This window comes from Notamacropus eugenii, chromosome 1 (assembly GCF_028372415.1).
Source record: "Notamacropus eugenii isolate mMacEug1 chromosome 1, mMacEug1.pri_v2, whole genome shotgun sequence".
NCBI classification, from domain to species: domain Eukaryota; kingdom Metazoa; phylum Chordata; class Mammalia; order Diprotodontia; family Macropodidae; genus Notamacropus; species Notamacropus eugenii.
The window spans coordinates 516,485,181-516,623,868 of NC_092872.1; the positions used below are offsets into that span (position 1 = coordinate 516,485,181).

General features: G+C 40.6%; 1 long non-coding RNA gene and 1 pseudogene across 1 annotated transcript; one reads left to right on the top strand and one right to left on the bottom strand.

The window, feature by feature from the left end:
• Positions 1-13,903: 13,903 nt before the first annotated feature.
• On the bottom strand, positions 13,904-117,378 carry LOC140519988 (peroxiredoxin-1 pseudogene; annotated as a pseudogene).
• LOC140519989 (uncharacterized) lies at positions 28,059-40,095 on the top strand. The gene is made up of 5 exons (XR_011972347.1): positions 28,059-30,545; positions 31,080-31,105; positions 31,889-31,950; positions 33,684-33,802; positions 37,637-40,095. It is a non-coding gene; the product is annotated as an uncharacterized lncRNA (long non-coding RNA).
• Positions 117,379-138,688: the final 21,310 nt, after the last annotated feature.

Below are 138,688 nucleotides of genomic sequence, written 5' to 3' on the forward strand. Positions count from 1 at the left end.
CAGTCTCAGTGGTCTCATCTGTTAAACATTTCCATTATTTATTCTTACTTTTGAGGAAAGGGCTCTTTAAATTGTGAAGTGTTGTATAAATATGTAGTCTTTATTAAAGCTGGAAGAAGACTCCCTAGAAATCATTTGGTCTAACCCCCTTATCTTACAGTTAAGAAAATTGAGAACTTTAAAGGAGAAATGTCTTGCCTAATCAGCCAATCAATGAGAATCTATTGAGCACTTACATGTGTCAGGTACAGTGCTAGGAATATAAAGACAAAAAATGATGGTCACTGCCCTCAAGTAGCTTACATTCTATTGGATGATCTACCAGGTGATCTCATGGTCGGAGCTTGGACCCATCCCATCCATGGTTCCTCTATACTACCCAACTCTCTCCTTTGCCAAGGGAAATTGTACAATTACAGTAATAATAACGTATGTCAATTAAGAGCTCACTCTTTGACAGGGCAGGCAGGTAAAATTTTGGAAATTCTCTCAAAAAATTTCAGTGGTTTGTATTTACAGATAGGAATACCTGGGGTCATCATTATCTGACTTGTTCTGTTTTTCCCCTCCTGCCAAAGGACCTTTAACTCCTCTGTAAATATTGAGGCTAGTAAGCTTTGACTAGATAGCATGTTTTATTTACCCAAACAACAAGGAATAAAAAACAGAATAGTTATCCCTTTCACATTGTGGCATTCCCTATCATGGTTTCAATATATCACCAGTCAACATAATAAATTAAATGGGAATTTTGGGGGGAGTTTTGCAGAAGCCACCAATGACACAGAAAAAGTTTAGAAATTCAGAAATGCATAAAATGTATGGATAGTATTATGTGATATCAACATATTTTATCTTTTAACACCATAATAATTCAGTCTTCTTCTTTGGTATGAAGGGAGGGTCACAAATTTTATGTAAATTTTCCAGATCACAGGAGCACTGTGCCCCTGACCCCTGCAATGTGGAAAGGAATACTGAAGTTACAAGGGGCCGATAACTGAGCCCTGTGACTATCAGGAAAATGGTCTTCCTCTGTCCATAGTGAATCAAGAAACACTTTTCTCAGATGTGGGAGAGTTGCAACACTAATTCATTGTTGATGGAGCTGTGAGCTGATCCAACCATTCTGCAGAGCAATTTGGAACTATGTCCAAAGGGCTACAAAAATGTGCATACCCTTTGTCCCCACAATACTGCTTCTAGGACTGTATCCCCAAGAGATCATAAAAATGGGAAAGGGTCCCACATGTACAAAAATATTTATAGCAGCTCTCTTTGTGGTGGCCAAAAACTGGAAATCAGGGGGATGCTCATCAATTGGGGAATGGCTGAATAAATTGTGGTATATGAATGTAATGGAATACTATTGCGCTATAAGAAATGTTGAACAAGAGGACTTCAGAGAGGCCTGGAAAGACTTATATGATCTGATACTGAGTGAAAGGAGCAGAACCAGGAGAACTTTGTACACAGCCACAACCACAGTATATGAGGAATTTTTCTGATAGACTTGATACTTCACTGCAATGCAAGGACTTAAATAATTCCCAATAGTCTCTTAAGGCAAAATGCCTTCCACATCTGGGGAAAGAACTATGGAATTTGATCACAGAATGAAGCAGATCATTTTCTTTTATATTATGTTTTGGTTTGTTTTGTGATTTCTCTCATTCATTTTAATTCTTCTATGCAACATAACTAAGGTGAAAATGTATTAATAGAATTGTATGTGTAGAACCAATATAAAACTGTATGCCTTCTCAGTGAGGGAGTAGGGAGGTAGGGGATAGTGGGGGAGGGAAGGGAAAAATCTAAGATATATGGAAGTGATTGTAGAACGCTGAAAACAAATGAAATGATTTTAAAAAGAAACACTCTTATGGTCAGTTTTACTTAAGGACCCTAAACAGTCTGAATGAGTCAGTACCAGGGAAAGATTAAGTTGGGTTGGCTTCTCAGCATATGTGGTTCTCTTCTGCATTGATCTCTCTAGCATCAGAAAGACTATGGAAGTGCTAGACTCCATTTTGGTTCTATTGCCAGTTCAGCATCTCCATTTGTCTCCAAAACCTTAGTGCACATGGTTCCCTGGACGGGCCATAGATATACTAACCTTTCTCCAGGTCCTGCCTGCAGTTTGACTTTCTTCTTCTCATGGTCCACTTCTCTCATGTATGGAAATAGATTTCTCATGCTTCCATGTGCTCTGGAAACCTCCTGTGAATGAGAGGGGAAGACTTTATATGCCTGCTATATTACTGTTATTATAATTCACATTTATATGGCACTTTATTTGCAAATCACTTTATATTCATCATGTCATTTGATCATTACAGAGACAGAATAGCAAAGGGAAAATAATCCTGGCTTTGGAGTCTTAGGACCTGGGTTCAAATCTCAGCTCTGCTATATTCAACCATGGTACTCTGATGAAATCCCTTCATCTCTCTGGGCTTCAATTTCCTCATCCATAAAAATACAAGTTTGGACTGGATAGTGTCTAAGATTCCTTCTGATCAGGTAAAGTCACTGAGGGATACAGAGCTGAGATGATCCTTGTAAACCAGTCAATAATGGGCATATGCTGAGCATCTACCATGTGCCCAGTATTGTCCTGAGGGGGATCCAGAAATATAGTCCTTACTCTCAATCAGTTGGTCAACAATCATTTATTAAGTGCCTTCTATGTACAAGGCATTTATTAAGTGCCTATTATGTACAAGGCTGGGGATAGAAAAACATAAATGAAACTGTTCCTGCCTTCTGCAACCTTATATTCTATGAGGAGGTGGGGGAGGGGGATAGAACAGCACATACATGTAAAAATATGTGCAGAATAAATGGAAATTAATTTTATGGAGAGGAGTCACTAGCAGTTGGAAGGACCAGAAAGTGCCTTGGAGCCGAGCCTTTAAGGAAAATGGAGATTTTAAGAGGTAGAAGGAAGCATGGAATACATTCCAGGCATAAATGATAGCCTGTGCAAAGGTATCTGATGGAGAAGGAATGCCAAAGTGAGGAGCAGTAAGGAGGCCAGGTTTGATTGGATCGAAGAATACATGCAGAAAGTTACATGTAATGAGGCTAGAAAGGGAGGTCGGGACCAGGGTAGGAAGGGTTTTGAATGCTGAACAAAAGAGTTTAGATTTATTCCTAAAGATAATAAAGATTCAGTGGATGAAGTTACATTTAGTAAGTATAGTCAGACCTGTGATACAGGGAAATCAGATCTAGGAATCATTTACATAGAAATGATATTTCAGCCTGAGTGAATTGATGAGAAAGTATAGAAAGAGAAGAGAAAAAAGTTAAGGGCACATTCTTGGAGAACACCCACATTTGGGGGTGTAATATGGATGATGATGTAGCAAAGGAGACTGAGTGGGAGCAGTCATAAGGTAGGTGGAGAACAAAGAAAAAAACACAGAGAGGTGAGAATATCCAGGAGGAGAAAGGGTTTAACAGAGCCAAATGCTGCAGAGAGGTTGAGAAGGAAGAAGACTGAAAAAAAAAAAAAAGACTATCAGGTCAGACAATTAATTAAGGGGTAACTTTGCAGAAGGCAGTTACAGTTGATCGATACTGGAAGCTACATTGTCAGGGTTTAAGCATTTACCATGAATGAGTTTACAGTCTAGACAGGAATACAAAACTATACAAATATACGGTTAGGGAACAACCAAACTAGTGAGTACAGAATATAATTTCCAAAGCTCAGAGATGAGAGGGTCTGGGGTTGTCAGGGAACACTTCCTAGAGGAGGTGGAGTTGAGTTGGACCTTGCAAAGTGGCTGTGGGCTATAACTAGAGGAAGTGGGTGGGAGTAATGGAGAGGCAGATTTGATCAATACTAAGGAAGGAGTGTCTAACGTGAGAGCTGTCCCCAAGTAGAATAGGTTGTCCAGTGTTCTTGTGAGCTCCCTGTCTTTCAGACAGAAGCTGGATAAGTACATGTCAAGTCTGTTGTCTAGGGGATTCATGCATCAGGTTAAGGTTATGTTAGGGCATCTCCAGTTCTGAGATTGTAGGTTCTAGTCTTTACTCTGTGTGATGTGAGTGTGTCTGAGTCTCAGTTTCCTCAACTATAACATGAAGGAATTGGGCTAGATGATCCCAAAGAGTCTTTCCAGCTGTAAAATGCTATGAACTTCTGGGGTTCCTTTTAGCTCAGAAATTCTATAATTCTGTGGGTAAAATTTGGAGAAGTAAAGTGAAAAAAGCATGGTATGGTAGAAAAGATACTGGATTTGTGTTCAGGACATCTGAATTCCATTCCTGGTTATGATGATTAAAAGCTAGGAGGCCAAGGACAAAACAATTTCTCTGAAGTTAAATTATTATTTCATCTGTGAAATGGGAATGATAATACTTGTATTACCCACCTCATTGCTGTGAGAAGTCTTTATAAGCTTTAAATTACTATGGAAATTTGAACTAATATGATTAGAGAAGCATGAAAAAAGGCCACTCTCAGTTTCACCCTTGTAGTAGTTAGAACTGGTCTCAGATGCCAGGTTGGCTTATCTATTACCTGTGTGACCCTGCACAGGTCTCATCCTGAATATGGGCCAGTTTCCTACTTTGGAAAATGAGGTTGTTGGATTACATGATCTTTGAGGTTCCTTCCAGCTCTAAATCCTATGATCCTGGATGATCTCTGGGAGTTGAAGGGTGGGAGTGGGGTGGGGTGGTACTGGCAAAAAAAGAAGAGAAGCTTGGCTGGGTGCTCTCCAGCAACAAGTAGAAGATAAATTTTCAGCCCCAAGATGACAAGCAACATTCTGTCCCCAGCATTGCTGGCTGGTGACACATTGGCCTTGAGCCCGAGCCAAAAGTCACTTCCAAATCCAGGGAGAAAAGAAGGAACAGGTGTGAGCCATCATGATCATATCTCTCTGTCTCTGTCTCTCTCTCTCTCTTTCTCTTTCTCTCTTTCTTTCTCTCTCTCCCCCTCCCCCCCTTTTCCCCTGTGACCCCCCCCAGGGCTACCCAACATCCTAGCAGTGGGGCCCAGTGCAATAGACTCTCTGCTGTTTGGGGGAGACAGGAGTGTGAGATCAGGCCTCATGCAGGCTGTTTCTGGAACTGCTGAATGGGTGAGGGTCTGGTCCTAATTTGTGAAGGACCCAGGATCTTTATTCCAGTATGGAGTAATGGAAAGATCTGTAGATTTGGAATTAGAATCTCAGATCCTGGGCCTACTACTTGCTACCTTTGTGATCTTAGATAAGTAATTTAACCTCTCTACACCTCAACTTTCCCTTATTTCTGGATCATAGACACACACACACACACACACACACACACACACACACACATACAACTCTATTGGTTGCTTTTTAAAAATCTTTTAGAAATGAAAATCAGATTGCAATAAATAAATACTGAAAAGTAAAATAAAAAAATGAAAAGCAAAAATAATAAATGAAAATCCTTTTGCAATAGGATTCTTTTAAGCCTGCTACCCAAAATATACCAGCAAGCACGTCCAAATACCATTGCTTATGAATTGTCGTTGTTTTATAATAAGGCAGCTTGGCTGAGTCAGAAAGGCAAGGGGAAAAGAAAGGATAGGCCTACAGCTCAGTTTTGTGAGGAGTAGCACCTCTCCCAGAGGGACAGGATCATAGGTGTAGAACCCATTTACTTCATTTTACAGATGAGGAAACTGAGGTCCAGAGAGTTGGTCAACCAGCGTTTATTAAGCACTCACTATGTTCTAGACACTAAGCCAACACTGGGGATAAAAAGACAGGTCCTGTTCTCAAGGAGCTCACAATCTAATGGGTTAAAGGCAATATGCAAACAACTCTGTATAAATAAGATGTATCTAGAGGATAAATTGGTGGTAGTCTCAGAAAGAAGGCACTAAGATTAAGGGGAGTCAGGAAAGCCCCCGTTTTTAAACTCGAGTTGGGACTTTAGCTGAGACTTGAAGGAAGCCAAGAAAACGGATAGGCTGAAATGAAGAGGGAAGAGAGTTCTAGGCCTGGGAGACAGCTGAAAAATAGGAGTTGTCCTGTTTTGTGGAATGTGAGTGTTACTTACAAAAAATAGTGAGGAGGATACTTTAGATTGCAGAATTCTTGGGAGTGAATAAGTTGTAAGAAGACTGAAAGGTAGGAAGGGACTGGGTATGAAGGCCTTTCTAAGTCAAACAGAAGATTTTAAATTGGATCCTATAGTCTATGGACTCTATGCTGGAGCCACTGGAGTTGACTGAATGGGGGCAGAAGGGAATATGGTCAGACCTGTGCTTTAGGAAGATCAATTTGGCAGCTGAATGAAGAGTGGATGGGAGTGGGGGGAGACTTGAAGCATGGAGACCCACCATAAGGATATTGCAGTAGGGCAGCATGAGATGATGAAGGCATGGGGACATATTGAAGAGATGTTAGAAAGGTAGAAATAACAGGACTTGTTTGGATAAAGGGGAGGGCTGAGAGAGTGAGGACATGAGGAAGGCACCGAGGTTGTGACCCCAAATGACTGGGAAGTTGGTGGTAGAGAAGTTAGAACAGGGGAAAGGGAAGGCTTGGAGGGGAAGGATAATAAGTAAAGTTTTGTACATGTGGAGCTTAAGATGTCTATAAGCTATCCAGTGAGGGTAAGTGATTTGCCCAGGATCACACAGCTAGTAAGGATCTGAGGTGGGATTCAAACCTAGATTTTCTTGACTCTACTGGAGTACAGTATCGTCTCTACTAGTATTCTATACCACATATCCAGCATTCTATACCGCACTATCTTTCTAGTCTTTGGGTTGCAGGAGACACCAATGAGAGACCTGTCCTTCACAGGTCCCTCTAGCCTGTGGCATACAGCATCTATTCTGGGGTTCTTTGAACATTAGGTCTAACAGATTACTCTAGGGGTCAAGTTTGTGGAATCAGTCTCAGAGCTAAAAGGGGACCTTAAAGATTACCAAATCCATCTCCCCCACCTAAGACAGAAATCTCTTTTATGATACTTTTGACTCAGAACTGTATCTAATTAAGCCTAGTGATTATCTGCTTTTTTCCTCTACTCTTTAAACAACTACAAACTCTAGGGAAAGTGATTTCATGATAACCAAAAGTTCTTGAGAGGAAGAGAGATTCATTGCTTTTTATCATCTTTATCAGTATATGAATAATTAATCAGCCTAGACCAGGTCAAGTCAAGTCAAGCCAAATCAACAAGTATCTGTTAATCACTTGCTCTGTGTCAGGCACGGTGATAAACCTGAGAAAGATAAGAGTGAGGCAGCTAGGTGGTGCCATGGATGGAATGTTGGGCCTGGAGTCAGGAAGAGCTAACTTCAAATCCAATCCTCCAACCTAGCTGTCTGACCCTGGGTATGTTTGCCTGTTTCCTCATCTGTAGAATGGGGATAGTCATAGCACCCACCTGCCAGGGATTTTGTGAGGACTAAATGAGAGAATAATTATAAAGTGCTTAGCATAGTGCCTGGCATGTAGTAAATACCATATAGATGTTAGCTATAATTATTATTAATAGCCATAATAATAATAACTTTTCCCATTTATAGAGTACTTTATGTTTACATCAGCACCTTTTTCAAAACAAATGTTTGAGGTAGAGAGCGTCAGAATCATTATCACCATTGTTTATAGATCATGGAAGAACCTTACAAGTTATTTATCTAATCCTCTCATTTTATATTAGAGGAAACTGAATATCAGAGAGGTAGTGATTAGATCAAGGTCGGAAGTGACAGAGCTTGATTTTGAACCCAGATTTTCTGATTCTAAGGTTGGTGCTCATTCCATTACACCAAATCTGCTTTATTTAAATTTGAGGCTCACAGTCCATCCAACCCAATGGCAATAAGGAGATCAGGGTACATCTTCCTGTCTGATAAGCTCAGGCCTAATGGATACTCATATCATAGGGACATAGGATTTATAACTGGAAGCTGCTTTGGAGATCATCTTGTCTCTGACCCAGGGCAGGAGTTCCTCAATCTCAAAACTATTTTCATAATAATACTGAGACATTACTTTTCACTCCCATTATCTCACAAATATACAAAGGGGTTAGCTACAAACATGAAGAATGAGTTCATCTTTTCTGCAGAATTGTACTTTTGCCTTATAAAGGACAAATCTGCAGGCAATGACTGAACAGGCTGTTTTGTTCCTATTACTTATTTTGTTCTATAGTTTTCAGTCATGTCCTACTCTTCGTGATGCCCTTTGGGATTTTCTTGGCAAAAATACTGGAGTGATTTGCCATTTCCTTCTTTGGCTCATTTTATAGAAGAGGAAACTGAGGCAAACAAGGTTAAATGATTTGCCCATGGTCATACAGACAAGTAGTAAGTTTCTGAGGCCAGATTTAAACTCAAAAAGATGAATCTTCCTGAATTCAAACCCAGCATTCTATCCACAGTTTCACCTGGCTGCCCCGATTAGTTATTAGCACCAATCAATCACCAAAGATCTTCATTTATTTATTCATCTTCATTGACTTGGCAGAAAACACAAGTGGTACTGAAATATTCAAAGTGTCAAATAACATTTTTGAATCTCACAGTTTATCCAAGAACAACTGGACCATGGATTTTACTCTAAGAGAACACAAAAATAGGTCACTGCTGTGGTTTCAGATTCCACATTACAACTAACCTTTAAGAAAACTGCCTCTTAGTTTTGGTGTGGTATCAGAAAAGAATGTCCACCATTCTTTGGAAAGATTATTAAAATGCTCTTCCGTTTTCCAACTACATATCTGTGTGAGGTAGGATTTTCTTCATATACTTCAAGCAAAACACCACATTGCAACAGATTGAGTGCAGAAGCAGCTATGAGAATCCAGCTGTCTTCAATTAGGTCAGACATTAAAGAGATTTGCAAAAAATGTAAAAGGATGCCACTTTTAACCAATCATTTTTTGTTTTACAAAATAGTTATTTTTCATTAAAACATTACTTGCTACATGTAATGAGTTTATTATTTTTAATGAGTTCATATAAAATTTTATCAGCTTTAATTTTAATATGGCAAATATCTATACATATAACCTTCACAAACAAAAGCTCTTTGAGATCCTCAATACTTTTTAAGTGTGTAAATTGGTCCTAAGGCCAAAAACTTTGAGACCTGCTTCAACATCCTTCTTTAATAAAGAATGGAACCAAAGCCCAGAGAGATGAAATTACTTACCCAGGGCTACATAAGAATTCTCAGAAGGAGCTATAAGGTAACATGGTATAGTGAAAAGGAAATTGGTTTCTCAAAGCCTAGTTTTTTGTCCATAAAATGAGGCAGTTGGAGTACATGGCCTGTAAGGTAGGAAGAAACAGATCTAAATCTATGGTCCCATGGCCAAGAGAAGACCTCTGTCTGGATGTAGGAATTCCTAATAAGAGCATTCCTGAGGCCTTTTGGTAGAATGTCAGTGCTCCTTGGATTGGAGATGAAGAGACCAGCAGTGGCTAGGGGAAAAGCTCCATTGGACCAGTGAGAAAAGACAAAATGTTAGACTGGGAATACAGGCAGTGCTAGAGTAAAGACTGTAGTGGAAAGAGTGCTGAGTTAGGAGTCAGAGACCAGGACTGTTGCCCCAGCTCTGACACTAATTTGCTGTGTGACTTTGGGTGACTCTTCTTATCTCTCAGCCTCAGTTTGCTCGTCATAAAAAAAAAAAAAGGAAATATATCTGCCTTGCCTGCTTCACAGGGGTATTTTATTATCATCATCAATAATATTATTTTATGTTAATAACAATAATAAAACTATTATATGTTATTATTGATGTTATATTAATAATATTATTGTTAATGATGACAATAATGTCAAAACCATGTGAGGACAGGATCAAGTCCTTTTCATCCCCATAATCCTGTCTGCTACTGGAGTCATTCTAAATATGCTTTCAGTGAGCCTGTGCAGAAGATGAGCTTCCATCCCACTATTTTTATTGTTATAAAAAACCCATCATTTTATTCACATTTGCAATAGTCCACAGGACATTCAACATAAAATAATATGGCCCTTTCTATCTGAACTCCATCAAACAAGATAAGAATGAGGTGATGATGATGATGATGATGTATCCATGTCTTGGGAGTAGGGGATGTTGCAAATAGGGACATGAGCAAAATAAGGGAATTCCAACTGGGGTAAGGAATAACAGGGATTTTGTATGCCCTTATTCATGACAGTGGCTGTGAAAACCTGGCAGAAACCCTGAAACATGATCCAATTGGGCTCTGGTAATGCCACTGAATGAGTAAAGCATTCCAGCCAGTGTGATGCCACTGTTCCTATGCATATAATACATAGATGGGCCAACATAAGGTTGTATGCTAGTGCTACCCAAAACCATTATGATGAGCAGTTTGAGATGGAGGACTCCATTTGAGATGAGAGGCTCCATTTGTGTTCTGGTATCAAAAGAAAGCAACATTTATTGGAACAAGTCAGAAGTGCTAATACCCCTTTTGCTGGAAATGCCTTAGTGCAGATGTATAACCATGAAATCTGTCAAATTACAAGGATAAGGTGGAATAAGAACATTATACTTTCTTATTTGAAAAATAAATTTTATTGAAAATTTTGTTTTTTATATCACCAATATTTTCCAGGATAGTCCTCTTCTTATCCCTCCCTACAAGTCAACCTTTATAACAAAAAATTAAAAAGAAGGGAAAAAATTTCAGAAAACCAGCCAACATATCAAAAATGTCTGATGTTATTTTTAATGATAGGTACCCATAGTGCCCCACCTCTGCAATAAAGGGACAGGGGTGCCTTCCCATATCTCTTCTCTGGAGCTAAACTGAATTGTTATACAGCTAGGTCATAATTATAAGTGAAATTCTATTTAATAAAAATGACAGATTTGTACTATTTAATGCAAATCAAAATTCAGCTAAGGTGTCTTTTGTGAGCTAATTAATGGTTTTAACATGCTACAACTTTTTCAATCTAGGGGCAGGTAGGTGGCATAGTGGATAGAATGCCAGGCCTGGAATCAGAGCAACTTGGATTCAAATCTGGCCTCAGACACTTACTAGCTGTGTGAACCTGGGCAAGGCATTTAACCCTGTTTGCCTCAGTTTCCTCATCTGTAAAATGAGCTGGAGAAGGAAATGGTGAATCACTGCAGTATATTTGCCAAGAAAACCTCAAAAGGGGTCACAAAGAATTGGTCACAAATGAAAACATCTCAACAACAACTTTGTCAATCTGCACTTGCCTATTATCACATGTGGATGTGATGCCCTGCTGTGTACCAAATTCTCAAAAGTTATATTATTTTTTTTAAATCTCTCAACAAAATTGCAGAGAAGGCTATTTATTCCATTAATGCTGCTAAAATGTTTTAAATGACAATAAAAGTGCTTTCATCATATCACCAGCGTAAGCTTATCTTTAGGTACAATAGTTATTTCAACTTTTAAAAAAATTTAATATTTTGCTTTCCCTTGAATTGGAGATACTTTTTTATTTTTTTGCTGTTATAGTATGTTAATAAACATTAAAAACCTGTTAAAAATTTTTTTACTGCATATTACTTTTGGACTGGAATCAATGACCACATTTTACATATAATTATAACTTCAAATAGTGCAAATTTGAATAGTACACCCACTTCATGGGGATTCATAATTCACACTAATCAGGACCTACCTGTAATTTCACAGCTTTGCGTTCAACCATATTTGTTTCATTATTCTTTGCATTTACATTCTTGTTGTCATTATGTATATACATTTATATAGCACTTAAAAGATTGCAAAGTACTTTTATATACATTATCTCATTTGATCTCCACCAGAGTGCAGTGATGTTGGATCTGTTATTATAATTCATTTCACAGATGAAGAAAGGTTCATAGAGGTTAACTTGCCCAGGTTCACATGGCAGATATCTGAGGTAGCATTTAAAATCAAGTTTTCTCAATGCTATATCCAACACTTTATCTACTACCCCATACTGTCACTAAATTCCAAAGGAGATCACTAATATGGAATCATTTTTGAAAAATATAAGGTGCCATAAAAAAAGTGGAATAGGTTTCCTCCAGAGGTACTAGTTGTCTGGGTGGCTCTAGAAAGCATTTCTGTATTATTTGGATCAAAGGAACATGATGATCTCTGGATTTCCTTCCAGCTCTGAGTTTCTGCCATTCTGTAGTTCAGATTTAAGGTGGTACTTACTGGTGGTGAGGGAGGATTCTTCTCCCCTCTGGGCTCACAAGAACCTATTGTCAAGCCCTTCCCAGATAGACACTGGGGTAGGACTCAACATGGTGAATAAGAAATCCTTGTGTCAGCCAGGAAAAACTCTCGGTTGTAATTACCTGGAAGAACTTGTCCTGCAGGCTGGGAAGGAGGTTGTGGTTGCCATGGGACACACCTTGTATACACAAAGCAAGACTTACCCAGGAGGGGGAAGTACTCCAAGAAGGTGGAAAAGAAAAACAACAGTGGGCATCTCATCTGCTTAGAACCAGATGATCTCATCTGGATCATCCTTCTTTCCAGGTGAAGTTCTTAATATCTCAGAATATTAGCAGTAACTCACATTTCTACAGGGTTTTAAGATTTACAGAGCAACATGTTCCTTACATCAACCCTGTAGGTTAAATAGCCAGAGTATTATCATTCCCATTTTGTAGATAAAAAGACAAAGATTAGTGGGATTAATTAACCAAGGCAAGATGATGAGTAAATTTAGGAGCTGGAAGTTGAATTTACATTCTTCAATTCTCAGTCCAGTGTTCTGTCCACTGCCTAATTTGATACTTCAACAGATCTCTAATTTCATCTATGTGGGTCTCCCCTCAACTGGTAGAGAACAAAATCCATTCATGCCTTTTCATCTTCCATTGCACTTGTCCATAGACTCCCAGAAATCTCTCATTGGAGATCTACTCAACTGCTGGTGATTTTTAGAACTTTTTGATATTTTGTAGAACCAAGGCAACACTCGGTCTATCCATTTGTCATCCCATTAATGTATTTAATTACTAGCTCATTATGCTAAAAAAAAACAAAAAACAAACCCAGGCAAAGAACTGTTTTGAAAGAGTAAAACATTTGATCAGAAAAGAAATTAATAGTCATGTAATAGAAAACACTTTTAGCAACATGTCCAAACATGTAAAATCTCTTTCTTCTTCTCCCTAGGTTTTTTCAGAAACAAAGTCCAAAAGACTCATGCCTCTAATAGGGCAAGGTATGGGCAAGGTCTACCTGCAGCTGGAATGAGGACTAAGAAATTCAAACCCAGAAGCACTTGTATCTCTCCTTATATTATCAGAGAGGCTTATCAACGATGTCAGAGTTCAGATGTCTTCTCCTCTTGATCCTTGGGCCTTCAGGATTTCTCCCTTCCTGGATGCTGCCGTTGCAGTCTTGAACATTGTTTATATCTCTCAGTATGGTCGTGAACCCTAATAGAGAACTCAACCTCACCTTCATATTCCCAGAATTCTCTTTGCACCAATACTCAATTTCATTGGGGATTTATGACCACAGAGGAAATGGAGTCCTTGTTCTTATCCAGTGAAAGTTCATTCTCTGGGTTCAGGTGTGCAGAAAAATGTAGCCCCTTTCTTTTTCTTAATAATTAAATTTTTTATTGAACTCCACAGTTATCAACAAATATTTAATATACAAAGAAAAGCAAAAAAGAGGATTTTACTTCTTAAAAAATGGTGAACTTCCATTATTTAGAACTTGTTTTTAAAGAAGTATCTTTGTTATAACTATGTTGGTTTATTTATATATTATATATTTCTGTATATAATATAAATATCCTATATTTTATAGAAAAGCATTCCTTTTCTATAAAATATGTTTATTTTTATTAAAATGTATAGAACATGAATATGTCTTATATGATTTATATACTTACATGACTTATATAAGTCATGTATTGCACAGTATTTTATATAGTATATTGTATATTTATATATAAATCAATAAAATTATGACAAAGATACTTCTTTAAAAACAAACTCTATATAACAGAAGCTTACAATTTTAAAAGAAAATCTACTTTCTTGCTCTAGTGCATGTATATGTATATATCACACATATATAAAAACAACCTTGGATGAAGGCAATACTTACAAATACCTTGGCATATATAGGCATATGTATATATATATCATATGGTACATATGGCATATGTACACATATACATTGTGTGTGTTCACCCTTCGTTGCCAGAGAAGACCATGCCATCAGAGAAATAATGACATGACTTGCACATGACTTTGTTTTGAGTGAGGGAGGGTTGTGCAAGTCACCAGCCTGCTTCTCCTCCAGAGCCATCTGAAATCAGTGCTCAGATATTCAGATGACCCAGGATGAGGCAATTGGGGTTAAGTGACTTGCCCAAGGTCACACAGCTAGTGAGTGTCAAGTGTCTGAGGTAAAATTTGAACTCAGGTCCTCCTGACTCTTGCACTGGTGCTCTATCCACTGTACCACCTAGCTGCCCACATATATACATATATCTTTAAACACATTCCTTTTTTAAAAAACTAAAATTAACCAATACTTTGTCTATTTTATATCTTTTCAAAAAAAATCTACTTTTGCTTTTATTTATTAATTCAATGAGTTTCTTCAATTTTGTTTGCTTTTTTTATTTCCAAAATTTCAATTTTGGATTTTTTTCAAGTTGTTTGTTTGTTTGTCTTTATTGTGGCTTTTTTAGGTCCTTCTAATGGTAGGCCTAATTCAGTGATCTCTTGTATTTTCCGTTTGCTATGGAATGCAGGTAGAGATAAAAAATTTCTGCTTTGGCTCTATCCCAAAGTTTTGATATGTAGTCTCATTGTTGTAATTTTCTCTGATAGAAATATCTATTATTTCATCCATGCATTCTTTAGGGTTATATTATTTGGTTTCCACTTAATTCTGAATCCTTTCTTCAAATTCCCCTGATTTATAATTTTACTGTGTTATAGTCAGTAAAGAATGTGTTTAACAGTTCTGCTTTTGTTTATTTACTTATCATATTTTTCTGCCCTAGCATGGCATTAGCTTTTGTAAAGGGTCCATTCAAACTGAGAAAAATCATATATTCCTTATGATTCTCACTCAATAATTGTCAGATGTCTATGAAGTCTAACATTTCTAAAATTCTTCTTAAATTATTTTGTTTATGGTTTTGTTAGAGCTGTCTAGGTTTGAAATGGTAGCATGGAATTATCTGACAATTTTTATTGTTTGCCTGTATATATCTCTCTGTAGTTAAAGGATAAGATATTTGTTTATTTAAAATAGCTCATGAACTATTTTAAGAGTGGACCCAAAGAACAGAACCCTCTCTGGGCTTCTTTTTCAACTTATATTCCTAGGTTGAGTGCCCCAGTGAACAATTTTCCTAGATTTGAGACTTCAAGCATTAGCATGATTTTATTATTAACCTCATTATTACTTTCATGTTAGCAATCATGCACATTTGTAGCTATACACAGTAGAGAAAAAAATGAGAGGTGAGAGTGGGTAAATTTGTGGCGTGGCTGATACCCTACTAGGCTTTTCACTGATCTTGTTCACCCTACTGTTGTATAGAGTTTCCTGTGCATTTGATACATATTAAGGATCTCAAAGGGTGAATGAAACAGATGTCACTGACCAATTATTTCAAGCTGGAGTGTCATTACAATCTTCAGTGCCATTCAGCAGCTGTGAAGAAGCTAGAGGTGATGTTGAGACCTCACTAGTCTCAGCATCTTCCAATAGCAGTGCCTGAAGTCCCAGCAACCTCTCCCTCGGTTTTTGGTGGGTGGCCAAGGCAGAGAGGTTTATCTATTTATTTATTTAGCATTCTTTTTTTTTTGTTGTTCATACTTTGCTTGCAAGTCTTTTATTGCTCTTCCCAGTTTTTCCTCCACCTCTCTATCATGATTTTGAAGATTGTTTGGGCTCTTTAAGACCTTTTCCCAGAACTGATCCCATCGAGTGGGCTGGGATGTAGAAGCACTGACTTCCGTGTCTTCCCCTGATGGTGAGCACCGCTCTTCCTCATCAGAAGGGAGGGGAGGAGAAACCTGCTCACCAAGAAAGTAACCCTCTATAGTCTTGGGTTTTTTCCCTTTTCTGGGCATTTTCCCAGCCAGTGACTTGACCTCTGAATATTCTCCTCACACCCACCTCACCTCTGGATCCTCCCAGCCTGCACTTGGGGTCTGAGAATCAAATGCTGCTTCCCAGCCTCAGTGCTTTGGGTGGGGGCAGGGCTGCTATTCAGTGTGAGATTAAGTTCAGGTGCTCAGGTGGGGGCAGGGCCGCCTCACAGGCTCAGTTCCCTCAGGGGGTTTATGCAGAGACCTTCAACTATGGATCCAGGCTCCTGCCTGCTTGGGGAGCCCCGGTCTGCTCCCGCCTCCGCTGTTGCCTTCCGAGGGGGCCTGAGTACGGGGGCACCCCACTCCCTTCTCGACCCACCAAAGAGACCTTCTCACCGACCCCCGTCACCTGTGGGTGGAGGGACCCGTGCGGCCGCTGGAGATCCCGTCCCTGAAGTCCGCTCAGATCTGTTCCTCTCATTGCCGGGGGCCGGTGCAGGGCTAGGCTGGACTCCGCGTCTGCAGCGTGACGGACATTTTGCAAGAGGTTTGCAGGTCCCTCTGGAACAGAAATCTTATCCGCTCCACTATTATGTGGCTTCTCCTGCTCCGGAATTTATTGGCAGCTCTTTACTACGGATATTTCATGGGCTGTGGGTTCAGAGCTAGCGTATTTGTGTGTTTCTACTCCGCCATCTTGGCTCCGCCCCTCTAGCATTCTTTTTTAAATAACATTTTGAGTTCAAAATTTTCTCCCTCTCTCTCTTCCCTTCTCCCTAAGATGGTAAGCAATTTGACATAGGTTATGTAAGTACAATCATGTAAAACATATTTCCATATTAGTCATGTATAAGAAGAAACAGAACAAAAGGAAATAAAAACTGCATTCAGACTCCATCAGTTCTTTCTCTGGATGTGGATGGCATTTTCCATCATGAGTCCTTTGGAACTGTCTTGCATCACTGTATTGCTGAGAAAAGCTAAGTGAATCATAGTTGATCATCATACAATGTTACTGTTACTGTGTACAATGCTCCCTTCACTTCGTAGTTCATATAAGTCTTTCCAGAATTTCCTGAAATCAAGGCAGAGAGGTTCACAGCAGTATGGCCCTCACACCACCGTCTGACACAGGGGAAGATAAGGATCAAGTTAAAAAATGTTTTAGCTTTAAGAATTTTATTTGCTGTATGGTATTGATGGCATTGTAGATTTCATGTATTATGAAAAAATGAATATTGTCTGAAATCAATTTTTTAATTGAGATATTAGCACAAAAAGTCACAGAATTCTTGGAAATTACTAGAAAGAAAAAATGTTTTTCATGTTACCAATTGTATTTGTGTACTGCATTTTATGAGTTATTTCATAGTTATTGTGTTTGGAAAAATACATATTATCAGCATTAATGTTTTGTTATAAAGAACGCATGTAGAAAAGTACATTTTCAGGAATCTAGCAAAAGATTATAGTTTTTGGAGGTTGGAGGAATATAAATCCCTATTTCCCATAGGTTTCAATGTATCAACATTCACAGTTTTACTTTCATGCCGTTTTCTAGAAACATTATGCTCATAAACAAAGAGGATTGATTATACTAAAAAAAACATCTATACTGAGCCCCTACTCATATATTTACTCTTTCTAGTTAGTTGGCAAAATTAGCTCAAAGGAAAGGCTTTTGCTGAAATGGCATAATGTGAATAATAGTAATAAATCATTTTCCCCATAAATCTGAAGTACTTTTCCTCACAAATATGCACAGTGTCAGTGGAAAGGATTGTCACATATGCAAAGAGTACCCTAGTAGATAGACACAATTGTGAGGAAAGAAAGTGTCTGTCATGGCAGTCCCCCAAAGCCCTTTCTCTCTCTGTGGCTATCTCATGCTAATTCCCTTTGGGTCTCTGCTAATCAGGTCACTGATCTGTATTCTCCGAGACTTCCCCTCTCTCTATCTCGTCTCTGACTTTTGGGATGGCCTCTTTCACCTGAATCCATTCTCCAGTTGGTTGTTCTGGGCCTGCTTTCTGAGAGGCATGGCATTTCCTCCTGGGCCAATTGCTTCAGCACCTTTTTTTTTTTAATTGATGTTCTTAGGATGAGTTTAATAGACTACCAAGATGCCAGATGGATTTAACACCCAAGACTTGATTTGATTATTACAGCACTTGGTCATTAAAAGATGAAAGGGAAAGAGATCCAGGAACTCTAGCCCATCTATCCAGTAGCTGCCTTGAGGAAGAAATTATCTTTTAGTCCCCATTAGGAAAATGCTTCAGTAATCCCATCACATTGTCTTGGCTAAGTCTAAGGCCTTGGAGTTTAAAACATCGTGAAGGTATTGAGCATTTGTGCTTCTTTTCACCAAGACGGCAAGCTAGGTCTGCTTGGAAAAATATTCTTCACTCTTCTGGAAGTCAGGCTTGATTGCATGGCTCTGAGGTTTCCCAGACAATTGGATACACTGTGCCATGCTTCTCTGTGAACTGAACTAGCTATAGTGATCCAGTCACATCAAAATCATTGATGATATTCTGTTGAAGGATTCTCTTCAATGAGAGAATAAAATTCTCTCGTCTGCCTTTAAGACACGATTGACCTGAGCAATAGAGCATTTTGTGTCACATGTCAATGAAATATTTATGGTTTCCAGTCTGCTTTGGTTTTGGGGTGTGTTGACTCATGTGAGGCGACGGAAGTGGGAGTCCACTGAAGCACCAATCACTTGACAGTGGAGTTTCTTAAAAATCCTCTCATAATCACTGAACATGATGATCTCTGTGGGACATATAAAGGTGAAGTCCAGAGGGTAAGACAAATACCGTATATTTCCCTTTGTAATCAAAAATGTTGATGTCTTTGACCTGCCCTGCTGGCGTAACAACTGTAGCTTTGAAGTTAGGGACTGGGTGCCCAATCCTGACATTTCCTGCCAACAATACTGACATAAACCACTCTGCACCTCTTTGGAGATCATGTTGTAAGATGCCATTGTCAATAAGAGGAGGACTCCACCCTCCTCTTTCTTCCAGAAAGAGAAATCCCTTTCCCCATCCCTACTGGACTCTGAAAGAGCTGGGTCTCTTCTTAGTTGACAGAGATGATTCCCCTAATGAGCTTGCTTATTCTCCTTAAGGCAACCAGGGTCATGACTGATCCTTCAGCTAGCTAGCTAATAACTAGTTGTTCTATAATTCAATCAAATTAATTGAGGAACTGGTTAATTTCTCTTACAGGTATAAAGAAGTGTAAGCACTTCATTATATCCCTTTATATGAGTGGCATTTTCTCTTTTCACCTACTTAACACTCCTGGTACTAATACGTTATAGGTCAAATGATAAAGTTCCATTATCATCAATGATAACCGTTCACCACTACAGAAACACTGACAAATTTATTCCATTTCACATCTATTTATGAATTAATTTCTTCCCTTTTTCTCCATTTCCCACAACAGCTATGGCAAGACAGAGGATTTCATTTTTCATCTTTCGTCTTCATCTGTAAATGATCTTGAGATAAACTGATTTACATGGTACTATATCTACTATATCACAAAGACTTAGAGAGGCATAAACTATATATATGTTTGTATGCATGTATGTATGTATACATACATATACACATACATGCAGCTTTCTACATTAATAAACAATTCACAGGGATCCTTAGATACAGCAGCATCACTAGTTTCTGTTTGAGTTTGCATCCTTGATCTAAACCAACCCTGAACAAGGGTCCTCACTAAAACATACCTAGCAAATGGCCAACCAGGCTTTACTCAAAGACTTCCAGTGAGAAAGTCCACTACCTCCCAAGGCAACCCATTCCATTTTTAGATAGCTCTAATTGTTAAGAAGGTTTTTCTTACATCAGACCTGTTTGCCTCTTTGCAATTCCCATTCATTGCACCCAATTTTGCTTTCTGGGGCTAATCTGAACAAGTCAAATCCTTCTTCCATGTAACTCACCATCTCCCTCAATGCCTTACGTTTAATAAATATGTTGATTTGAATTGAATCTAGTCCATTTCTCATTCACAACAATAGCAGAGATGATTTTGTCAACTGCTTTACTAAAATCTAGATAAATGTGGGTAGACAGACTAGATAAACAAGGTCTAGAAACAAATGAACAAGACCGTCTGGTGTTTGATAAACCCAATACCATAAGCTGCTTGGAGGGAATCCTCTATTTAACAAAGAGAACAAAGAAAACAGGAAATTGGTGTAGGAGAAAATAGATTTTGATTAGAAGTTACTCTGTATGCCACAGATTCCAAATGGAAATAGATAGAAAAGGTCACATTATAAAAAGATTTTAGGATAATGGAGGGAAGGAAGTACTTTTGATCACTCAGGAGGAGAGAATTCATAATCAATCAAGGAATGGGGAGATCACAAAAGATAAAATTGCCAATTTCAATGATATAAAAGCAAAAAGCCAAACAAAATCAATTTAACTGGTAGAAGAGAAGCTATTGAGTGGGGGGAAATCTTTGAAGTATATCCAAGATATATTGGAAATTGGTTCAAATATATAAGACTACGAGTCATTCTCTGATAAGTAATGGTCAAGAATTACAAATAGTTAAAAAAGAAAAACCAATCATATGAAAACTGCTCCAAAATCACTAAAAATAAGAAAAATGAAAATCATCAATTCTAAAGTTTCACCTCATACCTACCATATTGTCAAAAATGTTAAAAGATGTAAATTGTTGGTGTGGGAGAAAGGGGCTATGGGAAGATAGCATATTCCTTACAATAATCCTATTATACATTGTTGGTGAAATTGCAAATTCACTTATTTGTTCTGAAAAACAATTTGGAATGATAAAAATTATCAAATTATTTATGCCCTTTTGACTCAGCAATTTTGCTATTAGATAAACACCCTTTAGGAGGTCAACAGCAGGAAAAAAAGTTCTGATATTATTCCAAAAATTATTTTATCAGAGCATGTTTGTAGTAGAAAAACTGGAAACAAAGTGGATCCCCATCAATTAGGACATAGCTGAGTAATTGTGGTATATGAATTCATGGAAAATTATTGTGCCTTAAGAAATAATGAATATGAGGAATTCAGAGAAACATGCATGGGAAGACTTCAATGAAGTGATAGTGAAAAAAATAGAATAAAAAAACCAATATATACAGTGACTACGATAATGTAGATTAAAATATCAAACAGCAAATTATATAAGAATACAAATTGCAACAATAAATCTAGGTTCCAGGGGACTGATGATGAAACTCACTTTCTTCCTCTCATTAGAAAGGTTGTGGCCTACAGATATGGAACATTGCATGCTTGTTGATTAAAAAATGTTTGTTGATGATGCTGTCTCTTGCTTTTACCTCCCTGTTTTAAAGGAAGGTACTATTGTTAAAGGTGGTTATTAGGAAGTGACTGTGGGGTTTTTTTTTAAAGATATAAGTAAAACATTTTTTAAAATATTGAAGTTTAACCTATAGTGAACTATATGTATACCTTTTTCTTGATTTCCCAGTCTAATAAACCTATTTAAAAAGAATATAAGGTTACTTATTATTATGACTTGTTCTTTTTCTGTTGTGGTCACTGTTAATTCCTTCTCATCTATATTAAACATGTTTTGATAGTTATATACCATTTTATATATTATTGATTTTTTTAGTGTGCTTTCTGTGGCAATAGTGGTCAATAATAATATAGATGTTTATTCCAGACTCTATTTTGGTTATTTCTATTATAGTCAGAAAAGATTATATAACTTATTCTGATATCTATAATATTAAATTTTTACTGAAAGTTAGGGTGTGTATGCTGTTATTTTTGTAAGCCAGTCATCATTCAGGCAATTTGAATTTTCTCTTCAAATGCTTGTAGAAATTTCTCTAGTGGTAGATTTTTGTTGATGAATTCTTTGACATTTTGATTATCATTGAAATAAGATCTTCTGTTTTTAAACAAAATAAAACAAAAAGGTTGGTAATTTGGTGGTCCAGTCTTATTTTTGTAGGATTTTTGTCCCACTCTGACATTTCTTTCCTTTGTTGCTTTAGAAAAGTCTGCTGTTACCTTGATTGTTGTTTCTTTCTTGAAACTTGGATACTTTATTCATTGTCTTTACAATTCTATAGTTTTATCATAACATGCCCTGCTGAATTAAGTTAGAACTTCTTTTTCAGGGTGTACTATGAATTTTCTTGACTTGTAGAGCATTTCTTAATCTAATTCATTGTAGAAAAAATTACTCTAATTAGGTCCTCAAAAAATTATGTATTTTTGCTTTGACTTCCAAATCTGTCATTTTTGTCCAGATTGCTTGTTGAGTGCTTTTTTCAGGCTATTGCTTCCTAGAGTCTGTTCCTTGTTTTTGTCTAATTTGTATTAATCTTTGTTTAATTTTGTTGTGTCTTAACAATTTTGGAATTGATTGCATGACATGAGGGACACTAGCACAGGGCTGCTCAGCATGGCATGCCCTCTCTCATCAGAGAAGGTGCTGTGTTCTATGAGCAAAGCAGAATTGAAGTAACTCAAAAGAAACACAAGATGAGCAAATTTAGAGAATCTACCCCAGATGTTCATATGGACTATTTGTGCTCAAGCTATAGTAGAACATTCCAAGCTCGTATTGGTCTGATCAGCCACAAGTGGACACATTGTAACTTGACTCTAACATAATGATATCATTTTGGTCCTCTTCGAGAATGAAGGACAACTGCATGTGTGTGTGTGTGTGTGTGTGTGTGTGTGTGTGTGTGTGTGTGTGTGTGTGTATGTGTGTGTGATTTCCTGCTTCCATGAATGAGTTAAACCCAGGAAATAGTTTTGTAGTTTTCCTAGTTGCTTTGTTGTGTATGTGTGTGTGTGTGTATGTGTTTTACCTTAAAGTTCTTTAATTCTTTTAACGTATTTATTGCCATAAGTGATAGTCAACAACTACATTAATTTGAAATCACAGTAAGTGGTCAGTACTCTCTGGAATGCCAGGCTGGACTCTGGGTTAGATTTCAGCCTCCATATCAGCCTTCTCAAGTGTGGAACCTGACTGCAAAGAAATTTCTTATTGCTAGGAAAATGGAGCATGGCTGAACAGTAGCTTTCGTCCATTGAATATGTGGTAATTTTTTTTGGTGGGGGGGGGGGGGATGGAACTTAGAAAGGCCCCACCCCCTGTGGGTAGGTAAAGTGGATCAGCCATTTCTTGGGCAGACTTCAATTACCAGTGGAGTAGATGAGGTCAGGGGCTACTCTTTCACTTAGTCCTAGCTGCTCCTGAAGGGCAGAAGACAGTTCCACCAAGCCTCAGACTAGATCCTGGACTTGTGAGCCAGACTCCAAAGGGCTCTAATGCATAGGTATATCCAACAGCCATTGCTCTAAACTTACAGAGCTCAGCTCAGTGGATGGGGGGGAATGGAGAAGAGAAAGCCTATATCTCTAACCCAGTGAAACAGAAAGTGTGTGTGAGGAGCCTAGGGAAGCAGTGAATGCATCAGGTCTGACTCAGCATTGATTTTGAGAGTCTAAAACTATAAGACTCCTTAGGCAGCTGACGTATTTATAATTTCTCCCCATCTCCATATGGTTCTTTCAACTTTTTTTAATGGTTCTTTTCTTCATTTTTCCTTCATTATTCTTGGGAGGATGAGGTGGGGGGAGTAGGAGATGGAATAATGTTCTGATCAGAGAAGAAGGTTCTGACTCTTCAAGGGACTTTCTTAGTGCTTTCGGAGGTACTGGCATGACTCGTTCTTGATGAAGTCATGTTTTTTCTTTGTGATCATTGCTTCCTTTTCTAAATGCCTATGAAGCATAATTTTTATTATATATTCTAGAATTTTGCTAGGAATTAAAGTCAAACTCATTAGCCTAACCATTAATTCGTTAGGAAGTTGTTTTCTTCCCCCTCCCCTTTTTTTTTCTTAGAATATCAGGACATTTGATCTTCTACCATCTTCTATGATTTTTCAAAACCAAAGACAACGTGTCAGCAATCGTATCTACTAGGTCCTCCCAGTATCCTAGCAAGTATTTGTCTGTAGCAGGTTGACTTGAACTCCTCAAGAGCAGGTAAGGACTCTTATTATCTTCCTACTTATCTTAGGTATCAACTCCTACTGGCCATTTATGTTTTATCCTTCCCCTACAAAGATCATTCTTCTTGGCAGAGAAAACAGAAACAAAAATAAGAGTTAATCAGCTTAGACTCTTATCTATTGCCTGTTATCAGAGTCCCATTCACCCCAAGCAGCAGTCTGGTCCTTTCTTTGATTTAGTCTCTTCTTTGATCCTCCTCTTTGTCTTGATATAAGTAAGCAATCTTTTTGTTTTCCTTAGATTTCCTGTTAGATTCCAATTACCCTAAGCTCTAGCCCTCTTGACGTGACATTTATGTCCTTGCTTCTATCTTCAGTACATTTTTTTTTAAAGATCCATGTTGGTCGATAAGCCCCTCTTCATCCTCATCAAAAATTATTTCTCTTTATATTTTCAGAATTTCTTTTCTGGGAGCTTCTTGTTTCCCTAAGTCCTGCTTCACAGGTCAGTGGAGAGGCCAGAAACCATATTGCAAAGGATTGAGAAATGATTAGGTTTGGGAGGTCTTGGAGTCAGGGAGTGTTGGCTGTGAAAGTAAGGAGAGACGATAGGGTAGTAGGATGAAGTCAAGGTTTTTGAAGAGTGGGGGAAAGAGACAATATATAAGGAGATAGTGAAGATAAGAGATAAGGATTAAATGATGGGGTAGCTCCTACAGGAAATGGGAGGGGATACCACATAAGTTTGACTTTAACTAGAAGGGCTGACTCTTTTTCAGAGTAAAGAGGATGTGTGAATACATAGAATTCACCATTGGCATGACCTGGGCAAGGAACTTTCCTTCTCTGAGCCTCAGTTTCCCTAATTGTAAAATGAGACTAGATGTCTAGTGACATTCTCCTCCAGCGCAAAGTCTGGTCATGTGACTCAGAAGTGGGAGTTCTTATACTGGAGGGCATAGGGTCACTGGGTCCCTATAATGTCCAAGGCTGAGATATTGGTTTTAAAGAACAAGAGATAGATACTTGTGTCAGATGAAATAATGCAGCCAATCTGCAAGGTCCTCCCATGGTGAGGGACTACCCCTTTTCCATGTTCTGTCTGTTTATCAAGACTCTATACAGGAAGCTGTTTTCCTTCTCTAGTCTCTGGGTTTGATCCATCTCACCAATTTATTCATTTAATAATAGCTCTCTTTTCTATGGTACTTAAAGACAGTTGATTACAGACAGCACTAAGGGAAAGTGCTAGATTTGGAATAAAAAAATTGAAATGGAATCTAACTCTAGACACTAATTAAGTGACCCTAGGTAAGTCATTTAACCTCTCAGACTCAGTTTCCTCATCTGTAAAATGGGCCTGATAATAGCCCCTACCTTACAGAGCTGTTAGGGGGATCTAATGAGATAATAACTGTAAAGCACTTTACAAAACCAATAAGGAAGAAAGAAAATTAGCATTTATTAGGCACCTACTGTGTGTCAAGCACTGTGCTAAGTGCTATCATTATTTTTGACAAGCAGCCTCCCCACGAAAAACCTGTGAAGTAGGAAGTATAATTTATTTCCATTTTACAGTTGGGTAAGCTGAGGGATTGTAGAGAAGTGGGGCAGTGGGAAGTGACTTATCTAAGGTCATATAGGTTGTCCTAACTGAACTAAGATTCAATCAGGCCATCTCTCCATGGAGCAAAGGTAATACTGCAGCTTCACTGAATCCTTATCATATTTAAGCCAAACTATATAATGGGACACCTGATTCTTTTGAATTCTTGCTCCAGTGAAAATGGATAGTCAGTTAAGAAAAAGAATGACAAAAAAGGGAATAGTGATACAGAGAGATAGAAAAAGATATGAAAGAATAGAAAACATAGAGTTACAGATGAAGATAAAAAGAGAAATAAATTTTAAAAACAAAATAATAAAAAAGTATTATTATAATTGGGAGTCCATAGAAATAATCTGTCAAAAATAGGAATGGACAGGGGAGGCAGTGTTGTGTAATATAAAGCACCTTAGGAAGGAAGGCTGGGCTGATTCCAGCTGGGTGACCCTAGGCAGGTCATGCTCCCTCTTTCTATATCTTTCCTTGGTTTGCTTTTCTGGAAAATCAAGCAGTTGGATTAAATAACCTCTAAAATCTCTTCCCACTTCTGAGATTCAAGTACTGAACATAATGTAGTAGAAGGAGCTCAGGCCTGGGAATCAGGAGACTTGAGTTTGAATTCAGTTTCAATTTTTAGCTGTATGATCTTAGGTAAAACACTTTACTTGAGCCTCAATTCTGTCATGTATGTATGTAATAGGGATGATAATGTTTGTATTAAATACATTAACTACCCTCAAAGAGATATTATAAGGCTTCAAGTGCTGTACAAATTGGGCTTTTTATTCTGAGTTTATATCTAAAAAAAAAAAAAATCTGTTCACAAGGTGCAGGTGATCCAAAGAAAGATTCATGGGGAATACAGTGAGGGGTGTAGGCTATGATACATGACTTGTGAGGATCTGTGTGAGAAAAATCATATAAGACACAGGAAAAGGAGATGGGCTGGTTATATCACGAGAACAGGCAGTAACAATGTAATTACTTCACTGGTCCACAAAGAATATTAAATTAAGCTGAGAAAGGTCTCCAACCCATTGGGGAAGTCCTTTGGAGAAGGATTTATGGACACAAACAAATATGGCTCAAAGTTAACAGGTATGGGAGGAGCCTGTTGTACATTGTGGAGAGATGAAATCTGTCAATGTATATACTGATGGAGAACCTGGAGTCCAAAGAACCAGTGAAAAGGGAAGGAAGGAAACAAGCATTTCTTAAGTGCCCACTCCTATACTGGAGGCCCTGTGCGTATTGAGTTACAAATATCATCTCTTCTGATCCTCACAACAGCCCCAAGAGATATGTATGATTCCCATTTAACTCCCATTTTACAACTAAAGAAACGGAGGCAAAGGACTGGCCCAGAATTACCCAACTAATAAGGACCTGAGACCAAATGTGACTTCAGGTTTTTTTTACTTCAGCCTCAGTTCTCTATCCACTGTGCCACACATCTGCTAGCAAGAGGGTTATAGACTCAGAATGAAGCAATTTTTTAAAAAAGCATGGCCAATGTAAGGATTCATTTGGCTTGACTATACATATTTATAATAAGAGTTTTGCTTTGCTTTGCTTTTCACTGGAAGAGGAGAAAATAGTTTTTTATTAAATGAAAATAAATTTTAAAAAGAAAGTTTTTGCTAATCCTTTACAAGTGGCCCCTTATCCCCATCTACTTTGACTGGCGCTTCCTTGGAGGGATAAAGTCCATTTCTTTGTTCCTAAGACCTCTACCCAGGAGACCACCGTGTTTTAGTACGGTGGATTCTTATAAAGGGGCTGATCCAAACAGCCTAGAGAAAAGCAAATTCCAGAGGGTGAGCCTGATGCCTCCACATTGTTCAATGACCCTGTGAGTTTAGAGCAGCCCTTCAGCCACACCCAGGAGTTGGACATTTCTGGATAATCCTTAAAGACCTTGGCAAAAGGTAACATATTTTCCCATAATGTAGTACCTTCTCCTCCTTAGGGCAAATTTGCTTCTGACCTAATAACAACAATCATCTTGTGCCACCATCAGATAGGGAAGCCACCCTGTGCTAGAGATAAGGAAAGGTAGGATCAGAAAGACTGAGATCACAGGCCTGACGGGCGTAGCAGTTAGGGGGCAAACCTGGTTACCTACCTTCAATTGTTGGTTGGTTGGTTGTTGTCCTTCGTCTTCAAAGAGGACCAAAATGACATTACCATTGTAAAGTGAAATTTCAGTGCGTCCGACTGTGGCTGATCAGACCAATACAAGCTCAGAATGCTCTACCACAGGTTGGGCACAGATAGTCCATTTGGATATTTGGGGGGAATATCCCGAATTTGCGCATCCTGTGTTTTCTTTGTGCCTTCAGTTGTAACACTCTTCTGGAGCACAGCATTATTCAGAGCTGGTGAAAGGTATGGAAGATGGTAGAAGTAGCCCTGGGCATAGATCCTATGGGTCTGGTCTAAGCCTCAACGCTGCTATTTTCTAATCTGAGGCAGTCACTTTTCCTTTCCACACCTGTTACCTCCCCAGCAAAATGAGACAATGGAGTTAGATATCTCTAAGATTCTTCCTACCTCTGACACTCTAGGTTTTACCATTTTGGACTTTTTTGTTGCCAACTTAACACTCACTCACAAACTATTCAATACATAAAGAACAAGCATATTATATAAAAAACCATGAACATGTGGATTTTAAAAAGAAATATGTGTGTCATATATATGTATACACACACATATAATTTAACAAGCTAGTAAGAAAAATTGTTCCATTTGTTTGTATCCCTTTTTGAATCTTCTAGTTGCGTGCACTTTTTACAATGTTGTAATGATAATTTCTTATTTGCGTGTCTACCATGACCCACTACCCCCTACACTCACTCCAAAGAGAAGCCTTCCTTTGTAATAAATCTATGTAGTGAAGCAAAACAAATCAGTGTGTCTGAGAATGTGCTGAGGTTCTATATTCTAGGATTCCTTTTTAACTCTCCATCCTTGTCAGCATTATTAATCTTCACATTATTTTTTCCTTCCATTTCTCATTTCTCCTCACATCAGGAAAACATAGAGTTTCCCAGCCTTTCCGTTCACTAGCATTGGAATGACCTTAGATGAAATGGAAAGCCTGAATGGTAAAAACTGGTGTTACTCTGAGTGAAGGAATTTTGACTGAATTAGAATCTGAGCAGAAACCAAGCTGGGGGAAAGTTTTGAGTTTTCCCAAAGCTAGGAGTGAACAGAAACTAGAAATTAAGCATATGTTAAGAACCACTTGCTACATACAACACATTATTCTAAGAGCCAAGAGCTAAAATGATAATAGCTCTTGATCTGATAGTACTTCAAGGTTCATAAGTGTAACCCTGCCACATAAAACACTTCTGCCTTCCTTCCTTTCTCTGACATCCCTGTGAGGTAAAAGAATTTTTATCCTGCTTTTACTAGCAAGCAGGAAAGTGACTTACCCAGGGTCATATTGCAAGGAAAGGTCAAAGCTCTGTTTTTAACCCAGGCTGCATGCACAGTCTCTGACCTCATGGAGTTTACAGACTAGTTGGAAAGATAAGACAAGTACTGAGATAACAAGAATGTAGATTAGAAGACCATGAATATATAAGAGGAATGAAAAGTGCTATGAGATCAACGAGGGAAGGGCACAACTCCCAGCTAGGGGAACCAAGAGACTTCATTAAGGAAGTAGAATATGATCAGGGTATCAAAATATGTCAACTGAGATCGGCTGAAAGCACTTTTCAAGGCTTGTCATTCAAGAAATGTTGTGAACAAAAGTGCAGAGACCTAGGAGAACAGGATGTACTCAGGGAACAGTTACTGGTCCAGTTTGGCTCCAACCTATAGTCTGTGAGGGGAAAGTGTGTGACATGAGACTGGAGAAGTAGAGTTGAGGTAAGATGGTAGACAACCTTGGATGCCAGGCTAGGAATTTAGCAGTAAAAAGCTCACATAGAGGTCAGATACAAGAGTACTGTCAAGGTCTCTTTGAAGAACTTTGGAATTGATTATGTGACATGGGAGACACTGGCACAGGACCGCCTAGTGTAGTGGACCCGCATCAGGGAAGGTACTGCGCTCTCTGAGTAAAGCAGAACTGAAGTAGCTCAAAAAAAAAAAAGTGAGATACACAAATCTTGAAAATTTACCTCAAATGGTCACATGGACCATTTGCGCCTTATCTGTGGTAGAACATTCCAAGCTTGTATTGATCTGATCAGCCACAGTTGGACACATTGTAACTTGACTCTAATATAGTGATGTCATTTTGGTCCTTTTCGAGAACAAAGGACGACAACCAAGTGTTATTGAGCAGGGGCAGCAGCATGATGGATGGGGTGATAGAGACAAAGAAGCAATATGTCTGAAGTTAGGAGGCCTGGGTCCATGTACCAGCTCTGTCAGACAAGATATACTGGAAAATCACTAACTACTCAAGTTGTTAAATGACTTACAATGGATGGAAGCCCAGGCAAATAATAGAAAATCAACAACAAAATGTGACGATGTATTTAAGGATCATCTCAGCAGCAACAGAGCTTGGAAAGCTCTAGGAATGGTGATGAATACTATGGATAATCTTTTAAAAGTTTTATTGAAGTATAATGGAAAAAAGAAGAGGATCAAAGATGGAATAGGTCTACTGCTCAAGATAGACTAATAATAACAGAGAATGGAAAGAAGACAGAGCTACTCAACATTTACTTTGCCTCTGATTTCTCTTAGAAGGAGAATGATCATTGGACTAGGAAGAACACAATAAAAATAGTCAATAAAGAGTTGAGACCTAAAATAAACAAGAAGATCGTAAGATCACTGAGTTGCCCTGAATGAGTTCAAGTCATCAGGACTGTACAAACTGTAATGCAGGTATGGCCCATGATCATCTCTTCTGTTTACTCTCTGTGTTACAAAGTCCAGCTCAAACTCCACCTCATACATGGAGCCTTCCCTCATGCTAGTGCTCTCTCTTTCTCCTCAAACTGTCTGGTTTTTACTTTGTACATATTCTGCTTTTACATATATATACACATGTAGAAATAAAAGATGTATGTTTATATATACATATATGTGTGTGTGCCTGTTTACACTATTTCCCATGATAGAACCTGAATGCAGGCACTATATCATTTTTACTTTTGTATGTCCAGTCCCTAGCCCAGTTCCAGGCACAAATGTTTAATAGATGCTCACTGATTGACTGATTGGTTGAGTGTGTAACTTTGGGCAAGTCATTTCCCTTTTCTGTGTCTTAGTTTTTCATCTATAAAATGAGAGTTTTGAACTAAGTGTCCCCTAAGCCTTCTAGCTCCAAAATCCTATGAATCACCATGGTCAAAAATAGAACTTCTATCATATTTGAGGTCACAATTGACTGAATTTTTCTATGCTCTGTACTTTCAGATGGTTTCCCATGGTTTTGGCAAGAGGTACGTTAAATCCACTCTGAAATAACTTTTGTCACAAATGCACTTATCAACTGTAATTTCCCCCATTTCTAAGGGAGGCTGAGGGTACTAGCAATACTTGACCCTTTTCTGTTTCTTTTTTTTTAAATTGTTGACCAGCTGCCGTATGGATGGCAGCTTGTTTGTCCAAGCTGTGAATGCCTCCCCTTTCTACCTTGTCTTAGCTGTTGCAAATTCTGGCCTTCTGTGTCAGGCTTCTGTTTACAGAAAAAACTGATTTGATTATATCTTTCAAGCAATTATGATTTTTCTTAGAATAGCTCAGCCAGAAACATGTAATCAGAGGCACTGACTGTACGCAAAACATTTAACTGACTGAATTTCCCACCAGTGATAATAACAGTTTTCTGGGCAAAAGAAGTATATGAAACATGGTTTTCAACTAAAAAATGTGTTGAGGGAAAGGCTATTAGAGAAAGATTGATGACTTTTCTTGGAATGAAAGCATTTGGGGAGCTCCGTGGTAGTAGAAAGAGCCTTGAGTTTGGAGTCAGAGGGCTTCTGCCACTTATTTTCTGTATGATGTTGAGCAAGACCCTCTCCCTCTGTGGGCTTCAGTTTCCTCTTCTGGAAAAGGAGGGGGTTGGGTTAGATTAGCTCAATGGCCCTGTCCTACTCTAATTTCTATGGACCCATAAACTTCAGGCAGGGCTGTGATGATAAGAACAATAGGTGTAGAGAAGAAATAATGTGGGAAGCATCTTGAGAGGGGAGATAATTTCATTTTTGTTTTTGTATTTCCAGTGCCTAGTGCAGAGCCTGGCAGGTGCTACTTAATAGGAAAGAAGGAAACAAGCATTTATTAAGTAAGTATTACGTACCAAGGACTGTGCTAAAGACTTTAAAATACCATCTCATTTGATCCTCACACTAACCCTGGGAGGTAGCTGTTATGGTGATCCTCACTTTATGGTTGAGGAGACTGAGGCAGTCAAAGATTAAGTGACTTGCCCAGGATCACACATCTAGTAAATGTCTGAGGTCAGATTTGGCCTCGAATCTGACTGATGTCAGACCTGGTGCTCTTGTTCAATGATCTATCAATTATTGATTGAAGTAACTGACTTCTTAGGGAAATTAGCTGTGTGATTGGGAGTAAGTCATTTAGCCTCTCAGTCTTCCAGCCAACTTTCTAAGACTCTAAGTTAGAATCAAGTTACCCATCTTTATCTTCTGAGGGATTTCCCATGCGGTTCCCAGCACTGATGAAATCACCAGTCTAGCCCCTCCCCCTGAATTACCTAAAACACTTTTTCTTGCACTATCTTATCTGATACTCACAAATATATTATAAGAAATGTACGGCAGCTATTCATAACCCTTGGTCCAAAACTAAAGTTCTAGATTTACTTGGATTGAATTCAGTCTTGAAGGATACTCACAGAATATTTTGCAAGGCAGGTGGAGGGACCTCTTATCCTTACCCAAGATTTCCCCAGGAAACAGAATTTGGCTCATGTCTAGATCTTCACACACACACACACACACACACACACACACACACACACACACACACACACACACACACACTGTAAAAGAACTCTCCTCTCCCATGAAAACACTTAGACTACCACTACATCAAATACGGAACAAGTTTATTTAACCAGACAAAAGTACAAAGTCCTCTTGACTTAAAATGTCATCTTGTGTTTGATTCCTCCACTCCTCAACCAGTTCCCAAAGGAAAAGCACTAGGTAGACCTGGTACCCTCATAAAAGACTATGGAGAGTAACTATGAACTGTCTCAGGGCTGTGACTATAGATAGAACTTTACACATTGCTATGGACTCTTTAGAAGCAAGTAAAGCATGAGGGCAGGTATTCAAGAAAGAGGTCAAAGCTATTAGTTGCCTTTTATAGTCAAGACTTCCAAGTGCCATCCTTAGAGAGATTTCCAGAATTGGGACTGCAGGCCAGTGCACTCAAAGGTACCCTGGTGTGATTTTTAGGGACTTTAAATTTTTAAGTTTGGGGCAGATTCTGTGCCCAACAGGAATCTTTTAAGAACCTCCTGACTCCTTTTCTGGTCTCAATAAAGGAGTTAGGTCTTTGATAAGGGAATAAATTGTGAACTCACTTAAGCCTTACTTTTAAGAGACCCGAGACAGATTCAATTGGATCTTCTTGGGCTCTTTCTGGGCGCACAACACATATTTATACTTCATTATATCAAAAAAGTCATGATTTGCTCAATCCAGACAAAATCTGGCACACCTCAGTAGATGTTCTCTATGACTTAATGTTTCTGAAACAATTCATCAGTCGGTGTCCAAATTTTCAGCAATAATCCTCCCGGCACTGAGCCAGAGTATGCTTTGGAAGACACTCAGCCCTTCACTGAGCACACATTTGAGACACTTAGGGTTGGTGGGGCAGGCCAGAATAGAGGATCACAGGCCCGTGAAATCATAGGAGATTCCAAACAAATAGAAAATTTAGAGATCAGTAAAAACTAACCCCTTCATCTTTCAGAGAAAGGAACTGAGGCCCAGAGAAGAAAAATGGCTTGTCTAACATCATATAACTTTGTTCTTCTAGCATGTATCATCCTTGAGAATCCAAGATCTCCACACCATGACGAAGCATCAAAAGAGGGCTTCAATCAAGGCAAATACTTTTATTCAATTTTGCAAGTGAGGAAACTAAACTACAGAACAGTTGAGTGACAAAGGACAGAATATTTTTAAAAATAAGGGATTTTTGTGATTATTTAGCCCAATCCTCTCACTTTAAAAATGAGAAACTAGAGGCCAGAGAGGTGATATCTTTTACCAGGGTCAAATAAAGTAGTAAGGTTTAGAGTTGCACTAGGACCCATTGCTTCTGACTATCAGACTAGAATACTTTCCCCTTGTACCACACTATTTAATTCAATATTTCAAGATATGTGTGATATCAGTTTAAGCATTCTCTCCAACAGAGCTGTTATTATTGTTATATTATTACTATTATTATCATCGGCCTGACTTTGGGGCAGATTGTTCAACCTCTCTGGGTGTCAATTTCCTTGTCTGTAGAATTGGGAGTTAGATTATATGATTTTTAAAGTTTCTTCCAGCTATAAAAATTTAAGATACTATGAATGAATTAGGATAGAGATATTAAGAAACTTCTTCTACTGGTACCTGTGTGATAGAGGGAATGACCAATGAGGGACCAGCTCTTAGAACTTGCTCTGTTTACAGTGTGTTCAGATTTTATCCCAGTGATTTGCTGAGGACAGCAAATTTTTAATGGGAGTTTCAGTGAGTGGGAAGAATGCAATGGAGAGCAGGCCAATAAGAGTCAGTGCCTAACCCTCTAGGGGCAGATCCAAGCACGGGCCAAGCAATGGGCCCTCAGTGACCAGGCCCCACCATTATACTTGCATAAAAATAGAAATGAAAAATATGAGTCAGTTAACAATAACAACCATAAAATGTTGCTGTATATCAGCTGCTGCTCTGTTCTCAGAATTTCCAGCTCTTCATTTTCCTCTAGTTCCTCTGCTTAGTTTTTACTCTGTGAACACCATCCTTCCCCCAGGTTAAGCTCATCACCAGAAATCTCATTGTTATGGTGACTGCTTCAGCTATGGTTCTCAATACCTCCTCAGTAGCCCCAATTGCCTCCCTCCCCTCAGATCAGAGGGTGAAACAAATAACTCCTCCCAAAGCCTCCTTTTATAAATGACTCAGAGTTTCCAACTCTTCATTTTTCACATACTGATCTCCCCCATTGTTATCTTGCCCGCACACTGGGTATCCTCTGGTGTCTTACCATCATCAGCTTCCTTTTATATACTGTCTTCCCCCATTAGATTGTAAGTTCCTTGAAGGCACAGACTGTCTTTTATTATTTTTACCCCCAGGGCTTACCCTGGCACACTTAATAAATGTTTATTGGCTATTGGTTTGCTCTGCATTTCCCTTTTGTACTCTTTGGGTCTAAATGTAGCCCAAACCATCTTGTCTCTTTCAGCAGTTCAACAGTTTCAACATTAATTTATCTAATATCCAATAGATGTTTATTAAGTACCATCCTAGTAGGTACATAGTGTTGTGCTTCATAAATTCAGGGTATATGCATGGACACGGTCCTTAGGAAGCTAGGACTTTATACACTGATGATCTAGGAACAAGTTGATTGCTGAAATGACAACCGAGATAGGCTATGTCTTTGAACAGAAGGGCAGTTTCAGTCAATTAGTGTGTAAGGATTTAATATGAGGTCTCCCCCTCCACACACCCCATGAGTCTAAAATATCCAGATAATTGCAACCATTCAGGCCAGAGAATTGTATCAAATCCAAAGAACTTAGAGAAATGAACTATAGAGATGACTCACAGATTTGCAGAATGTCAGAGCTGGAAGTGACTTCAGAATTCATGGTACAACTAGAAGTAACCTTTGAACATAGTCAAAGCTGGAAGTGATATTGGAACATGCCTCCCGTCATTTATCTCTTCTGAGAGCTCTCCTAGCCCAAGTGCTGGCTTTCATTCTCTCCCTCTCTTCTAGCATCATCCTTGCTTCCTACAGATATGTCCACCTTTGCTCTCATCTTTAAAATATTCTCACCCGACCCTACCATTTCCTCAAACTAAGACCCAGTATCTCTCCTCCTCCCTTTCACTGCAAAACTCCTAGAAAGAGTAACCTATAGTCTGTGCCTCTGCCTTCATTTCCTTTCCACCCACTCATTTCCCTTGCAATCTGACTTCTGACCCCACCACTTGACTGAAACTGCTCCCTGAAACTTTGCTTAGGCTTTTTAACTGTTAAAATTGACGAACTTTTCTCAGGCATTATTCTCAAATCCCCTCTCTAGCTTTTAACATTGTCTCCATCCTCTCCTTCTAGATACTTTTTTCTCTGGCTTCCCTGATGTTGCTGTCTCCTGGTTTTCTTCCCACCTAAATAACTCACTCCTTTAATGGTTTACCCATCTTCCTTCACTTAAGAGTGGATACTGGTCCAAGATTTTATCCTGGATCCACTTCTCTTTCTTCTGTGCTTTCTTCCTTAATGATCTCATCATCTCCCATGGATCAGTTTTCATCTGGATGTAAATAATTCCCACATCTGTATACCCTAAGTTTCCTAAGTTCAGTCTCACATCTTCACCTGGAGGCCCCATCAACATCTCAAATTCAAAATAGCCCAAATGAAGCTCCTCTCTTCTCACCACCTAAATGTATCTCCATTCCAAACATCCATATTTCTTCTGAGGACACCACCACACTCCCAGTCACCTACATTCATAGCCTAGACTCTTCCTCTTCCCTCATACTTGATATTGAACCAGTTGCCAAGCCTTGTTGCTTCTACTGCCATAATGTCTTTCATCACTGTCCCTTTCTCGTCATTTCCACACCCACCATCCTACCTCTCCTCGACAAATTACTGTAATAGCCTCCTAATTGGGCCTTTTTATTAAATTTATTATTGGACCCTCCTGTCTCCATTCATCTTCTACACAAATACCAAAATAATATTCCTGAGGCTTGGTTCTGACCATATCATCCCCATGTACTAAAACCTTCAGACTCCTCAAAGCCTATAGGATAAGATTTGAAACTCTTTGATCGGATGTTTAATGCCCTCCAAAGTCTGGGTCCCATCCTACCTTTCCAACCTTATTATTTCCTTTAGCATACTCCACATCCAAACTAACATAGAACAGATTTTCCTGATCTCAATATTCCAGTGCCTAGATCTTAGTCCACAAGTATTTATTAAGATCTTATTCCATGCTAAGTGTTAGGGATACAAATGAAGACCAAGAAAAACTGGGGAAATTGGGGAAGACTTCATAGGAAAGGTACTTGAACTAAGCTTTGAAAAAACAAAGGACTGAAAAAAGAAACTGTAGTAGTTTGATATTCAGGAGAGCAAAGATGAGGAGAGCTTGCATTGGCTGCTTGGGGGACACCTTGTATGAATTTGAGGAGGCATCCATATCCAACAACTTTTTCCATTTCTTGCTCATGACATTCCATCTCTGACTCCCAGTTAGTGTTTTCTCTCTGCTCAAATTACCTTGTATTGACTTATCTACTCACAATGTATGCTGTGCCTTTCAAGTAGCATGTCATCTGTTTCAGAACAGGGACTGCCCTCCTCTTATCTTTGCATGCCCAGTATGGTTAGCTCACTACCTTTCAAAAGTAGACCCTTCCCAAATTCTTCTTGTGTTGACTTAGAACTGGAAGAGATCATAATAGAATATAGACAGTCATGGAAAACAAGGAATATTAACCCTAGAAGGGACCTTAGAGATAATCTAATCTAGGACTTCTTAACCCCTTTTGTGCCATGGGATCCCTCTGGCAGCCTGATGAAGCCTATGAACCCTTTCTGAGAACATTATTTTCAAATGTATAAAATAAAATAAAAAAGACTCCAAGGAAAACTAATTATATTGAAGTAGTTTTGAAAGATTAAAAAAATAAGTTGCTCAGACTCCATGTTAAGAACTCCTAATCTAGTCCAACTTTCTAATTTTGCAGATGGGAAAAAGCAGGACTGAAGAGGAGACGGGAATCGAACTTACCACTAACATCCTACAGATGACAAGTATTCAATCTTATCCCAAGTTCAGTGCTTTCTTTGGGACAAAAGAAAGCTATAACTTCACTCTGTTTTGCAACAGGTACCCTCCTTTAAACTAACAAGATGCCAGATGGGATTGTAGACAAAAGCAGTCCCTGCCTTCAAGGATCCCAGAGTTAAGGGTGACTGGCTATCCTGGAGGTCTGTGTTGCAACATGTGTATTTACTGTGTTGAATCTCACCTCTCTTGGGGCCCCAGTATCAGTGCTTTGAGATCCTTTTTGGCAGGGACCTTCATTCGCTGTCTTCTCACACGGGGAGGGCTGCTCCTCCCCTTTCTCCAAGGGGTCTCTGTACAGACAGATCAGGTTGCCCGAGGCCTTGGCAAACAGAAGATTTGCGTGGGCGCCCAGCACTGGACATGCTACCTGGGCTTGTAACAGACAAGAGGAAGCCAAAGCCAGATGGAGCGTCAGATCAGGCGTTTGTTTTTCCTGCAATTAAGGGAGGGGGAGAGAAATGTTTCTTGTAATTAAATGAGGAAAATGTTACATAAACCACCCCCCACAACAGCTGCGCTAATCCCTGGAGGGGACAGCAGAGCAGTGGGTTAAACGCCGTCGAGGCTGGGAAATATTTGATGTCTTTTAGAGTGGAGTATCCAGGATTGAGGAGGGGGTTGGGCCATTTAAGCTGCTGCTGCTGCTGCAGCCACCACCATTTAGGATGTCCTCCATCCCTTGGCCAAGTGGGAATCTATGGACCTACAACCAAGAAGCCTGCAAAGGGCTTTAAGTGGTGAATCATGACAGAAGCACAAATGTCAGCACTTCTTGCAACCTTAGGATCAAGAGCACAGAATATCAGTACCAGGAAAACCCTGGGCTCCCCACTTACACTTAGCCCCCATGGCCAAATCTGCTGCTGAGTTCTGCCATACTCCCTTTGCAGCATCTGTCCTGATGTGTCCCCTTCTCACCACTGAAACAACAACTACCCTACCCGCACTTTGACCCCCTCAAACGCCATCATGAACTATGGAGATAACTTTGTCTATCTTCTTGCCTCAACTCTCTCTTCTGCCTCTCAGCTGCCAAAGTGATTTCCTTAAAGGGCAGGTCTGACCATGCCACTAGTGTGCCAGGCTCACTATTATCTCCAATATCAAATATAAAATCTTCATTTTAACTTTTAAAGTTCTTCACAACTTGGCTGCTTCCTATCTTCTGCTTTACTCCCCTGACGTGGCACTACTCACAAAGATACCAGCCTTCTTGCTGTTCCTCAAACACATCACTCTACCTCCAGAGTCAGAGTCATGGGCTGTCCCCCATGTCTGGTACACTCTGACTCCTCACCTGGACCACCTTGGCTTCTCCAGTTTCCTTCAAATATCACCCACCTTCTACAGGAGGCCTTTCAGGTTCTCTCTCCCTTTCTCCCAACCAATGCCTGAAGATTACTTTCCATTCTACACTGTCTGTATCTTGTATGTACATTTTTGGGGGGGCATGCTCTCTCCCCAGTTGAATGTCCAGGAACCATGTTTTTTTTTTCCATTGTACCTCTAGGTCTTAGCACAGTGCCTGTCTGCTTAATAAATGCTTGTTGACGGAATTAATACAGAGCTTAGAATTTTAGAGCTGGAAAGAACTTTCACACAGGACATTCCACCATCCATCATCCAGGCCACTTTGACATCTGCTCTGTGGCTAATGTGTGCCAACCTATTCCCCCATCACCCCCTCCTTGCTCTGGGGACAATAATCAAATCAATTGACTCCTCCACAGATTGGCTTACTATTGTCGTGATTCTCCCAGACCAAAACTGCCTTCCCTGCTCACTGCCCCTCTGTTTGTTTTGTCTCTCCCTGTTAGAATGGAGGTTCTCTGATGTGGGAACAATCTTACTTTGTATTTTATTCCTACAGTACCTGGCATACTTAAACAGCTTGACAAATTTGTTTTAATTCATTCGTTGACCACAGAGTATTAGCTCTCCAGGGGACCTTAGAACACAGAACATTGAAAGTCAGAACTAAGATGAGCAAATACTTTCAGGGCCAGAAAGGATTTCTGAACTCAGCACATCAAAGCTAGAAGGAACCTTAGACATAGAACAGGGGTGGGGAACCTTCAGCCTGGAGGCCACATACAAGGGTGGGGAATTTTAGAGCCAGGTGAATCCCAGAGATCATCTGGTCCAATCTCTCTCCTACTTTATGGAGAGGCAATATTATATCATGGAAAAGGATGATGGACTTGGAGCCAGAAGGTCCAGGGTAAGAAAGCCCTCAGTTAGAGTCTTGGCTCTGAAACTTACTTCACTGTGTGAATAGAAATGTCACTTTCTCTCTTCAGGCACCGGTTTCCTCCCGTGTGTCTTAATAAAGTGCTTTGTAAATCGTAATAAAAATATAACATGCTCTTTTTTATACATGAGGAAATGAAGTCCAGAAATGGGAAGTCACCTGTCTCAGGCCCGATAGCTATTAAGGAATAATCTGGAATTAGGACTCAGATCTCCAGAATTATTCTTTCTGCAGCACCAAGCTGCCTCCAGTTTAGAGTTTAATGGTGGTGTTTATTATCCTTCATCCTTGAAGAGGACCAAGGGCAGCCAGGAAGCAGATGACTTGGAGTCAGGAAGACCTGAGCTCAAATCCCACCTCAGACACTTCCCTGGGCAAGTTACATCGCTTCTCCCATCCTTACTTTCCTAATCTGTAGAACAAGAAATATAAAAATAAAATCCGCACCTATTTCACAGGGTGATTGTGAGGATGAAATGGGGCAATGCAAGTATGGAAAGGTCTTTGTAAACCTTAAAATACTATGCATTAGCTATTTACAAAAAATAAGGACACAACTAATAACAATTCACCTAACCTCTGGATTCATGATCATTTTTGCCTGCTAGATATGCAGTAGGGAGTGGGAAGAAATTGATTGTACTCCTACTTTACAGATGAGAAAACTAAGGAAAGCCTGGAGTCAGGAAGCTAATTCACCTAAAGGACCATTAACTAGTCTATAGGAATGAGAGCTTCAGTCTCTAGATCTGTAATGGTCCCTTTCATCTGCATGCAGTAGGTCACCAGCTTTTTCTCTCCTCGTTTTGAGATAGCTGACTCTGGTTTAGCAGTGAATGTCTGGGCCCCGAGGCCCCATTCTCATTCTATCACCACCCACCCAGTGAGAAACGGGAAGTGGCGATCAGGCCCCAGTCTTGGAGAGTTTTTGTTTTTTTTTAATGGAACCCTAGAGCTGTCAAGGTTCCCTCCCTTTAGAAAATTATCAAAGCTTTCATCTCCTGGTCATTAACTGGAATAACTGTTGGGAACACCCATCCACTCACTGTTTGATGCTGGTGTTGACTCACCTGTTTTCCCAGTTAACTCTTGGTCTAATATAGATGCATATATTCATTCTTCACAAATTGCAGAAGATGGGGTTGCAATATTTTCCCACACAGCCAAAGTGTCTAAGGTCATGTAGGCACAGCCTCAGTATTATAGGATCTGGAATTGGAAGGAACTTCAGAGATCCTGACATTGGACTGCCTCAATAAGGAAATGGAAGCGTACAGAGAGGAAATAACTTACTCATTGTCACACAGGTAATAAGTAGGAGAGGCAGTTACTTGAACCCAGGGGTTTTCTGATCCTAAATCCATTTTTCTTTCCACGATATCTAATGTCTACACACAGAAAGAGGCACACACAGGGGCTTAATTATCCTGTTCAGGGACTAGTAGTCATGCCTCCCAAAAACATTGGGTATATGGGAATGGTTCAGCCTCTATCTTCCTAATTTGGAAAGAATTAGTGTATATATCCTTATTAGCGCAGCTAGGTGGTGTAGTGAATAGAGGGTTGGGCCTGGAGTCAGGAAGATTCATCTCCATAAGTTCAAATCCAGCCTTCAGGCACTTGCTAGCTGCGTGACCCTGGGCAAGTCACTTAATCCTGTTTACCTCAGTTTCTTCATCTGTAAAATGAACTGGAGAAGGAAATGGCAAAGTACTCTAGTTTGTTTACCAAGGAAGTCTCAAATGGGGTCATGAAGAGTCAGACACGACTAAGAATGACTGAGCAACAACAATCTATTTTAGAACAAGAGAGAATTTCTGTTCATATAAGGGTGAGGATAGATGACCACTGAAAGTCTCTTCCAATTTTGAGTCTGATTTCTGTGATATGCTTTGACCTGAAGGTAATCTGTTACAAGTTCCCTATGAATGTAATGATTTTTAAAAAAGAAAATAGTTAATGTCTCATTAACAGTAACTGCTTGTGTAACTGTGGGCAAGTCACTTAGCTTCTATATGCCTCAGTTTCCTCAACTATAAAATGGGGATAATAATAGCACCTACCTCTCAGTTAAGATTTGTAAAGCACTTAGCACAATACTTGGCACATAGGAGATGCTATATAAATGTTTATTCCCTTCCAACCTTCCCCTTCCCCTTTATACCCCTGTGCTTTTCTCAAGCATAAAAAGAATATTTCAAAGAAAGTTAGGGCTTCTAACTATGGGATGGCAGACGGCCCAGTGTTAGTGCCCAAGGCAGTAGAGAATAGGAAACTGGGATAGGAAGGCAAAGAGACTCCACCTCAGGAATGTGCTGGAGCCAGCTCATACCTGCTTGAAAACTGATTGTTAAATTTTCAGTGTGAGAATTTTCATCTTGGAAATCAGGAAAAGCTACAAATCAAGGCTTTCTTTGTTGCTTTGTTGATTGTCTCCACAAAAGAAAGTGATGGAGAAAATGTTAATAGTGAAGATTAATCTCAAAGGCGAGCCTTGCCTATATTTCCACCCAACCCACCCCCAGAGCCCATTGTTAAACATTTACTACTATTCCCCTGCTCTACTTTTAGTCTGGGCTCTGTCATAGACTTTCTTGCTATGTGACCTTGGGCAACTCACTTAATTTCTGTGGGTCTTAGATCTTTTTCTACAAAAGGAGTGGGTTAAAATTCAGGGGTGAATTTTGTGGCCTTGAGGCTATATGTGGCCCTCTAGGTCTTTAAGTGCAGTCCTTTGACTGAATCCAAACTTCATAAAACAATTCCTTTTATAATCTCCAAATTAGCTTTTAGCTATTTTGAGGATCCTCTGATCATATTCTAGCTAACTGATACTTCTTTTCATCACATTGCCTAGCACAAGGCAAATATATGCTAGTTGACTGAATAATTCAACTCCAAGTTTGACCACTTCAACTGTATACCATCTGATCTCAAATCACTTGTCTTCTTGTTCTTTCATTGACCATATGATGCCAAAACCAACATGTAAGGTCTACCATCCTTCTCTATTTATACTCATCAGCTACTGAATATTGCTGTGAAACATCATGGGAAAATACTCACTAGGTCTCCTACAAGCTTATGTTATCAAATCCTATGTGCTTACGCTGATGGAGGGCACTCACTGCTGCATGAACAATCCTTTTATTCTTCCTGACTGATTTTCAGTAATACTTTCCATACTTAGGGACTATTCCACAACTTCTGCAACAACACTCACTTAACATCTAACATTAAGCACCTACTATGTGCTAGGCACTGGGTCTATACAAAGACAAAAATGAAAATCCCTGATTTCAGGGAATTTATATCCTATCACAGAGACAACATATACCTATGTAAGTGCAGCATTGTTGAAGAGATGGGCTGTTCAACCACTCCTATTTACTCATCCTACTACTGACCTATTGCCCAGATAGATTTCCTGTTATATATTGAGGTCAGGATGCTGAATTGAGAGGATAAGGATGGAGTTGGTGGTGGTAGTGGTAGAGAAAGGACAACAAGTCAGGGTGAGGACAAAGACTAGATATGAAAGGAATTACTCAGGAAGAAATGTAAAGATAGGAGTCTGACTGAAATAGGAAGTTGGGAGTGGGGTGAGTGCAGCTAGGTTGCACAGTGGATAGAGCACCAGCCCTGGAGTCAGGAGGACTTGAATTAAAATCTGGCCTCAGACAGTTACTAGTTGTGTGACCCTGGGCAAGTCACTTAACCTTGATTGCCTTAAAAAAACAAACAAAAAAAGAAAGAAAATAGGAAGTTGGAAGTTCAGAATCAAGGAGATTTAACACATTCGATTGGCCCTTCCTGTATGTATATATGAAGTGGAGTGAAGATGAAGGGTATGGGTGTTGAGGAGGTTAATGATTTGGGGGATTATCTTGCTCAAAGGGACATCCATATTCATGTTGAAGAATGGGTGTTAGCTCACCCTAAATGAGTACCTGAAAAAGCCTTAGCCTAAAAAACCAAGGTCTCCCAGTGCATCCTGGGCCACCTCCAGTCAGCCTGATGAATATCTGGTCACTGGATCCAGATGGTTCAAGAGGAGAAAGTAAGGCTGGTGACCTGCACAGCCCTCCCTCAAAACAAAGTCAAGTGCAAGTCATGGCATCATTTCTCTGATGGCGTGGTCTTCTTTGAAAATGAAGGATGAACACACACAATTGATAATTTTAGCTAATTGATGATCCCCTGATAAAATCATCCTAGAGTAACTTCCCCTCACTCTGCAAGCATTCCTTCCTTGTGTTGTTGTTTGTGTTTGTTCTTTGTTCTCAAAGAGGACCATGACATCGCGATGATGACATGACTTGCAGTTGACTTTGATTTGAATGAGGGAAGGCGGTGCAAGATCACCAGCCTCACCTCCTCCTCCAGAGCCATCTGGGTCCAGTGGTCTGATATTCATCAGGATCACTGGAAATGGCCCAGTATGCAAATTTTCCTTGAAAAGTTAAAGGGGATAGACAGATAAGATGATGATGATGATGATGATGATTTACCTTTCTATATGGTGCCTGTTATTATTGAATTCACTTAGTCCTGCCTGACTCTTGGTGACTCCAATTGGGATTTTCTTGGCAAAGATACTGGAATGATTTCTCACTTCCTTCTTCAGTTCATTTTACAGATGAGGAAACGGAGGCAAACAAAGTTAAATGACTTACCCAGGGTCATACAGCTAGTAACAGTCTGAGGCCCTATTTGAACTCAGATCTTCCTTACTCCAGGCCTGGTACTCTACCCACTGTGCTACCTATCTGCCCCTTTGTGTAGTCTTTAAGGTTTGCGAAGGATTCCTCCCTCCCCGCCAATATTATGAAGTTGGGAGTACCAGTATAATTATCTTCTTTTTGCGGACAAGGATTTAGGAGATTTCATAGAATGATTCTAAGCAAATCTGTTTTGTTGTTGTTACATGAAGTAATGTGTCCTTAAGCATTTTCTCCAAAGTCCCAGGATGGGGCAATAGAAAAAGCACTGGATTTAGAGTCAGAAGATATAGATTCAAATCCCAGCTTTGCCACTTGTCACTTGTCAACACAAGTTGACAACCTGAGGAGGTTGCCTCATGTTGTTACATGAGGAGGTTGGACCAGATGACCTAAATGACTCAAAATCTTAAGATCCTCTGACTTGCCCAAGGTCACACAACCTAAACATTATGGCCAAAATTCAAACCCAGGCTTCCTGATTCCATAGCTAGCAGTTTTCTCACAACACCAGGATGATTTTTGAGGTTCCTTCCCAGAATAACTACCTGTGATTCCATAACTAAGCACTATTATATCTGAATGAACCTGGGAGTCTGTGCATGTGAGCTGTGGTAAAGAATAGGTATTAGGTGAACTTGAAGTATGTACCGGGTGTCTGAGTCAGTGGTGTGTCATTTCACACCTGGATGGCCAGGAGTCATTACTGGAACAGCTTCCAGGGTGGGTGGGATTGGGGGTGAGAAGATGGCCACAGATCAGTCAGACAGTCGGAAAGGACTTATTAAGTATTATTAAGTATGCATTATATGCCAGGTACCAGTGCTCTAAGTGCTGAGAATGCAAAGGCCACAACGTGGTCCCTGCCCTCAGAAAGCTCACTCTCTATCGGAGGAGCCAGAAAACAAATAAATACATTATGTATTTTGGTATGTGTACATATCTACATATGAGGGGCCATCTCCTGTCTTCCTGATCTATATCTTGCCACTAGACCCAGATATCTGACTCCAGAGGAGAAAGTGAGGCTGGTGACTTTGCACAGGTTCCTCACTTAAATCCAATTTGGCATGTCATAACATCACCTTCCTGATGTCATGGCCCTCTTCCAGAAAGGACAAATAACCACAGCAATTCCTATCTATCATCTCCCATCCATCCATCCATCCATCCATCCATCCATCCATCCATCCATCCATCCATCTGTCTATCTATCTATCTATCTACCTATCTATCTGTCTATTACATATATGCCTATATATGCGCACATATGTATGTATATATCTACATATACGTACATGTATATGCATATTTATATATGTAAATTTATAGATATTGATATAAAACATTATACACATGCAACAAAACAGGCTTGTTTAGACTCATGCCATGGAAACTCCCTGAACTTCATCTGCAAAGAGAAGGTAATTATACTTGAGATCTTTACTTCACAATGTTGGAGGAAGAGGGACCCTTTGCATATCTTTAAGTACTATAGAAATATAAATTAGCATAATAATATATGCATGTAAGACATATACACACATTACATCTATACTTATGCATACAAGACATACACATACATTATACACACATATACATATGTTGCTTATACATACATGATATATGCATACATATATAACATGTGAGATATAGAAACGTATATATACACACATGATATGTATAAATAAAAAAATTTTCAGAGGAAGGGCCCTGATGGGGTGGGGAGTAGCATGGGAAAGGCCTCCTGCAGTAGGTGAGGCTTGACCTGAATCTTCAAGGAAGCTAAGAGGAGGAGGAGAGGAGGGAGAGCATGTCAGATAGAGGAGGCAGCCACTGAAAAGAAAGGCATTGGGAGATGGAGTGTTATCCCATATAAGGAGAAGCAGGAAGACGAGTCAAGCTGAATCATGAGAGTATGTGGAGGTGAGTAAAAAAAAAAAACCTAGCAAAAGATTTTATATTTGATCTCATAGGTAATAGGGAGCCACTGGAAGTGAATGAGAAAGGAATTTGCCAAGATCAGAGTAGATCTTAGGAAAATCACTTTGGCAGTGACATGGAGGATAGATTGGAGAAGAGAGAAACAGGTTGGGAGACCAGTTAGGATGAGATTACAATAGTCCAGGTGAGTAGGCAGCAGTGCCCATAGTAGGTATGCTGGTCATAGATTGGACACCCCTGCTGTACAGGTTATTCCTGCTAGTCAGAGTCAGACTAGATATATTCTGAGGGTCATTTTAGCTCTGACATTCTTGGATCTTCTACTGAGCACTTTTAGGGCCTTAGGCTGGTTAGTTGCTTTCTGGGCCTCTGTTTTCATGTCTGACAAATGGGAGTATTGAGTAATAACAAATTATAATAGGTAACACTGTAAGGTTTGTTAAGTGCTTTACAATTATTTCATCTTCTCCTCAAACAACCTTGGTAAGTAAGTGCAATTACTATCTCCATTTTTACAAAAGAGGAAACTGAAGCAGACAGTGTAAGTGACTTGTCCAGTCATACATCTGATAAGTGTCTGGGACTGGATCTAAACTCAGGTCTTCTTGACTCCAGGTCCAGCACTTTAATAAAGTCTTTCCCGGCTCCTAGAACTAGAAGATTACAAATTTTACAGTTCTGTGATTCTGAAAAGTATGACATTTGAGCAAATATGATGAAATGACATTATGCTGTAAGCCTCAATTCTCTTACAAATTTGGTAATTATAGATCCCCCAGCAGTGCAGTGTTTGGTGCTGTCAGCTTTGGGATAACTCAGGTGCCCTCTTCTGGCTAGAGGACTGTTCCCATTAGCAGCTGGATAAGCAGGAATCTGGAAGCTCTTTGGCCCTCATTTTTCCAATAATCAGACAAGCCAGGGTGTTTAACTAAATCAAGCCAAATGCTGAAGGCAATGCCATCTGGTAGGTTAGCAGAGATCATTGTTTGGGCTGCACCATGTTGAATCCACAGGAAGGACAGTCTTCAGAAAGGGAAAAAGAACTGAGTCCAAGGTCAAATAAGTTTTTCTAGGTCACACAGATAGTAAATGCCAATGGAGAATCAAGCCTAGGTCCTTGGACCTAGCTTCCTGGCCCGAACTGCCTCATGGCTAAGAGCAAATTACCTACAATGGTAAAATATTTAACATATTAAAAAAATACCAGGAATGAGTTAATATCACCTCTTGAATTCAGAGAATAAATGACCCAGTTGCTTTCTAGATAATTTTTTCTGTTTGCTACTCAAACTCCTCTATAAAGGTCAAAGAATTGACCTTTTCAGAGCCCATTGCTTATCCTCTGGTACTCCACAGTCAGGGTACACATGAGTGGCTAGAACTTTAGAGTCAGGTATGACAGGCCCCATGGCTCCAGGAGCCATGCCTTATGGATGGCTGTCTCTGATTTGTATCTAGTCATATGGTCATAGGATTCGAAACTGGAAGGAATCTCAGAGACCATTTAGTGACTAGTCCAAACCTCTCCTTTTATAGGTGAGGAAAGAAACTCAGAGATGGCTAGTGTTTTAACTAAAGTCATGCAGCTAGTAGTAATGGAACTATTGTTTGAACTGAGGTCCCCTGACTTTAAATTTAGTGTAAAAGTATCAGCCCACAAAGGGTGTGGAGGGGATAGTATTTAATGCCTAGTCAATAAATTTCCTTCTGGACAAAATGGCTTCTTGCTGTACCCTGATCTGTGTTCAAACTTTCTCCCCCACTTTCTTTGCTGTACTTTATAGAGCCCAAGTCCAGCTTTTTGTTAAGATTTGTTTCCTCTGTATGACAAGAAGGATCATCAAAGAAAGTTCTAAAACACACAGACACGCAAAGGATTCCCAGAGAAAAACATGATTTTATAGATACCTGGAAACCTGGAACCTCTAAGATGTAGTATTTGCATTGACCTCCAAAAAAAGAAAAATCACTGGATCAGGGTTATTCTGAAGATTATATTAAAAACAACACACATGCCTGCTATTCCCAGCCGGAGCAGAAAGCATACTGGATTTGGAGTCAAGAAGTGCTAGGCTTAAAGTCCTTAACATGTCTGAGCCTCACTTTCCTCATGTGTAAAATGACAATAATAAAATTTGTCTTACCTACCTCATAGGGTTATCGTGAGGCTCAAATTAATCTATGTGAAAATCTTTCAAACCTTAAAATGCTATAAAAATGTCAGTTATTATTACTTCCAATCTTCTTCCTCAAACTGCATCTCCCTCAATACACACATACATACACACACACACACACACACACACACACACACTTTGTACTCTCTATCTCACAGTATTGTGAGGAAAGTGCTTTGTAAACTGTTACATGCTATAGGAATGTGAACAATTATTAGCATTCATTAAATACATACTTTGTGCAGAGCTATTCTGTACATGGGGATAGATGCAAAGATAAATGAAATCTATGTAGTTCCTTCCAAGAGAGAGTGTGCAAATTAATAAAATATGCATGGAAATACTAGAAATCAATCCATTAAGTAACAGATAAGTTGGTTGATAGTACAAGGGGATGTTAAAGCAATTTTTACAAGTAGTGATGTTCCCCCGCACTAAAATTCAAGTTTATAAAACACAATATTAATTGATTTTAGTTCTGTTTCAAAAGGATTTTCCATTTTTGCCAAATGATTCACTTACGAGGATCTTCCTTTAAATAGGCTAGAATCATGGTTGTAGACTGTCGGAACTGGAAAGAATCCTGAAAATGATCTAGAATATAAGTTCTCTGAGGGCAGGGACTTTTTTGTTTCTTTGTTTCTATATATCCAACACCTAGCAGAGTGCCAGACACTCTGTGCCTAGCACACAGTAGGTGCTTAATTGTGGTTTGTCCTTTGTTCTTGAAGAGGACCATGGCATTGGGAGGTTGATGCCACAACTTGCAAGTGAATTCCATTGACATGAAGGAGGGCTGTGAAAGACTCGCTTTCTCCTCCAGAGCCATCTGGCTCCAGTGGAAAGAAATAAACCAGGAGGACTGGAGATGGCCCCAGGTACTTAATAGATACTTCATCTATCTAGCCCACTGCTACTCATTTAATTGTTCTTGAATCTAAAAATTCCTTAGTGGTGCCTTAAGTAGTAAATCATTGCCCAACTATAGTATATTTTTCCTCTGTGACAACAAGCATATATTTTTTGAAGCATTAGAGATTAGTTCTGTATTTTGATTTAAAACAATAAAGTGAAAACACTTGCTCGCAATATGCAGTGGCAAATGGTAGGAGAATTTTACAAGTTCTCCTGCTGAAAGTTTTCAAAATTATAAGTAGAATAGAATTTTATGTTTTATAATTGTATTTTGTAACTTTTAATTTGCAGATTTTTAGGTCAAAGTTATCATAATTATTATATTCAATAAGTTAATATAAACAAATATTATGAGCATTATATTAAATAACCCTGGGGGTTCATGGCACTTTTTTCTGTTATTGTTAAAAGAGGCTCATGGAACAAAAGATATTGAGAACTACTGAAGAAGTCTAATCTGATTTTACTGATGATGAAACTCAGGTCCAGGGAAGAAAAGTAATCTCTCAAGATCTGCCAAGATTTGCAAGAACCAAGATCTCTCAGGCAACATAATTTAATAGCAAGAACACTGGATTTGGAGTTAGAGGACCTAGGTCCACATCTGGTTCTGCTACTTCTTTACTATGACCTTGGACAAATCATTTCAGTTCTCCTATATTCTAAGATCTCTTACAGCTGTAAAAATCCAGTGATTCTCCTCTAATTTACTTACAAACATAAGTTTTTAGTTTCTCTGCTTTTATAATGCTCCTCTCACCCGCAAAAGCCCATTCTCCAGTTCCCATCCCTTCTCCTAAGTAGTAAAAGTATAAGAAGCCAATGGCAATTCCAGTATCTCAAGTTGGAGGCTTCTTTTTATATACAACTGTTCAGCACCTGTGTAAAGTGAGGTTCACCTCTATCTGTGGTAGTTATTTCTTCCCAGAAAGAAGGACCAGAACCAACTCTATGCTCTATATTCTGAATTATTACAGCTATCTGTTCAAGTATCTTATCCCTTGACTAGTCTCACATTTGATGGGACAGGAACCTTGTCTTCTCTAAATGTTGCATGATCCTCCGTACCTAACACGGTCCTCCTAGCTGTTCCACAAACAAGATACCCCATCTCTCGGCTCCAGGCATTCTCTCTGGCTTTCCCCCTGTCCAGAGTGCTCTCCTTCCTCCACTCTTGACTATGGACCTCCCTGACTTCCTTTATATCCCAGTTAAAATCCTCCTTCCTACAGAAAGCTTTAAATCCTCCTTCCTACAGAAAGCTTTCTCCAATCTTTCTTAATTCCAGTGCCTTCCCTCTGTTAGTTATTTCCTCTTTATCCTGCAGATAGCCTGTTTTGTATATACATGTCTGTTTTGTATATATACAGGATAAAGAAAAAATAACTAACATGTATTTGTCTGTATATTGATACTCCCACATTTGATTATATACTCCTTGAGGGCAGGGACTATCTTGGCCTCTTTTTTATCCCCCAGCACTTATCACAGTGCCTGGCACTTAACAAATGTTTATTAAATTGAATCCAACCTAACACAGTACTACACAAGAGTAGATGATTTAAAATGTCCTATATTGTTTTCCTTTTTCATACAGGAGGGGCTAAAGAAGGGAAGGGAATAAGCACCCCTTCGTGCCAGTCGCTACGCTAAGCACATGATGTTACTGTTCATCTGCCTTTGAGCTGATCTACTTTGGGTGGAGGCCACAAATTCATGGCTAGTAATTGGGCAGAGGATGCAGTCAGGGCCTCCAGAAATCTTCAATTCAAGGTCATAGGTTGGTCAAGTTTCCACAATCAGGAAGGCAGTTAAATTGAGGAATGATGGCAGAAGGGTGCCAATAGCCTAGCATAGGAGTTACCCTTGTCCCCACTCTGAGGCTACTTGCAGACAATAAATAAAAGCAAGGGGAAATCCAAGTATCTGGGCAGCCATCCCTAAATTGGTTCTTATACTGCGGCTACATTGGGCTGATTATATTCCTAGGAACTAAGTGACACTTCATTGTAACTGAACAGTAATGCTCTAGGGTGGCTAGTTACCTGACTGGCTTTCTTTGTAATGTCTATGTCCCTGTTCCCTTTTCTTTGCATTTTTGAGTAAGTTCTGTGAGCTGGGCTAGACTAGAGTGTGAATTATCAGGAACGATAGGCATATAGAGAGCCCTATGTTCATCTAGCCTTTTTGCTCCATTCAGAAGGCCACCACCTTAATTTAGACCCCAATCATCTGTTACCTGGACTGCTGTCATAGTCTCCTAATTGATCTTTCCCTCTCTAATCTGTCCTCCGTACATCTGCAAAATAGTGAAAGGTGCAGGTCATGTCAGTCTCCTACTCAAATACTGTCAGAAAGTCCCTCGATGATAAAAAAATATAAACTGACATTTCCTGTCTTATTTCATATTGTTTTCCTTCATAGACTTTGTGTTCAAACCAGACGAGTACTGGCTGTTTCTGAACTCAACTTTCTAGCTCCCACAGAGTCTGTTGGCCACACCTGGAATGTATTCCCTTCTCATCTTTATCTCTTAAATCCAAGGAAGGAAGGAAGGTAGGTAAAGAAGAAGGAAAGAGGGGAGGGAGGGAGGAAAGAAAGAAGGAAGGGAAGGAAGGAAAGAAGGAAGGGAGGGAGGGAGGAAGGAACAAAGGAGGGAGGGAGGAAGGAGGGAAGGGAGAGAGGCTGGGAGGGAGGAAAGAAGAAAGAGAAGGGAGGGAGAGAAAGAGGAGTGAGGGATAAAATAAGTATTTATTAAGTATTTACTATGTGCCAGATACTATGCTAAACATTCTGATGGAGGAAGTAAATACACAAAAGGGAATTGAAAAGGAAGGGAGGTTGAGGAAGGGAATGAAGGTACCCAATGTAGGCTCATGGTGGTGAAGTCCAGAAAGTCAAGAGCAGAGCCAAGAGGGGAATGAAAGCTAGCTGACCTGATTGCTTCCACAAAATGGAAGCTCCAGGAGAAGTCACTAATGGAAGGAAGAGTCCAGCCTGACAGAGGGATAGGTGGATGTTCTAGGGTGAGGAGGTCTCAGGTGTTGAGGGAAGTTCCAAGATAAAACAGCAGCTAAACTATGATTTTGAAGTCTTGAATGTTAGGAGCAGAACCTGGTGGGGAATTAAGTCTGGCCAACCTGGGCCCTTCCACCAAATGGAATTATAGAGGATGCTAGAAAAAAGACCAAAGGGCAGTAGAATATAGAACATAAAATGTAGAGTTATAGATGGGAAGGGACCCAGCACTTGCTCAGATGTCATCTCCCCATTAAGCCATCTCTAAGTGAGGCTGACTTCTTTGCACAGCTCTGCCTCCCTTAAATCCAATTCATGCCATGTCAAGACATCACTCTTGTGATGTCATTGGTCTCTTCAAGAATGAATGATAAAATACAATGCCTTCCACTATTAATCAGTAGTATTCTTCCTCAAATTATCTTATATTTACTCATCTGGTTTCTCATGGTAACTTTACCCACCACCATCCTCTTTTAGTTAATTATAAGTTACTTGAAGGCAGGGACTGGTTCTTTTTTGTCTTTGTATCCCCAGTTCCTAGTTCAGTGCCTTATGCATTAATAAATGTTTTTTGAATCCCAGTGAATTGATATCACTGTGTCTTTTGATACACTCAGTGATAGCTGCATCCTTGACCAGTCTTCTGAACCTTTACTGCTCCCTTGAGCATCTCTGCATAGGGAGAACTACAGTCTAAAGGTCTTGACACAAGCGTTGGAACCCAGAAGCAGTAATCCAAGTGAAAGGGATTAGACCATGTGACCTGTCACTTTCTCCTTCCGGCCTTCAGTTTTCCAGCCTATAAATTTAGAGTATTATACTCTTAGCTCCCTTCTAGCCTTCAATGCTACATTTCTATGACCTTCAGGTACTTTTTGTCTTCTGTTTCAATGGCCGCTCCCACTTTGTCTTGGAGAGATTTTATATTTGCTAGTATGCCTCTTAGATTCTCTGGGCCTGGTAAATATTTATCGAATGATCCTTTATGCAGTCAGCATTTTGCTTGTGAAAATTTTACCTGGAGCACAATCTCACTCCTACCTGATTTGTGGACTCACTCGGAAGTGTTCCTGTTTGTTTTTTGCAGAGTGTGACCTCGGTGTCTTCTGTGGGTTTGTTTTGTGTACACAGATACATGGTGGGCTCCTGCCTATTTAAAGTGCCAGGAGGGAGATGCACATAGAGGACTCTGGGTAAGTAAGTTCAGGTTAGGGCATGTGAAGCCCTGGGAAGAAGGAAGTCAAATAATTGCCCCTTTCTAAGAGCATTAAGTCATCAGTTTGACAGCTTTCCTGAAAAAGACACCTTGGTTGTATTTGGGCGGTTATGGTCCTGAGTCTTCCTTTAAGTGAGGGAAGTGGGCTCTGGAAGTGAGCTTTGAAAAGAAGCAAGAAGGAGAAAGGGAAAATGAAGAGATGCTGAAGACAGAGTTTGAGTAATTCACAGCTTTTGAGCTAGATGTTTATATAATCCGATCTCTTAATTTGATTTCTAGAATTTAACTTTTTTTTCAATTAATAAGCATTAATTTTCTCTCCTTCCTACAGAGGAAAGGGGAAATCAAAACAAAATCTTTGAAACAAATATGCATAGTCAGGCAGAAAAGAAATTCCTGTGTTGGCCACGTCCAAAAATGTACGTCTCATTCTGCATCTTGAGTTCGTTACCTCTCTGTCAGGAGGTGGGTGGCACGGCTTCTCATCCCTATGCTCTGAAATCATGTTTGGACACTACGTTGATCAGAGCACTTGTGTCTTTCAAGGCTGTTTGTCTTTACCACGTTATTGTATTAACTGTTCTTTTGATTCTGCTCCCATCACTTCATTAGTTCCTCCAGCATTCCTGAGTATCATCTCTTTCATTATTTCTTAGTGCACATTATCCCATTGTATTTGCATACCACAACTTGTTCAGCCATTCCACAATTGACGAACACCCTCCCAGTTTCCAATTCTTTGATACCACAAAAAGAACTACTATAAATATTTTGGTCCATATGAGTCCGTTTCCTTTTTCTTTTATCTCTTTGGAGTAAATGCCTTGTACTGGTATTAATGGCCCAAAAAAGTATGGGCAGTGTAGTGATTTCTGGGACACAGCTCTAAAAGGTAGGCCAATTCTCAGGTCCACCAACAGTGCATCAGTGTTTCTATTTTCTTGCAGCCCTGCCTACATTTGCTATTTTCCTTTTTTGGTCATCTTTTCCAAACCAGAGTGTGAGACGAAACCTCAGAGTTACTTTAATTTGCATTTCTCTAATTATTACGACTTGGAGCATTTTTTTATATGGCTGCTGTTAGCTTGGATTTCTTTCCTCCAAAACTACCTGTTCATATCTTTTGACCATTTGTCAATTACAACCTTATAACTTTTCAGATAAGGATTTTGTCCCAGAGAGGGGAAACAATTTGCTGAAGGTCACACAGCTAATCGTTGAGTTCTGGCTTGGACCTAAATCTCTTGATTAGTAAGTAGTCCAGAACTCTTTCTACCTCAGGCCCAGCTCATGTATAATCCATTGTGTCAGTGGCTGTCTTGGATTCAATCTGTACATTCATGGCCCATAAGCCATAGAACTATGAAGACATAGTACTAGCCACTGATCTCTGGCAGAGATTACCCATGATATGTTAATGTGGGCTACATAAAGTAAATAATAATGAAAATAACTCTGGTTTCTATTGTGTTTTAAGTGGCTTTTCTTTATAACAAAAACTATATGAAGCAAGCAGCACAAATGTTATTATTGCATATTTTATAGCAGAGGTAGAGACACAGTCTCCATACCTGTTTAAGTGAGTATTGATCAGGGGCTTTCTCACTCACTATGAGCTTAGATTCTTCCTGTGGTATGGATACATCCTTTTTGTTAAGAAGGACAGTTGACAAGGCCTGATTGGTTTCCATTGCCTTAGACTGACCTTAAGGTGATTGGCTGCCTGGGACTTGAACTCTTGCTCTAGAAGTCATTCTCAACCCATGTCAACTTACGAGAGAGTAATTGTTTGATCATGTTTGGCTCTCTTGCCTATTCCCAATTCAAATGACAGACCAGGGTGCATCAGGGTAGATATTTACATATGGGGTAGAGTAGGGTAAAGATCATACATAGCAGAGTGGCCAGTGAAGAGGGATATATATGAATTCTTCTCCTCTCAGAGGTTGATAATGGCTAGCTCTGGATAAAACTCCTAGGAATTTCATGATGTTACCTTCTGCAGCTTGAGTTATGAGAATGAGATTTCCTAGAGATGGCAGCAGCAGCAGCAGCAACAATCTCTGTTTTTCAGAAGCATATGGCTCATGACCACTGGACTAGAGTACACAAAGAAGTGTTCTCAAACCATAAACTCTTATGTAGAGGAAGGGGGTGGGAATGTGGTGATATTTTACTATCAGAAGCAGCATAATTCCAGAATCTACCCTTCTAGGCAGAGAAGGAAGGCAATATAATGTTGAAGGAGTACCTCAAGTCCAACATAACCAAGTGGGGAGTGTAGGCATCAGACCTTCTAGAGAAAGGAGGCATAAGCAGGGGTTCCTGAGTAGCATTGCCTCTTAGAAAAAGAAGAACCTCATCCATATGATTCTCATGACTTAGGGAGGCAGCTAGGTGGTGCACTTCATAGAATGCTGGGCCTAAAGTCAGGGAGACTCATCTTTGTGAATTCAGATACTTCCTGGCTACGTGACCCTGGATAAATCACTTAACCCTGTTTGCCTTAGTTGCCTCATCTGTAAAATTATCTAGAGGAGGAAACCAGTATCTCTACCAAGAAAACTCCACATGGGGTCACAAAGAAGCAGATGTGACTCAAAAGCAATTCATTGTCTTAGGAAAACCAGATTTGTACCTTTTTAGCAATATCACCATCAGCACCCATTATAGTGAGTTAGTTGGATGGCACACAGATCCTATGGGAAGGGGGTTGCTTATCTAGTAAAATATACATTTTTTTTTTTCTGGGAGAAATCTAAATAGGGGATACTCTGAGTCTTGGCTGCTTAGAAGCTTAATCTCCTTCTGAGGATAGCTCATAGACTTTTATGTCTTTGTATATCTGTTTATGGACTCTTAATCATTTGCACCTTTTAAATCTTTCTAGAGGTCTAAATAAAGGCTTCCTCATACATAATCTGCATTTCTTAATTTCCATGCTTATAAAGGAGGCAGGGACCCTATTATTCACATTCTAGACATGAGCTATTCCTAAGTTGTATTTGGAGGTTCTCTAGAGTAAATTCCAGTTAAAAGTACAATCAGTCAGAAGGAAAATAACCCTCAAGTCAGTCCCCAGCAGGAGAACTATGCCATGAAGTAGCTAGATGGTACAGTGGATAGAGTGTTGGGCCTGGAGTCAGGAAGACCTAAGTTCAAATCCAGCCTCAGATAATAGCTGTGTGACCCTGGGCAAGTCACTTAATCTCTGTCTCCCTCAGTTTTCTCAAATATGAAAAAGGGATAGTAATAGCACCTACCTCACAGGATTTTTGCAAAGATTAAATGGGGTAATGTTTGTAAAGTACTTAGTACAGGCCTAGCACATGTTGTTCAGTCTTGTTTGACTCTTCATGACCCCATGGATCATATGGGATGAGGAAACTGAGACAAACAGGGTTAAGTGACTTGCTGGGGGTCACACAGCTAGTGAGTATGTGAGGCTGGATTTGAACTGAGGATTTGAACTTCCTGGCTCAGGAAGTGCCATTTCAGGCCCAGTGCTCTGTCCACTGAGCCACTAGCTGCTCCAAGCACATAGCAGGTGTTGAATAAATGTTCCCTTTCATGTGAGATCAGAGTTTCTTGGTTTTGGGAGGGTTTTTGGTGGGAGTGAAAGGGAGCTATCAGCCACTAATTATACTTAGAACACTGTCCCACTCCCCCTCCTTACCTCTTGGCATCTCTAACTTCATTCAGGACACAACTCAACACACATACACACACTCACACACATATACACATACACAAACATACATACACACACATACATGCCCCCTCCCACATGCATTCCTGCCTCACCAGAAATTACTTTGTATCTACTTGGCATATATTTTGTATTTACTTATCTAGGTACTTACTGGCCATTTCCTCCCTCTTCTTTTCCCCCCTCCCAGTAGAATGTAAGCTTCTTTTAGATAGAAACTATTTTCATTCTTGTCTTTAGTTACATACCTAATAACTGTTTGTTGAATTGGGTCACTTGACCACTGTCATGGAGTAGTAAGTGTCAAAGGCCGGGTTTTGAGCCTAAGGTTAGAGTTGAGGTTGGCTTCGGCCTACATTGGCACCTGGAGTTGAAAGCTTTACACAGGAACGTGAGGGGGATGAAAATCAGCATAATTAGAATGTGACTTGGAGGATTTCCTTTGACTCTGTCCTATACCTGAAAAGGAAAGTGGGGGGAGGGGGAGAGAGCTCACAGACTCTCTCCAGCATAACTGAAAATTGTATTTCATTCAAAAACATCCTTGAGAAAGTAGGTTTCCCTACCCAGGTTTCTAATACCTTAGGCCCCTCACTAAAAGTTTATGCCTTGGGCCCATCCCGTGGTTTCTCGATCTTTTGATAGGAAGAGCTATTTTTGAATGGAAAGGATAACTAGACTTTACCTGAGTCTTTTGAGACAAAGCACTATTGTTATTGGTCTCAACAGATGGTTTTCCTTGGGCCCCACTTCCAAGTGGGAGGAAGAGGGGGAGGAGAGAAGGGAGGAGAAAGGTTGGAGAGAACTTTGTGAGGCTCTTCATCCCAGGCAGGCCTGGAGAACTGTCCTGTGCATAAAAATCTGTACTAAAAAGCCTCAGAGTGCTTGTTGCTGATACTTTCCTTATGGCATCTCATAATATACTGCCTTGGGACATTTCCTGTATTTTCACATATGTGACTTGTCTTTCTAGCTAGAATGTTAAACACCTTAAGGGCAAGGAACAAGTCTTAAACTCCTTTGGACTCCTCCCAGAGTTCCTACAAACAGTTGGTCCTTAATTGTGCTGGTCCTTCATTGCTGAAGAAGACCATGCCATCAGAGAAATGATGACATGACTTGCACTTGACTTTGTTTTGAGTGAGGGAGGGCTGTGCAGGTCACCAGCCTCACTTCTCCTCCAGAGCCATCTGAATCCAGTGACCAGATATTCCTCAGGATGACTGGAGATGACCCAGGATGCACTGGGAGACCTTGGGCCCTTTAGGCCAAGGTCTTTTCAGGTACTCACTTAAGGTGAGGCAATGCCCATTCATTGAATAGGCCTGTTTAAGAAGTAGCCAGGGCATGGCCCCTTTAATGGGGTCAAGAAAAGAAAGACCTCAGGCTGGATGGGAAACAGCTACAGTTACTACTGATAATGACTCTAAAGCTAGGAGGGTCCAGAGGAGCCCTCAGGCAGGACTCCAATGGAGTCTCAGTTTCAGAGTGCAGTAGGTTTAAGGTTTGGGGAGAGGACAGGACAGGGGACAGGAGAGAGGAGAGGAGAGGAGGGGAGGGGAGGGAAAGGGAGGGAATGGGAGGGAGGGGAGGGGAGAGGAGGGGAGTGGAGGGGAGAAGAGGGGAAGGAGAGGGAAGGAGAAGGAAATAGGAAAGGAGCCAGTAAAACCCAAGTCAACTGGGCATCTTTTGGCCATCCAAGTTTACCCTCCTTTGGAGAGGAGAAGGAAGGGGAGGGGGAGGCAGACAGGAGAGGAGAAGGTGAGTTACCCAGCTAGCATTCAGCCAGCTGCATCTACTCACAGGATTGTGTTCGTCCTTCATTGCCCAAGAAGACCATGCCAATAGAGAAATGATGATATGACTTGCACTTGACTTTGTTTTGAGTGACGGAGGGCTGTGAAGGTCACCAGCCTCACTTCTCCAGAGCCATCTGAATCCAGAGACCTGACATTCCTCAGGATGACTGGAGATCCCACTTCTGGTCCTTAATAAATATTTGTTAAATGAATGGATGAAAATGACATTGTCAATACCCTCAGCCAGGTAATGGTTTGAAGATCAAACTACCCTCCAAGTCAGAAAATCCACCCCCAACCCTCTGTCTAACCTAAATGATGCACTGCAAGTGTATTTTTTCTTTCATCAACTAGATTCCTCTTTTTTTGTCTGAAAATATAACTCCATTTCCTTCTTCCCTTCACTCAAGAAGACAATAGGACTGCCCTGTCCTGATAGTCCTGGAAACGATCATGTCAAGCAGTGGGAACAGCAGAAAAAGCTCTATCCTTTGCTTCCCTGGTAAGCCTAAGACTTCCAGGAAGAGAAACTCTAATGCTGGAACCAGGAAGTCTGTTAATTAATCAAAGCAGTGGTTCTAACACCAGAGGTTCAATAGACAGCTGGCCTCTTACCATAATGCTTAGCCATCTCTTGGCCTCAGCTCATCTGGCACTTCCACACCTGAGCTCTTCATTGACCACCTGTGTTGTTTAAATAGAATCTGCAAGTTACCTGGCCTCTTCCACTGAGAAGAATGTAGTGGAAAAGAAGAGGGGAAACAAGGGAAGTAGAACATTTTCCTTTGAGAAAAGATAGGGAGAGTGAGGAAGGGGAACAAGTTGGTGTCTAACATGCCCTACATATGAACTTCTGGGGGACTCAGTGTAGTCAAGATTCAATTAAATTTAACTTAGCACACATTGATGGCTATGTTACCTCTGAGAGGCAATGAGACATAATGAGTAGAGACCTGACCTCAAAATCCCATAAGACTTGGGTTCAATTCTTTCACTGGCTATGTGACCCTGGGAAAGTCATTTAACTTTCCCATGCTCTAATATCTAACATTTATGTGGTTCTTTGAGCGTTATATATGTTATCTCATTTGATCCCCACAATAATCCTGTGAAGTTGGTGCTATTATTATCCCCATTTGCAGATGAGGAAACAGAAGATGAGTGGATCAAGTAACTTGCCCAAGGTCACACACAGCGAGTAAGTATCTAAGACCAGATTCAAATTCAGATCTTTCTGACTTCAAGTCCAATGCTCTTGTCCATTGTGCCAGCTAGCTAGTCTTAGGTAACTACTTCTGTATGACTCTATGTTAGAAAGAGGATGCTGACTAGAATTAGTAAATGGCATTTTAGCAAAATATGGAAAAACTTTATCATCAATTGGTTGGCCACTAGGTGATGAATTCTTTGGGCATGATAACCCATGGGAAAAAAGAAAAACTAATACTAGCCCTTAATCCTCCACTTCTTCCTTCTGTTATTTCCTCTTCCTGTTTTGTAATTTCTTCTTTTTCATTTTAGGTATTAGTAATTTGGTTTTCTCTCTTTTTTCAAAAATAGAAATATCCAATGAGTTAGCTGCTTATTAATCTTTTTAAAATACCTGGCTTTATTTATTCAGTTTTTGTTTTAAATTCATTATATTTCTATTTTCAGAATTTCTATTGCTTGTATATATTGGGGTTTTTAGTTTGTTGATTTTCTAGTTTCTTTTTAGTGGCATTCATTGATCGCTTGTTTCTATCTTTTGCTGATGAACGTGTTTAGAAATATAAGATTTCCCCTGAAGATTACTTTGACTGCATTCTACAAATTTTATGTTGTTTCATTTTTGTTATTTTCTTTGGTAAAAATTATCTATTATTCCTATTATTTGTTTTTTGGTCCATACCTTCTTTAAGAAGTCCTTTCCTCAAATTATGTTATTTATTATATTTTTCATTGTGCTGAGGTCAATGAGGAATTTTTAATATCTCTATTTTTCTGCATTTAAGATTTATACCTTCATACATGGGTATAATTTTTATAAAGATTCCATGAAAAGCTGAGACATATTCATATGTATTTATACTCTTCATAATTCTCATTAAGTAGTCATTGGATGTCTATTATGCCTCACTTTTATAGGATTCTATTCAGATTTTTAACTTCTTTCCTATTTGTCTTTTTTGTTTAGATTTGTCTAAGTCTCTATTAGGGTATAATATTAAAGTCTCTAGAAATTATCTTTTTGTGGTCTATTTCTCTCCGTATTTCAGTTAGCTTTTCCTTTAAAAAATTTATATGCTATGCTATTTGATGCATATGTTTAGTATTGATATTATTTCATTTTCTATGATGCATTTAGAAATAATATAGCTTCCTTACTTATCTTTTTTAATTCCATCTGTATTTTACTATTGTCTTGTCTAAGACAATAACTGCCACTCCTCCTTTTTAGGTTTTGCTTGAGACACAACAAATTCTACTCTAACCCCTCAACTTAACTCTGTGTGAATCTTTATGCTTCAAATGTGTTTCTTGTAAACAACCTATTATTGGTTTCTGCTTTCTAATCCATTCTGATACCCTTCTTTATTTTAGGGATGAGTTAATCTCATTCTTATTTATAATGATGACTATTAGTTGTGTTCCTTCCTCTATTGTATCTTATTATAATATCTCACATCTTTTCCTTTTACCCCAAACTCATTTTACAGCAAAATAAAGAGAGTGAAAACAATATAAATTATCTATAATTAGAGGGGACTGAGATCCTATCCTTTTGCCTTTCCTCTCTTTACCCATCCCAGGCCTAAATTTATTGGTCTTATCCTTGATATCTTTCCTTTTAATCCCTCATTTATAATACTTGAAGTTTGGTTTGCTTGTGACTCTTCCCGCTCTAATTCTACCCTCTCTATTAAATTCTTGTCTCTTCCTATACCTATTTCTGTTGTTTTTATATATTTATACCCTGAAGTCGTCTTGTATGTATTCAACTTTCATGTTCCCAGTTCAAATATGTTTAAGATTCATGAGCAGCTAGCTTCCCCCTTAAGCTCTTTCTCTATGTTTGTATGTTCCTTTTCTGATGTGTACTAATTATGAGAAATAGTGGTTTCTCTCTTTTCTTTTGTATCTCTTTCCTAGTGTATTCCTTTTCCTCTCCTTTTTCTTCACTCTAATCATCAATTAAAATAGCACAAAATCTCACTTATATCCCAATTATCTTCTTTTGTTCCCCTTTGACTCTTGAAGGTAGTAGAATTTTGATGAGATAATATCTTCTATTAAGATGTAAGCACTTGATCATCATTGGGTCCTTTCAAATTCTTCAAATTTAGTTACCTTTTGATAAAGGTTATACATGTGTAGTCATGCAAAACACTTCTATAACAGTCATGTTGTAAAAGACTAACTATATTTCTCTCCTTCCTATCTTGCTCCCCATTTATTCTATTCTCTCTCTTTGACTCTGTCCCTCCTCAAAAGTGTTTACTTCTAATTACCCCTCCTCCCATTTGCCCTCCATTCTATCATTCCCCCATCTTTCGCTTATCTCCTTCCCCCCTAATTTCCTGTAGTGTTAGATAAATTTTCATACCAAATTGAGTGTGCTATTATTCCCTCCTTAAGCTAAAATGTAATGATAGCAAGATTCACTCTTTCTCTCTCACCTACCCCCTCTTCTCCTCCATTGAAAAAGTTTTTTCTTGTCTCTTTTATGTGAGAGATAATTTAACCCATTCTATTTTTCCCTTTCTCCTTCTCCTAATATATTCTTTCTTTCCCTTTAATTTTATTTTTTAAGATGTCATTCCTTTATATTCAACTCACCCTATGCCCTCTATCTATATGTATATAATCCCTCCAACTACTCTAATACTGAGAAAAGTTTCAAGAGTTACAAATATTATCTTTTCATGTAGGAATGTAAACAGTTCAACTTTAGTAAGTCCCATATGATTTCTTTCCTGTTTACCTTTTCGTGCTCCTTTTGATTCTTATGTTCGAAAGTCAGATTTTCTATTCAGCTCTGGTCTTTTCATCAAGAATGCTTGAAAGTCTTCTATTTTATTGAATGACCATTTTCCCCCTTGAAGTATTATACTCAGTTTTGCTGGGTAGGTGATTTTTGGTTTTAATACAAATTTAGTTTTTAGACCAAAGAAAAAATACCATAAGCAGCTAAGAAGAAAAAGTTAACCTACCAAGAAAATGGAAGATAAGATTTCAGTTTAGACATGAAGGAAGTCAGGGAAGACAGAGGCAAGGAGAGAAATCTTTCTAGACATGGGAAACAGCCAATGAAAATACAAAGTCAAGGGACAGCAAGGAGAACAGTGTCATTGGATCATACCATATGTGGAAGGGAATAGAGTGAAAGAAGATGGGAAAGGTAAGAAGGAGCCATGTCATGAAGGATTTTAAAAGCCAAAGAGAGGTTTTTAAATTTGATCCTGGAGGTAATAGGGGACCACTGGAGTTAGTTGACTAGAGAGCATGGCATGGTCAGATCTGTGCTTTCGAGGATGGACTGTTTGGGGAAGGACTTTAGAGGCAGTTAGACTAACCAGAAAGCTATTGCAATAGTCAGGTATGAGGAGATGAGGACCTGTGACAGGGTAATAGCAGTTGGTCCATTAATTGTTGTCCTTTGATCTCAAAGAGGACCAAAATGACATCACTATGTTTGAGTCAAGTGACATTATGTCTGACTGTAACTGATCAGACCAATACGAGCTCAGAATGCTCTACCACAGGTTGGGTACAAATAGTCTGCATGAACATTTGGGGTCGATACTCTAAATTTGTGCATCCTGTGTTTCCTTTGAGCTGCTTCAATTCTTCTTTGCTCATAGACCACAGCACCTTCTCTGATGTGGACATGCCATGCTCAGTAGTCCTGGGTCAGTGTCTCCCATGTTACACAATCAATTCCAGAATTCGTAAGCGAGACCTTGAGAGTGTCCTTGTATTGCTTTTTCTGACCACTATATGAACTCTTACCTTGTGTGAATTCTCCGTAAAGCTGTCTTTTTGGCAAGCATATGTTTTGCATTCGAGCAACATGGCCAGTCCATCGGAGTTGTACTCTCTGAAGCAAAGTATGAATGCTTGGCATTTTAGTCTGAGTAAGGCCTCAATGTCTGGTACCTTATCCTGCCAGGTGATCTTCAGAATCTTCCTAAGACAATTCAAATGGAAGCAATTCAGTTTTCTGGTATGGAACCGGTAGACTGTCCAGGTTTCACAGGCATACCACAATGAGGTCAGCACAACAACTCTGTAGACCTTCAGTTTGGTAGTCAGCCTAATACCTCTTTTCTCCCATAGTTTCCTTTGGAGCCTTCCAAATACCGAGCTAGTTCTGGCAATGCATGTATCAACATCATTATCAACGTTTACAAACCTGGAAAGTATACTACCAAGGTAAGAGAACTTACCTCCGGCGTTCAAAACTTCTCCATTTGCTGCAACTGATGGTTCCACAAATGGATGGTGTGGTGATGGAAGGCACAAGAGCATTGTCCATTATCTAGAACCCAGGCCAGCATTCTGTGCATCTCAACTGCTCAGTGCTAATGGAGCCACATTGATTAGTTTATCAATTAGTTTATTAGTTTATCCAGGACATGATCCTGGAGAGATGGACTGAACATTTCCATAATGTTCTCAACAGACTATCATCAATCAATTCTGAGGCCATTGACTGTTTACCTCAGGTTGAAGTCAATCCCTTCCTGGCTGAAGCTCTAACCAAAGAAGAGGTTTTGAATACCATTAGATTCCTTTCAAGTGGCAAAGCCCCTGGTTCTGACTCTCTTCCAACTGAGATTTACAAAGTAGGGAGTCTGTTGCTCATTTAAAAACTGACTGAAATTTTCCAGGTTATATGGCAAGAGGAGGTTAACCCCCAGGAGTTCAAGGATGCTTCCATTGTCCATCTCTATAAAGATAAAGAAAATAGATTATCTTGTGATAATCACAGGGGGTCTCTCTCTTAGATATTGATGGCAAGTTTCTTCCTTTTTAATAGACTGATCCTTCACCTGAAAGATGGTCATTTATTTGAGAGGCAGTGTGGCTTCAGAAAGGGCTCAGGCACAGTTGAAATGGTGTTTGCTGCCCAACAACTCCAGGAGAAATGCCAGGAGCAGAACAAAGAACTACATACAATGTTTGTAGATTTGATCAAAGCCTTTGATATAGTTAGTTGTGAATGTTTAAGAAAAATTTTGTCAAAATTTGGTTGCCCAGAGAAGTTCATTAGCATTGTACATCACTTTCATGATGGCATGCTGGTCTGACTTCTTATGGTTGTAGCTGTTGTTGTGTTCGTCCTTCATTTTCAAAGAGGACCATGACATCAGAGAAATAATAACATGACTTGCACTCACTTTGTTTTGAGGGAGGGAGGGCTGTGCAGGTCACCAGCCTCACTTTCTCCTCCTGAGCCATCTGGATCCAGTGATCAGATATTCATCAGGATGACTGGAGATGACCCAGGATGCGTTGAAAGATCTTGGCCTTTTAGGCTAAGGCCTTTAGGAAGAGTGTGAGAGGAAAGGAAATGAATTGTTAGTCAGCTTTTTCAAGGGATTCAGCCACGAAAGAGTTATAGGAAGTTGTAGGAAGGGAGGATAGACAGATTAAGTTAGTTAGGCTATAAAATTTCTGGGTGTGTTCAATTTGAGGTTATCTTTCAAAAAGTAATCAGTGAATTTTTTTCTTCTATTTTTATTTTGTTCTCTGTCTCTAATAGTTCTGGGTACTTTTCTCTTATGCTCTCTTGAAATATAGCAAGTAGGTTAGTTTTTGTTTTGGTTTGGTTTTGATTCTCAGAGAGTTTAGTAATTCTCAAATTCTCTCTCCTCATCCTGATTTGCAAGTCAATTGTTTTTTATAGAGATCTTGAGTTTTTCAATCTTTTAACTTGTTCTGATATTTCTTCTTGACTCATTGAGCTTTGTTTGCTCCATTCTATGGTTTTGAGATGACAGTTACTTGGATTAGATTGACCATCTTTTTCTCTGAGAAGTTTATTATCTTTCCAAGTGTTTCAACTTCATTTTTTATCTCTTGTTTTAACTTGTTCTTCATTTCTTCCATCCACTCTTAGAGTCTTTGTAGATAGCCCATTTTTCTTTTTTTTCCCTGAGGTCCTACTTGTGAAGAATTCAGAATTATTTCCTTCCTGAGATTTTAATCTTAGGATTCTTTTAACCCACAGTATCTCTTTATCATTGACATTTTCTTTTGTTTGCCTATGTCTATATATTCAGTTCTAAGATTAAGACTTTGTGCAAGGAATAGAATCTCCCTCCTGCTATACTGCTGGATGTGACGTATACATCCAAGTCCACTCTCCCACCCTAATGGGATAATTGATACTTAAGCTAGTTCTTTCTCCCACTGCTCTCCAGAAGCTTCTGCTCTTTGGTCCTTAGGCAGGAAGTTGTCTGATGTAAGGCCTTGCATTCTTCCATAATCTTGGCCTAGTATTTAAATGTTATCCTGGGATTAGGAACAATTACTTACTGACATGGGAGTTATCACAGAATATGCTTTCAGTGTTAGATCAAAATCAAGATAAATAACAAATTAACAAAAAGGGCAAAGATAATCAGGTGACCTTGCATTCAGTTATAACAACTCTTCACTTGACCTGTTAAAACAAACTACTTAGGCTAACAAAAAAGATAAATGGAAGAAGATATAGATGTTGACTTTGATTATGATCTTTCCCTACAGAAATTTGACTGATGCAAATAGTTACCACAAAAAAGAGGCCAAATGTGCCCAGAAGCTGCCTTATCCAAAAGACAGGTTAACCAAGGGCAACATTGGTTTAGGATAGAAACTCATCCATAAATCATTTTGTTTCCCAGGAACTAATCTAATGGAGAAATTCTTCCATCACTGACACCATCCCCATAACAAAATTTTGTGAGAAATCTCTATAGAAAGAAAGGACATTGAGGTTCTACTATTCCAGAGTTGTGAGCTCCCTCTGCATGTGCCTGATTACCATTACATTATAAGTTCACACCCACTCTTTCCTCCATGGCCTCTGTATGTATTTGTGGGAGAGGGCACTTCTGGTGTTAGGGAGAATGGAAATACTATGTAACTACTGTTCTTGCTATGCCATTTAAGCAAATGGCTTTTTATAAACAACTAAGTCTACTGGATGATTGTTAAAAGAAAACTGACTGGTGAGAACTCATAAGCTAGATTTAGGAGGATATCTATTCACAGAGTTATTCATAAATCCCCCAAATTAATAGCAACCACACCTCTGGGCACACAACCTGCTAGTCTATGTGACAGTTGGGTAAATGAGCCCTGAGGAAGGTATTACATAGGCAAATGTAAAATAGATATGAAACAATTTAGGGTGGGGGAAGACACTAGCAAGTGGATGGATCAGGAAAACTTTTAAACAGGAGATGGTACTTGAGTTGAACCTTGAAGGAAGCTAGCAATTCCAAGAGGCAAAGGTGAGGAGGGACTGCATTTCAAGCCTGGGGACACCCAGCACAAAGTTGTAAAGAAGGGAAATGGAGTACCATATGTGAAGAACTTCAAGATGGCCAGTTTGAGTGGTGACTGGATTTCAGTGTGCATGAAGGGAACCAGTGTGAAATAAGTCTGAAAAGTTAGAATGGTGATAGGCTGTGTTATGCTTATTGACTGTTGATTTCCCACTAAAATTTGATTCTGTAAAGCAAAATATAACATGAGAACTGTCCTTCAACAAGATATTTCCCATGTATGTTAAGATCATATAAGATTCCTTCATAAACTAAACTTCAGAGATAACATTGATAAATGACCCTTTATTTATTAAGCCAAAGCAAGTCATGAAAATAGGGAGTGGTGTGTTCACCAAAAGTATATATACAGTGTCATGAAGGAAGTCAAATGCATAATTCAAATGGAAGCAGAATTCTCTATGGTTAGTGAAGGTTTTCAGATGTCCCTATTTGTGGATGACATAGTGATGATGGCATTGAGCCCCCAAATATTAAGAGATTGGTCTAAAAATTCCATACGGGTAAAACCAAATGGATTAAAATAATACCTGCTGCCTATGACATGAAGTTGGATAGTTAGTCCCTTGTATGAGCTAAGGAGACTGGGCACTGCAAATGACAATAACATGAATCCAGTTTGAACAGTAGGAGGGCAGTCTAGATCTCATATGGGAAATTGTACATTTTCAATGAAGGTAAATGATCCGTGACACACAACATTAACACCAGTATTCTTCCTGTGGTGATGTGTAGCTATGAGTCATGCAAAACCACAATCTCCAAAGAATCAAAATTCAGGGTGACCCAAAGGACAATAGGGAAGTAAGTTCCTGGTGATGGCAAATAAACTGTACTATGTTTTAAATGATGACCTATGTAAAACAAGTGTTCACAAAGGATATCTTCCAGGAAACATATGATTTAAAAAGGAGGGGTGTTGGTCATGTATTAAGGGCAAAGAATAACTGATAGACAAGCCAAATGTTTCACTATTTATCCACAAAATTTTTAAAAGTTTTAGGAGCCTATGAAAAATGCTCCAAAATCACTAATAATTAGAGAAATATACATCGGAGTAATTCTGAGATTCTGCCTCACACCTAACAGATTGGCAAAGATGACAAAAGAAAATAACAAATGATGGAGGGCCTGCAGGGAAACAGGCACACTAACGTACTGTTGGTAGAGCTGTGAATTGCTCAAATCATTCTAGAAAGCAACTTGGAATCATATTCCTCCAAATCTCTAGACTATATATCCTTTGACCCAATAATATTATTAGTCATACACTCCCAAAAAAGATCAAAGAAAGAAGGATAGGATATGTGTTCAAAAGTATTTGTAGCAGCACTTTTGTGGTCCCAAAGAACTGAAAACCAAGGATGTGTTCACCAATTAGGGAAGAGCTAAACAAATGAATATAATGAATGAGTATATGGAAGTAATGGACTATTATTCCACTACCAAAAAAATGATGAAAGGGATGGCTTCAGAGAAGCCTGAAAAGATTTTTATGAACTAATTCAGAATGAAGTGAGCAGAACTGATTTATACAATGACTGACATTAAAAAGAATTAAAAAACTTTGAAGGACTTTAGAACTCTGATCAGTGCATGATAAATTGGAAGCCTAGAGGACTGAAGACGAAACATGCCAACCACCTCATGTCAGAGAGATGATGAACTTACATGTTTGGATATGGCCAATATAGGAACTTATTTTGTTGAGTCATGCATATTTGTTGTGAGGAAGTAGGAGAGAGAACACATCCTTGTAAAAAGTAATTAATTTGTATTACGTGCGCGCGCACACACACACACACACACACACACACACACAAGACTTGGGGAAGGCTCCAGAATGTTTCCATGGGGAATTATAGGAAATTGTTGATAAGAATCACACAAAATAAGAAATGTGGGTACAATGTGATTTGTAGCGGTGGAGAGAGCCCACACATCACTACAGTCATGAACTCTTCAAGACAAGGCAACTGGTGAAGGTAGAGAAGGCCAGAGAGGAGGAGATGGCCTGAGAGTCAGGTATGAAGTGAAATGTGGCCCAGCCTTTCTCAACTGTAGGTACAAACTCCCTGAGGATACTGAAAAGATGAAATGACATGGCCAAGCTCACACAGCCTAATGAGTATTCAAGCTGTCCCCCATACATGGAATTCTCTCTCTCCCTCATCTCTTCTTTGGCTTTTTCGATTGCCTTAAAGTCTCAGTTAAAGTCCTGCCTTCTGAGAAAAGTCTCTCCCAGTCCTCCAGGTCTACCAATCATATCAGTGTTAATGCTGTGTGCTATGGATCATTTGCAACCATTGAGTCTGTATATCCTGTTTGCTTGGATAGCTGTTTGACTGTGATCTCCCCTTTTAGACTGTGAACTCTTGGAGAACAGAGAGTGGTTTTGCTCTTAATTTGTTTTGCCTTTCTCTGTATCAAGTCAAGTGCAAGTCATGTCATCATTTCTCGGATGGCATGGTCTTCTTTGGCAAGGAAGCACAAGCACAACAACCTGTGAGTAGACCCAGCTGCCTGAATGGGAACCCAGCTAGCTAAGTAACTCAGCTCCTCTTCTTCTGGCTGGACCAGAGGATGCCCATTTAACTTGGGGTTTACTGGCTAGTTTACTGACCCTCTCCTCTCCTCTCCCCTCCCCTCCCCTCTCACCTTAAACCTACTGTACTCTGAAGCCCAAAGATTGTATCACACTAGACTCTTGCCCAAGCTCCACTTAAGGGCTGTTTTCTGGACACTCCTGGCTTAATAGGGATTATCAATACTAACTGTTGCTCTTTCCCTCCCAGCATCATTTAGTTTTTTTCTTTGCCTCATTTACTTATTTTTCTTTGCCTCATTAAAGGGGCAATCCCCTGACTACTACTTAAACAGACCTATTCACTGAATGGGCGTTACCTCACCCTAAGTGAGTACTGAATACTGGGTCATCTCCAGTCATCCTGATAAATATCTGGTCACTGGATTCAGATGGCTCTGGAGGAGAAGTGAGGCTGGTGACCTACACAGCCCTCCCTCACTCAAAACAAAGTCAAGTGGAAGTCATATCATCATTTCTCTGATGGCGTGGTCTTCTTTGGCAATGAAGGATGAACACAACAACAATCCCTAGTGCTTATCACAGTGTCTGCAACATAGTAGGCCCTTAATGGTAGTTTATTGACTGACTGACTAATCCAAGTCTCCTGACCCCAAATCCAGTGCTCTGTGCACCACACCATTCGGTTTCCTGCCAACCATGTGTAAGACATTGTTTAGAGCACTAGGAAGATACAAAGATAAGTGAAACATAGTGCATATCTTTGTGTCATTTACAATTTTCTGAAAGAGACCACAACATATAGGCATATACATAATTACATTTCAGTAATGCAACCAATGTTTTTAAGCACTATGTACAAGTCTCTCTACCAAGTGTTGACTATAAAAAGAAAAAAAAAGAAACACAGAACTTGTGCTCAGGGAGTTTATAATCTGATGCAAAATCTATGGCATCTACATAGCTAAGCATTATATGGTAGTTGTTCAGTCGTTTCTGTTGTGTCCAACTCGTGGTGATCTCATCTGGGGTTTTCTTGGCAAAGGTACTGGAGTGATTTGCTATTTTCTTCTCCAGCTCATTTTACAGATTTGGAAACTGCGGTAAACAGGGTAAAGTGACTTGCCCTGGGTCACATAGCTAGGCTGATTCTGAGGCTGGATTTGAACTCAGGTCTTCCTGACTCCAGGCCCAGTGCTCCATTCACTGAACCACCAGCTACTTCTAAGTATTGTATAAGGAAGAGTTTAAAGGATATAAAAATCCAGACAAAGGACTCTGGGAAAATTTCAGGAGAGAGAGATTTGGGGGCAACATAACCATAGTACAAGAAGTTTGGGGGCAACATAGCCATAATACAAAAGTTCTCGAGGTATTTCAGAAAGTTTCCATCTTGGAAGAAGGCTACTTGTTGTTCAAGGGCAGTCTAAGGGTCTAATTTTGGAAGGATTATCAGACATCATCATTATCACCATCATCAAAGCAAACCTTATTACACATTTTGATCTTCACAACAACTCTACAAAGTAGGTGCCATTTTTATCCTCATTTTACACATAGAGGAACAGGGATTGAGAAGTTAAGTGACTTTCCCAGGGCCCCTATAGCTAGGAAGTGTGTGAGTCTGGATTCAAACTCAGATCTCTCTGACTCCAAGAACATCAGTCTATCCACTGCTTTAGAACTGGAATGGACCTCAGAGGTCATCTGGCCCTGTTCTTTCTCTCTTTCTTCCTCTCACTCCCCATTTTTTATGAGGAAACCCAGGTTTAGAGAAGAGAAGGAACTTACTTAAGTTCCCATATACATTTAGTAAATAGCGGAACTAGGCCTCCCAGCCAGTTCCTCTGATCCTAAAGCTAGTGCTTCTTCTATCCCATTACACTGACCTCTTGCTACTTCTCCTGTTTTCTCTCTAGTCCCAGGGTGTAACTTATGAGAAGCAGAGAGAGAGCGAGAGAGAGAATGAGAATGAGAGCAACACAGAGACAGAGACAGAGAGACAGAGATAGAGACAGACAGAGAGAGACAGACAGACACAGCCAGAGAGAGAGGCAGAGAGAGAGAGAGAGAGAGAAAGAGAGAGAGAGAGAGAGAGAGAGAGAGAGAGAGAGAGAATGTGCTGGATTGTACAAGCCCTATACTCCCACCCAGCCTTAGGATGTTGGGGGCAGGCTTCTATACTCAGAGCTTAATCTCATCTCTCTTCCTTTAACTAACCCTTTCTTTCCCCTTACCTCTGTGCAAAAGCAAAGGGAGGGTAGAAGATTTGGGGGAGAAAAAATATCATTGCATAGTATGTAAGTAAACTCAGTGTGACCAGACAGGGACAGAACAGAGTACTGGGGAAAATACTGGAGCTGGCGGTCAGAAGCCCCAAGGTTGAATCCTGATTCTACGGCTTGCCACTTGTGTGGCCTTGAGTCAATCCCTTGTCCTCTCTGGGTCTCCTCACCTTACCTGTGAAATGACATGTCAGGCTAAATTGTCTCTAAGGTTTCCTTCAGCTCTAAAGCTATGAACCTGTGAGCCTGCCAAAGATGAGCTCATCTTCCCAGGTCATTCCCAGGATTCACTCCTAGAACTCACTACAGCTCTCTAGCTAACACCATCTGATTCATGCCCTGTGCCTAAGGAGGCTTCTCTACATGTTGGAAGTTGTAGGACCACTGTGTGCTCCAGAATTTGAAACCTTTGAGGCGAGGGCTGGCACAGGACACAGCAGTGATGGAGCCAGGTCCAAATTCAGGGTGCTCATCTCTCCCTCCCCCCTTCCTTTTTTTTTTTGGAGGGGGGAAGGCAAGGCAATTGGGATTGGGTGACTTGCCCAAGGTCAAACAGCTAGCAAGTGTCAGATGTCTGAGGCCAAATTTGAACTCAGGTCCTCCTGACTCCAGGTCCAGGTCCAGCTTTCTTTCAAAAAATCCTTAAAAATAACAATTCCTCCTACTTCTAAGGGCACTTTAAAACTGAGAAAGGGCTTTCCTTACAATAATTTTGTGCAGAAAGCAGAAATGGAATTATTATTCCCATTGTACAGATGAGGAAATTGAGACTCATAAAGGCAGTGACTTGCCCAAGACCACACAGTTAGTTCCTGGATATGAGTCTAGGTCTCTCCTAATGTCGAGCTAGTGTGGTTCTACTATACCATACTATCTTTCATTATCAATAGTTGTTATCATATAACACTTGTCTACAGATTTCATTGCACACATCATCTTATTTGACATTCAGAGGCAACCAGACAGTACAATGGATACAGGATTACAGCGGGTGTCAGGAAGACCTGAGTTCAAATCTTGCCTTGGATGCTTACTTGCTGTGTGATCTCCTGCCTGCCTCAGTTTCCTCAAATGTAAAATGAAAATAATAATAGCAGCTACCTCCCAGCCCTGTTGTAAGGATCAAACAAGGTATTTAGTTTTGCAAACTCGAAAACATTGTATTATAAATACTAGCTATCATCATCATCATTATTAAATAGTTATCATTTACATAGCACCTACAATATGCCAGACACTATGCTAAGTACTTTACAGATATATCCCATTTGATCCTCACAACACCCCTGGGACGTAGGTGCTCCATTTTACAGATGAGGAAACTGAGGCAAACTGAGGTTAAATGATTTGCCCAGGGTCAGACAACTAGTAAATGTTTGAGATTAGATTTGATCTCAGGTGTTCCTGATTCCACGTCCAGCACTCTATTCAGTTTATCACCTGACTATGGGAGTTATCTTTATCATCATTATTGTTACCATCTTAAAGGTAAATTGTACAAGAAGTACTATCTCTTTTTGATAGATAAGGAAACTAAAGAGAAGAGAAAAGAAAGGACCCAGATCATGTAACTGATAAGTAGTAGAGTTAGAATCAAACCAGGATTTGATGAGCAATGGTCTCTTATTAAGGACCTACTATGTGCCAGGGCCCTGTGCTAGATGCCACATCTTTAGCTCTCCAGACTCCATTTTAATGTTCTTTCTACCTAGTATAGGCCACCTGGATTTGAATCCTGCCTCCAACATATATTACCTTTGAAGTCACAATGGTCCATTTGCCTTTCTTAGAGCCTGTGTCTTCATCTGTCAAGTGGCAATCACCTCAGTATCTCAGCAGTGAAAAGGACCATTTAGTCAGGGGGTGGGGAACCTGTGGCCTCAAGGCTACATGTAGCCTTGTAGGTCCTCAAATGTGACCCTTTGACTGTTTGGATTTAGTTTGCTGATTTCCAAGGTAGAAATGCTTACACCAAAAATTTAATTATTAGATCTCATAAGCTGCTGGAGCTGGCTCCAGTTCACTGCTGACTTCATGGTGCTGTTGAACACGTATTTCACATTCATTCAATCAATCAATCATCATGGTTTGTTGGGTTTTTTTTAAGCATCAGAGTGCCAGCTCTAGGGATTTTATTGTTGAATCGTTTCAGTAATGTATAACTCTTCGTGACCCCATTTGGGTTTTTGTTTTCTTGGTAAAGATACTGGAGTGGTTTTCCATTTTCTTCTCCAGCTCATTTTACAGAGGAGAAAATGGAGGCAAATAGGGTTAAAGGACTTGCCCAGGGTCACACAACTAAGTGTCTGAGGCCAGATTTGAACCCAGGAAGATGAGTTTTTCTGACTCCAGGTGTCTTTCCACCGTGCCACCTAGCTGTCCTTCCTCTAGAGATCCAAAAGCAAAAGTGGACGAATCCTTATTTTCAGGGAGCTTCTACTGTAATGGGGGAGAGAATAAATACATACACAAGTACATATGTCATATGTATGTAAACATATACACACATATAGCACACCTCTGTAAAATGCGCTTTTACCTTTCTAGATGAGTTATTGCTAATATTCTAAACTTTTATGGTAGAGGAAACAAATCATTATCAAATGCCTGATATACATGTACATATGTTATACATAATACAAAATAAATACTAAGTATCTTGGGAAAGGAATGCACTGGTAGCTGGGGAGACTCCACTAGGTAGCCCTATTATTGAAGTACCAAGGAACTCCTGATGAAGGGCGTGATGGGAGAGCAAAGCACTGGGAAATATGATTAAATGAGTAGAAAGGTCTTTGGACAGATGGAAGAGAGGAAAAGGTGCAAAGGAGCAGGAGAATAGTATGATGAAACTGGAATTTATGAAAGAACCTTTAATGACTTTCTGTTTCTAATGCTGGATCATGTTCAAGACAGATCCAAGCAGGGAAAGCTAATAGTGAGGATTGCTGTGGATTGTTGCAGTAAGCAGGATGTGAACATATAGATGAGGATGGGAACCATGAGAAAGCACAGGAGGAGATGGATGGAAGGGTGTTCTCAAGGAGTTGAGACTTCCCCAATTCTCTCCTCAACTTGAAAATTATTTTCCCTGCTATAACCTCACATATCTCTCGTCATTTTTACACATGTACTATCTCCCTGCTAGATTGTGAGCTCCAAAAAGGGAGGGGTGCCAAAGAAGGGAGTGGGGAGAAGAGGACAATGTGTACTAACAACCATGGCAAGTCAATGCCCAGGGAGACCCTACAGTCACAGTGGAAGGGATTCTAGATTTAGAGATAGAGAACTAGAGTTTGAATCCTGACTCTTTCAGTTACTACCTATATAACTTCAAGGAAATCATTTAACTTCAATGGATCCCAGTTTCCTAATCTGTAAACTGAGGGATCTGGACAGAAAGACCTCTAGGGTAGGTCCCTTTTAGCTCTAAATCTACAGTCCCACGAGCCATTTAATACCCTTGGGTTTTCTTTATCATTTTTGTTTACCATTATCATTTATAATTACCATTGCTGGAATGACATCTGATAAACATGGCAGCTGATAGCTCATGCATAGAATAGGTGCTTTAAAATGTTTGTTAAAGTGAAGCAAAAATCCATGGCATTTGATGACTAGTTTTCTGCAATATAGGTGAAGGGAGAGTTAAAAGGACAACAAGGTTTTGGGCCTGGGAGACTGGGAGAAATGCAGTGTCCTGATTCAAACAATGTCACCTAGGAGCCTAGCACTGAGACTAAAAGTCCTACAATGTTTTATGCTTTTGGATTACTAGGAGGCAGCTAGATGGCACAAGGGATAGAAGACTGGACCTGGAGTCAGGAAGACAAGTTCAAATTTGACCTCGGATGCTTACTAGCTGTGTGACCCTAGGCAAGTCACTTAACTTGTGCCTGCTTCAGTTTCCTCACCTGTAAAATGGGGAGAGCAACATCACCTTCCTCTCAGGATTGTTGTGAGGATCAAATGAGATAATATTTATGAAGTGCTTAGAACAGTAGGTACTATATAAATGCTTATTCTCTTTCCCTACCCTTCCCTACTAAAGATAATCTCTAGGAGAAATAGCACCATTAACCATTATCAGTCTTTAACAACTAACAAGTTAATTTCTCAAACTGGCCACTCAGAGTCCGAATTGGTGAGACATAGAATGGGGCTGAGGTGTCTGTAATTTGATGCTTTTTCCAGAGAAAATAGTCCTGTATAGGCATCATGTTAGGGACAGTATGGAGGACTGAAATAACCTTGAAACAGGATAGCCAGACAGATCGGGAGGAGAACCAAATTTAACCTCCTCAATAGCTTTGCCTAGGGTTACCCATGGAAAAGTTTCAATAAGGGGCCTCAGAAGACTTACGCTAGAATATGGCTTTGTCGCTGTTAACTGTGTGGCTTCCAAAAAGCCACTGACCCTCTCTGGGCATCAGTTTCTCCATCTCTAAAATGAAACCAGCTAGCAAATTGATAGTTTCTTCTGGTTGTAGCACTATGTCCTATGTTCAAAGGACCCTTCCAACTCTGACATTTTGTGTTTGAAGGTATTGTTTGGTCATTTTTCAGTCATATCCAACTCCCTGTGTCTCCATTTCGGGTTTTCTTGGCAAAGATTAGTTTGCCATTTCTTTCTGCAGCTCATTTTACAAATGAAGAAATGGAGACAAAACAGGATTAAGTGACTTGTCCAGGATCACACAGTTACTAAGGGTCTGAGGTCAAATGTGAACTGCCGAAGATGGATCTTCCTGACTTCAGGCACTCTATCCACTGCTCCACCTCACTGCCCAATGTTTGAAGATGCCTTACAGTTTTTATAGTCTATGTTCTATGTTCTACAGTCCCTTGCAGCTCTGACATTCTATGTTTTAAGGTCTCTCCTAGCTCTATCACTCTTAGCTCTAAGGCCCCTTCCAATGACACCATTCTCACAATTTGCCTTTCAAGCAATCACTTTCTTTTTCTCGGAAAAGAACTGCAAATCTTGGGTCTGTTAGTTTCATTATTAACTCATGCTACAGTTGTCAGATACCATTCCAGTAACTGTACTGATCTGATCAAGTAGCAGAAGTTCTGGGTTTGGCACTGCTAATGAGCTGTCTAATTGCTTTCGATGGGCCCAGGCACTGAGTATTAATGTACTGTGGTTGTACATGTGTCTTTTTTTGCCCCTTACCTTCCTCTTCCCTCTCCCTCCCTACTGAATCTCTGTGGTATTTGGGTTTCCTTTAGCATCAATGTGAAACTCTTCTAGCCCATGAAGAAGAGAGAAAAATCCAAGTTTCCGCAAGCTGTGGTCTGGGAGGAAGTATTCTTAGTAACCTGCCTGTAAAAACTCGGTTTGCTCAATTCTGGTCCTAAATGCAGAACTGCTTTTCAGTAAACGGAAATCAAAGGAAATGTGGCCTCACCTCCAGGCTCTTGGAAACAGCTTCTCACACACTGAGCCTAGGCCTGATCATCCTGGTCACCTGCTCCCATGATCATCATATCTGGACCACTCAGTCATCTAGGAAGACCTCCTGGCCAGACCCTCTGGGAGAAGGGACCCAATGTTCAAAAATTTAGAAAATTCTTGGACTTGGAGTTTGAAGACCTGAGTTTGAATTCTGAGTCTGCCACTTACTATCATCTTTTTGATCCAGGCAAATCATTTAACATTTCTGGGCCTCAGTTTCCTCATCTGCAAAATTCAGCAGTTGTGTCAGATGACCTTCTAAGCTTGCTTCCAGTTGAAATCCTTAATCTTATGATACTATAACCAGGTGTTGAGTGCCATAAACCCTTTACTGGTTTGAGATTGAAGTCACTAGCTGCTATCATCAAGGGATACAGAAATGACTTTCTGCTTTACCCATGTTAAGGGGAGTGTCGGATGGGCTCAGAAATGAGGAGAAGTCCATGTGCCATTCTAGTGCTTTCTATGAGAACCTAAGACCTTCATGTTATTGAGCAACCCACAACTATGTTAAAATAAAACCTGCTTTTCCATCTGTAATATGAGGAGGTTGGGTTAAAGAGATCTTTCAGATTCCTTCCAGTTCTGAAGGTTCTTCCATTTCTGCTTTTCTCTTATAAGGAAATTCCCAGATAAATCTGATGAGTTTCCAAGTCAGTTTGAGGAGATTACAGGACTTATGGACCTTTGATTGATGTCGGAGGGAGCATCTCCCCACAGTGTATGGGCAGGACCCCTGGGGTTTCACTAATTAAGTTTCAGACTGAGACTCAGGGTGATGGACTCTTATGGGAAAGAGAAACTCACTGAGATATTGAAGAGTTGCTTTGTTAGCCATCCAAAGTGCAATTGCCTTCCACGAGGGAGCTGATAGACTTTGAAAGCCTTTTGAGTGTTCTGGATGTGTTAATGAGCTCCTGGAGTTCTTTTGGTCTTTTTGTGGGGTAAAAATAACAACTTCTCTCTTCTGTATAAGCACTTGGTTATTGGTGGGGTGGTCAGTCCTGTCCAACTCTTTGTGACTCCATTTGGGGTTTTCTTGGCAGAGATACTGGAGTGGTTTGACATTTCCTTCGCTGATTCATTTGACAGATGCAAAAACCTGAAACAAACGGGATTAATGTGACTTGCTTAGGGTTACAAAGCTAGTAAGTGTCTGTGGCTGGATTTGAATTCAGATCTTCCTGAAGAGTTAAGCCTCTTTTTAAACCTCAAGCCCGAGTGGCTGGACTAATCTAGTCAATCTTGGACTTTAATAAATATTTAAGAGTCAGCAGGGCAACTAAATGGTGAAGAGGATAGAGTGCTGGGTCTGGAGTCAGGAAGGCCTGAATTCAAATGTGACCTCATACACTAGTTATGTGGCCCTGCACAAGTCACTTAACCCTGTTTGCCTCAGTTTCCTCAACTATAAATGTACCTTTGATACATTTAGTGTTCAAATAAAAGTTGGGGCCTCTATTACCAACTTTTGGTTAATACATGAGCTGAATGAATTGGAGATCTTCCTGGAGCAACTCTTGGTGAGGCCTGTAAGTCAGAGAGAGATAATGAATGACTCTCTTGGGGTCAGGATGAAACCCAATTTTATAATTCCTAGGCCTTTGTTCCTCACAGTTCTGTGGTAGGAACATAGTTATCATTCAGGAGAGATAACTGGGCCAGCAGTACCCTGCTGAGAGCAAGAGGGAACTCAGGTTCTTATTAATGTAGTGGCTGTGACTGGAGTCTCTTTCCCCTCTCCTTTGCCCCTTGGCTCATTCAGGCTTGAGGCAGCTTGAATATAAAAGGGGTAGCCTGAGGCTAGGGTAGGGCAGGGTGGGGGGAGAGGGTGCCCTAGGACTTCTGTGACTCTTCCACACCTCTAGCTGCCTGCAGGTCACTTTTTTGAATGACTAAGAGGGAAATAGCATTTTATATCCTTTTTTACTTTGAAGTATCTTCTTTTAATTCCTAATTAGCAAAAGTGGTTTAATTGTATTTTAAAATCCAGGACTGCATTTTAAAACTCAAGCCTGAGTGGCTGGACTGACCTAGTCAATCTTGGACTTTAATAAGTTTCTAAGAGTCAGCAGGGCAACTAAATGGTGAAGTGAATAGAGTGCTGGGTCTAGAGTCAGGAAGACCCGAGTTCAAATCCAGCCTCAGACACTAGCTATGTGACCTTGGACAAGTCACTTAACCCTGTTTGTCTCAGTTTCCTCATGTATAAAATGATCTAGAGAAGGAAATGGCAAACTACTTCAGTATCTTTGCCAAGAAAACCTCAAATGGGGTCACAGAGAATCAAACATGACTGACTGAACAAGAATCACAGGGTCAGGTACATAAAGCTCTCTACTTTGAGTGAGAAGAACCAAGTTTGAAGTCCCTTCTTTCATTTCCTAGTCACTTTCATCTCTCTGAGCCTTTTACATGGCAATAACACTACTACACAGAGCGCATAGTGATGCGTGAGGAAAGGACGTTGGACCCTCAAAGTGATGCAGACTTTTGAGAGCATTAATATGACTCCTGTTCAGCACTCACATCCTTACATTTAAGTGTCACAGGATGTTGGAGACAAGGTCCTCCAGCAGGCAGGAACCTTAGGCATCCCTCCTTCTGGATGCTCTGGGGAACTGATAGCTCTGACGCAGTGATCTTTGTGTTTCAAATACAACAAAGGAAAAGCAATAAAAAGGGGAGGAGAGGGGGAAAAGGGATGAGGGATGGGGGTGTGTGTGAAGGGGGAGAGAGACAGATAGAGAGAGATAGGCCTTGAACTAAATAAAATTGGATTATTGATTATATAGATATATATATACATTGATAAATAGTTAAAATTCTATCTTGTTCTCTAACTACCTCCCTCCTGTAGTCAATATAGGAAGTTTATATGTAGCCATTATAAAGTAGCAATGATAGGAAGTAAGATTGCAGAGGGGAATCTAGAAATCATGTGCAAACTGTCCTAAAGAGCAAAGAAGCATAATTTACAGATTGAATCATATGAACAAAAAGGTCACATTCTCTTAATATTTACGGTCTCGGGGAAGCCATCTAGGCTTTGCTGTCAGGGCCTTTTGGTCCCATATGTGTAAATCCCAGACAAGTTCCAGATAACTGCAGTTAAGCCCGATAGATCACCAAGTGGTACTGATATATTTGGGGTGACATAGACGTGTTAACTTTAAAGCTTTACTGACAACTTTGAGAGTATTTGGACATGTTAATGAACTAACCACAAAGTAGCACACAGAAATGTTAGTTTGTCCCTCACAAAAAACTGATAGAAATTAGACTCAAACTCTGGTCCTCCCTTCCCCCAGCACTCCCCCTCTCTAGTGGGTGCTTGCTGCTGGGTGCTTCCAATGGTGATCCATGGTTGTGGATTATACTCTGTCTCTTCCCCTCCCCATCTTCTTCCTCATCCCTGCCTGCTTGCCTTTACTACTCTATTGCTTGTCTCCTCTGTAGCCATTTTGCTTTGTCTCTGTACTTTCTCTGTCATTTGCCCCAATACCCTCTGTGCCTTATTAAAATGTGATTGCAGGCTCACTTCCTGTTGCCATGGTGGCTTTTCCTGGTGATTACCCAAAGAACCAGGCATAGACATGCCCCATTTCATAATTTTATAAATTAATAAGTAATTCACATATGTATATACACAAATATAATGTATTTCCATATATTTATATATGTATGTATAACATTTGTATGTACCATGTTTATATGTATATTATATGTGTATATATAGCATGCATACCATGTATGTATATACATATATATCTGCATGTACGCATATAGATTATGTGTATGTATATATTTATATGTAGTCTCTGTGTGTGCGTACAAAGCAGGGAGGAAACATGGCCCTAGATCTTTCTAGGTAAGAATGAATCAGCAGTCTAGGGATAGAAGACTGTGAGGAGCTGTATCTGGGATGAAAGGTGGTTCCTCCACTTTTCTCCTTTTCATTGTCTTCCCACACCTGGTTTGAAAGGAAAACCATTCCCTCAGAGAGGTGGAACTGAGGGAATTATGAGAGAAAGTTACACCCAAAATCTAGATAGAGGGAGCGGTTGGGAAGGAGTGATACCACCCATACAAAGGTGGAGGCCAAAAGGAAGGAGTGATTAGTTCTTACCAGCACATCATCTCCTACATCGCTGCTCCATAGGCCTACTTCAGGCTCTAACATTCTATGTTCTAAGAATGTGTGTAGCTCTGTTGTACTATGTTCTAAGGCTTTGTTCCGCTCAAACATTCTGAGATCTCTGATCTACTGTAATCTGACTCCTAGCTCAGTTTTTCTTTATCTTGTCTTCTCTAGTTTTCCCTCTTCTCTCACTTTCTTCTTCCTTGATCTTCCCTGCTCATTCACCTTGGCATTGCCAGTGGGGTGAGAGGTTACTTGGGGCCTGATGCTCAAGTGAGATTCCAAGAGACAGCAGCAGATCTTGACCAAATAACCCCTACTTGTTCCTATTTCCTCTGACTCACTAGGTTATATTCAGCAATGATTAAATGTCATTTGTCCATTACTGTATTTTAACTTTGTGAAACTTTGGAATCTGCATATAGTGGGTGGATAACTCTCAGTTATTCAAAAACAAAACAAAACCAAACCAAACCACAATGCCCAGTTTCTTAGCCTGCTGGATAATCAGCAGTTCTTGGTAGCATCACAGCTTTCAAGAGGTTAAAATCGGTCATATGATTTGTGTTTTAATATTTAAAAAGTCCTCTCACATGAATTAACATAGAGTTTCAGTATAAGTGAAAGGAAATATTTTGACGCATCGAAGGACATTTTTCCACCACTTTGATATAGCTGACTTCTAAGAACCCTTGACTTTAAAAAAAAAAAAATAATTCAACAAGCCTGAACAAATTTTAGCCGAGACTCTAAACAAACTATTATAAAAAATAAGTCATAATTAATAATTTCTTAAGAAAGAGATCAGAGAATTCCCAAGGAATATTGGCACCACTGAGGTTGGTTGGTTTTTTTTTCCCTAGAAAACTAATTTAAAGGCATTTGCCCTTCCCAAGGTAGAGTGAGTATGGAGGCAGTGATCAATACCTTTTTTAAAAAAGTTATTACCTATTTCTGAGCCTCAGTTTCCTTATCTATAAAATGGAGTTTATTTAGATTATTTCTAAGGTCCTTCCAGTACTAACATTTGGTTTCTAAAGACCCTAATATCTCTGATATTTTGTGTTTTAAGTCATAAGTCTCTTTAAGTTCTAATATTCTATTTTCTAAGATCCCTTCCAGCTCTCACAGTCTATAGTCTCCCTAAATCCTTAAAGAGAATTTTGAGGGGAATAAAGACAAAAAAATAATGAATTTCATAAAACTTTAGTCCAAGTTTGGAGGAAGAATGAGTAAGAATTGAAAATATTATGTAGTTATACCTCCACAGGTAGATTGTTATCAAGTTATTCATAAGAAATAATAAATTATTACCGTTAATAATAGTCACTTATATTTAAGAAGTATTTTAGGGTTACAAAGCACTTTACATATTTTCATTTGATCTTCAAAACAGTCTCTGAGGTAGGTAGCCCAAATACCATTACCTCCATTTTGCAATTGAGGAAACTAAGTGTCAGAAAGGAGGGTGCAACCGGGACTTGCATGTTCTGACTGCCAAGTCTAGTATCCTTTCAAGGACTTCTCAGGAAATGGGCTGACAGTCTAGGTGATGTGTTTGGTTGCCCACTACAAGATTTTGGAGGGGAGAGGGGAATGTTGTTGTTTAGTTGTTTCAGTTGTGTATATACAACTGTGTCTCTTTGTGACCCCAATTGGGGTTTTCTTGACATTTTTTGCCATTTCCTTCTCCAACTCATTTAACAGATGAGGAAACTGAGGCAAATGGGCTTAAGTGACTTACTTACCCAGGATCAAACAGCTGCTAAATGTCTGAGACCCAGTTTGAACTTCCTGACTCTAGACCCAGCATTCTATTCATTATATCACGTAGCTGCCCCTAGAGTAGAACAGGCCAACTCTGACCCTGTCAGGGAGAGATTGGGCAATCATCCATTTTCATTGACCACTGCAGACTGCCAAACAGGGTACAATTACAGGATAAAGAACTGAAACAGGTAATCACAGGATTGTGGGATCGTCTATTCCAGCTTCCTCAAAGGAGGACGCAGAGGCCCAGAGAAGCAAATTGACTTGCCCAGGGTTACACAGGAGGTAATTAGGTTAGGTTCATCTTTAAAGTGAGAATCCCACCCCTAGACAAAGAAACCTCAGCAGAATTTGCCCTTACTTGCCTTGAGATCCCACTCCAAAAGCTTGGATTGGTTGCAAAGCTTGTCTATTTTTCTAACTCTCCCAACCAATTAGGACCTAGTTGTTCTGTAGCTGGGCCTCCATCTCCCTTTCTCTTGTTATTGGTAAGGGGATCCAAAGCTGGAAGGGGCCTTGGCGATCATATAGTTCAACCTTCTCATTTTACAATTAAGAAAACTCAGGCCTTGAGAAAGAAGTTAAGTGATTTGCCCAAGGTCACTCAGGTGAAACAAAGTTAAGAATTCAAACCCAGATCTTCTGACTTGAAGTTCAGCGTTCTTTTCACTGTGCTGTTCTGTCTTTAAGTCCCCTGGCCATACCCTAGGAGAGCCCGAATGTCTTGCTCTCTCGGTAGCTGCTGGGCTATGCATTTGTTGGCCCTGAGTTGAAATTGTAGAATGTTCTGTGACCTGAGGAAATCACAACAACTCTCTAGGTTTTGGTTTGTCCCTTTAGAGATTCAGAATAGTTCATACAGAAGAAAGCAGCACAGCATTGGACAAAAGGAAAAGGTTTTGATGAGGGAATAACTGTAGGGAACAGGGTGTGCAGTTCCCTGTTTCGAGGAAAGAGAGATGATGCCAAAAACTAGCTTTATCCTCTGCATTCTTGTACAAAGCACACACACCACAAAAGTTTCCATTGGAACAAGGTCTCCTTATTCTCCAGGTAGATCTCAGGGTCGCTTTGGGTGGGTGGGAATTGTTCCTCTCTGTTTGCACGCACCCCTGTGCTGCCTCATCCTGCCCACAGTGTAGCCTCAGGGAGCCAATTCTGAATTTGACGGGATAAGCCCAAGACAGTGATTTGCCAAAAATGGGCCCCAGCTTCCACTCACCTTGTGGGGAGGAAGGGGCACAAGAGAAGAAACAAAGACTTTTGTTGTTTCAGTGTGTTTTTTTCCTGGGCCTGCCTGGGGGATCCCTCCCAGGACAGAGAAATTTCTTTTCCTGTCTTTTCCATGAAAAGAAGCCCCTGAGGCCACAGGAGGATGGAGAGAGCTGGCAATAAGTCTGCCAAGAGGCTGACCTGAGCCTGGGGTCTCAGAGTGGGAGAACAATGAAACAGCAAAACTGGAAGGGGCTTAGAACATGGAATGTGGGGTGTTGGATCTAGAAGGAGTCTTGGAAACCATTTAATTTAACCCCATTATATTATAGGTCCAGAGGGGAGAAGGCACTGACTTACAGAATCAAATCCAGATTCCTGAGTATAATCTTGAAGACTCTCCACAGCATGGCCAAAACCTCTCTCTCCCCTTACCCCACATCTTTTCGTCCAGACAGACTGGTGTCTCTCCGATCTAGCCTAACTCCCTTCCCTTCACCATCGTGATCCTATAGTTAACCTATTCAATAAAGCACTATCCTTTACCCATGAATTCCTTGCCCCTACAGTCTGTCCTCTCAGCTTCTACCCCAGAGCCTTGGATACTGCTGGAATAAAGCATAGAGATGCTACAAATTGGGTCTATAAAATTCATGCTATCTAACCTGACCCGGGCCCTTAACACTTCCCAGCCATCTTTTTATTCCTCTCTAATTGTTGATGTTTGTCTTTGGTTCAAAAAGGATCAATGACTTCAGGAGGAGGATGTCTTGATTTGCGAGTGAATTGGATTTAAGTGAGACAGAGTTGTGCAGAATGATCAGCCTTACTCTCTCCTCCAGGGTCATTAGAGTCCTGTGGTAAGATATCATAGGTCAAGATGACGAGCAATGACCCCTGATTAAATGACCAAACTTGGACAGAAGAGGCCCTGAAAAAATTGACTTCTTCCCTTCCCTGCAGAGGAGAAGGCTGATAGCGTGTATGAGATGGCTTATGTGTTGGTTGCTTTTACTAAACTGCTTTCTTTCACTCCTCGCAGAGGATGGATCAAACCTTCTGTCTCCTCAGGTCCCCACCCTCACTCCTCACTCCTAACCAGGGTCTTCTCTGCTTTACAGAGAAGATTGAGGCTATTCTTGTCTCCTCTTCCACCCCCTCAAAAACCTCAAAATCTTCCTCCATTCTCTGCTCCTCTGCTAGCGTCTGAGAAGATAAGGTGCACCCTTCCCCCTCCAAGGACCAGCTCTGTATGATGGATAGATACATACATACAGAAATACACAGATACATATCTATCTACACATATACATATGTGTATATATATATATACATATATATATAAATACATACATATGTAGTAGTGGGGAGGGATATATCCTATCCCTTCCCACATTCTACAGGATTTTGACCACTATATCATTGCCCCTTTCTTTCCAGGGCCTCACCATTCCCGTTACGTTCTCTCCATTAGTATTTTTAATATGTGCTCCCATTCAATCATTTGTCACATCTATGGGAATAGCTCCCAAATCTACATATATCCACCACCCCAAGCTCTCACAAACCTTCCAGGCCTAGCAATCTGCTAATCTGGACATCTCTACCTGAATGTCCTGCTAGCATCTCCAACTCAGCATGTTCAGAAAGGAATTCATTGTCTCCCCCTCCAAATCTACCCCTCCTCCCAATTTCTCTTTCCTATTGATGATACCACTATCTTCCCAGTCACATAGGCTCCCAACCAGGGAGTCTTACTTAATTCTTTCTTTTCCTTTGCCTACCTAACCAAGCAAATAGAGATGGCACAATGGATAGAGCATGGGGCCTGAAGTCAGAAAGACCTGAGTTCAAATCTAGCCTTAGACATTTCCTAATTGGATGACTCTGGGCAAATCATTTGACCTCTGTCTGCCTCAGTTGCATTATGATAATAATAGCACCTGACCTCCCAGGGTTCTTATAAGGATCAAATGAGATAATATTTGCAAGGTGCTTAGCAAAGTGCCTGGTATTTAATAAAAGTTTGCTTCCTTCTTTTCATGATTTCTATCCCCACAATCACTCATATTCATTTGCTTCTTTCTACGTCTGCTTCCATCGTCGTTTTCATCCTTTATGTCCCAGATTCTTCTGACTGGTTTCCCTGCCTTCAATCTCTCCCCTGCACTGGGATCAGTTCAGATGGCTAGACTCAGTCATCTTAAATACAGCTGACAAAATAATCATCTGGTGCAGAAGTCTGATTAGGACACTCTCTTGTTCAAAAGCCATTCAATGACTTTCTGTTGCCTACAAGATGAAAAAAGTGCCCCCTCAATTGAGCTTGTTACCATGTGGCTTCAACCTACCTGTCCAGCTTTCTTTCATATCACTCCCCGATACATCCTTTACCTTCCAGCCAAAGCCATTGTCCCTTGAACTAGACTTGCCATCTCCCCACGCCCCCCCCCCCCATCTTCAAGCAACTATCTTCCATGGCAAGAATGCATGTCTTCTTCATTTCTGCTTTTTGAAATCCTTGTCTTTCTGCAAGATTCAGCTCAGGTGACACCTCAACCCCTATCCCTTCACTGAAAATCTGTCTTTTCTTCCTCAAATTCTACTAGAACAGCTTGTCAGAATCTCACCTTTGCCTCCAACATATTGTACTTTGCATAATTCTTAACTGTTTCCAAGGCTCTACTCTGACTTCCCATTCCTCTGACTCACTAATCCAAAAACCCCTTCCTGCTCACCACTTCTTTATGAGTGCCATATTCCCGTATAAGAGCTTACTCTGGCTGTACATGTTTACAATGAGGATTTTGTTTTTCTTGCTTTCTCAATTGGCTGGGGGTGGTGGTGGTAAAGAAGATGGATATTTTTTTGAAAATAAAATATTTTTTAAAAGGCAAGGGGAGGGAAGAAAAAAAGAAAGAAGAAATTTATATAACTTTATTATATATTTAAAAGGAGTAGCAACTTCCACATAATAGATTTGAAGTTTCATTTGCAATCATTTTTTAATATACTATATTATAGAAATGCTTACTTTATTCATAAATTTAAAATAAGTTAATTTTTTAAAAAAGATTATATCCTGGATTATTAAGAACAAATTAATAGATCTTTGCTGGAAAGAAAGGTCATAAGCCCCTTAAAAGCAGAGACCCTCTTCCTCTCTCCCTCCCTCCCTCACTATTTCTGTCACCACAGCTTAGTATAGTGCTTGGTACATAGTGAGAGCTAATACTTTGATCTATTCATTCATCATCCCTCTGCATTACACTCATTAAAATGTAAGCTCTATGTGTGTAGGAGTTCTATAATTTTTATCATTGTGATCGTTTACTGGATTGAATCATCCCAGTAGAGTGCTGGTAAATGTTTAACAACAGGCTCTCCACCTTCCCCCCTCAAATGTACACACTACATCTTTAAGTTTAATTTGCATTATTATTAAGATATTTTTCTCCATCACTTTCTTAAGTCTAGGCAATCCACAAAACAGTAAATACATCAAACCCTGATTTAGAGCATTTGCCAGTTTCCAAGGTGTAAGTGTTCTGAAAATTTAATAATTTGCTCTTAGGAGCTGGTATAAGCCAGGCACCCCTGTATTGTCACTTTTCACATGTGTCTGTGTCTTTGTTCACAGACTTTTCTCGGTCTGGAGTAGTTTACTCCCCACCCCCAGCTAAATTCTTCCCATCTCTCAAACTCCAACTCAAGTCCTACCCCCATTAGGAAGCCTTCCCTGATTGCTCTGGACCACAAGGACTTGTCCTGCCTCTGGATTCTAATAGCCAAGGGTTGGTTGTTTGTTTTTTCCTGCTCTCCTGAATAGTCATTTAACACAAATTACCTGAGATTGTTTATGATCTTTTTATACATTATTTTTATCTGCATCCACATGTAAGCTTTCTGAAATCACGTGCATCTTATTCACCTTTGTATCTCTTCTTTCTTTCTCCTCTTCTCTCTCCTTTCTTCATACTTCCCCTGCCCCTTCTGAAGGCACTTAGTAAATATGTTCATTGGTATAAAGGGAAAAATTCATTTCCCAGGAGCTATGTTTTGAATCTTTATCTTTAGTCCTCCTTGACTGACCTGGACTGACTAGGGTCTAGAGGCTTGAGAGATCAACTACTTCTAAACCATTGCCCCACAAAATGTGGAATCAGAGGACTCAGCCTTTCAGTATGTTAACTAAGCAGATTTTCCTCCCTCAACTAGAAAAGAAAGTTTCTCAATATCTTTGGTCTTCTTGTTTTATCTCCTTCCCACCCTCAAGAGCAAGTGGGCTTTCCAGAATTTGTAGTCAAAATCCTGTGTAAGCAGATAACATGCTAACTGGTACAGCCTTAATAGTGGAGTTATCTGGCTCCTGACAGTGGGGTCGGCATGCCAAGAAGTACACAGCACAGACTCCAAAAGGCACTGTCAAGGTTTCCTTCTGCGGGTTTTCTAAACTTTCACACTCCATAAGGAGTCATTGAATATAGAACTTTTGAGCTGAAAATGACCTCAGAAATTAGCTAGTCCAACTTTTTCATTTTACAGAGGATTTTTACAGAAAATGAGGCCCAGGAAAGAGAAATGACTTGCTCAGGGTCACACAGACTTAGTAGCATAGTAAGAATCCAGTACTCAGGCTTTCCAGTATTGCATGCCAAATGCTGACTTGTCTGCACTATCAATTAACAAATAAACATTTTTAAGTGTCTGCTCTGTGCCATGAGATTGGAGATCAGCACAGGAGATTGCCAAGTGAACTAATATAGATGAAGAAAAAAATCCAGGACTGAGTTCTGTGGGACAGCTATGGTGAGAGGACATAATACGGATGAAGATTCAGCAAAAAAGACAGAGAAGGAGTGGTTAGATAGGTAAGAGGAGAATCAGGAGTGGTGCCCTGAAAACCTAGAAAGAAGAAAGTATGAAGGAGAAGGGGGCGATCAGCAAAGTCAAAGACTGCAGAGAGGTTGAGAAGAATAAAGCTTGAGAAAAGGTCACTGGACATGGCAACTAAGAGACGACTAGAAACTTCGCAGATAGCAATTTTGGCGGAATGATAAGATCAGAAGCTAGACTGTAAGAGGTTAAGAAGAGAGAAAATGAAGGCATAAATTGTAAATGACGTTTTTAAAAGAGATTAGCCTTGGAGTGCTGAAGAGATACAGGAGGATAGCCGTCAAGGATGGAAGGATCAAGTGTCTTTGTTTTCTAGTGTAGAGGAGACATGGACATGTTTGTAGGTAGTAGGGAATGAGTCAGTAGATAGGGAGAGGTTGAAAAAAAGTGATGGAGTTGGGATGACAGAGGTGGACGCTATTGGAGGAGACAGGATGGAATAGGATCAAGTTAGCAGGTAGAGGATTAGCTTTGTTAAGGAGTAAGGCCACTTCATCATGTAAGATAAGATGAAGGAGGAGAGAGTGGCAGAAAGCATATGAGTGACAGGAGATGTGGCAGAGAGAAGAGAAAACTCACAGCAAATGGCATCAATTTTTCTGCAAAATCTGAGGCAGGGCTCTCAGCTGAGAGAGTTGGGGGAGGGGGAGCCATGAGAAATTTGAGGAAGGATGAGCAGATTTGGAAGAGCTGCTGTGGAGACTAGGCTAGCGATAAGGGAGATACAGTAGGACTGCCTAAAAGCAGTGAGGGCCCAGTTGAGGTTGAGTAATGTAAATTTATAGTGGAGCCTGTTGAAATGGTTATGTGATTTTCTCTATATCCATTCAGCAGCACATGTGGAAGGAAGGCTAGGAAAGGTGGGAGTGGTCCAAGGCTGAAACTTGACAGCTCAGGTGCAATCAGCAAAATAAGGGGGCTAGGGATTCAAGAGGAGACAGTATAGAGCTGGATTGGTTTACCAAAGGGTCAAGACAGGGAAGGGAAGAGAGAGTGACTAATATAGAGGAGTTGGTCTGGGAGAGAATTAAGGGGTCAAGGAGGTTATGGTGTGGATAAAGAGTATGGTTTGGTAAGGGAAGGGAGAGGTGAAAAGCCAATAGATTATGGGGATTTATGAATTCTTGAACATGGAGGTGTTATATTTGTGGGTGATGGCAAGATGAATGTTATGACCATCTCTGTGTGTATCTGACATGGGGTGCAAGAGTAGGTCATAGGAAGTGAATAAGATGTGGAACTGAGTGGTTAAGATGTTTGAGGGACAGTCAGTATGTATGTTGAAGTTCCCTAGTATGAAGGCAGAGTTGGGAAGGAGGTAAAAATTGTAACCTACGTAGCAAACTCACTGAGGAAGAAAGAGAGTGACCTGGAGGTCTATAGACAACAGCTATTTCTATTATCCATAGGATTATAAAACAATAATAGCTTATACAAAAGAATAAAAAAGCACTTTTTCCATCCATTATTTCATTTTGCACCCAACAATAACTTTGTGAGATAAGTCCTACAGATAATATCACCCATGTTTTATAAATAAGAAAACATACTAAGGGAGGTTATGTGATGTGATCATGCAGCTTTGGGCTGTCAGAAGTGGAATTCAAACTCAGGTTTTTCTGACTTAGGTCAAGCCCCCTATATGCCATGCCATACTGCTTTGAATAGATTTTTAGAGCTGTAATGGACACTAGAGGTCAGTTAGTCTAATATTCCCATTTACAGATGAGGAAACTTGAGGTACAGATTGGGTAAGGGAATGGACTCAGACAAGGTCACCAGGTATTAAGTAGTAGAACAAGAGTTCGAACTCAGGTCTACCCCAAATCCAATGGCATTTCCATTACAGCAACACTAGACCTAGGTATACCTAAACTAGCATTCAAAATCTTCCACAATCGGGATCCAAACTCCATTTTCAGCCTCGTCTCTCACTGCTACTTTCTACTCAAGCCCCCTTAGAATATTCTCCATTTTTTTTTTGAGGGGGGGATGGCACGGCATTTGGGGTTAAATGACTTGCCCAACGTCACACAGTTTGTAAGTGTGTCAAGTGTCTGAGTTCACATTTGAACTCAGGTCCTCCTGACTCCAGGGTCGGTGCTCTCCTCACTGTGTTACCTAGCGCCACAGAACACTGCAAACATTCCTCCACCTTGAATACATTCCCTCCACCCCTCTATCTTTATGTAATGAAATCCTAGCTTCATTTAAGACCTAGTTCAAATGCCACCTCTTTTGTGAAATTTTTATAATCCTACAGTTGGAAATAATCTCTCTCTCCTGAATTATAACTCTTTGCAACATTTGATAATAATAATAATTTTCATTTTTATAGTGCTTTAAGATTTGCAAAAAAACTATATGATAAATAGGGATAGCTAGGTGGTGCAGTGGACAGAGTGCCAGGCCTGGAGTCAGGAAGACTCCTTCCTCAGTTCAAATCTGGCCTCAGACACTTCCTAGCTGTGTGACCCTGGGCAAATCACTTAACCCTGTTTGCCTCAGTTTCCTCTTCTGCAAAATGAGCTGGAGAAGGAAAAGGCAAACTACTCCAGTAGTTTTGCCAAGAAAAACCTAAATGGGGTCATGAAAAGTTAGACACGACTGAAACAACTGAACAACCACAAAAATATGATAAATATTAATCAAGACAGTGCTAAGCTTTTGCTTCATACCCAGCAAATTAGTAAAGATGAGAATAGTCAATATTGGAAGGGGTTGTAGAAAGATGAGTATCCTAATACACTAATCCTAATACAGTATCCCTGTACGCTATGTGAATTGGTCTAACAATTCTGGAAAGCAGTTTGTAATTATTCAAACAAAGTGTCTAAAACGTCTATCCCTTTGACTTGGAAATCCCACTTCAAGGCACATACTCCAAGAGGGAGAGTGATAAAGGTCCCGTATACACTAAAGTATTTATAATATAACTTGGTATGATAACAAAGAAATGGAAACGAAGTAGAAGACCTTCAAGTGAGGAATGGTTGAACAAATGGGGATACATCTCATGCCTTAATCACTGCAATAACCAGCCGGTCCGTCTTGCCTCAAGCGTCTTCCCACTCCAATCTATTCTCCAATCAGCCATCAAAGTGATCTTCCTAAAACACAGGTCAGATCATGTCACCACTTTCCTCCTCCCTACCTCCACCTCCCACCCCAAACTCAATGACTTCCTATTGTCTCCAGGGCCAAATACAAAATGCCTTCTGTTTGGCATTAAAAGCCCTTCATAACCTAGACCCTTTCTACTTTTCTAGTCTTCTTACACCTTTCTCCCCAATATATACTCTTTTCCATCCAGTGACAGTTACTAGCCTCCTGGCTGTTCCATAAACAGGGCACCCCATCTCTCAGCACCAACTATTCTCTTTCGCTGCCCCCCATGCCTGGAATTCTCACCGCTTTCTACTCTGACTTCCTTTAAGTCGCAACTAAAATCCTCTCTCCTATAAGAAGCCCTCTCCAACCCTCTTACTTGCAGTGCCTTCCCTCTGTTAATTATTTTCTATTTCTCCTGTATATAGTTTGCTTTGTATATATTTGTTTGCATGTTTCCCCTCCCCATTTCATTGCAAGCTCCCAGAGATTAGGATTGTCTTTTGCCTTTTCATATCCCTAGCACTTAGCATATTTTATTTTCACTTTTTTCCCCCAATAGATGGGACAATTCACTTTTTGTCCTGTGCAGTTTTCATTTAGGATTTCTTGAAACATAACTGAAAAAAACAGGCTTTAAAAAGCCTTAACTAGCCTTAAAACTCAAATCACTCTGGCCAATGATAGCCCCCTGCCCAAGCTTCTGTGCTTATAGTTTATATTTTAATAACTTAGAATGAGTGGAAATAACAATTGTATTCTGTTCTGGCCAGAAGGTTTGAGGGTCTTCTCTTAAGTATTCCCCTTAATATTTTTTGTAATGGTAAAAATCAGGCCATCTTTTGTCTCAATTCTTACCTAACCCTTAATCATTGAATGAATGTTTCCTAAGACAAACTGAGATATGGAAAAGACCTTAATTTAGGAAGTCCAAAGTCACCCGCTGCATCCTGGGCCATCGCCATCAGTCTTGACTTTTGTCTTGTCACTTGACTTTGATGACTGGAGGAAAGAGCGAGGCTGACAACTTTATGCAGCTCTGTCTCACTTAAATCCAATTCACTAGCGAGTAAAGAAATCATGCTTGCAACATCATTGATCCTCTTTGAGAATGAAGGACAAACAATAACATTAATCCTGTATATAACTTGCTTTATATACATTTATTTGCATGTTGTCCATGCATTTAAACTTCTTGAGGAAAGGGACTATCTTTTGACTCTTTTTTTTATTCTTAGTATTTGGCACAATTCCTGACCCATGGTAGGATCTTAATAAAAATTTGTTGATTGATTGAAATTATTATGCTGTGAGAAATTATAAATATGATAAATACAAAGAAACATGGAAAGACTCAGGTAAACTGATGATACAAAGTGAAAAAATCAGAACCAGGAAAGAATTAAGTATACACATGACTACAATATGACAACAATAAAAATGGAAACTGAAAGCTGGGAAATCATTATGAATAAGCTTGACTTCAAGGAAGAGATGTAAGAAGGCACCTCCTTTCTTTGCAGAGACAGGAGACTATGGGTATGGAACACTGCATATAATGTCAGATTTGGTTAATTTGTTGGTTTTGTTTTGCTAAACTGGTGTTTTACCTATTTTTATTCTTTGTTATGTCAGGAGTTCTTTGATTCACAGACCTGGGTCTATGAATACATACACATATAGGTAGGTATGCATACATATACATATATAACATATATGTATACACACATATATACAAACTCACATATACATATAAATATATAATTGTATTTCAATATAATTGGTTTCATTTGGAATCCTGTATGCTTCATTTTTTACATTTGAAAACATTATTCTGAGAAGGGGTCCACAAGCTTCATTAGACTGCCAAAGGGATCCAGGATGCCCCCAAAAGTTAAGAACTCCTTTTATAAGTGATGACTCTCTGGGTTCAAGGGAGGCATGTAGTAGGAAATGAAGTTAATATAAACACAAAGATAACAATAAAGGTTTATTTTTTTTAAGTTTTACAAAGCACTTCCTCCAAAGCAGCTCTGTTATGAGGTAGGGCTGGACAAATCACTTGACCTCTGTCTGCCTAAATTTCCAGTAAAATGTGAATACTACTTCCCACCTTCTAGATGGTTTGGAAGATCAAATGCGATGATTGTAAAACACCTTAAAGTCCTGTTATATACAGATGCCATCATTGTTATTATTTGAGCTCTGTTAGAGATTAACACTACACTGAGACTTTTGGAACACACTGTATATCACTGTAAGAAAATGGGGCCTCAAGACATCACACATCATTAAGAGCAGCGCCAGTACGGAGACTAGAGCCCAGGTCCACAAATTTCTAAACCAGCACTCTTTTTACAGTACCTTGTTGCCTCCAAGGACTATTGCTTGTCATGAATGAAATTTAAAAATCTTCAGCTCTATTCCCATCAGTAGGGCCTATTGAAGGATGTAGGTGAGGGCAAAAGTCAATTCTAAATAAGGAAACCTCATGACTTAGTTCTACAAGAGACCTTAAAGATTTGTGGTTCCCAGCTTTTTTTTTTTTTTTTTTTTTTTTTTTTGGTGTTACAGACCCTTCGGGAAGCCTGATGAAACCTATAGACCCATTTTCAGAATGAAGTTTTTAAATATATTCAATACAATACAATACATAGGATTATAAGGGATGAGCCTGGTGTGGTGGTCTGGAGTCCCTCCTGCTGCAGACTGAGGCTTGTGGAGCAATAGATTGGGAGTTCTGAGCTATCATAGGGCTAAAGCCAATCAGGAATCTGTATAAAGTCCAACATCACTACAGTGAGTCACTGGGAGAGGACCACCAGGATACCTAAGGAAACTCAGACTGGACCAGGTCAGGTTAAAGCTTCTATGTCTATCAATACTAGGATCCGTCCCAAGAATGTCTAGTACTGCCAGCCTAGGTGAGATAGGGACCTCTAATCTTTAACAACAACAATGATAATAATGTCATTGAAATAAAGATGTAGTTTGACCCCATCCTAGTCCATGAACTCCCCCAAAACTATCCACGGATCTCCACCCAGGTTAAAAACTGCTCATTTAATCCAGACCCCTTGTTTTATTCAATTATCTTATGGCTATTTCTATTTATTCTTTTTTATATCTATTCTATATACGCTTAAATATGTCCATATCTCTCCGGATAGAATGTAAACTCCTTAAGAGAAGCCATTGCTTCATTCTTTGACTTTGTAGGTGCAGCGTCCAATGTCTGGCATGTATTTGGTGTGCAATAGATGCTTGTTGATTGATTGAGGAGGAAAGTGAGGAATAAAGAGGAACTGTAACCTCCCTGGCTGGGGGTGGGGAGTGTAGCTGGGTGATGCAAAGGATAGATCCTTAGGCCTAGGGTCAGTAGGACCTGAGCTCCAATCTGATCTCAGGCACCTACTAGCTGTGTGACCCTGGCCCAGTCATTCAACCCTGTTTGCCTCCATTGTCTCATCTGGGAAAGGACATGGCAAACCACTCCAGTATCTCTGCCAAGAAAACCTCAGATGGGGTCATGGAAAGTCTGATGCTACCAAAAGGACTCAACCTCTTGTCTAAGGTTGCACAGCTAGTAAGGAGTGGAACCTGTATTCAAATTCAGTTCCTTTTACTCTAAGAGACAGTGGTCTCTTTACTACCCTTTAAACTGCCTTTCAAGCAAATCTGAATATTAGGCCTGTGTTGACCTAACACTATTTCTAATGGTTTATTTATTTAACTGTTCTCTTAAGTGACTCTTAGCACTTCAAAGGAGCTTTAGAAACACTAACAATTAATCGTCTCAGTGAAAGCCCCTTTATTATGGCTGTAGATGCTAAATGCCCTTAATGAAGACTGTAGCTACCAGTTAAATAGAGAAATCATTAAGCTAAGAACCCAAGTACAGTATAAACGAGGTCCGGTCAGTGATTTCCTGATACCTGCTGGAAGTTTCTCCAAAGGAGTCTGAAACAAGTCTTAACTGTGAGACTTAGACTAAGCCATGAAAATTAAACATTTATTAAGTGCTGACTGTATACAGAGTCCTATGATGGGTTGGGATAAGGGGTAAGGGAATACAAAATCTCAATATTGGTCCCTGACCACTTCAATCTTTCCGTCTCAGAGAGGGAGAAGTACAGATAGCTACACAATATGTAGACACAATAGAGTGAGGTCTTTGGTGTCACGAAGATTCACGTTTGATTCTTGCCTCAGACACTAGCCATGTGACCTTGGGGAAATTAGTTATCCTCTTTGGGCCTCTGTTTCCTCATCTGTAAAATAAAGTGGTTGGACACCATGCTCTCTGAGATTCCTTTCAGCTGTACGTCCATGAGCCTGTGAATATTACGTAATAACTGTGTTGTTGTTGTTCAGTTGTGTCTGACTTTTTGTGATCCCATCTTGGATTTTTCTCGGCAGAAATACTGGAGTGGTTTTCCACTTCTCCAGCTTCTCCAACTCATTTTACAAATAAGGCAACTGAGACCAACAGGGTTAAGTGACTTGTCCAAGCTCACACAGCTAGGAAGTGTCTGAGACCAGATTTGAACTCAGGAAGTCTCAGGCGTAGCACTTCATCCACTTTGCCACCTAGCTGCCCAAATAAGTGCATCAGAGATGTGCAAAGAGTTACTTGCAGCTCAGGAGATAAAAGTCATTATCAACAGAAAAAGCCTCTAGGAAGATAAGTAGGACTTTCAAAGGTGAGTAGGAATTAAAGAAGAAGAAATAGAAAGGGAGGGCACTCCAGCCATCAGGAACAGCATGAACAAAGGGGCTAAGGAGAAAAAACACAGGACCTAGTACTTAGCAGTATGCCTCATGTAGTAGGTGCTTAATAAATGCTTATTGACTGACAGGTATGGGCAATGGTCAGCAGTTCAGTTTCACAAGAGTACATAGAGAACAGTAGTATGATTCTGTCAGGAGTGTAAGAGTGTCCAGGCAGGGTATTGATGGATTCCCCAGTGCCTTGAGAGCCAGGGAGAGGGATTTGAAATTTTATTCAAGAGGCCACTCGAACTCCATGCCTTTGCACAGACTGTCTCCCATGCATGAGATGGATGCCCAATCAATGGGAACCATTAAAGATTTTTGAGAGGAGTTCTATGGCCTGATCTGTTCATCCATAAGGAAGATTATTGTGAAGGATGGATTAGGAGAAAGGGTAGAGGCAGGAAGGGTTGAAAATAGGCTGTGGCGGTGGTCCTGGGATAGAGGAGGGGACAAACCAAGAGAAGTTGAAGGCATGGAATGGACATCACTTGGGAATTGACTAGATTCTAACCTAACCACTCAACAGAAACTGCTTTCTAAAAGGTGAACAAAGGATCCCTCCATGCAAAACCATCCCTCCTCCTTCTTGACCTCTCTGCAGCATCTGACACTACTGGTCACACCCCTCTTCCTACATACTCTCTCCTCTTTCTGATGTCATGATATCACTCTTTCCTGATTCCTCTTTTGCTGGGTCATCATCCATATCATGTCCTCTAACTGTGAGTGTACCCCAAGAATCTGTCCTAGATCTTATCTATGTTCTTGCTTGGTGATCCCATTGGGTCCTGTGGGTTCAGTTATAAGGATGATCTCCAGCTCTACATATCCATCCTTAGTCTTTCTGAACTCAGAAAGAGTTCCAGTCTTACATCACCAATGTCCTTCAGATACCTCCCCATGATAACCTTATAGCCACCTGAAACTCAGAGTATCCAAAATGGAATTCATTATCTCCTCCTCCTCCAACCTATCCTTTCAAATTTCTCTAATTCTGTTAAGGCCATCAACAACCTTCCTAGTCACAAAGGCTTACAAACTCGAGAGTCATCCTCACCTCTTCCCTTTTCCCTTGTCCTACCAACATTCAGTCAGTTGCTAAGTCATCTTATTTCTAATCCCCCAACATCTGTATCCATCCACTTCATGGAACCACCACCCAAATCCAGGCCTTTGTTACCTCTCAACTAGACTGTTGCAAAAGCCTCCTAATAGGACCTCCAATTTCTCTCTCTTTCCAATCTGTCCTCCACTGAGCAGCCAAAATTGTTTCCCTAAAGTACAACTTTGACCAAATCACTTCACTACTCAAGAAATTTCATTGACTCCCTATTATCTTGAAGATAGAATACAAGCACCACATTGACATTTAAAGCCCTTTCATTCTGTTCACTACTCAAGAAATTTCATTGACTCCCTATTATCTTGAAGATAGAATACAAGCACCACATTGACATTTAAAGCCCTTTCATTCTGTCTTCGGCCTACCTTTCCAGGCTTGTTGCATATCACTTCCCCTTATATGGGCTGCCTTCTACATTATACACTGCATATTCCAGTCAAACAGGCTTCCTTGCTATTCCTCAAACTTGGCACTCCATCTCCATCTTCCATGCATGAAATGGATGCCCAATCAACCATTTCAATAATGGGCCTCAGACTAAGAAAAAGTTCTTCAAACTAGGAGGATGATGCACAACAATAGAATTGTGTTTGGATAGAGAAACTTGGCCACACCCCAGAGATATTCTGTAAATTATTGAGTGAGTTAAGAAAAGGTTTCATTCCAGAAAGTAGAACAAGTGCGGTTTTCCAGAATACCCCTGTAAAGCTGGCTGGGGCTAAGGAGGTAGGGAAGACAGACTCTGGTTTTGGCCTTAGCCAAATCTTATACCATCCCCTCTCTCACCCCTCTTTGGCTGGAGGAAGACCTTGCAAATTAAGAAAGGGTCTAGAGGAAACTGGACTTCTCATCTTTTCATTAATATCCTAGTGGTCTCCCCAGATCATCTGATGGCAATGTTTGCATCAGGATCAAAGACAGATGGATACAGATTCACTGTTCCCCAGGGGAACTTCCTGAATGTTTCATAAATGAGAGAAAAAGAACTATATGCAACTGGGAGCGACATGTGCTTCCTCAATCTGCACCCACTTTCCCTTGGACTTTGGTTGTACTTGTGGGAGAGTGTACTCCCTATTTTAGGGGGTGATGTTTATGCCAACAGTTATTAATGGACCACCTTAATATATACTGTAAAGTAGCTAACTGGTGCATTGGATAGGGTACCTGACCTGGAGTCAGGAAGACCGGAGGTCGCTTTCTAACTGTGTCACCTTGAGCAAGTCATTTAACCTCTTTGCCTCAGTTTCCTTAACTGTAAAATGAGGATAATGATAACACCTACCTCCCGGGGTAGTGAGAATCAAATGAGAAAATATTCGTAAAGCTCTTAGCACAGTTCTTGGCACATAACAGGTGCTCTATAAATACAAGCTGATGCTGCTGCCCCTTTGAGAAGTGTGAGCTGACTAACTTGATTCCCACCTGATAACCCTGGAGGCAAGCACCTCTGTGGGGGCTCAAGCCAATGGCATTAGAGAATCAGTCCTTGGGGATACCCCTAGCTTCCTGAGGGGAAGCTGCAGCTAAAGCTTGGGGGAAGGAGAGGTCCAATTTGTGAGAGTGAGAGCTGAGAGAAGGATCATGAGAGCATGAGAGCCCCCAAATGTGAGCTCTCGTCACACACCTGCTGCTTTTATATAAGATCCCTGAGGGATAATAATAGGTGAAGGGACGTGAAAGGCCACCTAGGCCAACCCTTCATTTTACAGCTGAGGAAACTGAGGTCCAGAGAAGTAGAGGACAGGAGTTATTTTTCTTTTTGTCTTTGCATGCCCAATACAAGACACTCCATCTCTTGGGTCTGGGCATTCTCTCTGGCTGTCCCCCATGCTTACATGCTCTCCACCTGCATACTCTCCATCCCTGGCTTCCTTTTAGTCCCAACCAAAATCTCATCTTTTACAGGAAACCTTTACCAACCCCTCTTACTTTTAGTGTCTTCTCTCTGTTAATTATTTCCTATTTATTCTGTATACAGCTTGCTTTGTATATAGTTGTCTGCATGTTTTCTCCCACATTAAACTCTTTTAGGGCAGGGATTGTCTTTTGACTCTTTGTATTCTCAGAACTTAGCACAGTGCCTGACACATAGTAGGTACTCAGTAAATGTAGTTGTGCACTGAATAAATTGGTAGATTGGATTAGACTGAACTGGACTGGACTGGATATGAGAGGTAAAAGAAGGCTGAGAAAGTTCAGGATTCATTATCCCTGTCCATTAACCCTATGATTTGAACATAGGAGACCATGGATGATGGTGTCACAGAGAGAAAGAATGAGAAGAAGGTTTTAGGAGAAAGTTGACGTGCTTGGTTTTAGACAAATTGAACACTTTGGTGATAAGAAAAGGCAGGGACATAGCACTGTCTCCACCTCAAGAGCTCCCAGTAGGGTTGGGTAAACTTTAAACCTTTCCTTGAGACCATTTGAAAACAATCCCATGTTAAACTGTGCCATTCTGAATATAAGTTGGAAGAGGGCTTGGTTTCTGAGTTGGAGAAGAGTCCTGTGGTATGGAAAAGTCAAGGAAGGTTTCCTATAGTGAATAGGCTTTGAATAACTGAAAAGCATTTTGGATCTGAAGTCTTTGGTAAGGGTGACAAAGAAGAGCTCTGGAGATAAGGTCAGAGGATCTGGTTTCAACTCCTGGCTCTCTTGCTTACTCCCTTTGTCGTCACGAACAAGTCATTTAGTCATCTCTGGGCCTCAGGTTCTTCATCTGTAAACTGGAGATGGTATGACTGGGTGACCTCTAAGATTTCTGCCAGTTCTCAGCTCTATGAGTTCTGCTCTCTTGCTTTTGGCTTCCATACAAGCCCCTCTGGGAAAGCAAAGGATGAGTCAGCTTATTGTCATCTGTCTGGGGGTGGTTTAGGTACAGCCCTGGGTGGAGGCAAGAAAAGGGACTTCCAGCCACATACCTGTTGCTTTTAGAGTCCAAGATGCCTTGGAAGAAGACAGCGGGTGTTGACCAAAATCACCAGGCTTTCACCATGCCTATTGTTGATGTCGATCTCTTTTTGGTCAGGACCTAGGGTTTTATTAGTACAGAGAACTTTGCACATAGATACTCCTACTGATGCAAATCTGCATCTTATTTGTAAATCACAGTTTTAGAATTGACTGGGGCATTGAAAAGTTAAGTAATTTGCTCATGGTCACATAATTGGAATGTATGGAAGCAGCACCTGAATCCTGGTGTTCCAGATTCCAAGGCCAGTCCCTTCTGCATTCCACCATACTTCCATAGGAGTCCAAATTTTCTTTCTTCTTTCCTTTGCCTTGCCCTGAGGGTCAGGTAAGGGAAGATGGGATGACTTTTCTTAGGTTAAGAAGGATTGCAACTTAAAAAAGGGAATTCAATATAACGTTTTTATTAACTTTTTAAATTTGATATAATTAAATTAAATGCAATTATTTTATTTATTTAGCATTTATTTTGTTTAACATATTTATTAAAAGCTTGCTATATGTGAGGCACCATGCTAGGTTATGAGGATGCAAAGATAAAAAGGAAATGGTCCCTGCTGTCAGGGAAGATATGTTCTATAAGGAAGAAACGGATGGTGTTCACGTAGAAGACCTTAGAGCATCTATATGTAGTTTGCTTCCTGAAAAAAAAAAGATAACAAGAAAACCCTTGGGTCCTTATTTACCCAGAACTTTCTCCAGGAATCTTTTGACAAATCAGGGACAATAAAAAGTCTATATGTGGAACTCATCCTTACCCTTCAGGACTGCTCCTTTCCTCACCTCACTCCTAACTCCTTGGAGATGTGAGAATCTGTCTTGACCACCTTAGGAGGCTAGAAAGGGGATCTATGGGAAAGGACCTCTCCCTCCCAGAAATATAACATCAGGAAGAGATTGGTTAATTTTGCTAACAAAACCCTAAGGGGGCCTTGCTTGACAATGTATAATGAGTGTTGACTCCAAAGACCGAGGGCCTAGGTTCAAATCTTGCTATTATTATTACTTATTACTTCTGGCCTGCCCACCAGCTTCACTTCTTTGTGACTCTTAGGTTTCCTCATCTATAAAATGAAAGTTTGGACTTCATCACGTTTAAGATTCTTTCTAGCTCCAGATCTATGATCCGATGAATTCATACCATGCCATGATTCAATCAAAACCAGTTATAATGAAAGTCCACTATGTGTGAGGGTCTGAAATGCTATACATTAGACCAGATGGACACCCACTGGTGCTTCTACAAAGCAACCCTGGGGCATGCTAAAGCGGGGAGGACAGGTCCTCTAACCTTCCTCCTTTCCAAACCTCTGTCCAGGCCCCCATCAGGCCAATACACTCCCTAATCCATCTGGAAGTAGGGCCAGTCCTCTTCCCAAACTGAGCTGCTCAAATCCCAGAGACCCAACCCTAATCTGGCCTCCAGAGCCTCTCACCCCAACAGCAACAACAGGGGATGAGTCCAACAAGACACACTGGGAGCAGCCGGATTCAATTTCCAATGCACGTGGGTTTAGATGTTACTGGAAAAAATGCTGGAGGGGGGAGGGGGGGCAGAAGGAAGGCAGAGACGGATATGTGTTTTGGGGGTTTGCCCAAGAAAGTCCCAGACAACCTCCAAAGTCGTGTGGCGAGAGGTCTGACGAACCCATAGCGTCTCTCAGGGGCCCAGCAGCTTCTCTGGGTCCTGGAAAACGTCAAACAGAGGAGCTGGGATTCACAGTGGAGTCATAAACCCGATTAAAGGGCTGAAGGGCAGGATTTACAAGCCTGGGATGGGGAGCAGCTCCCTCCTGGGCTGACTCAGCCATTGGCAGGGAGGGGGAGGGGTGGGTAACCTGGCAAAGCTCTGCCAACACTGAACCAGCAAAGAAGGGCAGAGATCCCAGAGGCCAGAAAGAAATGCCAGCCAGGAAAACTGGGAGAAGGTGGAGAGGGTGGAAGTGGCGAGTGAGGACTGTGGGAAAGTGGCCTAGAATGCATTTCCAAATCCAGCTCCACCTCCACCTCCTCTAGGAAGCCTCCTCTGATAGCTCCAGCCAACGCCAGTCCCTCCCTTTCTCACCCTTCCATGGCTATTTACCATGTATTGTGGTATTTACCGCAGGCTGCTTTATGTAGCTCTTAATATAATGCCCAGTACATAAGCAGTAGATGCCGATCAAATTTTTGTTCTCTAGAATATGTCAAAGGAGGAAGGAACCTTAGAACCTAGGATGTCAAAGCTAAACAGAACCACAGAAAGTAGAATGGCAGGGATGGAAGGGACTACTGAACATAAAAATGCAGAGCAGTAAGATCTTTTTGGAGAGGAAGCTGGTGGCTCGGTGGATAGAGTGCTGGCCCTGGAATCAAGAAGAGCTGAATTCAAATATGATCTCTGATGCCTCTTAGCTGTGTGACCCTGGGCAAGTCACTTAACCCTGTTTGCCTCAGTTTGCTCATCTGTAAAATGAGCTGGAGAAGAAATGGCAAACCACTCCAATATCTCTTCCAAGAGAACCCCAAATGGGGTCATGAAAAGTCAGGCATGACTGAATAGCAAAAAGGGCCCTTTACAACATCCGAGTCAAAGGAATGTTTGAGATCATTTAGTCTAATGCCTTCATTTTGTAGATGAAGAAACTGAGGCCTAAAGGGGCAACCCTCACTTGTGTGAATTTATATAGCAAATTGTAGGTCAGTATTCTTTCTAAAGTCCCACACTGCATGTGTTCCATATGCGCTTTGTCTCTTCAGCTAGACTGTTATCTCCCTAATAGGGATTGTGCTGTATGCTCCCCACATCCGCACCCATACACACACATATACATAAACACACATATATGTATGTATAGATACATGCATGTGTGTTGTGTTCATCCTTCATTGCCAAAGAAGACCATGCCATCAGAGAAATGATGACATGACTTTCACTTGACTTTGTTTTGAGTGAGGGAGGGCTGTGCAGATCACCAGCCTCACTTCTCCTCTAGAGTCATCTGGATCCAGTGACCAGATATTCATCAGGATGACATGTACAGCATGCATGTATGTGTGTATGTGCATGGATGTGTATATATGTTTCCATCATATATTTCCATATGTGTGTGTATGGATATGGCCCTTAGCATAGCTGTTGGCTTCTTGTGTTGTTCAGTTGTTTTTCAATCATGTCCAATTCTTCATGAGCCCATTTGGGGTTTTTTGGTAAAGACACCAGAGTGGTTTGGCATGTTGTCTTAACTTGACCAACTATGGAGAGCTAGGGCAGCTAGCTGGTGATGCAGTAGATAAAACCCTAGACCTGGAGTCAGGAAGACTTGAGTTTGAATCTCTCTCCTATTTGACCCTGGGCAAATCATTTGACCTTTGCCTCTGTTTCCACATCTGTAAACTGGGGATAATAGTAGCATCTACTTTTGAGAGTCATTGTAAGGATAAAATGAGATAATATTTATATAGCACTTTGCAAACCTTTAAAGCACTATCTAAATGCTAGATGTTGTTGATATTCTTATTAAAGGTGAGCCATCCTGGGAGTGTAGGTTCAGAACCACAAGGAGTTAGTCTAAGAGGAAAATGCTATGAAAAGTGTGAGCCTGTGTGAGGTCAAGGAAAGAAAAGGTTCGTTTTTCCTTTCAATTCAACAAATATAGATTACCTTTCTAGCTTTGTTTTGTTTGAATCCCCTTTACAGACTCAGCCAAGCAGGATTACAAGTTGTTTCCTGAGCTCATCCCATTTTTCACTCTGTTCCTTTGTTAGACTGAGCTTCTTGAGGTAAGGGACTTGTCTTTTGCCTTCCTCTGCATCTCTGGCCCTTAGCATAGTGTCTAGCATGTAGTAGTTACTAAGTGCTTGTTGACTGACTGAGTGACTGTATTTGTGCAGGCTGAATATCCCTCGACATCTTGACACCCGTAGGAACAGGGAATGTTCTCATCTCCACCTGTTGACATCTGTTACTTTCTTCAAGCCCCAGCTAAAAGGCCACCTTCTCCATGAAGGCTTCTGGGAACTCACCTTGGCCTGGCTGAAAGGGCTGTCTCTCCTACTTCCCATTTTTCTAGATCACTTTTGCTTGACTCTTTCTTTGTTTCCTTCACATCCTTCCTCTTTCCATACTTATTTGGGTATATACCCATCCACTGGGCAGCTCAGTGACACAGTGACTAGAGCACTAGGCCTGGAGTCAGGAAGACCTGAGTTCCAGTCTGGCCTCAGACACTCACTAGCTGTGTGACCCTGGGCAAGTCACTTAACACTGTCTGCCTCAGTTTCTTTATCTGTATAAATGAGTTGGAGAAGGAAATGGTAAACCACTCTGGTATCTCTGCCAAGAAAACCCCAAATGGAGTCACAAAGAGTCGGATACCACTGAAAACAACTGAACAACAACAAACCCATGCTCTACAAAGATTATCTATTTGAGGGCAGGGACCATATCATGTTTTATCTTTGTGGCCCCAGCATAAAACAAAGGGCATTGTTCATTTTAGGCTGTCTTGATACATCTGCAGAATTGAGTTAAATCAATAATTTTTTTCTCTCAAAGCATTACCTATAAAATGAAGAAATTAGACTCCATCTCTAAGGTCCCTCACAGCTACAAACCATAAATCGTAAAACTGAATGAATTTAAAACCAAATTATAAACCTGAATGAATTTCAGTCTACTTTGACTTCCACTTGAATATTTCCAGTGATGGGGAACTCACTATGTCCTGAGACAGCACATTCTATTTTTGAACAGCTCTGGTTATTAGAAAGGGTTTTTTGTCTTATAATTCTTTTAGGGGACATGAAGCCAAGATTGTCTGGACACTCCTCTATATTAGGCAACTGTAAGGAGTAAGCCATAGGAGCACTCCCAGAAGTGCTAATGTATCTGTGGAACCTTCAGAGACAATGTGAAGATAAGGCCGAGATAAGCTTAGAAAAGCCCAGTTCTGCTCAGAGGAAAAAAGAAACAAATACATGGGGTCCAGACCAGTTCCATGTCCCAGGGTTCCCCCAGAAACACAGGCTGGCTCCCTGCCCCCCCAGGGCTTCTGTCTGGGCTTAAGGAAACACTCTCCCTAGTTGCCCTTGGGAAAACTGCAAGACAGGTAAAGTTTATCCTTTGCATTTCTCCTTCCTCTGCCCCTGAATGCCAAATGGCCAGTGCCCTCAGATGACCAGTTCACCAGATTTGTCTGGAACTCTTAAAACTTGGAGGGATGGCTAATGTCTTGGATGGCCCAATCAAGATCCCAGAAGACCTCTGATGGACATAAAATGGGCTATTGACTAAGATGAGACTGAGGGGGAAATGAATGTAAAATCCTGCCCTTTGGTTTACATGAGCAGCTGTACCAGGGTAGGATCGAGCATCTCAGGACAACTTACCTGAAGGAGCCAGTGTGAGACAGTGATCAGAACAGCCAATGTTCATGTGAGATAGTTCAAGAAATATTTCCCAAGTGACTAACTACCCATATACACAGACTGGTTCTAGATGTTGGGAATATAAAGATTTTTGTAAATGACATAATCCCTTCCCTCAAGGAGCTTGCAAGGAGGAAAGAGGTTTAGTACAGTCATTGTGGGGAATGTGATAAGAAGTTAATCAGAGATGAATAAAAGGATTGTCATGTAGTGGGGAGGGCCCAGGCCAGGTGAGATAGCATCTCTTAGTGGTGGACTCAGTCCTCAAGGTTGGGTATCTTCTTCTAACAGCACTGGGAAGTCCAAAGTTGGATGTAAGGGAAGAGCTCTAGGGATCTTTGCTGACAGATTATAGCAGTCAACTGACCAAGGGGACAAAATGAATGGCACTGTTCTGCTATGCCCTGGGAAGGTCACAAGCTTTCTCCTGAAAGGGACTGGAAAAATCGCCAGGGAACACTCTCGACCTGGACCAAGGAATGGGCTTAGAAGGCTACAATTTGGCTCACTTCGACAAAGATTTCTGTTTAGCCAGGGCACTGCCAAGGAAAACAAGAGAGAGGATTCAGCATTAAAGGTGAACATACTTGAGGAGTTTGAGTATGACGAATTATTTACACAGGTGTTGGAAAGGTACCCTAATGCCTTCCTCCTCCTTCAACTCTTTCCCCCATGGGTGCTGACTGATGTGCCAATAGAAAGGGTTTAGTCACATGGAACTGCCCTTTGTGAATCAATAAGCCAGAGAGAATAGGTCAAGGAATTGCAGCCAATGGGAAGTGCACATACAATGAATGGACTAGCTGTTGTGTGGACCTCTAGGAATCCTCTCTTTGGGGAGCAGACTGGAAGGGTGGATGGGAGGGGAGGCAGTGAGGTCACAGGCTCTTCCTTGGCCCAATTTCCCCTTTGGACCTTGCTCTCTCCTAGAGTGAGAGGATTAATCCAATAGTATAAGCAAGATCTAAAGCCAGGAGGGAGTGTGTGTCTGCCTTGTTGTGTATGTGAATGTGTGTGATTGTGTGTATATATTGTATGTACATATTGAAGAAGGGTGTATGAGCATATGTCTATGTCAATGTGGTTGTGAAGATATGAACTTTGTATGGATATGCAGATATACGTGAGTCTCTTTCCAACCTTGTCTCCTCTTCCTCTCCCCATTATTCGTTGTTACCCCCAAGCTAGGCTCATCTCTTTCCCTTTCTTTTCCTACCCTCTTCAGTCTCTGCATTTGTTCATTTTGCCTGTGCCTAGAATGAACTCCCCATCTCACCCTGCTGAAATCCTCCCCATTCTTCAAGACCCAGCTCAGGTGACACCTTCTCCATGAAGCCTTCCTGGATGTCTGCCCCAGGTGAAGCTGATGGTATACTCCTCAGCTCTACCTCTGCCTCCACCACACTCTACCTGGACCCCTCCCATGCACTTATCACGTCCTGCCTTGCATTATGATTATCTGTGTGAATGTCTTATCTCTCTTGCTCTACTGTCAGATCCTAGAGGGCAGGATCACATCTCAGTGATCTGGTTATCTCCCTCAGCCCAGATCTCGGTGCCTGGCAGAGGGTCAGTATTTTTAAAACATTTTCCACAGAAGTGAATGTGAGAAAGGGTTTGCATATGAGAGAAACTATATCTTCTTTTGTCTTGGGATCCCTCAGCACTGAGCATGGACATGACTTAGTAAATTAATTAATTAATAAATTATTAGTAAATAAATAAAAGTAAATATTACTATTGAATGAATGCGTATTAAAGAGAGGGAGAAAATGTAAGAGTATGTGGGAGAGATCAGACACCCTTCTTCTCTATGCCAGTAAAAAGAGCTTATTTGGACTAAGAAGACCTATTTCCCCATGGTTTCACAACTCCCACTACATTTGATGGCAGGGAAGATAGTGGAGACCCTCCCAGGGATGACACTTGGATTCAGGAAATAATAATAAGTAGTTCTGCTGCATACTAGCTGTGTTACCCTGAGAAGTCTTGTTCAGTCATCTCCAACTGTCCATGACCCCATTTGGGGTTTTTTTTTTTGACAAAGATACTGGAATGTTTGCCATTTCCTTCTCCAGATCACTTTATAGATGAGGAAACTGAGGCAAACAGCCTTAAATGACTTGCCCAGGGTTACACAGCTAGTAAGTATCTGAGGCCAGATTTAAACTCATGAAAGTGAGTCTTCTTGACTCCACACTCAGTGCTTTATTCACTGTACCACTTAATTTCCCTAAATAATTTCTCCTCAAATGAAGAGAATTTGATCATCTCCAAAATCCCTTTTTAGCTTTAACAGTGATTACACTCATTAATGTTCCAACTTGTAAAGTCTTTCTCCCTTGTACCAGTTCAATTCTTCCTCATTGTTCAAAACTCAATATAAGTCCTGCCTTCTTGAGAAACCTTCCCTCATTACCCAAGTTCATAGACACAGTATCAATCTTTTATCATAATCTGCCTCTAGAGGGTTGGAGGTATGATACAAAATGCTGCAGGTTTAGAGTAAAAAAAACCTGGGTTCAAAACTTGGTTACACATGTAGTAGCAATGTGACTTGAGCAGGTCATTTAATGACTAAAGAGTCATTGCCTCAGTTTCCTCATCTATAATGAGGCGATAGAAATGCACTGCCTAGCTCAAAGGATTGATCCCTACAATAATCAAATAAGATGACACATGTCAAGTCTTCCATAACCACAAAATGCTACATGGGACTAGAATGTTAGTGCTTGAAGGGACCTTAGAGATCATCTGATCCATCTCTCATTTTACAGCCAGGGAAAGTGAGGCTCCCATAAGGTGAGCTATTGTTATTTCTTATACTACTTTCTATTGTTATTAAAAACCTGTAGGGGATTCTAACCACCAAGCTCCTGAGAAGCAGACCCTAGGAACTATTGTGGGCTTTGCTTGGCGCTGCTTCTTCCCCTCAGAAGGCGTTAAATGGACTTGGAATGCGAAAGATTTGAGTTCGAGTCTTGTCTTCATCAATGATAAGCTGTGATGATGGGTAAGTCATTTCTTCTCTCTGAATTGCAGTCTACTCATTGATGAAGTAATCCTTGTACTACCCACCGTGCAGAATTCCAGGCATGGGGACAAGGGCTAGGGAAAGTCCAACTCCAGCAGGGATTTTCCATGGCTGTCCCCTGGGCCTCCAATGTTCTCCTCCTCCTTGTTGCCTCTTGGCTCTCCTGACTTCTTTCAGGTGATGACTACAATCTCATTTTCTATAAGAAGCTTTTCCTGATCCCCCGTAATGCTGTTGATTTCCCTCTGTTGACTGTCTGTAATTTGTCTGGATTAGATCTGATTTATACGTATTTGTTGGAATGTTTTCTCCCCCAGTAGACTATGAGCTACTTGAGGGGAGATACTATCTTTTGCCGTTCTTTGTCTCTCCAGCTCTTAACACAATGGCTGGCTCACAGTAGGGTTCTTAATAGATAGAAAAGGCTTTGTAAACCTTAAATTTCTATCAAAGTGGGAACTAGTACTATCTTTCTAGCTCTGCCTGGGTCAGAGTCCTGCACAGAGTTGAGGAGGAGGGTAAAGATAAGTATTTATGAAGAATCTACTATGTGCCAGGCACCGTGTGGAAAGCACTTTACAAATATTATCTCCTTTGATCCTCACAACAGCCCTGGGAGGTAGGCACTATTATTATTCCCATTTTATAGTCGAGGAAAGGCAAATACGGTTTAAGTGACTTGCCCAGGAACTGACAGCTAAGTTTTTGAGGCTGGATTTGAACTCAGGTATGAACCCTCATACCATTATGCCATCTAGTTAGAATTATCCACTCATCTCTCTTTCTCCCCCTCCTTGCCCCATCCTGCCACATAGCAATTTGCTACTGTTGTCTTTTTGTTCTTATTGGTGATTTCTTTAGAATAGGGAACCTTCCTAAGGAACTCCCTCTGCCAATGCAGATGAGCATTTTCTCTGCCACACAATCTTGTTTTTCTGGGGGCAGTGAGACATTAGGTAACTTACTCAGAGTCACACAGCCAACGATCAGAGACAAGACTCAAATCCACATCTGTTTGAATCTAAGGCTGGTTCTCCCACTAAGCTTCTCACCCTTGTGTTAGCTGATTTTAGTTTAGGGTCAATAAGCCTCTCTGGGGGAATTTTGTCTGAAATTATGGATGAGTTCTTGGCGTGGTGATAAAGGTGAAATCAGATGTTGAGATCACATAGCTAAGTAGAAAGAGTAGGAGCTAAGAACTGGGCCACACACTAGTTATAACTGAGTTAATCTCTCTGTCTGGGTTTCAGGTTTTCCATCTGGTAAAATAAGGCTAGCAACGACTGAAAAACATTCTGCCTCAGCTAAATGGAGGGCCTTGGATAAATTATTTTTTTCAATTATTAGCCATCAAGTGGTTAAATCCATCTCTGAAGCTTACCACCTGGAAGATCTTGGGTAAGTCATTGGCCCTCCATGTCTACATCTGTAAAATGAGGGGATTGGATAGAAAGGCTCTGAGGTTCCTTCCAGTATCTATGATCCTATGATCCTACAATCTTGCAATGTGTCAAGCCTGGCATTAAGTGCTGGGGATGCTTCTGTAGGTCTTGATGTAGTTGGCCAAGTTGTTTTCCCTTTCTTGGTTTCAGTTTTCCCATCTGAGAAATAACAAAATATCCCTCAGCGGGTTTTTCATGGGATGAGATAGAATGAGATAAACATGTGAAAGTACTTTATCTATATAGCACACTGTCATTATGAATCTCTTTGATACTCTGAGTGATCAAGGATCCGATGCTGAAATTAAAAGTCCCATCCAACATTATCACTTACTGTGTGATCTTGGACAAATCACATAACTTCTCTGGGCCCCAATTTCCTCATCTGTTAAACAGGAGAGTAGGACTGGATGACCTCTGAGGTCCCCTCCAATTCTAAATTAAGGATTCTATGACATATAATTTCATTGGATCAGCTACTTTCCCCACAGATGCAGAACACAGCCCCTTTATGGGTTGTTGGGGCTGAAAAAAATCCTCTACCTCTTGGCAGCCAGTTTGGGGATGATCTTGTACTTGGCTAGGCTCTCCTCAATCCTGTACTTGGAGCCCTTCTGGTTTAGTAGGACCTGTCATGGCTTGATATAGGCTCTGAAAGCCCCCAGTGCTGGAGCTCATCCTTCCAATCAGCCTCCTGGGACCTGAAGCTCAGCACTTCTAATGTAGTGCACCCAATGGGGGATCTGGCCTAATAAGGCTCCAGGGGGATTCATTATAGTACAGAGGACAGAATCCCTGATTTTCAGAGGATCTGGGTTCATACCCTACTTAATACTGATTATCAGTTTGATCGCAGGCAAGTTAATTAACCTGCCTGGGCCCCAGATTTAATCCTCTGTAAAGAGGGAGGAGAATTGGATTAGAGGGGCTCTTGTCTTTTCAAACCTCTAGAGCTAAGATCCTGCCATCAAATAGGTCCCTTGAGGCCCCAAGTGGGTGGAACCATCCTCATGGGGATGCCTCTTAGAGGCACCCAGGTGGAGGGGATATTCCCTTAGACACTAGCTGTGTGAACCTGGGCAAGTCATTTGACCTCTGTCTGTCTCAGTTTCCTCAACTGTAAAAGGAGTGCCTCTGTTGAAGGGCTGTTATATGGTTCAAGTGAGAAAATATTTGTAAAAAGCTTATGTGCCTGGTGCATACAGAGTGCTTAATAAATGCTTGCTTTCCCTCTTAGGCAGCATGCTGGGCTGGATGAAATACTAGACATGGAGTTAGGATGCCCTGGGTTTGAATCCTGTTTCAAACACTTTAGGTACATGACTATGGCTGAGTCACTTAATCTTTCTTAACCTCAACTTTTTCATCTGTAAAACGCGGCTAATAATGGCAACCAACCTCCCAAAATTGTTTTGAGAATCTCAAGGACTTGGCCAACCTTGAAATGTTAAATGAATATGAGCTCTTATTATTGTTATTGACAATGGATGCCCTCTTCAGGGGACTCTTCTCAGCCTGTCACGATTGACAACACCCAGCCCCAATTCTTACATACAAAGAATCTGACATGGCCTGAAGATTGAGTGGAAAGGAGAATTTTTTTAAAGCCCATATTTAATGAAGGAGAATGCTAATAGTGGCACCAACAGACATCTGGGAGAATGCATTCAACTGGATGAATCAAAAACAGCCCCTAAAAAAATATTCTTGCTTCCAAAAAGAAAACAGAACTGAAGCTTCATTTAGAAAGAAGTCAACAGAGACGGATGGATAGAAAAAAGAAGCAGAGAGAGACAGAGAAATAGAAACGGACGGACAACAACAAGAAAGAAATAGAAACAATAGAGGAGACATCAAGACAGATGTAAATCAACCAAGGAGACAGATAAAAGAGAGAAATACAGTCAGACATCTCTTTCTGTAAAGAGGAAAGCCTGTGTTCCTGAGAGCTGCTCCCACCCACCCACCCACCCAATCCCTTTCCAAAGGACCATTTCCTAAGTGTGATAATTACCCTATATATGGATTAATAGCATTATACTTCCCCATTGCCTTTCATCAGGAGATCTCAAAGAACTCACCAAGCTTTAATTAAACCTCTGAGTGCCCCCCTCTGAAGTACTGTGAAGAGGTATTATTATCCCCATTTTTACGGGTGGGGAAACTGAGGCACAGAGAGGTTAAGCTGCTTGCCCAAGGTCACACAGTGAGTCAATTGCCAAACTGGGTTTAGGCTCTCTCTCCCACAGGATGCAGGCAGGTAACCTCCAGGTCAGCTTCCCAGCTCCAACACAAGAGTTTCCACTGGATTCCCAGGCCCACAGGCCAGATAGATTCATATTTCTAAGAACTCAGAAACATATAATGCCAGAACTATATGGGACATCAGAGATCTTCTAATTTATCAGTGGGAAACCTGTGGTCTCGAGGTCACATGTAGCCCCAAGTCTGCATATGGCCCCCTATGTCCTCAAGTGCAGCCCTTTGACTGAATCCTAACTTCAGAGTAAAAATCCCCAAATTTGTTCTGTGAAGTCTGGATTCAGTCAAACAGCCATACTTGAGGACCTAGAGGGCCTTGAGGGCATAGGCTCCACATCCCTGTTCTAGTTCAACACTCATATTTTACACAGGAGGAACTTAAAATACAAGCGAACTTGTCCAAAGTCACTTAGCAAGTCAGTGACAAAGCTCTGTCTAGAATTGATGTCTCCCGACTCCCAGACCAGGGTGCTTTTAGCTAAACAAGTTTTATAGCCAGTTAGGTGGGAAGTCTATTTCCATCGTGTGTGCAAGCATGAATTGATTAGGCTTATACCTTTCAATACATTGGGTACAGTGAAAACCAAGAGTGTGTAGGAGTTTGGGGACTGTAAGAAGTTCCGGTAAGAGTGTGGTTCCCAGCCAGAGAAGCCAACTGAATGGGAGGTCATGGGAGAGATGGTCAATATCCAGCCCCAGTGCTGGGAGAGTCACTGAGTGACTGAAGGATTAGTGACTGAGTGGGTTTTTTGGGGCAGTTCCATCTGCCTCCTCCTCTAGGTGTTATTGCAGCTAGGCCTGGAAATACATGTATGTACCGGTCGGTCTTTCTCACAGGGGCATATATCCTCTTCTAGGATCTCAAAGTCAGAATTTAGTATTGCACTAGATGACCTCTAAGGTCTCTTCCAAGTCTAAGATTCTGGGTTCTGGGTTCAAATTCCAAGTAGAGGAAAATCATTTAACTTCTTAGGGACTAGAATAAATGATGTGGAGAGCTTTGTCTAGCTCTAACATTCTTAGTTCTTTGTGCTAAGTTCTCTCTGAGGTGTTCTTTGTTCCTTGCTAGCTCTTACATCCTGGTCTGGGTTCTAAGCTCCCTTCTGACTCTAATATTGTATATTCTAAGCTCCCTTTTAGCTCTGATGTTCACATTCTGTGTTCTAAGGGCCCTTATAATGCTAGTAAGAAGTCCTATCTCACATGAATCTTCTCCTTTTTTTAGTTCCCATGATGCCTAATATAGACTTGGGACACATAGAAAAACCTTATCAGTCTTTGTTGATAAGAGACAGCCTTCTTCTCTGAGGAGTCAGCTTCATAATACTATGATCCTAGTATGTACATGTGTACATATGTGTTAAACACCAACCACCCAGCCAAGTGATGCTGGAGATGGAGGGGCTCAAAGACAACATTTAAGGGGACCCAACTGGTGGACATGGTCTAAGGGAAGAAACTTTCCCTTTGGCTGAACCCTGAGGACCCTGGTGTCTTTTAAAGGTCAAGCCTTATCTTTCTCATCGATTGGACATTAAAAATAGTAATGTCTTAGAAGTGGGATAGGCCTCAGAGATCCTAGGAGCATAGGATCTAAAGCTATAAGAGTCCTGAAAAATAGTCCAGCCAAACCCAGCCATTATACAGAAGAAGAAATTGAGGTCAGGGAGAAGTGTCTTAACTAAAGTCATTGGTCTAAGACTGGTATTGAAATGCACATCTCCTGAAATGAGAAACTATTTGTAAAGTTCTTAGCACAGTACCTAGCACATATTAGGTGCTTCATTAATACTTGTTCCCTTTTCCTTTCCTCAGTCCAGGTCTGTTTGTTAGCCTAACAAGGAGCCTACCTTATAACAAGAGGAGGTGGTGGGGAAGGTGGGGGGAAATCCAGTCCATCTCTCCTAATTGTTCTCTTTCCCTCAGGTCCATGTCTTTTCCTCATGAGGGATAATTGGACTTTGTCTGTGGTTGAATCAAGCCCTTCATTGTCAGCCAGGACAGGCCCAAGCCAGGGCGGGATTGGCAGGTGGGATGGGGCGTCAATGGGAAGGTTTGAACTTCCTGTCAGACTTTACCCTCCAGGAACTGGCTGGGGTCCATTCTGGGTGGTGTCCATGCCCTGGGCCCTGAAGCCCAAATCAAAGTCCTTAAGTTGGGAGAGTTTAGGAATGACTCTGGACTTGAACCAGGCAAAGGCTCAGGCCTAGGAGGCTACAAAAGGGGAAGGGTATCCCTTCTCTGCCCTTCAAAAAAAACAAAGAACTTTTGTCCTTTGGGAAAGATTTTCCTAAGCATAGTAGTACCCATTTACCTTAGAATGACAGAATCCCAGGTGATTAAGGGCCCTTCCAAATCTAGGGTTCTCTGATTATGACATACATACTAGCTTTGTGACCTTTGTGACCTTGGGCCAATCAGCATTGGCTTCTTCATAATGAAGATAATATATCCATCAAACCTACCTCATGGACTTGGTTTGGATCAGTAGAAAGGACACTCAGAGGTGGATATTGGTTTTGGAGCAAGAGGAGCTGTGTTCAAATTCCACTCCCTGTGTGATTTTAGGCAAATTGCTTAGTCTACAGGGGCCTCAGTTTCCTCAACTATAAAAAGAGGGAGACCCATTTCATTGCTATATCTATGATCAAATAAAGCTTTAAAGTTTAAATGAACTTCCTGGAGCCAACTAATCCAACCTGTACCTGAACAAGATACAACATACTCAGTCATCAGCCTCATATGGAAGATCTGTAGTGATGGAGGACTCACTACTTCCCAAAACAGAGTATTTGCCTATTAAAACACTCCTCCCTTTTCCAATCACATATCTACGTGAGGCTGGATTTTCTGGTATACTTCAATTGAAACAACATATTTCAACAGACTGAAAACAGAAACAGATATGAGAATCAAGCTACCTTCTCTTAAGTCAGACAATAAAGAGATTTGTAAAAAATATGTAAAACAAAGCAATTCTTATCATTGAATTTGTTTTGTTTTGGAAAATATAGTTATTTTAATTCAAATGTTATATTAACATGTAATAAATATTTTATTGTTATTTTAAAGAGGACTTGAGGCAAAAAAAGTTGAGAATCCCTATAATAAATATAATACATGTAAAGAAGTGGTGATGAGAGAGGAGTTGTTTTGAGGAGGTAGGAAGGGATGGGAGTGGATTTGGGAGGGTCCCCAGACAGATGGTGAGATGGATGGTCTGGGTAGATGACTGACTGGGGCGTGAAGTGGAGACATGGTTTATTAGTGCCAGGGTCCTTAACCTGAGGCCCAAGGGGTGTCTGTAGGTAGATTTCAAGGAGTCTGTAAATTTAGTTGGGACAATAATTATGTGTATTTTTACTAATCTCTGAATAATAACTAAAATGTTACATTTCCTTGAATTATTTTAAAGCAGTATTCTGAGGTATTCACAGGCTTCACCAGACTGCCAAAAGGGATCTATGACACAAGTGTGCACACTTGGTCACCAATTACTGGGAGAACCCTAGGACAGGATATCCAAAAATGAGCATGTTAACTTTCCCAGGGTTTGGGGCCTGGATTCCAGAAGCCTTGGGTGTGGAGGTCTGATCTAATGTGAAAGGTACTGTTGGAAGGAGCCAATTGGAGATGATGGGGGGGAGCTCAGTAGAGGGGAGGGAAGGAATTCAAAACCATTTTCATAATAATACTAAGGTATTTTAGTTTCTAACACAGTAAATATTGATTGATAAAATCACATATGCAACCTCTTTTCAGGATCATCAATAACTCCTAAGAGGGTAAAGGGGTCCTGAGACCAAAATGTTTGAGAATTGCTGGCTTAGAATTTTTAAGACCCTAAATGTTCCAGTTCCCTCTCCAGGATCACAGCATTAGGAAAAGAGAAAACATTTAGAAAAGGAAGAAATTTAAGAGATTATCTAGTTCAATCATCCAATTTTATAGCAAAAGAAACTGAGGCCCCTAGGTTAGAATCATCCAGACCCTAAGTGTTCCAATTACCTGTCCAGGGTCTTGGCACTAGGAAAAGAGAAAAAATTTAGAAAAGGAAAGAATTTAAGAGATTCTCTAGTTCAGTCCTCTAATTTTATAGCAAAAGAAACAGGCTCCCAGAGAGGTAAAATAACCTGCCCTAAATTTGGTAGCGGATTAGTTTCTAGACACTGGAACTGGTTCCTATTGGTTTTTAAAAGGAGAATGATTTTCATCTTTTGTATATGCTCCAGGGAAACTTATGGCAGAATGTAGAGGGACGGACCAGACCTTTCCAGGTTCCAGGCAACCCTTAGAGCATACAGATCTAATGTCCCATAAGAAGTATAATAGTCTAGATGCCCATTGATGAGGGAATGTAGGTTAGCCAGGCAGCCCCCTGTTTTATTGAATAGTATTCCAGGGCCTCATTCTTAGTGTCAGAAAACCTCTCATGCCACAGGCCACTGTAGCACTCTTTCTCCAACCCTACCCCTGCCCCCCCCCAAGAGAAGGAGGGAGTTCCTATCCTTGGACTTACTGTATATGATTCACAACCCTGCCCCAGTTGTGAAATCTGGGAATCTTGCGGGAGGCCCGGGAAACTGTATGAACCCCCAGGGAATGGTTGTCTGGAAAGAGAAGGCAGACAAAGAGTTAAACTGGGTATGTGAGAAGGTGGGGAGGAGGGGCCTGGGGAGGCCTGGCTGGAGAAGGAAGCACATGCTAAGCATGGGTCCCAGCTGGGAACAGTTGGACGATGCCTTTGGCAGAGTAGCCTGTGGTTTCTGGGCCTGACATCACAGGTTTTGCGTCAGCTTAAGTATGTCTCATATCCATTTTTTCCCTTCCTCCCCTTTCTCCATCCCTACTTTCCTTTTTTTCTGCCTTCCCCTTCATTTATTGCCCTTTTTCCCTTCCCATTCCTATTCCCTCCTCTTCCTTTCTCCTCTCTTGGCTCACTTCCTTCCTTTCCCTTCCTCTCCTTCTTTCCTCCCATCTTTTTTCCTTTTTCCTACTTTTTCTTCCTTCTACTTCTCTCCTCCCCTTTATACCTTCTTTTCTCTCTCTTCTCTCTTTCTCCTCTTCTTTCTCCTTTCATTTCTCCCCCTCCCTTATCCTCTTCATCCTTTTCTGATTCCCCCATCCTTCCTCTCTCCTCATTCATCCTTTTTACTTTTCTCCCATTATTTCCTCACCTTTCCTTCCTTCTTTTACCTCTCCTTTTTTCTTTCTCTTCCCCATTCTCTTTCTCCCCACTCCCTCTTCTGCTTGGGATTTAGGAGTCAAACTGTGAAGACTACAAAGTTTATTTTCAGTGCCCCACATCCCTCTGCTTCCTGGGTTTTACATCAACATTCTTCCCCCCTCCCTCAAACCCCTCCCCTTCCAGGGCTCAGAGGCTCTTCTCAGTTCTCACAGCAAAGCCTTCCCTCAGGAAAAAGCCTGATAGTCACTGCTAACTATGAATGAATCTGACTGCCTTTCAGTCTGTAGGATACCAGCTTTCAAGACCCAACTCAAATGCCACCTCTTTGAAGCCTTTGATGACCTCCTGAGCCAGAAATGATCTCCCTTGCCCAGGCATTGGCAAAGCTCTGTGCTTGTCAGCTGCACTGTTCCTTCACTTTCACATTCTACTGTGAGATAATTTGATTTTGGATGGACATTATCATCCCCAGTGAGTTTGTTGTTTGCCCTTCATTTTCCAAGAGAACCAGTAATATCACAGGTGATGTCTTGACTTCCTAGTGAATTGGATTTAAGGGAGACAGAGCTGCACAAAGTTGTCAGCCTCACTTTCTCTTCCAGAGTCATCAAAGTCCTGTGACAAGATTAAAGTCAAGATAATCGGGATGCCCTGGATGCAGTGGATGATTTTGGCACCTTAGATGTCTGACCAACCTCTAAATACTCCACACCTGCTTCAGCTGCCATCATGGCCACTGGAATAAATTGTTCTCATCTACCACTTCACTCGGGGAAGTCTTCACTTGTTTGGGGTAGACATCCCCCTCACTCACCTACAGGTTTGAGACCTGTCAGTTACCTTCAACCCATCTGGTTTAGCTCATCTGTCAAGGTGGTTTTTCCCAGGGTGTGGTCATTGCTCATACTATAGCTTCTTGGAGCCACCTGACTCAGGACTTTTCAGCACCAACTAGAAGAACCACCTAATTCCTCACCTTTCTAGCTTCCATTCCCTTTTCTACCCAACTCCAACTGCTCCGGGACTTCTCACAGTCTAGGGTCAGAACATTCAGATTAATAGACATTAAGAATTAAAGAGACTTTAAAAATCATCAAATCACCCCCCTCCCCCCAATCCCTGGGACAACTCTGGTACCACTCACTAGGCACTTATCACAATGGCTAATATTACTGTGAATTAACTTTTTAATATGTCTCTTGCCTCTCAGTCAAACCAAGAGGTCCTTGAGGGAAGGGAGTGTGCCTTGTTTCATCTTTCTAACCCCACATCAAACACATTGTATAGTAAATAGCAAGCACTTCATAAATGTGGTAAATTGAATTTTGTGAAACCTTGATATTTTACTACTCAAAAATCTGTGATTTCACCTCCACTGACAGAGGGCAGCCACCCCACATCTTAGTAGAAGGTCTTCATGTACTGATGTGGGGTATGTAAGGTGGGGATGGGGAGCCAATCAATTAACAAGCATCTATTAATCAACTCTAGAGAGTGCGGCACCATGCTAGGAGCTAAGAAAACAAATTCAAAAGCAAGATAGTCTGTTCCTGCAAGTAACTTCCATTCTCTAAGGAGAAACAATACATTCACAGATAAGTACAGACAAGATAGCTATAAAATAAATACACAGTGATGGAGGCAGGGGAGGAGTGACACTAAGAACTGAGGAATCAGAAGGAGGTGGTGTTGGAACAAAGTCTTGGAGGGGGAGCATGCCAGGCTCACAAGACTGGCTATGTAAAGTCACATATGTGGGAGATGAAATCCCACATTTAACTTGGTATAGAGGGAATAAGAGGGAGTAATATGTTATCAGCCTGGAAAGAAAGGCTGAAGGTGGCATTTAAAGGGCTTTAAATGCCCAGTGGAGGAGTTTGTATCTGGTCCTAAGGGCAATGGAAGATCCCTGGAGCTTCTTGAGCAGATGGATGGCATGGGTAGACTAGTGCTTTAGGAATATAAATTTGGCCTTTGGGTAGAGGATGAAGTAGAGACAAAAGAAACTTGAGACTGGAGAATAATTAGGAAACTTTTGAGGAGACCACTGAGGAGACTGTTAAGGTTCATCAGAAAGGTGCAAAGGATCTGGATTTGGGTGTGGTTGTGTGAGGAAAGAGAAGGGAATGGGTAGGAGAGACATTGAGGAGGTATAATCCATGAGACTTGGTAACTGATTGATTGTGGGGGTTAGTGAAAGTGATGATTGGAGGATCACTCCAAGGTTAATCACCTGGGGAACTGAAAAGATGGCAGTGCTCAAAAAAAGTGATTAGGAGGAACCATGGGTTGGGGTAGGGGAGGGGGGAGGAGAGTAATGAAAATCTATCACCTGGTGGCCAACCTTCTGGAAGGTTCTAGGACAAGGGACTATGGACCAAGATGCAGCATGCTAATAGTTACACAAAATACTTGTGCTGCACTGGCAGGTACTCCAAAAAAAATCAACAAGCATTTATTAAGCACTTAGTATGTGCCAGGCATGCCACTCCAGTAGAAGATAAGGCCTCAGGGGAGGTCTTGGGTAGAGGATGACCCATAAAACAATAATGGGGAGAAGAAGCTCCCCTTCCCCTTCCCCCCCCCCCCCACCCTGCCCCTCCCCACATCATTGAGCATGGAGCTTGGTACAGAGAAGACGCTCCATGGGGCTTGCCAATTATTTGAAATGGCTGTTTCCAAGGCATCGCCTCCCCATCCAATCTAACCCCTTCCGCTTCAGCATCTCTCCCTCCCATTTTGGGTCAGGCTCACTGGTATTCAAAGTAATGGCCTTGCATCCTCATCAGTATAAACACATTAAATTATGTGGAAAAACAACAAACGTTCACTGAGCTCTCATGGCAAAAGCAGGAAAAGCAGACATTGAAAGTGAAAGAGGTTTCGGGTTAACCCTCAGTTTGCCAGAAAGAAAAAAAATCGTGTGTGTGTGTGTGTGTGTGTGTATGTGTGTGTGTGTGTGTGTGTGTGTGTGTGTCCATCAGCCCTGTCCTCCCTCCCCCCTCAAAATGTGGTTCAAAGTTTGGTGTAATCTGATTCTCATAATGGAGATTTAGGAGGTCTTTATCTGTCACTAACCTTGAGCAAATGGTATCCTTCTCCTCCTTGAACCTCGGTTCCCCAGTGGAGATGGGGATTATGATGGCATCAGAAAATCTAGCTTCCATATCATCTCTGCCACAAGTCAGTAATAAGAATAACCACCACCACCACCACCTGACATTTATGCACCACTTTAAGGCTCGCAAAGTGCTATGTATGTATTAATCTCCTTTGGTCTTCACAATAACCCTGTGACATAACTATCACAGGTACTATTTCCATTTTACAGATAAGGAAACTGAAACTTGGGGAAATTAAGTGACTTGTCCAGGATCACATAGCTTGAGAAGTGCCTGAGATAGAATTTGAATTTGCTGAAGTTCTCCTGGCCTCAGTTTCCTCATCTGTAAAATGGGAAGGGTGGTGGTGGTGGTGGTGGCTGGAGAAGATAGCTTCTAAGATTTCAACTCTAAATCTATGATCCTTTGAGGGACTTGCACAAAGTTACCCAGGAGGTAAGTGACATCTACCATGACATCCTATCTCATACTTGCCACTTGTGTCCTGGGTAACCTTATGTAACTTACTCATAGGATTATAGGATCAGAGATTTAGGGCTAAAAAGAAACTTAAAGGCTATTTATTCCAACTTCTTCCTTTTACAGATGATTAAACTGAGGCCCAGAGACGTTAAGTGACTTGTCCAGGGACATACAGGTGGTAAGCTTCCGAGGTAGAATATGAATCCAGGTCTTTTGACTCCAAAGTTAGGGCTCTTCTCATAGAACCAAGGTGTCTCTCTGGGCATCTGTTTTATTCTGTGTAAAATTAATGTTTGGAAACATTGATCTCTAAGGTCCCTTCCAGCTCCATAATCCCATAATCCCAGGTTCTTTGTCCTGACTGCCTCAGAAGATTATTGGGGGGGGGGGGGGCAGTAAAATAATGGATTGAAAAAGTACAGGGAGCACTGCCTAGGAAGGGGTTATTTTGAAGCTGCAGTACTATTCCCAGAGGTTCCGTGCCCTAGACTGGAGGGCTCGGTCAGAGCCTGTGGCCAAGGGCAGGCTGGGACTTTGTCCTCATTTTCCCTTTCTGGATTCTCCAGTCCCAGAACAAGGAACCAAGAACTTTCCGACGGGAAGCCGGATGGTTTCCATAATGTGGGGGCTGCAGCGTCTCAGTCAGAGAGACACGTTTTTTTGTTGTTAAGCAGTTCTTGGAAACAATGGTTTCAATTAGCTAGAGATGGGAGGGGAGGGGGGAGGCTGGGCTTCTAAAGTCGAGACTATTCTGTGAAAGCTGCTCCCCAGTCCTGGAGAAATAGTCTGTACTCTATCTTTCGCTAAAGAATCAGCCCCTTTCACCCCTCTCTGGGGCAGAAAGCCAAATCAGAGGGACAGATCTGGGGGCAAACCACACCTGGAAAGAGGAACCATGAAGCATGTGTAGGATTCCCATAGGCAAATAAATGGTGAAGGAAGGACACTCCAGGTAAAGAGGATCTTTGCCCACTGCCTTCTGGATATTATGTACAACTCTACTCCAAATCCTACCCCCATCTTTGCTGTGGAAAGTCATTGATCATAGATAGCATGTCAAAACTGAAGGGACCATAGAAACATAATGTCAGAACCAAGAGGGACCTTAGAACTGAGAATATAAAATGTTATCATTGGAAGGAAGCATAGAACCTGGAATGTTAAAGTTACAAAGAGATCTCAAGATCCTCTAGTCCAGGGATTCTTAACTTGGGACACGTTGCACTTATTTTTAAATATTTTGGTAAGCATATTTCAATATGATTAATTTCCTTTGTAACCTATATATTTTATTCAATGCATTTAAAAACATAATTCTGAGAACAGAATCCATAAACTTTACCAGAATATCAAAGATGACATCAAAGATGTCCATGATGCATACAAGAAAAGGTTAAGATCACCTGACCTAGTCCAACTCATTAGTTTTACAGACAGGAACACTGAGTCTCAATGAAAGGGAGTGTGTTTTGTGATTTAAGAACCCAACAGAACAAACTCAGAGATCTAATCCTTGCCTAAGATAGATTGCTACAGATGAATTCTCTTTTTGGAGAGTGAGCTTTGATATAAGGAATAGTCAAAGGGAATCTGAAAGCCCTGGGCTGAGGAGAAGGAGATTAGACCATAGCCCCATAGTTGGAATGGGGAGCAGGGGAGAGATATTGAATCTGGGAAATAGAAGATTACAGAGTCTTGAAGATAAACTTTAACCTTCTCAATTCTGCCCTGAATGGCTCTGCTATTCTACAGCTCTCAGCTTGGGTTATACAGGAAGGGGGAGGCCTAACAGTGCAACAAAATCAGGCCAGACGGCTTTGGAGAAGAGCATTTTCAACAGGGATATGAATTTGTGGCTCAGTGTGGGTACCAGAGACCAAGCTAATTTTGTAATTGCCAGAAAATTAGAGGCCTGCTGTGCTCCTTCTGGATATGCAAATCTCATTCTCCAATTGCTGCCTCTGATGGGGTTTCTATGCAGATTTCTGCATACTAATGAAATCGCACTTTTTTCTCTTTTGTTGAAGTGATGTGTGTTAGCAGGCCAGGAGGCCTCCCCATCTATTTCTCTCTGGTTGTAGGTGCCAGTCTTCCATGCAGAAGATTGAAGTATTGAATGGCCTGACTTCCCCATGGGCCCTCAGTGCTGGTGCTAGGCTGAACCTACCATAAAATGCCAGAGCTAAAAGGGAACTTAGAAACATAGGACAAAAAAATGTAAGATTGTTAGAGCTAGAAAGGACCATAGAACTTAGAACATCAGAGATAGAAGGAAACTTAAAGGTCATCTATCCCAAGATAGATAGATCCCAAGCCATCTCTTGGCTTCCAGGTCTGCCCTCTGGGACTGGAAGAGCCAAAACAGTGGTCAGATTAAAGGTTGAGTGGACAGTCACAATAGAGAATCAAGCTGAGCAAAGGATGGGGTTTAGAAAGGACAAAGAAAACAGTGATTAAAAGGTGAGCAGAAGGTCAGAGTGGGAAAGTATGGATCCTTCAGATGCTGGGGTGGGGACAGATAGTGGCTCAAAGTCAGACCTTAGAAAGCTGATATCTAAAAATTAATCAATATGTGTTAGAAAGGTCTTTAACAGATCTTTACAAGTTGACTTCATGTTATTCTTCCTTACCTCCAACAAACTACATTCCAGCTGCACTGGCCTATATGTGACATTCCATCCCCATCTCCATGACTTTTTTTCAGGCTGTCTTCCATCCTCCTTTACTTCTACCTCTTAGAGCCCCTAATTCCCTTCAAGACTTAAGTGGGCTGCCTCCAAGGGGCCCAATCAGAAAACACGGATTGTACCTACCAGGAAATGCCCCTGGAAAAAGAAAGGACCCCAGTTTGGCAAACTGATTCTTATTTCAAGGAGAGAGGGAAAAGGAGAGATAAGCTCACCCGTGGGCAAAATTTGTCAGTGAACGTCATTTTGAGTAGAAAAAAGGTTAAAATTCTGTAACTCTCTTGGCTTAAGCAGGTTGGCTGGCTGGCATCTTCTCTAGGCTAGAATCTTTTTGCCAAGAACAGAGCTTTGATAACTCCTTGACTTCCCTTAATGATAATTTCCCCTTTCAAAAGGTGAAACAATAAACACCAAGGGAATTTTTCTTTCTGGATCTGAGCATCTCCAGGAAATTATGGGAACTTTCCCTCCTAAAGTTTCTGACAGAGGAGAGGAAAGCCCAACAGTCTCACACATGTCCTTAATTTGGGTAGAGCAGATTTCTAAGGGATCAGAAGAAAGAGAGGTAAAATTCCAAAGACTAAAATCCAACAAGGAAAATCAGCTGAGGAGGGAGGGGAAACTTTAAGAATGAAATTCTGAAGGCACAATAAAAAAAATCTTCCAGTGAGGAAGAGTAATAGGAAACACTTGAAAAGACCTATGTGGATGCGCTAACCATACAACTTCAATTTTCAAAAAATATACACAAAAGAGAAGCATGAGGGCAGGCAACTGAGGACAGATATGAAAGAATGAGTAAGACGTGCTAAAGCTCAGGCAGAGCAGGGGTTAGCTAGTAAAGGAAGGGACGCACAAGCTATGCTGGGAAAAGAGGGTGGACAAATCACTGCTTAAAAGGAAGTATTGTGGCCCAGTTTTGATCTTGCTAGTTTTCTCTGATTAGCAAAATGACCTTTGAACTGGAAAAGAGAAAATGAAAGTAGCTGCTAGGAATATGATACTCAGCTAAGTGAGGGGTTAGTAAGATAGTACCTAGCTGCCATGGATGAATACAAGTCATCTGGTCTAGGTAAACTGTATCTTTGGATAATGGATGAACTGACTGGTATAACTGCTGAGTAATATTCAAAAAAGTCATGAGAACAAGAGGGGTACTGCAGGATTGGAGAAGGGTAAATGTTATCTTGGTTTTTGGAAAAGGGAAGAAAAATCAATCTGTATACTATAATAAACCAATGAGCTTGACTTTGATTCCTATGTTAAATATATGGCTAGTGAACTCTAGAAAGGAAGTGATGACCCCAGAGAACCCCAGCGTAACTTAATCAAGAACATTTCCTACTAGCAAACCTCATTTCCTCTTTTTTGGACAGGGTTACTAAACCAGTGGAGTGCAGTAGATACAATTTTGCTAGATTTTAGCAAGCATTTCTTAAAGTAGCTCCTGCTATTTTTGTGGACAGAATAGAGATATACTTGACTCTGTACTGTTAGACATTTTTTATCAAATAGGCAGATACCACAAAGCTAGGAGATAATGCTCCAAACTAGATAGAACCAGGATCCAAAATGCAGCTTGACAGGTTAGAACTTTAGGCTGAATCTAACAAGATAAAATTTAATAGGGATAAATATAAGATGTTACACTTGAGTTAAAAAAAAATTTCCCAAGTACAGGTTGGAGGATTCATTGTTAGTAGTTTTTCTGAAGTGAACCATAAACTTCATACAAGTCAACAATGTAATATGGCAGGCAATAAAGCCAATGCGGCCTTAGGCTACATTGAGAAGCATCATTTCCAGGAATTAGGATGAGCTAGTCTTTTCAATTCTGCCCTGATAAAAGCATATCCAAGATACCATGTTCAGCACGGTGTAAGAAGCATATGGATAAACCAGAGAATGTCTAGAGGTAGACAATCAGAATGGTGAAGGTCCTTAGGTCCATGCTATACGAAGATCCATAGAAGAAAGTGGGAATGGTTAGTCATGGGGAGACATGACAGCTATCTTTAAGAACTTGAAAAATTGTCATGTAATAGAGATTGGCCTCAAAAGGCAAAACTAGAAGGAAAAAAAGATGCAAAGAAGAAAATTTAAGTATGATGGAAGAAATAGCTGCCTAACTGATAACTATCCAAAAGTAGAACAGGCTACACCAGGAGATAGTGGGTATACCTCCTCATTGGAAGTCTTCAAGCAAGGACAAGATGATCACTTGTTAGGTAACAGTGGGTATTCTTTTTCAGAAACTACAGATGTAGTTGGTATTAAGTGACTCCTAAGGGAGGCCCTTTCAACTCTGAAATTTGGGAATTCTGTGATATGGTACCTACCTGAATTAGGAGGCTAGACTGTATGACTTCTCTGGAGAATCCTTGAGATTTTTTGCTAAACCCTAGCAGGAATAATGGTTTCATTGCCCCAGATCTTTATATCAGAGCTGTGAAAGAGAGAAAAGCTATGATGGAGATTAGGATCCAACAAAGACAGAGAGGAAGGGAGAGAGAAGCAGGTGTCTCTTTTCGAGCCAAAGTGTCTCAGTGCCTGACTCTGTACACAGTTACAACAGCTGCAACTGTCCTGAATTCACAGTATGGAAAGATTGATGGTCATGTCTCTCTCTGTGTGTCTCTGTCTCTGCTTTCCTTCTCCTTGCATTCACAGCTGCACACAGTTAGTGACACCCCTTGGGAACTGCTCATGAATGAGATTATACATAATAATATATGCACATATATTATACATACATATGTATATATATATACATATATATGTGTATATATATATCCATCATAAGTTCACAGAATTGCAGTACTGGATAGAACCTTAGAACATGGAACATTCTATGCTCTGTAAGAGACTTAGAGCATAAAACACATGGAATGTTAGAGCCATAAAGAACCTTAGCGCATAGCAGAACCAGAAAGAAATAGAACATAAACTAGAGAATGCTAAAGCTGGGAAATCCTTAGAGCAAGACATTAGAGCTGAAAGTAACCATACAACTTAGAATGCTAAATGTTACAACTGGAACAGGCCTTAGAACACAAAATGTAAAATGTTAGAGCTGGAAGAAACCATAGAACATAGACAATAGTAATTTAGAGGTAGAAAGACTTAGAAAATAGAAAGAGAACTGGAAGAAGCCTTAGAATATAAAAGGTAAAATGCTAGTACTGGAAGTGATGTTAGAATATAGACTAATAGAATGTTAGAGACCTTTAAAATGTGGGATCCCCAATCTAGAAGGGACCATAGAACACAGAATGTCAGTGCTGGAAGAAGGAGCCCTTGGAGATCATACCCTCTTTTTCACAGGAGAGGAAGATGTTGTATAGGGCAGGGAAATTTCCAAGATATATAAAGTATATGTGTTTACACATACATGTATACATATATGTATATATACACATGTGTGTTTATGTGTAGTATGTGTACATTTACATTAGTATTCCAAAGGATTTGTGACTTCATCCATGTTTCCTACATTGATCCAACCTGCAGCCCTTCCACACCTTGGCAAACAATTCTGTGATCTGATGTAGCCAAAAAAAATTCATGTCTCAGTTGCCAATGTCAGGGGACTGAAGCTCTGTGAACATGGTTGAGCTGGTCCTCAGATGATAGGCATCATGCAGTCTATCTCTAAGTCTGTATGTACTCAAAGCTGTTCTAGCTTGTTAGGATTTGACAAAACTGTGAGTTTGTTGCCCTAAGTGACGGGTCATTTCAGTAGTATGGTTGGTTGTTGTCCTTCATTCTCAAAGAGGACCAAAATGACATCACTATGTTAGAGTCAAGTTATGTTGTGTCCGATTGTGGCTGATCAGACTAATATAAGCTCAGAATGCTCCACCACAGGTTGGGCACATATAGTCAGTGTGAACATTTGAGGGAGAGGGCGACTCATATTTGTGTATCTTGGGTTTCTTTTGAGCTACTTCAATTCTGCTTTGCTCATAGAGCACAGTGCCTTCTCTGATGAGGACACACCATGCTGGGTGGTTGTGTGCCAGTGTCCCCCATGCTGCATAATCGATTCCAAAGTTCTTGAGAGACCTTGAGAGCGTCCTTGTATCACTTCTTCTGACTACCATGTGAATGCTTGCCCTATGTGAATTCTCCATAAAAGTCTTTTAGACAAGTGTGCATTTGGCAATCTAACAATGTGGCCAGTCCATCAGAGTCATGCTTTCTGAAGTAGAGCTTGAATGTTTGGCAGTTTAATTCAAGAAAGGACTTCAGTGTCTAGCATTTTATCTTTCAAGGTGACCTCCAGAATCTTCCTAAGACAATTCAAATGGAAGTGATTCTGTCTCCTGGCATGGCTTTGGTAGACTGTCTAGGTTTCATAAGTGTATACTTCAGTGCTATAATGAGGCATTGGGGCAGGACCTTAGTGGAAGAATGTGTGTGCATGTGGCCATGTGTATGTGTAAATGTAAGAGAGGCAGAGGCAGAGACACAGAGAGAATCAAGTCAAAAAGTATGTATTAAGTGCCAAACACTGGACTAAGCCATAGGTCCAAAGAAAGAAAGACAAAAGCAAAAACTAAACTAAACCAAAAAACCCAGTTCCTGCTCTCAAGGAGCTCACAGTCTAATGAGTGAGACAACATACAAGCAGCTACGTAAAAAATAAGCTGTACACACACACACACACACACACACACACACACAAATACACACACACACACGTTGGACAAAATCTTAGAGGGAAGGCACTGAAATTAAAGAGAACTAGGAAAGGCTTCTTGCAGAAGTGGGACTTTTACGTGACACATAAAGGAAATCAGAAATGAAGAGGATGGGGAAGGAAACATTCCAAGCATGGAGGAAAGTCAGTGAAAATACAGAATTAGGAGATGAAGTATGTGTTTGAGGAACAAGAAGGTCAGTGTTACTGGAATGCCTAGTATATGGAAATGAGGGAGAGGTGAGAAGACTGGAAAGGTAGGAGATAGACATGTTGTGAAGGGATTTGAATGTCAAACATAGGATTTTACATTTGATCCTGGAGGTCATAGGGAGTCACTAGACTTTATTGAATGTGTGTATATGTGTATGGTGGTGGGGAGGGGTGTTAACATGATCAGACCTTTGCTTTATAGAAAGATAAATTTGACAGATGATCGGAGGATGACTTGGAGTGAGAGACGAGTCAGGGAGACAATCTGAAGGAGACTCATGAACAGAAAGAGACAGACAGACAGTAGAGGGACAAAGGAGGGAGAGAGAAGAGAGAAAGGAGGGAGGAGAGAAGGAGAAACAGATAGAGGAGAAGAAGAAGAAGAAGAAGAAGAAGAAGAAGAAGAAGAAGAAGAAGAAGAAGAAGAAGAAGAAGAAGAAGAAGAAAGATCACATGTACTCCCAGGAAAGTTATTTTCATATACTCATTACAGAAAAGAATATGATCTAAAGCAGGCCCATCTTGTACCCCAGCCAAGGAGGTTACAGTTACCAAGGAGCCAAAGCAGTTGGTTATAAAACAATTTTTCCTCTAAGGCACAGATACAAAACATTGAATGATGCCTGTGCATATGCATATCTAGATCTGTGGTGTAATGGAAATAACACTGGATGGTGGGTGGGCAGACAACCTGGATTCCATTCAATCAATCTATCAATAAACAAGTATTATTATTTATATTTAAATTATATTTATAGTTATTGATTACCTGCTGTGTGCCTGACTGAGTGCCAGGTAATGGGGTTACAAGTACAAAGAATGAAACAATCCTTACCTTCAAGGAGTTTCCATTCTAATGCAGTAAATAAATCCATATAAAATACATACAGCACAATGTAAATTTAATACATAAATAAATGTATATACAATGCATACATATATATATTACAAGGTAGCTTGGGAGGGCACTAGTAGATGGAGAATCAGCCTATGGAGCATGAGCTGCATCTGAAAAGAAGAGGGGGTCCTATGAGGAGGAAGTAAGGAAGGAGAACATTCTAGTCATGGGAGATGGATGAGTGGTACAATTGTATAAAGAAGAAAACAGAGTGGTGTGTGTGAGGAACAGAGAAAAATCTAATGCAGGAGGGAAAGGAATGTCCAGTGAGGCTTGAAAAATAAGTTGGAGCCAGATTGTGAAGGGTTTTAAAAGCTAGACAGAGGAGTTTATGTTTTATCCTAGAGGCAAGCAGGAAGCCACTAGAATCAGTTAAGTAGGAGAGTCACATGGTCAGGTCAGTGCTTAAGGAAAATTGCTTTGGTAGCTGTGAGCAGGGAGGTGAATCAAGAGGCTTTTGCAATGTTCTTGCCTTGAGATGATGGGAGTGTCAGAACCAGCTGCTGACCCTGGGCAAGTCATTTCCCTTTTCTGTTCCCTCTTCTGTAAAATGAGAGTAGGATTAAAGGATCTCCCAGGTCCCTTTGAGGTCTAAATGGTACCTGGCACATACTAAATGTTTCGTAAATGCTTATTGATAGATTATTTAGATTACAGGATGATCAGTGAAGAACTAGAATGGACCTCAGAGGTCATCTCATCCAATGCCCTCATTTTAGAGATGAGGAAGCCAGTGGGGCAGCTGACAGGGGTCATCAGGCAGGCACAAGATTTGGTTGCTACCACATACAGAAATCAACCAATAACCTTCCTCCCAGATTTTCTTTCCTATTGCTTTCAACAAAAGAACAGGCACCCCAGTTGTGAATAGTTAGTAACCCCTTGATTTAAAATCTGTGTGTGGTATACATCCAATCAGGGGTTCTTAACCTTTCCTATGTCACAGTCTTCTTTGTCAGTATGGTGAAGCCTATGCATACCTGCTCAGAATGAAGTTTTTAAATGCATTAAGATATACAGGATTACAAAGCAAACCATTTATCTTGAAATACAATTATCATAATTTATAAAAATAGACTTTCAGTTAAGAACCCCTGGTAAATGGATAATATGAAAACTGCTACTGACTTTTATTGGTTTGGGTTTTTTGTTGGGTTTTTTTGCCTTTCTTTGTATCTCCCATGCTTATCACAGAGCCTGATCCATAGTATACCCTTAATAAATGTTGATTGACTGACTGACTTCCCTTCCAGGATTAAAAGCCATAAGAGTTATAGTTTCTATAGGTTTGCAAAGTATTGTCCTCACAACAGCCCTGTGAGATAGAGAATGCAATTCTTATTATTATCATTTTACAGATGAGGAAACTGAGGTTTTGAATAAGACAGAGAACCCCAAAGAAGGTCATAGGCCAATTCTGCCTCACCATCCAGCCTTCTTCAGACTCTCCTCAACCCCATGACGACACTTTGTAAATCGCAGGCATCAGGCTGTATTGCTATCAGGACCTTGACCAGGGGACTTGACCATGTGCCCAGCACCCAGGGACTCACACTGATACTGCTTACTACTGGCTCTTTCTTTCCCTTCTCTCTGCAAGCTTCCTTCATAAGCAAACTGAGTAGCTGTGCTGCGGGCTGTATGAGCCAGCCTATGGCTAATTGTTCTATACCTACGAGGCAGACCATGTCCCTCTCTGCACTTCCTTTCCACCCTGGATCTCATGGGAGACTGGCAACTGATTCAATATGTCTTTCATTCTTTCCTTCCTTCAGTAAATCTTTATTGGGCATCTATTTGGCACAGTGTCCAAGGTCCTATGTTAAGGGCATGAGGAATACATAAGTTACATAAAACACAATCCTTGACCTGAAAGTGCTTGACATTCTAAAAGAAGATGGTGTGGTAGAATGGAAAGAATACCAGGTCTAGAATTAGAGAACTGGTGATCTAGATCTAGATCCCGAGATCCTAGTTTTGTCACTTAACTACTTAGGAAATGCTGGTCAGACCTCAGTTTCTCTTGGCCCCAGTTTCCTCCTATGTGTTACATAGCTCTATATCCCGTGCAGCACTGAGCATGTTTAACATTTAACTTTAAATACATTAGCTCCTCAACAAGTGTAATATTTGTTGACTAAGAGATTAAGTACAGAACAAGAGTACTTGTAAAATGAAGGGGGATTAGAGTATATGGTCTGTGACATCCCTTCTAGCTCTGTCTGTGATCCTTCATAAAACATACACAAATGTCTACCTCCCTCCCAGCCTTGCTTCATTCACATCACTTACCTTCATGCACCAAACTAGACCAAGGATTCTCTAGTTTGATTATGCCCTCTCCTGCCTCCATACATTTGTACAAGTGATTCACCATACCTGGAAGGTAATGACTTTTTATTCTCCTTCTGCTGACATTTTCTTTTTCTTAAATGTTCAATTCAGATAGCATTATTCTCCCACCCTACTCAATCTCCCACTTTTCCTACCCCTTGCTGAAGCCTTCCCTGATCTCCCCAGATAATGAGATCTCTCTATTCTCAATTTTTTCCTACTCCATATGAATCCCTCCTGTGTCCATCCCACTCTAGAATCTTCCTTATTGATGCACATGTCATACTTCCTCCATAAATGGAAATTGCTTAAGGGGAAGGAAGGAGTTCTTTTTCTTCTTTCCATCCATTTACTTAAAACAGTGGCTAACATATAGTAGATGGCTTATTGGTATATGCTGAACTGAACTGAACTGAAAAGTCTACAAGATCACATGAATTAGTGAGAGCAGCTTGAATTCATTGTCACAGTATTGGAGTTCTGACCTCCTTTTCCCCATTTACCACTATATGATCTGGATCAACTGCTGGTTCTTTTTTTCTTCTAGATTCCAGTTTTTAGATGTGGAAAATGGGAATAATTTATTCTCACCCTCTTGCTCACTTAAGAAGCATGAAATAACTATCATGTTTGGAGTCTGGATCACTATTTGGGGGGGAAGGAACAGGAGAACTCTGAAAGTGTGCAGTGTAATGAAAAGATCTGTGGCCTGGTGGTCAGGAGACCCAGAATCCACTGACTGGATATAAAATCTCAGACAAGTATCTTACATTCTCTGGACTCAATTTTCTCATCTGCCTTGTTGGGGGAGTTGAATTAGATCATCCCTAAGGACCCATTTAGCTCTAGTGAGCATTTCTGTACTTCTAGGATTGACTGTGGTTCTGCCTCTAGGAAGGATTCTGAAATGCTCCCACTCTCTGGATGACCCCAACTGGCAGGCCAAAGAGAGCTTTGAACATCCCCCTTGGTGACAGGGAGGCTCAGCAGAGAAATATCTGCTGCTGCCAAACTTTACAGCCCTGGAGAGCTGCAGACCATGAAGATATCCTGTTTGTCAGCAGCTGAGTCTAGTAACTGGGAAGTGATCTGAGTAATAATTGTGAGATCCAATTATCCTCCCTAGCCTGATTGGGCATGAACTGGAAATTCCCTATAATATTGTCTAATTAAATTATTCCTCACCTCCTCCCCCTTTTATGGACGCCTCCTGCTCTCATTTACTCAGCTCTTAAAGCTCCTTCAGAAACCTCCTCAAAGGGGTTTGACTGGTTCCTTGCCACTTCCTGCCCTTCCCTTCCCCTTTGCCCAAGCACTTTACTCTGTGGTCTGGCTGGGTAGGGAGAATTGGAGTGCCCATCTCCCCATTTAGCCCAAAGTGGGCAAGAGGAAGGATCATTAAGTCCCAGGGAGATAAAAGTCCCAGGCAAAGTTTTTTTCTTGGGTTTGGGCCTGGAACTTGTGCAATCAGAATTTTTGGTCAGAGGAGATAAAGAGCCCCAACAAAGATAACAGAGGCCATCGTGTGTGTTTAACTTGGTGACTCATCAGATTTGCAGAGCGAACTTACAGGATTCTGAGGAATGGTTTGTGTATGGAATTATAGAATGTCAGAGCTGGAAGAATTCTTAGAATACAGAACACAAGATGTTAGAACTGGTCAAGACAGTAGAAAATAGAATGTAGGAGTTAAAAAGGCCTTGGGACAAAGAATGTCAAAAGAAACCTCAGAAGGTTTCAGAAGCATAGAATATAGAATCTCAAAACAGGGAGGACTCTTAGAATTAAGAGCATTAGATCATAGGATATTAAAGATGGAAGAAACCTTACAAAACAGAGTATAAAGGGGGTTAGCACCCTGCAACATAAAATGTGAATATATAGATTGTTAGAATTGGAAAGGACATAATAGAGCTAGAAGAGACGTCAGATGTGATCTGATTCTCAGTATTTCTACTTGAGTGGGAATCTCCTCTACAGCGTTTCCTTGGCTGTCTAACTCCCATTTTAAGATCCCTAGTGAGTAAAATGTCTCCCTTTCCCCAAATACTCTTGTAAAACCTTTCACTTCAACTCTAGTCTGTTTCTCCTCCTAGAACAACTCACAACTCCTCCAAAGTGATCAAAACCAAAAAATCAGCCAGGATCCAAGATGAAGGTAGGACTTACACACTTGCTGTTGGACTAAGAAGTGTGTTGAATTTGAATAGCATTCATGTGGTATCCACAGGTACCTTTTAGAATTTCAAGGAGTCATTCCTTTGAGATCCCTACAGGTAGTGTGGTTGGAAATTATTGGCTGGATGATAGGGACAAATGGGGACAAACCTAGAGGAAGGCTAGCAAGATGGCAAAGGGACTGAGACCACACCATACAACAATCCATTGTAAGAATGGGGGATTTTTATCCTAAAGAAAGGAAGATGTGGTGGGAGATGGGCATCATTCATGTCATCAAATGTCTGAAGGGCTACAAATGGTAGAAAGATTAGTCTGGCCCTACTTAGTCTCAGAGTGCAAAAGTAGAAACAGGTGGTGAAAGTAATGGATTTTAGTTCAATCTAAGGAAAAACTTCCTAATGATCAGAACTATCCGAAATTGGAAAGGGCAGCCTCAGGAAATCATGAGTACCATGTCACTGGAAGTCTCCAAGAAGAGGCTAGTTGACCACTTGTCAAAGATAGAGATTCTTGCTCAAGTATAGGTTAGACTGGCCAGTCTCTCTTTCTGAGATCTCTTTCTGCTCTGACCAGGCACAATAAAGTGATCCTCTAGGTCATATAGACCACAGAGAAGTGAGGTAGGTTTGTCTCCTCTCCCTGGTTCTTTTGGTCCCTCAGTTCAAAGTATGCCTGGGCTGTCACCAGGGTGTCATCTAGGCTATTTGACCCGGAAGGTAGCTTTTGAGAGAGAGTCCCAGAAAGACTCACTATCTTGGGTGAATTGCACCTCACTTGCTCCAGCCTTCTCTCCATTTTTCCTCTTCCCTTCTTAGGTCCAGAGGAATTAGAGAGGTTATAAATGGGGGAAAAAGGTCAGAGGCTCTACCAGGTCACAGGGTCAGAGGAGACTGAAGAAACAATCAACTAACTACTCGTGTAAATTTGACTGTCATACCACTTCAACTTTCCTTGGCCACATGACATTAACTGCCTTCCACAATTTGGTGCCCTCTCTCTTTTTAACATTATCTCCAATCATTCTCCATCACACATTTTATATTCCAGTCAAACTAAAAAAAATCTCCTCCTCCCTGTCTTTCACCCTAAATTCATCCTTCACTCTTATCCTTTTTGCCTTTAGTTAAATTGTTCCTTTCACCTACCTCTGTCCTTTCTTCTCTTCCTCCTCACCAGTTCTAATTCTACCCAAACTTTACAACCCAACTCAAATTATCTCTTCCAGGAAACCCTTACTTCCATCTCCACCCCTCTAAGAAATCAGCAATGACTCTGACATCCCATACCACCTTATTCCTCACTTCTCTAATACACTTACAATATAATGCTATGTATTAGGGTTATCTGTGTTTGTGTCTTATTCCCCTTAAAAACTGTAAGGGTCAGAGGTCATGTCTCATCGTCATATTATTATATCTAGTATACTTCCTGGGGCCTAGCACAATGCTTTGTACACAATAGATACTTAATAAAGTGAATGAGTGATATAGCTTTTCCCCTAATTACTCAGTAAAGTCTTGCTTGTAAAGGTAATCAAGCAATACATATTTATTTAAGAGTCTAATTGTACCAGCTAGGGATGTGAAGACAGAAATTAAATGATCCCTCCCCTCAAAGAGCTTCACATCAGAGGTGACAGCTCCTGGGTAGGATTAAAATACTAGGCAAACAGCTGTGGTTCTGGAGTCAGAGAACCTGAGTTTGAAGCCTGCCTCTGATGGGTGACCTATGTGAGACTGGACAAGACTGGAAGGTTAAAACACAGGAAAATGCTGCTGGTGACAGTGACAATGATGCTGCTGATCCAGAACAATCATACAAAGCAGTGTAGACAGAGTGCTAAAAGAATAATAAAGATAAATCAGGAAAAGTGAGCTAATTATCCCTAAAACGAGAAAAGAAGATCAATGAAGCATTTAAAAATACACAGAAAAGAAGAAAGTTCAGAGGGTGATAGACAAGTGGGACAGCTTTGGAACTGATGTGTTGAATTTATATTATATATAGTATATCATATATTTAACTTATATATTATATATATTATATGATGTATAGTATGTAGTATATACTATATATACAGTATATAGCATATCATATACTTTTAAAGAGCAAGTTCAACATAACTATTTCACACATAATCCTTTTTCTCTCTCTTTGTATCCAGCAAGCACAGTCCCCAGCATGCAGTAAATGCTTAATAAATATCTGTTGACTGACTGAAACTGTCTTGATCTTCTATGGAGGGAGGAGGCGAGGGGGAATTTTACTAAGCCAGATACTGGAGGCATGTCACAGCACCTAGCGAAGTACCTATCAAATGGTAGATAGTTAATGAGTACTGTTTGAATAGATGTATGCATGCATAAATGAGCGAAACTGACAGGAGGGCTGTTAGAATATACCACGACATGTTGTTATTTAGTTGTATCAGTCA